Genomic DNA, 102,539 nt, shown 5'->3' with positions numbered 1-102,539 from the left:
TATAATTTTGGCACCATATGCATTTTATTCTAACATTAGTTATGGTAAATCTCGCTGTCACATACATAGCCATATCTGGAAAGTGTTATACATATACTTTGTTATACGTTTTTAAGACGTTGTTTATATTACTCAAATCTTCTTTAATCAGCTGTAAAACATTAAAAAAAGAAAGACACGTATTCATTCACATGTCTTTTTCACACACACAACACCTTCAAAGAACGCATTGTTTAAAGACAAATTTTCTTTGAAGTCTTTATTGATCAATTAATATTTACCAGTTATAACAAAATACGTCCTTACATTTTTTTTTTTTAAATTGTATACTAAAATTAAGGGTTTAAATCTAAATTTAGATTTGAATGATTTTTTATCAATCTTATCAATGTTTTTCATGAACATTGTCTATTTGTGAATTTACAGATCTTAATTACAATCTTTTGAAATAAAATTTGACATACTATTTTTTTTTATTTTGAATATGTATATTTTTGTCTTTACATATTCAAAATAAAAAAAAATAAACTAAATTAAGGGGCCGAAATGTCTTTGTTGAAAATCAGTGAGGGGCCGAAACGTCAATTTAATTAAGGGGAGGAAATAGCAGGGCCGAAACGCCTTAGGGGCAGATTTGGTTGTAGGCCGATTTGGTAAGGGGCCGATTTGTCTCGCTCCTTACAAAAAATCGGTGCAAAAAAACGGCAAAATACCGTAAACCACAAACTTTGAACAAAATGTCGGTAAGTCTTAGAAACTCAAACAAACGTTTCACGTAAGATATTTATTGTTGATTTTGTTTTCCAATGTTGATAATATATCCCGGAATATCACTTCGAAGATGTTTGAGATTTCGTACCCTTGCAAGTTCGTACCACTTAGTATTTGGGCGAACCGGACAACGAAACTGGAATGGAAGTACTTTATCCGTAACTTTAAGTGTATGGCTATTAACTATGATAAGTTACTTATCATAGTTAATGGCCATACACATCTATGGGAAACATTTGGGAATGATTTCAAAGTAATTTGGCCAATACATGGACCCAATTATATACATAATGGAGTTAAAATAAACTGGCTAAAGTCTAAGAAACATTTGTTTCTGGTTACATGCCCCAAAAAATATGGGTCAGAAGTTGTGTTTTTTAAAAAAAAATGCATATTAAAAACTGTCAAAGTGAAATTTTTGCGTTGTCATACTGAACAAACTTAAAAATAAATACACTTTTGGTGCCGAAAGAATTCTGGTTGTGAAGTCAACAAATGCCATATTTTTGGACCAAAAACAATTGTATGCCAAGAAATTATTTTTGGCAATATTTTTTGTGAGTTGGTGGCAATTAATAGGGTTGGTTGGATAACTTTAAAAAGGCCAAAGCAGTCAAAAGAATTGTTAAGCACTATATGGAGTGCCCCACTTTGATGTTTCGTTCATCAGTTATAATAAAAAGGTCAACATCTGAAAAATCTGTCATTTAAAACTTATCATTGAAAATATACCCTTTTTAATTGTCTTCGCATGATTTTAGCCCATTTCTCTTCTTTCAAAAGTTTTCACCCAACTTTTCACCAAATGAATCAATGTGAAGAAGCCCAGATACAGCAGAGTTATGGGCTCCGACTTAGTCATTATAAAAAAAAGAAGATGTGAGTTTTGTGGTGTGCACTTATTGATGCAATTATTTTAGCTATTTATTCGGATGAAATCAGTTTTAATCGGACTATTAGAAGAATAAGGAAAGCTATACTACATAAGCACGCACATTTAAGTCAATATCTCAGCAAAAACTTCATGTATTGCAAAGGAACTCATAGCAATTGTTTCCAACCATCCAACCTACTTAATTAATCAAGTGAATATATTTGCATATGATGGCCCTTAATTATTTCATTTAGAAATTCTGGCTAAGGTTTTGTATTTAATCACATTTGAATGATTTCAGTCAAAATGATTATGTATTGCATTGAAACTTTAGACATGTGTTCCCAACTATCCAACCTCATTGTTTATTAATCAAATGACAAACTCTATTTTGCATATGATTTGCAAATAATAGCCCTTTGTTATTCCTCCTAGAAATTATTTTAGGATTTTGCATGTTAAGGTGCATAAGATAATATCTCAGCAACTGCTTAATGTATTGCATTTTATTCAACTTAAAAAATCTGGTTAAAAGTCGGGAAATAGTCAAGCGCACTGTCTGTGTGACAGCTCTTGCAATCATTTATTCTTATTGGATATGCAGTTTCAATTACAGCATGCATTTGAAATTAAAGCCACACAGTATTCTGTTTGTTCATGTTCTGCAAAGAAAGGGTTATTATAAGTGGAGACAAATCTTTTTTTGAGTTAAAAATAAACATTTACTTTGACCTAGTTTTGCTTTTGTTTGTAGAAAGAGGATGACATCATGTCTGTATGCTTGAAAGAAGGTCTGGACCTGCAGGACCTGAGAGCAACTGCAGGAAAGAATGAGAGTCAGGGTGTCATCTTTGAAGTTGCAGAAGAAGATGCTCCATTAGGGGGTATAATATCAAATGTGATCATTGTCTTCTCTTGCTAGGGCCTTGGTCCATCTGGTCAGTACCAAGTTGGTATCCATTACATAACTTCTGAACCTGTATTTTTTTACTTATAATATCTGTCATGTGTTTTCGTTCCGGATCGAAAATTCGACCCGAGGGCACCTGCGTTGCCAGGTAACGAGGCTTGCCGAGTTACCGGCTACGCAGCGTGCCCGAGGGTCGGATTTTTCGATCCGGAACGGACACACATGATAGATATTTTTTCTAGCATACCTTGAATTACACTTTTTTTGTGAAAAATGCATAGAAAAGCGCAGTTTTGTAAATTTCACCAAAAAGCACGTGCGATGATGTTAGCTGCCGTCATGACGCGCATTAATATTTATTCACTGCATACGTCAAGAAGTTCCTTTAGTATCACGTCTTTTAAGGGTTATTTTGTTTTGTTTTGAAGGTGTGTTTTTGTAAAGTTAATAGTTATGGAACTCATCTATTGATATCTCATAATTATGGTTACATTAAATGTAAAATAAAAGAAATGAAAAGTATTACGTCACAGCGCGTGACTCATCTGGCATGGGGGGATGCCAGATGGAGTTTTCCAGCACGGCTGAATTCACCGGAAATGCCTATCCGGTGTGCTAGAATTAATTATATTGCTCTGTCCCTCTGCTCTCTTATTCAACCTGATTCCAAACCCATAGAGGCAAAGGTGTCAAATGTGGTACCCATAACCATACTTCTAGGAATGAAAGAAGTAAAAGAAAAATCAGTGTTCCATATTTATTCATGCAAGTTTTTATTAAGTTCCTAATTTGAATTATTTTATGATAACTTTAGACAATGAATGTTACTAAACTGTGAATAGATAACATTTGTTGGTCTGAATGTAGAAGGCCAAGAAAATAGAGGACAAAACTATTTAATTTATTTTGTACATTTTACCGCTGTTTTGTACCATGAAAGTTTGACTAATCATAGATGAAGAATATGAGGCCGGAAACTTCTACAAGGGTGAGGAGCTGTGTGAGAACATGTATCATGACTCTGATGAGGAGGATGAGGATGATGAGTCTACGCCTTTCGAGAAGATTGCACGCAAGATGGAGGATGTCTGCCCGGACAAGGATGGTGGGATCCTAAAGCAGCAGCTTAAACACGGAGTGGGGACTGTTGTACCGACAGGTTCCCTCGTCAGGTTTCACTATAATGCCTTCCTCGAGTATGCTGATGAACCTTTTGACTCCACCAGGTAACACTTTTCTTCAATGGCTTAATATACAGTGTGCGAGATTAACAGTACCCCGATTGCTCGTAGCAATGAAAAAATGACCCGGGCTACCAAAAAGTTCTTTTAGATGGCCCGACTGGTGATGAAATCATTGGGCTTGTTGGTTAAAAAATCAAATTTCAGACTTCAATACTTTTTTGATATAGTGAGGTATTGAAGTTTGGATGGTGTTTGTTGTTGTTTTTTTCAAATAAACTTGGATTATTCACAGGCGGCAGTTAAATAGCAACCAAAAATTGGAAAAAATGCTTTGAATTTTTGGTTGATATATAGAGTTTTTTGATAGATGATCATGTTCCAAATAATTTTGGTGTTGAGAAAAACAAGTTTGACTGATTTTTTTTTTTGAAAGGGTATGTGTGGCGAAGTTTCACTTTATTAGGCCCCAAACTTGCCACACCGGAGTTGAGAGATCACAAAACACATTTAGGATTTGTTCTACTGTAATTTCCCTTTGTAAGTACACAACATTACCCACAGGTATATTTCTGTATTAAATCCAATTGTAAGTAAAAGGCCAAGTAAATATTTTAAAACACCTTTTAATCCAATATAAACTGATAAATGTAAGTCCAATAAGTCCAGTAAAAATGATCTCTTTGGTACAACCTGATCACATTGATTTATATACTAATTATTCCCGCCAACTACATATGAAATGCACAAGGATTGCGGGTAACATGGAAGTACATGCTAACGGAGCAATGGCTCCGGTGAGAACTGTTATGTAAAACCTCAACGGTGCAAACATATGAAGTAAACACAAAGATTAACTCATGATGGAAAAATACAACGGACCAAAACGAACATTATACATTTTTTTTAGTTACCAAAGATCAATGTAATAATTATTAAACTTAATATTCCACATGAACTATCAATTATACAAAGATATAAATGTTTTAATAACATATTCGCGGAGTTCGTATGTGGCCATAGAGTAGGTCATGTCAACGCAACTGCCGCCTGTGTGATTATTCAGTTACCGAAAAATATTAAACAGATGTTAGTAAAATCGTGTCACTTATGCCACAAGCAGCACATGTTGACAGGAACTTCATCCTCCGTTTCATCAGCAATCCAACTGCTGTGACAGAACCACCACTAGCCTAATGTAAGAAATTGTACAGTTGTCACATATCATTCCTTGTTTTTAACAGTATAAGGTACACAGTCACATATCATTCCTTGTTTTTAACAGTATAAGGTACACAAGATTCTTTATTCTGTTAAACGGTGGGCTATGGAAATCTGGCTCCGGCTACAAAACTCTCAGAGTCTGTAGCCCCATTGGCTTCCATGTAATTAAGATTAATTTCACACATTGAATATAAAATATTATTATAGATCTTTGTAAATTTACATTGAACTACAGTATTGTAGGTTCAAAATGGTTTGTTTTGGATAGGTAGGCAGGATTTTCCTCCTATTTTTTCCATGGGACAGATTTTTACTTTTAACAAGGAAAGAACTTTTAAGTGTGTTTTTTTTTTCCATTGCACAGGTGTTAAATTTGATCTCATTGTCAATCTTGTGAGTGAATAACAAATAAAGTTCAATATACCATGTTACAGGCATATATACAAATTTCTTTAGTCTTTTAAAAAGAATGTAGTAAAACCTTAAATGTATAAATAATTGTATGTTGTATAAACAGATTGCGGAACAGAGTAGCAAAACTGCGACTTGGCCAAGGTGAGATGATCGAAGGAGTTGATGTTGCACTGTCGACAATGAGGAAGTCAGAGCTGTCACGCTTCCTCATCAAACCTGAGTACAACCTCGGAGAGAGGGGCGCACCTCCAAGAATACCACCAAACTCTACAAGTATGTGCTGGTTTTAGAATGTTCATCTGATTATATTTCAAAAATATAAAAAATCAAATGACTATTGGCAAACATCTAGTTGGCGTAAATATTTGATAACATAGAAACAGAAAGCAGAGTTTGTCATCTATGTAATCAGGTTTCATTCTCGATTCTTTGTGAAGTTTGTCTAGCTTTCAGGTGATTGTTTCTACAAATAAATTATGTATATTTCACAAAAGCATTTTGAAATAAACATTTTTATGACATGGAACTTGTGATTTACGTTGTAGAGTTTCAGGTTTCCCCAAAAAGCATCATTCTTTTGTGTGTTTCTTCAGTAAATCAGATTTCTCTTTATTGATGTAACACAAACACATTATTTATCATTTCAGTGTTGTTTGAAATTGAGCTGCTTAGTTTTGTGGAGCAAGCCGGAATTGAGGATTACTTTGACATGACAGAGGTAAATTTGTTCAAGAGAGAAAATTTTAAATAAGTTATGCTAAAATTTAAAATCCTACATAATGTCCAAAAGTTCTCAAAATATCTTCACTCAAGCTGGTAGGTCCACAGAATCAAATCCACATGAAATCTTGACCACACTATATGAGAACTAATTAAATTCAACAACAATTTCCACAAAAGGTTTTAGAAATGTTCTAGCACTGGTGAAACTCTTGTGGAAACATTACCTGCAAGATCAGAGAAGTTTGCCCTTTAATATCGTATAAGAGTGTTCCAGAACAGACTACCTGATGGGCAAGAACATTTTCTCAAATTGTTTATTCTAAAATTTCTATTCATGGGATAAATAGAAAATTTTAGAACTGTTTTCAACAATTCCTGATGAAACATAGATATATCATAGGGGAAAACACAGTTTACTATAATGAATCTAGGTTACCTTTATTTTAATAAAAGGAACTTGATTACCGTATGAAAGGCACATAATATAACATCAAAGTTTTAAACATATATATATATATATATATATATATATATATATATATATATATATAAATGCATTAAAATAAAAATACAAGTTTCATTAAACTAAATTGTGCCCCTTAAACAATGAAGTATTGAATTTAAAACACATATTGTACATTTAACAGTTTAATGAAGTAATAATTCTACAAACATATTTTGTTAAATGTACAATGTTTGTGTTTCAGTTTGTTGGTACATAAAAAATGCTTCTTGCAATTTGTGCAATTTGATGTATATTTTAAGTGTCAAAATGATAAAAATACACAATGAATGCATTCAATAAAGTTTTATATCTTCTTGTAATAGTTTCATCATGAAATCATTCGCCACATGAGCACCTTCCGTAGATATCATCAAGGGAGATTTCAGGGTTTTTTGTCAGGGGGACTTTGCTGGCACGTCTCTTCTTGTTTGATTTTTATTCAGATCATTACCAGAAAATAATGATTAATTGAAGAAAGTGTTGTTAAAATTCCTATTCAATAAAAACATGAATCTTAAATCGTAACATTTCCTTAATTTATATAAGTGTGAAAACATTAAAAGTAAAAGATCAGTCGGCAAACTGAATTATTCTACATAATTTGATTTAAATTAATACAACAATTTTAGGCATGTTTTCCCAGTTTTTCAGATATTTAATTGTACAGTTTGGGCTAATTTATCAAATTCCCCAACTGAATGAAACACTGCTAATTAAACAGTCCCCAACACTAACAGCAAAACATAGCATGAAAACTCACTAATGTACTTGAAATGTTGATCATTTTTCCAAATTTTGAGTAGAGCCCTTCTGAAAAATAGCTGGAAAAAACTCTGAGAGTTAATCAAAAGCGTTGTTATTTTCAGGAGGAAAAGCATAAAGTGACTTGGGATGACCTTAATAAGCTGTACCACATGATCACGAAGGAGGCCAAGGAACTGTTTCAGGAGGGCCGCTACAGACAGGCATTTCCCAAGTACAAGAAGGTAGTTTGTGTTTGTATTGGCTGCTTCAGCTAGTAATTATGATATTGGACTGCTTGCCAAGGCAATAAGTAAATTGTAAGGTAGAGGTTTTAAACCAGGTTTCCACATAGTGAAACCGGTAATAAGAATGACTTACGCCGTTGGCTGGCGGGGTCAAACTCACCTATGAAACTGAATAACTAAGGTTAGGGTTGACACGTCTTGATAAGACTCTGTGTACATAAATGCATTGCGTTTTGGGTGCCTTGGGTTAAGGTCAAGGTCACTGTTATTAATTTTAGAAAAACATCTGAAACCAAATAACTTTAGTTAGGGTTGACATATCTTGACTTAATTTGGTACTTAGGAAGAGTTTATGGAGACCTTTCATTAGCTTGTGTTTAACTGAATAATTTTAGTTAGGGTCCACATATGGTATTGACCTTACTTTGTATATAGGAAGAGTTTATGAAGACCTTTAAAGGGATCATGTTTGGGGCCCCTATAGGGTCAAGGCCACTGTCACTAGAAATAGAAAAACAGTTGAAACAGAATATTTTTAATTAGATTTGCCATATTGTAACCAAACTTGACCTACAGGAATTTATCGAGACCTTTTATGGGATTTCTTCGCAGCCCCTTTGGTCAAGGTCATTTTTTACTTAACATAGTAAAACAGTTTAAACTGATCATCTAAATTTACAGTTCACTTATTATTACTGAACTTTGTACAATGTATAAAACTGTTCGCAAAATAGAAAAATGTTTTCGACTTAGTCAGATTTTAAGATATTCCAACCATTCTAAGGCTATAGAAATGTTATATCGACCTAAAGGTGGGTTAATCTGCACATTGATTAGAACTTTTATTTTTTTGTACCACAGTTATTGTATATTTTTTCTTATGTTGCTTTGCGCATGCAGTGTTAATGATTTACAATGCAATAAAAGTTGATTGCAAAATTTTCAATGATTTTAGGCCTAAATAAATAAATGTAGCCAGTAGAACATGAGGCCTTCTTGAGGCTTTCATTTATACAGGCCGTAGTTCTTCTGTCAATCATTGAAAACTGGTTTCGTCACATTGCGGAGTTTCTTGTTTCATTTCATATAGGTTAATAGGTTAATTGATCATAATAATAACTCAATATTGATTAAAACAGCAGTTTTGTATGATGTTGCTTTTAAGAGGGTTGCAATTATCCTGGAAAAAGTATGAAGAACAGTTTATGTGTTGTATGATAATATTGAATGTGACACTTGTAACAGGCATGTACTTTGCTGGAGAATCGCCGACTTTCTGGTGAAGAAGAGGAGCGGGAGGTCAATATTCTGTTGCTGCGGGTCTTCCAGAACCTGGCCTTGTGCTGCATCAAGCTAGCTCACAGCGGTCGTGCCATTGTCTACTGCAAGAAGTATGAGCAGCTGGACCGAAAGCCCAACGCCAAGGTGCTGTACCTGCGGGGCAAGGCTCACAGCATGCAGTGTGACTTTGAGACAGCGAGGGATTACCTTAAAAAGGCTAACAAGATCAAACCAAACAGTAAAGACATAATTGAAGAACTGGAAAAGTTGGAAAGGTAGCAGTTCTTCATACATTATTTTGATCATTCATCATCTCTTAATATCTTATTTATGACCGGTTATTTTACATGTAGCTATTCTTGTCTATATCAATAACTTGATGTAAGCCAATATATAAAGTAGATAAAATTTATGTAAAACAGATGAACTTTCATCATTATGACCAAGAAGGCAGTGTTAGAGACACTAGGTGTTGTATATTCACGTTCTTCTCTTTTCAGAAACATGATACAGTACAAATTTGATGAAAAAGCCATGTACAGGAAAATGTTTTCAAAACCAAAAGGTGATACTCCGGAAGGTATGTACACACTGAAGCTAACCATAACCATTTATACAAGTTATCAATAATCACTTTGCTCAACATACAAGGGAAATTCCATATGTAATGTTACTTAGCGTCTTATTTTGTCATTAGATGTTGAAAATGTTTCAAATTCCACTGCATTATGTTTTTGTTTCACTTCTTGTTCATAAAAAATGCAGCCTTTAACAGTTTCAACAACCCAGAGATTTGATAGAATTGTTCTCTGACATTTTCTTGTTTAGTTTATTTCTAATAATAATACTTGGATACCTTTGTATGTACAAAATTAAATTACTGTTCATGAGAGAAATAAAGTTGAAGGGCCCTAGTATCAAAAATCTACCAATATCATTGCTGGAAAATCGTCATTTTCAAATTAGTTTATTATTTTAAAGATAGCTTGTCATTCAAATGGTATGCATACATAAGCACAGGTACTTGACACAAACTTTTTTTAATGTGCTCATGCAGAAACTTGTATGTATCAGCGTGTGTTTCCGAGGTGGAGAAGGAGTGCTCATACAGTTACATATATATGTCATTATGTGTTACAGAGGAGTGCAGTAAACTAGAAGTGTTATATGTTAATGAGTTGGAGAAGGAATAGCCATTCAGTAAGCTAGATGTGCCAATATGTGTTTCAGAGAGTGCTCATACATTAACCTAGATGTTTCATTTTATAATGTGTTTCAGAGGTTGAAAAAGAGAATGCCCGCGATGAAGAGAAAAAAACCAAATCCCTGGCATGTAGCGATAGATTCCGCCAAATGGTGCAGGAAAAATTGGAGTAAGGCAAAATGTGTACCATAGAAGGGTTGGAATAGTTATAATCTCTTGACATAATGTAAGAAAGACACTATAAATGATGGTTCTTTAAGTACATTTATTATAGTTCATTTTTCATTAGTATTTTAGCTATCTTCATGTGCATGAACGATTAAAACAACATTTTAAAAGATAGTCAATGCCTGCTCCTGTACACATTGCAGGTCTTTCAAGGCCAATCCTGAGCTGACTGATTTTCCAATGCCTAGCTATAACATGACTGTCGGAGAGATTGAATGCATCATGGAGACAGCAGATAATTTGGGGCTTCACGCTAAACTCAGTGGAAGTGTAAGGCACACCATAAAATACGAAAAACTTACTACATCTTTACAGTTACTTAACATTAACACATGTGTGCAAGAATTATGAAATAAACAATGTTGAATTTAAATACTTACCATAACAAATAGGAGAAAAAAACACTGCAAAGCCATACTTTAATATTACAGGGAAACAGCACCCAGCTGCGTGTGATGAAGAAAATACCGAGTGGTACCTCATAACTGTGCTCTGAACCAACACTGTGCCTGCGCTGTATTACCCACTGTGTTCATGGATTTATGGAGTTGGACTACATGGAGCATTCTCAGGGATGGCATGGTCTTCATGCCTTATGTATAAACAACTTTGTTTATTGTGAAATGCTTAAATATCATGCCTTATGTGAGAGCTTATTGTCAACTAGTTTTAAATTAAGGCATGAGCTAACAGGCTTTGACTTTTGAATGAATCTAATTTTCTATGTCGTCTTCAATACATATGACCAACTGGTAATGTAAAGTTAAATTTAGATTATTTTTTTTATACTTTTAAGGTGCTGTATTTGAAATCGTGCAAATCTACAAAATAATGTATATAGAGTGTTTCTTTGGTTGAAGCAAATTTGGTGAAACAGACCTGGACTTGTTTTGGTTGTTTATATGTCACACATTTTATGAAAAATGTTCTATATAAATCCTTTAAATGTATATAAACCCTATTGCGGCACTGACTCAAGGTCCCCATGCTAGAGCCTGGATCTGAGCCTTACAGTTGTGTCTTTTGCATTTTTCCAAATTCCATTTAAGGATATTGACAGTGCTTTACAAATCCTGACTTGTATGACACCCAGATATGTATATTTGTGTGGGAACTAGCTTTCTGTCCGACTGCCTTGTCAGTTAAGTGATATTGTAGTTTTGATGTCATAATTCTTATTTGCTTTCATTTGTATTGATGTTTAGTTGTTCTGAATCTTAGTATTAATCCTTTTGATAAAAGGTTTAATATACAGCCATTCACATTTGCAAGAACATTTTCATTCATATTTAAATTGTTTTTTCCCCCCATGTTTTCTAAACTTTTCTGGTTTTCTTCATTGTACAAAATATTTTTAACTGTATGTTGCTTTTTTACTTTAATTGTTTTCTTATTACAAACATGTTATTTCATAAATATGACAACTAGTTTACGTTTTGTTTTGTTGTCTTACTTGTTTTACAGCCTGCTGCTTAAGCAAACCATCAAATGTCACGGCTTTAGAAAGCGAATGAATAACCTAGAGTTCATGAAATCAAACATTCTGACCATACTAGGTAGTAAATGAGGCATCAAGCATACTGACATGTTTACAGGATAGTTTCTTATTTGTTTGACCATTTGGACAATAAATACCCATATTGAATCTTGACTCAAGTCAACAATTCAGTCCAAGTTTCATTAGTGAATAGAAAAATGAACCAAAGCTAATTGTTGGCAACACACACTGGACAACGGGCAATCGCAAAACTTGAAAAGAACCATGACTCAACAAACCCAAATGTGCAATCCCAAGGGTCGCAATAGAGGCTAAGAATCATGGAAAGTTTGGTTCAAGTTTTTCTGCATGTTGGGACTTTTGATCATATCTGTTCATTTAATTAACTTGATACCTGACAGTTGTTCAGGGTCGTCAGAAAATTTCTATAAGATGAATAACTATATGATCCTCAATATAAGTTATGGCCCCTGATTGACTTAGATAGATTGGTTGAAGTTTTTCAACAATAAAGGATTTTGGGTCATATCATAGCAGTTTTTATGCAATTGATATAGTTTATCTTGTGTTAAAGGCAATGACATTAGATATTTCTTGACAATCTTTGACAAGTCTTGGCCCTTGTTTTTGACTTAAACAGTTTGGCAAGTTTTATGACAAGTTGGAAAATTTTAGGCATATCTAAATAAGAGTGGTGAACTGTCATAAGATAGGCCCCTCAATAATTTATTTTTTTAAGGTTTGTGTTTCAAGGACCCCAACTCTGGTGACAGGGGCAATATCATTATCAAACTTGGACAAAAATATTCTGCCCATTCACATATTGACCAAGTTCGGTGATGATCTGACAAGAGCTCGATTTGCAGCATGGACATCACAATGTGATTTTTTACAATTCAAGGGTCAAAGCTCTGAAAGTATTGTGGGATATGGCTGGTTACCAAACTTGGCAGAGATATTCTGCCAAAACACATATTGTCCTGGTTTGGTGATGATCAGACAAAAGCTGTGACAAATAACTGGCACAGCCCATCAGCCCACCAAATGCCACAGGGGAATCCAAAATGTGTCCAGTTTTATAAAACGAGCATATAAAATCTGTTCTTGAAATTTCATACAAGTGTTCAAGGACTTCAGAAAATTAAGTTGTACAACTATATAATCATCAGTACAAATTATTGCCCTTGATTGACATGTCATTTTGTATGAAAAAATTCAGTGTCTTCAGACATTGTATCTGACAAATGATTTTAACGAGAACTCCATAAGTGCGAGAAATAAGTGCGTATATAAATAGAAGCAGATATTGATATCTTGCATGAAGGTGATAAGTCATGTTATGACCCGTTTTTGACATGCATATATTTCATAAAAAACAATTGAGCGCACAAGGATATTCCAGAATTGATAAGAGGATTCATATTATTGTCTACCTTGAAGCACTGGATGATTAAGACTGGATTACCAAGTGAATTTAATACCAGATGCAACATGTTTGGCCTTTCAAAAGGCCTCATACATAAAAAAAACTGAAGAATTGGGTATTTTAATTTGCCCTTGGTTCACATTAGCTTCTGAAAGAAATTTTTTAATAAAATGATAAACCTTTGCCTCTAACTGTGTTGTGTATAAAGTTTGCTTGTCTTGTTTTTACAACAATCGGCTTTAATGCCAGAGGTGTGATCTTGATGACAATACACTGTACATGTGTCATATGTCATTTAGGCTCATATCGTCGGGTACTATAACTGTAATTTTAAAATAAAACGAGTGACATCATTCAGAATTTTAATTATTTTCGGTATATGTAAGTCACCATGCCAATCAATGTGTTGTCTTGGCTACCAATTAAGCTTTGCAATATTGCTCATATCGCCATGATGATATGAATGACATGTGCTAGTTATGTGGTATTAACTCTTTTCCATGTTTCGATATAACATTCGTTCTTTAAAAAGGAACTGTATAGTAAAGCGTCTTAGAATAAATATTTCCTGCATTTTTGTAAATACATGTAGATGAGTCAAAATCAACATTTGATTTCCTTTTATTATTATACTAATTCTGGAGTTGGTGTGTTTTTTCCATAGTCATACGAGGTAAAGGTCAATCCTAGAATGAGACTGCAAGGTATTTTGGATCATCCTATGACCCTCTGTTGGTGCAAAACGTCATTCCACAGGGATTTTACGATCCCACGGAACGACCCTCCATTTGTACACGTCATTTAACTAGGGATTTACGAACTTCGCCCATCTTGTTTTGCCTTGTTTATGAATGCAGTGTAATGGAAAAAAAATTAAAAAGGTTTTGCTTTTTTTATGGAAAATGGGGAATATCAGAGGCTTATTTGGGGGAAATCTGGGTCTGTCGTGGGTACCAGCTACAACAAAGAAGAGTAATATGACCCGGTCTATTACTTTAATGCGTAATAATAGTTTACTATGCTTCTAAAGGATTCATTTTGGTTATCAAATATTTGAATACCCAAACCCTATTAAGCATAATAAAAACTGATACAATTATTATACAGTTTAATAAGAGAAACTTAACAAGACAACATTATACCATACCAATCTATTACAGTAGGAAGTACAACAATGATACAATAGTCATTTAATCAGGCGCATCATTTGTGTGGCAATTAATTTAAGTAAAGATTTGAGATAATATTTGTTTACATTAAATTGATACATGGTTGATATCATTGTAAGGGAAAGTTAGTCCCACACCTTGAATGGTAAAATTGAGATTGATCTACATTAGGATAAGTTGAAGTTGCAGTAGCTTCAGAGACATGTCATGATGGGTACATGTTGAGGTCGTTATACGAGAGGGCCATGGGTGACTGCAGCTCCTGTTCTAGCGCCTCCATGTCGATGTTCATGTTGGCAGTCACCTCCATCCAGTCAGCCAGGATGGAGGATGACAGTGGGGACGGCTCTGGAACAGGACTGAAACATAAAACTGGGTTTTTAAACACTGGTTAAGCAGGTTGATCATTGATGGAATGGCAAAGAAATATATAAATGTGCTTTAACAAAGTTCTTAAATTTGGGAGTACACTAGTCATGTGATTAGCTCAATGTATACCCCGGCAGTCCTGTATGACGCAATCACAATCAAGAGGAGAAAATAGAGAAAACAGGTTTCATCAGCACGTGTGTAGAAAAACTAGTATATGGAATCAACCCTGCTATGTTTAGCTTGAATGAGTATGCTTAATAAGAAGAATAAGTACTAAAATGTGGAATAATATTAGTGCAATTTATCCATACCCCTGCTGCTGGCTAGAGGTGGCAGTGTTGCTGATAAGAGCCTCAAGGTCGACACCAACGCCATACCCGGCCCCAGTGCCTCGAGGGGTGAGAGCCAAGTGAGGACACAGGTCCTGTACGTTAGACTTGGATAGCTGCTGGGTAAGCAGCCCCACCAGATCCAGCTGGGTGTCCTGCAAATACAAAAAACCATTATGGGACCAGGATAAATACATGGGGGCAACACAATGTATATATAGTTGTACAACAGTCTGTGGGAAGACCTAAATTACTCTACATTAACCAGAAATCTGTGCAGATTGAAAGAAAATAAAGTTTTATTGTGGTACAAAAAGCTGATCATGACGAGGATAAGCATAATGTCTTACATCAAGTTGCTGGGCACCACTGGTCATGTGGCTTGGTCCAGCACCTATTATATGACTTGGCCCAGCACTTTGGAATAGATTCTGGAAGCTGAGCTGGGACTGCTGGACATTGACTTGCAATGGAGGGGAGTTGGAATTGGAGCTCGAGTCTTGTTGTTCACGCAATCCGGTCAGCCCCTGTGGTGGGTATGTGGCATGAACCTGCTGGCCTGACATCTGCTGGCCCTGGCCATTACTGGGGCCCATGAACAAGTCTGCGCCAGAATCATTTTGAGCACCTGTGCCAGAAAATGGCAAAAAGCTGTCCTGCGTTTGTGACACCCCACATACTTGATTCTGACTCTGCTGCTGGTTTTCACCTCCAAAGAACTGTGGTGAGAGCCTGTTAACAGGGGAGACACTGTGCTGGGAGCCAGGGGAGGTTGCAGGCTGCTGATACTGTGACGGTGACAGGCTGTTTAGGTTTGAATTGGGCTGCAGCATGCCTTGTGATAAATCTGGCATTTCATGGGATTGTATAGTCCTTTGTGAATCAACATCACTCACTGAACATGTGTTCTGTATGAAGCTAGGTGAACTACTGCCAGTAGTGGTGTATGGCACTGTCAAAGAACTAGTCCTGTTGGAAAGAATTGTGTTTGGAGCATAAAACACACCATGCTGTTGAGAAGAAATGTCATTTTGATCATCACAAGGAAGGTCAGTTGACAATAGGTTAGCAATATCTGGACTTGTTACCATTGATAAAAAGTCTAAATCTCCGAGAGGTACATCAGAGAAATCCACATTGAAGTTGCTTTCATTTTTATCCAGATCCTCACTGAGATTAGAACTTTCTTTGTTGTCTGTCTGTTGTGGAACAGAACTTGTATTCTGGGACACCTGTCCAACCTTGTTTTCTGGGTTATTTGCCAGCAGTCTCTGTTGTAAGAGATTCAGAGTTTCTTGTTGAACATTTCTTTTATTCCCATAAAATACATTATTACTGTTGCTGTTCTGCTGTCCTTGATCGGTTGTCCCACCAGCTAACTCACAAGCTGCACTGAGGTTGGTGTTCCCTGCAGCACTGTCCAAGTGTTTGGCCGTGTGCCCGGGGGTCACAGCAGGGCGTGGAGCTATGGGAACATTTACCTGCTGCATCTTTGTCCACCGATGCAATGCCTGAATATCCTCAGATGACAGCAACTCATCACGTTTAGCTACAATATATTAGCAAGCATTACACTCACATTCAGAGTTAGATGATTTACTTAATGTACGTTACTTCTAAAACTTCAATTGAGAGTCACTCCTTATTAAGTATCTCAAATGTACAAAACTAGATAGAATGTCAAATACATGTTTGTTGCCACAGAGATGGTTAGAGCTTGAATTATTAAGCGAAAATATTACATATATAACAAACAAGCTTTAAACCATTTTTCTTATCCCTCTTCTTGCGTTCAAGAGTTTTTGCACTTTTCTTTTTGCGTCTTTCCTCCCGTTCCCTTTGCCTCATGGCAGCTGTCACAGGCTTAGGCCGGTCATCTTCACCAACAGAGTCTGCAAATGTATGACAATGTATGAATTAACAGTTGCTTCTGTTGACAATGTATGAATTAACATTTGCTTCTGTTATCAGAAATACACAAGTGTATCTTAGATACATATATATATATATATATATATATATATATATATATATATATATATATATATATATATATATATATATATATATATATATATATATATATATATATAATTACTGATTGTTAAATCATTTTACGTGTATAATCTGAGATCTAAAAACCTAATTACATAATACAGTAACTCATGTACACTATTAAGGCAAGCTGACTATTACATGAATTCTACCTGAAACTGAATTCAAGATGATTTAAAAATCAATGTTTTAAAGCTAGCTGGGAATCAAAATTGATGCTCATTTGCTAAAACTAAGTTTAACTTTAAATAAAAAGTATATCTATTAAAATCTACATATTGAAATCATTATCAATACCTGTCCTCATTTTGAAACTGGAATTCTGCAGTGCCTTTTTAATGAGATTCTTTGTGCCTTCAGAAATGGTTGTGTGTTTATCATCCTTCAGTGGTTCAGTGTTCTCCTTAGAGTCGGTTACATGTCGTTTCTCCTCACTCACAGTTGCAGACATGGGCTGGCGGCCGTCTGTTGACTTGGCACTCAACATTTCGACATCAGACAGCTCAGCTTTGAGCAAATTCTCTGTTTTTACAGTCACCTGCGGATCCTTATTTTTTGCACTTAATGGTCTCTTAAAGACATCATCATCATCAGTGCTTTTTGTGTCAGATGTTTGTGTCAGCATTTGTGTCAAAGATGATGATTGATCTTGCTCTAATGCATCATTCTTTATAACAATGTCTGTCTTATGATTTTCAACTTCAGCTTTTCTGAGTGTGAATGCTGAGTCTGGTTTGTCTGTATCTGGTTTTCCGGAGCTGCCTTCTGTTGAGCGTGGCACGGGCCTAAGGTCAGCATTGAAGCTGAAGGTTGGTGTTCTTGGCTCATAGTAGTCCATGGTTTCCTTATGAATAACCTCTCTTAGTTGGGATAAACTCAAATCCTGAAAATTAAGACTGTTACATGTATCTATAACAATATCGAGTTATAACCTCCTAAAACACAAATGTAACAATACATTGGTGTTGGGAATCAGACCGAATTTTATCAGAGATTTAAACAGATTAATTATTGATTAATAATCATATATTTTCATGAAAGTACAAACATTTCCTATTTTGCATTTTGGCTTCATTGTTTTATAACAAATATATAACAGGACTTCTGTATATAGACATATATATATATATATATATATATATATTCATATATCATTAACCGATTATGACAAAATCAATATCGATGGTAGCTGATGTTGACTTTTTTTATCAATTTTCAAATATAATGGTTCATTGGAACAACACTACATAAAACTGCCTGAACATGGAACAACACTACATAACAGTGTCTGTACATGTAACAACACTATGTAACACTGTCTGTACGTGGAACAACACTACATATTACGGTCTATACATGAAACAACACTACAAAACACTGTCTGTACACTGAACAACAATACATAACTCTGTACACGGTACAACACTACATAGTACTGTCTGTACACCTAACAACAATACATTACACTGTCTGTACATGAAACAACACTACATTACAATGCCTGTACATGAAACAACACTACATTACAATGCCTGTACATGAAACAACACTACATTACAATGCCTGTACATGAAACAACACTACATAACAGTGTCTGTACACAGAACAACACTACATAACAGTGTCTTTACATAAAAAAACACTACATAACAGTGTGTATACATGAAACAACACTACATAACACTGTCTGTACATGGAACAACACTACATAATAGTGTCTGTACATGGAACAACACTACATAACACTGTCTGTACATGGAACAACACTACATAACAGTGTGTATACATGGAACAACACTACATAACAGTGTGTATACATGGAACAACACTTCATAATACTGTCTGTACATGGAACAACACTACATAACAGTGTGTATACATGGAACAACACTACATAACACTGTCTGTACATGGAACAACACTACATAATAGTGTCTGTACATGGAACAACACTACATAACACTGTCTGTACATGGAACAACACTACATAACAGTGTGTATACATGAAACAACACTACATAACACTGTCTGTACATGGAACAACACTACATAATAGTGTATGTACATGGAACAACACTACATAACACTGTCTGTACATGGAACAACTCTACATAACACTGTCTGTACATGGAACAACACTACATAACACTGTATGTACATGGAACAACACTACATAATACTGTCTGTACATGGAACAACACTACATAACAGTGTGTATACATGGAACAACACTACATAACACTGTCTGTACATGGAACAACACTACATAACACTGTCTGTACATGGAACAACACTACATAACACTGTCTGTACATGGAACAACTCTACATAACACTGTCTGTACATGGAACAACACTACATAACACTGTATGTACATGGAACAACACTACATAACACTGTCTGTACATGGAACAACACTACATAATAGTGTCTGTACATGGAACAACACTACATTACAATGCCTGTACATGAAACAACACTACATTACAATGCCTGTACATGAAACAACACTACATAACAGTGTCTGTACACAGAACAACACTACATAACAGTGTCTTTACATAAAAAAACACTACATAACAGTGTGTATACATGAAACAACACTACATAACACTGTCTGTACATGGAACAACACTACATAATAGTGTCTGTACATGGAACAACACTACATAACACTGTCTGTACATGGAACAACACTACATAACAGTGTGTATACATGGAACAACACTACATAACAGTGTGTATACATGGAACAACACTTCATAATACTGTCTGTACATGGAACAACACTACATAACAGTGTGTATACATGGAACAACACTACATAACACTGTCTGTACATGGAACAACACTACATAATAGTGTCTGTACATGGAACAACACTACATAACACTGTCTGTACATGGAACAACACTACATAACAGTGTATATACATGAAACAACACTACATAACACTGTCTGTACATGGAACAACACTACATAATAGTGTATGTACATGGAACAACACTACATAACACTGTCTGTACATGGAACAACTCTACATAACACTGTCTGTACATGGAACAACACTACATAACACTGTATGTACATGGAACAACACTACATAATACTGTCTGTACATGGAACAACACTACATAACAGTGTGTATACATGGAACAACACTACATAACACTGTCTGTACATGGAACAACACTACATAACACTGTCTGTACATGGAACAACACTACATAACACTGTCTGTACATGGAACAACTCTACATAACACTGTCTGTACATGGAACAACACTACATAACACTGTATGTACATGGAACAACACTACATAACACTGTCTGTACATGGAACAACACTACATAACACTGTCTGTACATGGAACAACACTACATAACACTGTCTGTACATGGAACAACACTACATAACAGTGTCTGTTCATGGAACAACACTACATAAGAGTGTCTGTACAGGGAACAACACTACATAATACTGTCTGCACAGGAAACAACACTACATAACACTGTCTGTACATGGAACAACACTACATAACAGTGTGTATACATGTAACAACACTACATAATACTGTCTGTACATGGAACAACACTACATAACAGTGTGTATACATGGAACAACTCTACATAACAGTGTGTATACATGGAACAACACTACATAACAGTGTGTATACATGGAACAACACTACATAACAGTGTGTATACATGGAACAACTCTACATAACAGTGTGTATACATGGAACAACACTACATAACAGTGTGTATACATGGAACAACTCTACATAACAGTGTGTATACATGGAACAACACTACATAACAGTGTGTATACATGGAACAACTCTACATAACAGTGTGTATACATGGAACAACACTACATAACAGTGTGTATACATGGAACAACACTACATAACAGTGTGTATACATGGAACAACACTACATAACAGTGTGTATACATGGAACAACTCTACATAACAGTGTGTATACATGGAACAACTCTACATAACAGTGTGTATACATGGAACAACACTACATAACAGTGTGTATACATGGAACAACTCTACATAACAGTGTGTATACATGGAACAACACTACATAACAGTGTGTATACATGGAACAACTCTACATAACAGTGTGTATACATGGAACAACACTACATAACAGTGTGTATACATGGAACAACACTACATTACACTGTCTGTACATGGAACAACACTACATAACAGTGTGTGTACAAGGAACAACACTACATAACAGTGTCTGTACATGGAACAACACTACATAACACTCTCTGTACATGGAACAACACTACATAACACTGTATGTACATGGAACAACACTACATAACAATGGCTGTACATGGAAAAAACACTACATAATACTGCATGTACAGAACATGGAATAACACTTCATGCTCAAACCTCTCTTTCAAAGTCAAAGTTGAAGGTGGGTATGCAGATGGGTTCGTCATCAGGGTCGTGGTACTTGTTAAGGAAAGGGTGTACGAGGGCCTGCTCGACAGTGATGCGTTTCTGGGGGTTCAGCACCAACATACGTCCCAGCAGGTTTATGGCCTTCTTACTCGCCTTCGGATACAGCTTCACCCAAGACACTGGCTGCTTCTCACCCATCTCTGTCACAGAGAAAACAGGTCATATGATAGAGCAGACTTTAGATAAACTCACTCTCAACAGAGTAAAGGCCCCTTTGCACCTTATTTTTTACCTTATTTACAATTACAACTTATGTTTGGCACATGCATAGGTGACTCCATATTGCTAGCTATGCACCTGATTTACCTGATTGTTCAATATTTACGATTACCTTGCATGCAGAGAACTGGCACATTATTATACTACAATATTTGTATCTCCACACAAACATCAAATGTTCATGGACAGATTTTTAATAATAAAATGATTTTTGAAAAAAATATAACTATCCTTTAACACCAGAAACACACATATACAGTACTAAACTGTAGTCTACTGTATGACTAACATCTTAAACTGCAAGATAACATGTGTCTTTTATTTTGTATTGTTTTCAGTGGTAATGATGCCAGATGGCAGAATTGAAAACCCTTTGCCATGGTTCATACCTTGAAAGAAGTTTTTGATGAGAGGGGAGTGGATCATGGTCATGAGTTGGGGGTCTGGGCTGCCTAGACATCCAACAATCAACTTGATTTGCTCTATGGCATTCTTTCCTGCAAAAAATTGATACACATAACCTGTCAATCAGGTCAATGACATGTACAAAAGTATAATTGCCTTTCACTCGCCAAATATATTATGTAATAGTTTCATAAACATTATTTTTAACCACATAGTGTATCAGCAAACACTGTTATAGATAACGCCTAATATAAGCATTTCATTACTAGATTTTTCACAAATTAAAAAGCAACATTACATGAAGGCCGATTAATCTTCATTGATTGATGAATAGTGTTTCTAACAAAACCTTAATGTTTCTACAAATCAATATTTTAACAAATTGTATGGATGGAAACCAATCTCTTATATAAGTTCTCATTTCAGGATTAAAATTTAACAATATTTTTGTAAGAGGCTATAAGATCACTGGCAAAATGACAAAATAAAAGTTGAGAAATGCATATTTATTAGGGATGCAAACGAATGGCAAAAGTGATATTCGAATATTCGGTAATTCTTTCGATCGAATATTCGAATATTCGAACACCAAAATGAACCTTTAAGAATTGTAGTAAACTATTATTATTCACTAAAGTAATAGTGGGGGCCCTGTTACCCTTCCTGGTCGTATTCGGTACACGCGACGGACCCTTATTGTTCCACAAATTAGCCTCTGAATTTCCCATTTACAAAATATATCCCAAGAAAAAGCAATATATCTTTAACAAAAAAACAAACCTCTGCGTTCATTTTTGTAAAAAATGCAAAATAAGATCAGGGAATTGCGTTTGTCCCGGTTAAATGACGATATGCGCCAACGTGGGACTTGCAGCCTCGTTCTGGGATTGATGTTTACGAAATATATTTATAGAAAACGACACCATGTCTAAACGTCGCTTTTGTCTTAGGTATTGTACAACAATACAGGACATATATCCTTAAACGTTAAACCATACACTTTCAGTTAATTTTTGTACGCAAGAGCGTTATATTGAAAACATGGAAACAGTAACAAGCACATGTCCTTCGTATCATCAAGGCGATTTGAGCAATATCGCCAAGCTTGATTAGCAGTGAAGACAAAACATTGGTATAAAGGGCGATCTCTTAAACACTTAATTGGCATGGTCATTTAAATGTACCCAAAATAATTGGAATGTGTTTTATGTCACTTGTCTAACAGCCAGTAAATGCAAAATTACGGGGACTGTTTATAGTTCCCGGCGATATATCCGATATGACGCGTGTATAGTGTCATCAAGTTCACGCCTATGGCATTAGGGGTCGTTGTAAAAACAAGACAGACGAAGATGACAGTTGTAGGCAAAAAGTGTATTAATTTATTATTTCAACAAAAACATCGAATATTCGAATACCTATTTTGACATTCGAATACCAAACGTTCAATCGAATATTCGAATATTCGTTTGCATCCCTAATATTTATATCATGACATTATTAAAACAGCCTCAGCATATATACAAGCTTCATTTTTAATTCATTGCTCAATAACGTGCAATGTTGTCCACGAACTGACTTATCTTAAAATCCCAAATGAGACAAAATTCAGCGTATGATGTACATGTGAATAATAGGCATAAACTCAACCTCTTGAACCTAGATTGGCCGCGAAAACCCCTAGTTACATAAACTGGGGTTAACATATACTAACTGAAGCATTCCCATCAGCTAATGACAAAGCAAAAACATTATGTCATGATCACTTCAAGTACAACCAACTTGCAAAATGTGTGTTGTAATAAAATAATTCATTTTGATATTACATTTTGTAAATACCTCTACCGTTGATTTGGTAAGACTAATTGGTGAAATTTGAGAGCTTGGGAAACAATCATTAAAAATATTCCAATTTAACTTGCATTTTGCGAGAGGGCAAGTCAAAATTCTCGCCCTGCATTTGTAACTAAGGGCTGCTGTTCTTTACAATAATAATAAGCATTGTGATTGTACAGATTTAAATAACACATTGTGTTTGTGTATGGAATCTTACCAGGAAAGAGATATTTGCGTCCAAGCATTTCCGCAAATATACAGCCAACCGACCACATGTCAACTGCAGCACTATACTCAATAAGGGACAGCATGATTTCTGGTGCTCTGTAGAACCTTGTGGCCACGTACTGGGTCATGAAGTGCTTCTGCTCTGTAGGTGAGGATGTGAAGCCTCGTGCCATTCCTGGAATAAGGCAGGGAAATCTGTTTGCGTATCTTTGCAACATGTCCAAATAATAATATAAGAGTTAACATATAAAACAAAAATAAAATGCAACCAACTCAGTAGTACAGACAGTAAAAGATCATGAAAATAAATATACAAATATTTCCTGTTTCTGAAAATACATAACTTTCTTTTCTTTTTTGTAAACCAGCTTTTAAACCTGCCTTACCGTACAACAAATCATTTCAACCAGTTAACAACTATCTTTATGTAGAGGAAAGATTGTCCAAATTAATAGGGGAGAACACAAAATTATGCGTGACACTCTCAACTGTTGCTCTACAATTCTGTGGATTTTGATTGAAATCTCACAAATAATTACAAAGATGTTCCTGAGACAAGGTCATCATGGACAGAAGAATGGTGCGATTTCTATCAGCCTCCCTTTAGGGGCATTAAAATACTACAAACTGCACAAATTATTTTTATACATTGATGATGCAATGATCATCCAAATGTAAGGATATTTACCAAAGTCACCAATTCTGAGCTGGCAGTCTTCATTGACAAGGAGGTTACTTGGTTTGAGGTCCCGATGGATGACATGAGCAGAGTGGATGTACTTGAGGCCGCGCAGTAGCTGGTACAGGAAGTATCGCACATGCTCCTCTGTAAGCTCCTGCTTTGAATAAATGATCTTGTGTAGATCACTCTCCATCAAGTCAAAAACTACATAAACATCTCGAAAATCATTCATTGATTCTTTTGGTTTTAGAATTTGTCTGATATGAATGATATTATCATGTTTAAAATGCTTTAAAATCTTTATTTCTCTATACGTTCTTTTTGCAGCATCCCTGAGGTCAAACACATTTGGAATCTTTTTGATTGCCACTCTGTCATTTGTTTTCTGGCATATTGCAGAGCAGACAACTCCATAGGCTCCAATTCCAATGTTCTCCAAAGGCTGATATTCAACTGTGTCAATATCAAACTTAACATTCAGAGCTCTCTGTTTTAAGAGAGCTAGATTTTTCTGCAGATATTCCTCCCGTTTGCCTTTTGAAGCCTCAGTCATACTGCTAATCAAAGTATGCTATTTACTGAAACGAGACAAATAAGATCCTTTCAAAAATGAATGGCAGCATCAATTTTGCTAATTGGCTCTGGCTGGCAACTGGTATTCCTGGGTGCTACAAAACTTAAAGCTATTATTGCAAATCTGATATCAGTGAGTCGTCTACATGTATTTCACTCTATTAATGACTATTACAAACATCTACTTATTCAAACATCTACTTTACAAATCATATTAAGTAGAGCAATGTAAAGATACATGACCATCTGATTGGATACTAATAATTTGTGTTAATGCACCTTCAGGTTATTAATATCCTAAAATAACCTAATATGCCATTATTCAGTGTGTTTTTTCACCACTTTTGGGATGCAGCAGGGGCCTTTTCAAATTGGATAAAATAGGTCCTTTTACTAAAATTGGGAACCCAATGTTGTCTAGAAATTAACAAGAATACTTTTTAAAAAAAAGACAGAAAAGATTTGATTAAGTTTGTTTTTTAAGAATACACTTCTACACAAAAATAGTTTGGTGTTTTTGTTTTTTTTCTCTTTTAAAACATAAAATTGGGATTTTTTTACATTTCGGGAAAAGGTATTTGTTTCAGAAAGGGGAAATGGGCCGAATTACAGACCCCAATTGGTCAGAAAAAATGTACCGTAACTGTTATTCGTACATTGAAGGGGCTATACACCGTATGATCGAAAAAAAAAAATTGTCGAAAACTGACAAACTTGGTATCAATGTGTACAATGCATTGAAACTAACTGACTGAAGTACCACATAGTTTGCAATTAATTTATTTTTTCACAGTTTTTTCGTTATTTTCCATTAAAAAAGATTTCTAGGTATGTATACCTAGTAGAATTCATTCTTATGCGTAATTGGCTGGTCGATGTTATCACGTGACATTACCAAGTTAGGTATATAGCTTAAATATTCCAAAGTTATTGTACCCATTAACAGTACTAGATTCACCCTCACATACATTTTTAAATGATATTAAACAAAAAATGTTTAAATATTTATGGGACAATAAACCTGATAAAGTTTTAAGAAATCAGATTATACAAAATTATGAAAATGGAGGTTTAAAAATGCTAGACATATTAAAATTTGAATGTGCAATAAAATCAAGTTGGGTTAAACAAATTCTGTTTCAAAAAGATTCAAAATGGGTAAAAATATATGAAAATATGATGGTTAGATTTGGAAAATATTTTATTTTTAAATGTAATCTAGACCCAAATAAAATTGATAGGCTTGAAATAAAATCGAAATTTCTTCGTGATATAATTAAATCATGGGCAAGTGTAACGTTTAGAAAAGAAGTAAACTTAATAGCGAAAGAAATTATTTGGAACAATAGTTATATTAGACAACAAAACGATGACACATTTTTCTATAAGAATTGGTACAGCAAAGGTGTACGATACATTGAGCATCTGTATAACTTTCAACCAAAACAGTTTTACAATTTTGAGAATCTACACAGACTATACGATATTAACCAACATGAAATATTACACGCTTTTGAAGTGTATTCCTCAAAATTGGAAATCAAAAGTAAAATTAGAGGAAATGAATTACAATGTACCAACATAAGGTGACTGAAAATACTAAAATATGCAAGCTGGTATACCAGAAACTCATTTTAAACCAAAAACCCGTGCAAAATGGAAAAGAAGGAATATGGGAGGCAGAACTAGGCGTAAATGATCTAAATTGGAAAAACATATATACCCAATCATTCAAACTTTGCATTCATACCAAATTAAGAGCATTTCAGTACAAATTTCTTCTTAGAATACTGCCTGATAATAGTAAACTTTATTGATACAATATTAGTTCTTGCAGTCTTTGTGATTTTTGCTCAATGTATATAGATACGAACAAACATATGTTTTGGGAATGCCATTCCTTCCAAATATTCTGGAACAAAATAACACGATTTCTTACAAGCATATTTGAGGTTGTTATTTCGACAATAAATTACAGTGAGGTCACTTTTTGTAACTTTAAGTCCTTAAATGGAAATTATGAATATGCAATTAACTTCGTTATACTTCTTGCAAAATACTTTATCTTTAAATCAAAGTGTAAAGGAAGTACGCCTATCTTCGAGGCTTTTGTTCCATATTTTTCAAATATACTGCAAACTGAAAAGATAATAGCTATGGCCAAAAATAAATTGCATATGGTAGATGGATCCTAGTACTAAACAAGCTTAATTCTTAAATACTGCAAGTTTACACCAATGTAAGAATGTAAATTTCATCCACATTGCTTTCTTGCCTTCTTCTATCTAACATTTCTTACTTTCTTAACTAATACCCTAAAAACAGAAAAACCCAAATATTTTCTTCATGATTGAATTTGGAATACGACTTTTGTATACTTTATGAATACATGTATGATGTACATGTATATTTCAGAAAATAAAATTGAAAAAACAAATATTCCAAATGTTTAGGGTAAACCTTCGTAGCATAGTGGATACAACACTGGACTGCAATTTTTTGGCAACACCGATTCAAACCCGGTCGCCGAGTCAATTTTTTTTACATTTTGGTATTTTTTTACAATTATGATATCAAAAAGTAAAACATTTTATTAAATAATTGTCCTGAGATTCGTCACAGAAAAAAACTTTTTTTGGTGCCAATCTGGTGTTTAGTCCCTTTAATATTTTTAGTATTGTTAAACATTAATCCCCTTGACGCCCCCTGACAACATGTGTGTATGCAGCGTAAATGTGAATAAACGATTTAGAAATAATTTTTTTATCAGATAATTTTACGCATTGGGGTAGTTATTTTTTATTAGATAATTTTACACAAAGAATTATGATATAGAATCTACAGGCTATACATGCAGGCCAGAATACTAGCAGACGTTCATTCATCATTTAACTTTTACAATGAATCAATGAGACATTTAGATATCTACTGTATACAGGTAGTATTTATTTACTATGATGTTTAATAAACAGTATCGCTCTTTTTTTTTTTGTCCTACATATATTGTAACGTGCGACGTCAACAAACACCAACAGATCCCTTCAGAGAAAAGCATGCTCGACCTTGAAGGGGTCCGCTGGTCTTTATATACAGTAAATTCTCAATCCACACAGAGCCCACCCTTTGCTAATTTGCATATTACCAACCAAGTTAACATACGTACAATGAACATACTTCCGTTTATAATGGAATGCTATGAACGCACATCCGCCGACTACACCGGACCGTTACAAATAATGCACCATTCAATTGTAACCACGGCCCCGCCCCCAGGTCCGGGTAAGATAAGTAAAAACAATTAATTTATTCCAATTTTGTTATTAGTTATTTACTCATTATTCGAAATAGAAAAAAATAACAGCAAAATAAACACTACATGTGTGAGGTCAAATGTAGGTCACATGGGTATTTTCTGAAAATCTTGTTGTCACGTGATTAAATTTGAACACAACTATGACCTAGTTAAGGAATGCTAATAATCGGATTTATTAAACTGATAAATTAACTATCTATAAAGGGCTTTTTGGTTTTTAAAATGTGTTTGTGAACTACATTTTACTTCATTTACCTGAGGATATAGTTATTTTGTTGTACAATGCATACAAGTGAAATAACAGCGTGACATAGAATTCTGGTAGGGTTTGGATACAGCGTTCTCTTCAGCTAACACGTCCAAAAAGGTTATATATAACGTGTTCGCTGAAGTACTTTAGCTATATATAGAAATACTTTTTATGGCCACATAATTTGAAAGATAATTAAATCCTCAACATATATGTATTTAAAATTATACATTTATATGAATTTCGATATAACAGTTAGAAACGGAAGTCTTAGTACACCGATAGATGATACACACAGGCTAAATATTGAAAAAAATATAGAACTGAAATGTCAGAATAATTAATTTTCTTTTTCACATTTTGTATTTCGGAAAATATTCAAAATAAGGAACAAACTTAAATGATAAACAGTATCCTGTGCCTTATGCCATAAAATAAAACAAATGTAAAAAGAAATAATATTATGTGGATTTACCTCAAAATAAATAAAAATAACAGGAAGGAAAATCTGAGTCATTCAACGCTTTCTCTATTTTCGTTAGACAAAACGGGCGACTGTGAAATGGGCATAGCATGACACACAAAAAAAATGCTACAAAATCTCGTAAATAGCGGTGAGTGCACAATTTCTCTTTTTGACTTTAGGGAAAAATATGTGCATATAAACTCAATGCCCATTACTTAATCGCAAACACTGAATTACAGTCGTGGGTATTTTGATTTTGGGTTTAAAGTAAATAATTGACATAATAACACAGAGGAACTTATAAATATCCTATAAATACAGAATAATTTATTTTATTAAACCTCTAGTCGAAATTATTCCACACAGTGGTTCTCTTCTTCACGTTAATCTATTTAGTTATCTTTGAGACTCCTACTTGTATCAAAAGGGGTTCTTATTTTTCAATTTGAGATAAGTTTCAAACTATACAGTAGCACTCCATTTATCAGATAACTTGAAATTATGAACTATGAATAAAAATAATTTATATATAAAAATGTTTTTTTTCTTTATGTTTTCAACATGAAAATGTATGAATAGTTCCTATTTCAAAGTGTTTTTATTGTCTTACAATAAATGTTTGAGAGGACGTGTACACGCATTTAATATTAGATTCCAGAATTTACTTTAATAGTATAAGGATGAACGTCTATTCCCATATATCACTTAAGCGAAAAATAATATATGTACTTAAAAAATGTCCAAAACTATTAAAAAGCAAAATTGTTTTATACATTGACATGTGTTATAACTGCATGTTGATTAGAGAAATTGTTGTAAGTCTTGCCAAAATACCAAAAAATGCAGATATTTTATTAAAAGATGGAATGAAAAAAGATGTTGCTAATATCCTGTTTAGAAAGTGCTGCTATTGATATCCGTCTACCGCAAAGAAAAAATGGTTGTATAAATGTACTTGCTATGCATCTTAATAAGATAATCTACTAATATCACATTGTAGATGATTTCAATATTGTTCAAAATGCAAATTTGGAATGAATTGCTTTCAAAATTATTTCTTAAATAGTTAATCAAATCTCCTCCTCGTGTAACTGACAAATCCTCAGCTATGATTTATCATAATTATACTAGTGATTTTTTGTGTTCCATGCTGTAAAATAAATTACTCTTTGGGTATTTGTTTAACAAGGTCGAGTTGCGCAGTGAAAGCAAGGAGTTGACTCAAAACGTTCTGTTTCAGTTCATTTAACCATTTTGACGAGTCTTTTTTCAAATCATCCTGCTGCAAAATCTGATATGTATCATATCAAAAATATGACTTATCCAAATTAATATTTTTTTTGCGTTTTATGATATATTAAATGGTATCCTAAATATACACGCTCAATGAAATGAAAGAAAGACCATTTAAATATAACCATTAGCCAGAATGGTTCATTGCAGGTACAAATAAAGCAGGCTATCCGAAAAAGGAATGACATTGATAATGAGAGACATAACAAGTAATTTAAGGTCATGAGAAATAAAGTCACATCTTTCTTAAGGAAATGCGAACAATGCAGCAATCCATGAAAATAAAGACACTTAAATAAAATTTACATTTCAAACACTTCCTCAAAATCAGCAAAAGCCTTTTCGATCATTTTTTTTTTTGTTCTAGGTAGCTAATTTGAATACAAATTGTTTAATTGGATTACGCCAGTTGATGTCAAGAATTATCTTCAACAATAAGAGACATTTTCATGTGTAGATGAAATCGTCCCTTAAACGTAATGTTATGCGGAGAAAATTTTGTCTAACCACTAAAGACAGTTGTAGACTATATCAAACTTGGACGTTATGACCAAATGTACGTAGAAATTGATTTGTAATAAAAGCAAAACGCGGGAAATTTTGACAGTTGAATTTAATAACGATGGTAATATCTACTTATTCATTATTTTGCACTCATTGTTTATGCATTTATTTTCAATTTTAAATAAAAAAGAACATATATATTGTATAGAATCTAAATTATTTAAAAAAAATACTTTATATTGGAAGCTCATCGGCTTGTATTTAATGCACCAGTCAATATTGTAACCACGGCCCCCAGGTCCGGGGGTATACCGGGGATAGCCGTGTTTTTACCTTCCAGGTGGACCCGCAGTGCCGGGTGAATGCTGTGGTTTTGTCTTTGCGCCCAAAATAGCGGGAAATGGGCCTTACCTAGAGTCCCTTTGGTGCAGGGAGATTTGGCAGTGATTTTACCAGCTGTTCATACCCACAGGGATGGGGATTTTACCCGACTTGGCTGAACTGAAAGTGAAAGTCCCCGCTATTCCCTGGACCTAGGGGGCCGTTGCAACAACTGACTGGTGCATAGGTACCAGTAGTCCATATTATTAGCCGCTTCAGAGTCTTTGACGATTTTGTTTTAGCGACTCTGCGTAATGCACCATTCAATTGTAACCACGGCCCCCACCCCCCCCCCAGGTCCGGGGAATAGCGGGGACTTTGACTTTTGGTCCAGCAAAGCCCGGGTAAACTCCCTTCCCTGCGGGGACGAACTGCTGGTGAAACCCATGCCAAATGTCCCCGCACTCCAGGGACTCAAGGTAAGGCCCATTCCCTGCTATATTTGGCGCGAAGACAAAACCACTGCATTCACCCAGCACTGTGGGGCCACCGGGAAGGTAAAAACATGGCCCATTTCCCCGGCTATCCCCGGTATTCCCCCGGACCTGGTGGGGGGGGCATGGTTACAATTGACTGGTGCATAAAGGGAACCAAATGAACATGCGGATTATTGTGGTCAGTATTTAAGTAGCTACTACACTTTATCATTAAGAATTTCAACATTCAAGGGAACTTGAACTCCTTTTCAGAATCTGTTAAAGATTAAACATATCTGGAAATGTTCTTTTCCTGTCCATTATATTTTCTGCCTTTACAAAACCCATGTACTTGTTTGGTTCATTGTTTTGTTTACTTTTATTCATTCAGAAGATATTTATTTGTGTGTTCATTTAAGCCTTAGAAATGAAAACAATACTTTCAAGGACCTATATGGAGGACCTAAGGACCTATATATATCGTTTATAGTTCTGCGGTACTATACTAAAGAAATTGTGTTTTGTTTAAATTATATCCGTCATATACTAGCACAAATTATTTTCTTGGTCATAGGACTCGCTCATGGTGTGCATAGTGCACTTTTTACAAAACAAAATGTGTTTAGTTAGTGTGGCAATTCATAAGAATTGTCATAACTAAGATACATATACTGCTGGAACCTTTCAAAAAATATTGATATTTGCTCAAATATTGTCTTTAAAGACCTCAATTTTAAATACCGTTAGTAATGCACTTCAGCAAATTAATGTAGTGGGATTGGTTGATGGATACAATCATGTTATGTTCCCAATGTACTTGATAAAGATTAAAATATATCTCAGCTATTGTATAAGTCCTTGTGGCTGAGTGGTAAAGGCTCCAGTTATCTAATATTTTCTTCACTTACAGTAGCAACATGGGTTCTCACCCCACTACTACCAATTTATTTATTTTTTAATCAAGTAATTCTATGTTTTGTATACCGGTAATGTAAATTTTGGCTCTTCATTATTGGACTAAGAATTTCTGTTTGGGTTTTGCATTTCTCCCCAACTACGGTACTTAATGTATTGCATTGAGACTTTATACAAGGGTTATCAACCATCCAACCTTCTTAAATAATCAAGGTAGATTACTCCATATTACATATTATGCAAAGTATGGCTCTTTGTTATTGGACTTAGAAATTCTAGTTTAAAGCAGTGAAATAGTCAAGTGTGTTGTCTCTGTGACAGCTCTTGCTGGATTTGTTCTCTGTTTTCAGTCGAAGAAAAAAGGATTGAGTGTTGATGAAAAACGGCACAGAATGATGGAGTTCTTCTATGAAAAGGTAAAATGTATCGTATACTTTTCAAAATACCAATTTGAGAATAATCACTTTTACTAGTATTTACCAGCCATTTGTTTATCTTCGGGTTTTATTAAGGGTTATTTTGTTTAAAATGAAAATGCTTTTGTGCAGAAGGTCAGGTATGGTAAATAAAATAAAATGTTGCCTTAAATCATCGTCTGCACCCCAGCGTATCATAAATAAATTGGCAAGGGAAACTTTGTTTATCTTGAATATTCATAAGCATTTTCCGACCAGTGAAATAGCCAATAATAAAAAATGGAAAAAAATTCTTTTGTGAAGAGCTATCAACATATTTAACAATATCCTGCCTAAAACGATTTGTAAGCCGTGATCTCATAGGATTATTTCGAACCAAGATTACATCCGTAACTTCTCGGCCATATCCGCACAGCATGAGGTGTGTCTCATGTTACAATCAAGTGGCTGGATTTCACCTTATTTATTTTTATGAGTACGAGACTTTTACAGCTGATTTGCCCAGGGTATCATATAGGTTATGATACGCTGGAGTGTGGAGGATGCTTTAAATTGGAGGCTGTTTAAATTATTATTATATATATATGTATATAATAGAATAGCATAAAAACTACAGGGACAAGCCCAGTAGTCGAAAATTCAAAAATAAAACTTGTTTTGAGGCAAAAGCCAAGGGCCCAAACGACAATGTTCTAGAAACACAAACCTATAAAGTGAGTATAAATACAACATGAAAGTGCACACTTACATTTGCTTGCGTGTTAATTGTAATGATATGAACAAATATGATGATGATATTAATCAAATAAAATTCTATAAACTTACCTTTATGTGATCAAACAGTCACGCCAAGTCTATGTGACTAATTTGACTGCAAAAAAAAAAACTGAAGAAATAAGCATCATTATCATATAGGAACTGGTTTAAAGGAGCACTTTAACCTCTATTGATGTACTGTTTGTAAAAAAATGCGTCCATTTGGTTGGACTTATTAATTAAGGTGAAATTCCATAAGCTTATAGTAACATGTCCAATTTGTCATGCCAAGTGTTTGACATTGACAAAAAGGCTCATTTCTGATGGAGAACTTAGTACATGTACAAGAACAATGCACTTCTTGGTAGCTATGTCATAATTATAGCATATCGCAGGAGTTTCGACAGAAAATGAACCTAATGAGTTTCTATTTACAAATAGTGAACCTCCTGAATGAAGAACATCACCATTTTGTCCAACTTTTTAAAATATATCAAAAATCCGAATACATTGTTTAAAGCTGCACTCTCACAGATTGAACGTTTTGACAACTTTTTTATTTTTTGTCTTGGAATGTTTCAATTTTGGCGAAAATCCATGGAAACCAGTTATATAAGACTGCTGACAAAAAATTAGATTGCAGTTTATTACATTTAAGTTCAAAAATTGATGTTTTATGCATTTTTCATAAAACATTAATTTTCGAACGGAAATTTGAAAATCTACGATCTGATTTTTTCTCAGCAATCTTATATCACTGGTTTGCAGATATTTACGCAAAAATTTGCTCTTTCTGAGACAAAAAATAAAAAAGTTGTAAAAATCATTTTAGATGGTAAATCTGTGAGAGTGCAGCTTTAAGTTACCTACCGATCATCCAACCATTGGAGCTTTTTTATTATAAAATTCACCATCTTTGCTTTTGAAGATCAAATTGTATTAAAAGAAAGCAAATCATTTTACCGTTCAAGAAATTTATAGTTTGAATAAACCGCAAATAAACTGATAAATTTATGGTCATTCTAGTAAAGGTACTTAAAACTGCAGCTGCTGTACATCATGTGTGCATTCAATATCGATCACACTAACTGGTATGTTTAAAATCAATTACAGCATATTTTGTTCCCATAAGTTATGTGTGATACCTATTTATTGGTCCTAGATGTATGATATGATAAGTAATAAGTTTATTGTATTTTCAGAAAGACTTTTTCCAGCTGAAGGAACTTGAGCGGCAGTGTCAGAAGGAGAAAGGGATCACCTCAATGTCTGTAAAGGACATCCTCACCAGCCTGGTGGACGATGGTATGGTCGACACAGACAAAGTGGGCACCTCTGTCTACTTCTGGGCCTTTCCCAGCAAGGCCAGTCAGAATGTATGAAGTGCTTTAGTTTTTAGCAAATGAAGAGGATATTACTTAATTTGCTATATACTATCAGCCTATCACATTCAAATAATATTTTTAATGGAATAAATTATTATATGTAGAATAAAGTTGATTTTTGTGGTTCATTTAATACAAAAACATGATTTTTTTTTATAATGTAGCGATTAAACGATGATCTAATATTGACAGCGATTAAACGATGATCTAATATTGACAGCGATTAAACGATGATCTAATATTGACAAAAAAAAAGATCATTTGCTTTAAAAGTCAGCGATAATAGGTAATAATTTTCCACAACTGATCATCACACACAATAACATAAAATATTTCAATGGTATTTACATGATGCTTTTTTAAATAGAAATTGTACAACATAACTTAAACAAACAGTTAACCTAAGCTTTCAGTCCATTAGGCTATTTGGTGATCCAAATGATATGATCAATCATTTTTATAATACAACATGATCTAAAATCATCATTTTTTCTCACAGCGTCAAAGAAAGATTGATGATCTCGAGGGTCGTTTGGCAGATATGACCCAGAAGCATTTGGCATTGAAGGCTGCAGTGGAGCAGGCCAGTCTTGGCAAGGAGGAATCGGTTGGGAACAGATGCTTTATGTGCTGTATTTTAGTTTAATAGTACAAAAGTTCAAGGCTTGTAGTTTGATTTTAATCATGCGTTTTGTTACTCCACATGTCGACCAAACATACTATTTAAAACTTAAAGATCATGTTCTGTACAGAAGACTTGAGTATATCTTGCTTGAGAGAAAGAAGATGGAATTCTTATAAAAAATAACTGCATGCTTATTTTTCCATTCCTCTTAGGATGACAGAACAAAGATTCTGACAGACTTAAGTGCTGTTGAAAGTGAGAGGTCGCGGCTGGCTGGAGAGCTGGAGCGTTACCGAGAGTGTGACCAAGAGGTTGTGGAGGAGGTCAAACAAAACTCACAGATCGCTAGGGAGGCAGCAAATCGGTGGACAGGTAAACATGATCATATGCATCTTGAAAAAGTTGAGGTATTTTCATAGCCCTGATGTCATGGAGGTCATTGGGAAAAAAACTTAAATGATGGCTATTACTTGTAAACCATACAAATCTGTGAAACATTGGTACATGGGTTCACAATTGCAAAACTAAGACCATGAAAGATTACATCTTGTCATCCAAGTTGTTGATTTTGAATAGCATTTGTAACAAGATTGAAATACAAATTTGAAGGACACGCATGCACAGCTGACAAAACTTAAGTTCTATGAATACTATAACGGACAATGCTACAATCCTAACTATCACATGACAATACTACAGAACTGTCAATACTATCACATGACAGTACTACAGAATACTAAATACTATTACATGACAATACTACAGAACTATAGATACTATCACATGACAATACTACAGAACTATAGATACTATCACATGACAATACTACAGAACTATAGATACTTTCATGTGACAATACTACGATCATAACTATCACATGACAATACTACAAAACTGTCAATACTATCACATGACAATACTACAGAATAATAGATACTATCACATGACAATACTACAATCAGAACTATCACATGACAATACTACAGAACTGTCAAAACTATCACATGACAATACTACAGAACTGTCAATACTATCACATGCCAATACTACAGAACTGTTAATACTATTTCATGACAATACTACAGAACTATAAATACCATCACATGCCAATACTACAGAAATATCAATACTATCACATGACACAACTACAAGCATTACTATCACATGACAATACTACAGAACTGTCAATACTATCACATGACACGACTACAAGCATTACTATCACGTGACAATACTACAGAACTATCAGAACTATCACATGACACAACTACAAGCATTACTATCACATGCCAATACTACAGAAATATCAATACTATCACATGACACAACTACAAGCATTACTATCACATGCCAATACTACAGAAATATCAATACTATCACATGACACAACTACAAGCATTACTATCACATGACAATACTACACAACTATCAATACTATCACATGACACGACTACAAGCATTACTATCACGTGACAATACGACAGAACTAGTGATACTATCATGTGACAATACTACAGAACTAGTGATACTATCACATGGCAATACTACAGAACTATCAATACTATCACATGCCAATACTACAGAATTGTCAATACTATCACATGGCAATACTACAGAACTATCAATACTATCACATGACAATACTACAGAAATATAGATCCTATCACATGACAAAACTACAAGCATTACTATCACATGACAATACTACAATCAGAACTATCACATGACAATACTACATAACTATCAATACTATCACATGACACTACTACAGACCTTTAGATACTATCACATGACAATACTACAGAACTATAGATACTATCACATGACAATACTACAGAACTATAGATACTATCACATGACAATACTACAGTACTATAGATACTATCACATGACAATACTACAGAACTATAGATACTATCACATGACAATACTACAGAACTATAGATACTATCACATGACAATACTACAGAACTATAGATACTATCACATGACAATACTACAGAACTATAGATACTATCACATGACAATACTACAGAACTATAGATACTATCACATGACAATACTACAATCAGAAATATCACATGACAATACTACAATCAGAAATATCACATGACAATACAACATAACTATCAATACTATCACATGACAATACTACAATCAGAACTATCACATGACAATACAACATAACTATCAATACTATCACATGACAATACTACAATCAGAAATATCACATTGCAATACTACAGAACTATAGATAATATCACATGACACTACTACAATCAGAACTATCACATGACAATACTACAATCAGAAATATCACATGACAATACAACATAACTATCAATACTATCACATGACAATACTACAATCAGAACTATCACATGACAATACAACATAACTATCAATACTATCACATGACAATACTACAATCAGAACTATCACATGACAATACTACAATCAGAAATATCACATGACAATACTACAAGCATTACTATCACATGACAATACTACAAGCATTACTATCACATGACAATACTACAAGCAGAACTATCACATGACAATACTACAAGCAGAACTATCACATTGCAATACTACAGAACTATCAATACTATCACATGACAATACTACAATCAGAAATATCACATGACAATACAACATAACTATCATTACTATCACATGGCAATACTACAATCAGAACTATCACATGACAATACTACATAACTATCAATACTATCACATGGCACTACTACAGAACTGTCAATACTATCACATGGCACTACTACAGAACTGTCAATACTATCACATGACAATACTACAGAACTGTCAATACTATCACATGACAATACTACAGTACTATAGATACTATCACGTGACAATACTACAGAACTGTCAATACTATCACATGGCAATACTACAGTACTATAGATACTATCACGTGATAATACTACAGAACTATAGATACTATCACATGACAATACTACAGAACAATAGATACTATCACATGACCATACTACAGAACTATAGATACTATCACATGACAATACTACAGAACTATAGATACTATCACATGACAATACTACATAACTATAGATACTATCACATGACAATACTACAAAACTATCAATACTATCACATGACAATACTACAGAACTATAGATACTATCACATGACAATACTACATAACTATAGATACTATCACATGACAATACTACATAACTATCAATATTATCACATGACAATACTACAGAAATATAGATACTATCCCATGACAATACTACAGAACTATAGATACTATCACATGACAATACTACAAGCATTATTATCAGATGACAATACTACACAACTATCAATACTATCACATGACAAAACTACAAGCATTACTATCACATGACAATACTACAGAACTATCAGAACTATCACATGACAATACTACACAACTATCAGAACTATCACATGACAATACTACAATCAGAAATATCACATGACAATACTACAATCAGAAATATCACATGACAATACTACAATCAGAACTATCACATGACAATACTACAATCAGAAATATCACATGACAATACTACACAACTATCAATACTATCACATGACAAAACTACAAGCATTACTATCACATGACAATACTACAGAACTATCAGAACTATCACATGACAATACTACACAACTATCAGAACTATCACATGACAATACTACAGAACTATCAGAACTATCAGAACTATCACATGACAATACTACACAACTATCAGAACTATCACATGACAATACTACAGAACTATCACATGACAATACTACACAACTATCAGAACTATCACATGACAATACTACAGAACTATCAGAACTATCACATGACAATACTACAGAACTATCAGAACTATCACATGACAAAACTACAAGCATTACTATCACATGACAATACAACATAACTATCAATACTATCACATGACAAAACTACAAGCATTACTATCACATGACAATACTACAGAACTATCAGAACTATCACATGACAATACTACACAACTATCAATACTATCACATGACAAAACTACAAGCATTACTATCACATGACAATACTACAGAACTATCAGAACTATCACATGACAATACTACATAACTATCAATACTATCACATGACAATACTACAGAACTATCAGAACTATCACATGACAATACTACATAACTATCAATACTATCACATGACAATACTACAGAACTATCAGAACTATCACATGACAATACTACATAACTATCAATACTATCACATGACAATACTACATAACTATCATTACTATCACATGACAATACTACAGAACTATCAGAACTATCACATGACAATACTACATAACTATCAATACTATCACATGGCAATACTACAGAACTATCACATGACAATACTACATAACTATCAATACTATCACATGACAATACTACAGAACTGTCAATACTATCACATGACAATACTACAATCAGAACTATCACATGACAATACTACAATCAGAACTATCACATGACAATACTACATAACTATCAATACTATCACCTGACAATACTACAGAACTATAGATACTATCACATGACCATACTACAGAACTATAGATACTATCACATGACAATACTACAGTACTATAGATACTATCATGTGACAATACTACAGTACTATAGATACTATCATGTGACAATACTACAGTACTATAGATACTATCACGTGGCAATACTACAGTTCTATCATGTGGCAATACTACAGTACTATAGATACTATCACGTGGCAATACTACCGTACTATAGATACTGTCATGTGGCAATACTACAGTACTATAGATACTATCACGTGACAATACTACAGTACTATAGATACTATCACGTGGCAATACTACAGTTCTATCATGTTGCAATACTACAGTACTATAGATACTACCACGTGACAATACTACAAAACGATAGATACTATCATGTGACAATACTACAGTACTATAGATACTATCATGTGGCAATACTACAGTACTATAGATACTATCATGTGGCAATACTATAGATACTATCACATGACAATACTACAGTACTATAGATACTATCACGTGGCAAAACTACAGGCCTATCATGTGGCAATTCTACAGTAATGTTGATACTATCATGTGGCAATACAACAGTACTATAGATACTATCACGTGGCAATACTATAGTACTATAGATACTATCACGTGGCAATACTACAGTACTATAGATACTATCATGTGGCAATACTATAGTACTATAGATACTATCATGTGGCAATACTACAGTTCTATCATGTGACAATACTACAGTACTATAGATACTATCATGTGGCAATACTACAGTACTATAGATACTATCATGTGACAATGCTACAGTACTATAGATACTATCATGTGACAATACTACAGTACTATAGATACTATCATGTGGCAATACTACAGTACTATAGATACTATCACGTGGCAATACTATAGTACTATAGATACTATCATGTGGCAATACTACAGTACTATAGATACTATCATGTGGCAATACTATAGTACTATAGATACTATCACGTGGCAATACTACAGTTCTATCATGTGACAATACTACAGTACTATAGATACTATCATGTGACAATACTACAGTACTATAGATACTATCATGTGGCAATACTACAGTACTATAGATACTATCACTTGGCAATACTACAGTTCTTTCATGTGACAATACTACAGTACTATAGATACTATCATGTGGCAATACTACAGTACTATAGATACTATCACGTGGCAATACTACAGTACTATAGATACTATCATGTGACAATACTACAGTACTATAGATACTATCATGTGACAATACTACAGTACTATAGATACTATCATGTGACAATACTACAGTACTATAGATACTATCATGTGACAATACTACAGTACTATAGATACTATCATGTGACAATACTACAGTACTATAGATACTAATATGTGACAATACTACAGTACTATAGATACTATCACGTGACAATACTATAGATACTATCACGTGGCAATACTACAGTACTTTAGATACTATCATGTGGCAATACTACAGTACTATACATACTATCATGTGACAATACTACGTACTATAGATACTATCATGTGGCAATACTACAGTACTATAGATACTATCACGTGGCAATACTACAGTACTATAGATACTATCACGTGACAATACTACAGTACTATAGATACTATCACGTGACAATACTACAGTACTATAGATACTATCACGTGGCAATACTACAGTACTATAGATACTATCACGTGGCAATACTACAGTACTATAGATACTATCACGTGGCAATACTACAGTACTATAGATACTATCACGTGGCAATACTACAGTACTATAGATACTATCACGTGGCAATACTACAGTACTATAGATACTATCACGTGACAATACTACAGTACTATAGATACTATCACGTGACAATACTACAGTACTATAGATACTATCACGTGACAATACTACAGTACTATAGATACTATCACGTGACAATACTACAGTACTATAGATACTATCACCTGACAATACCCTGGTACTACAGAAATATAGATACTATCATGTGACAATACAACAGTACTATAGATACTATCACCTGACAATACTACAGTACTATAGATACTATCATGTGACAATACTACAGTACTATAGATACTATCACCTGACAATACCCTGGTACTACAGAAATATAGATACTATCATGTGACAATACTACAGTACTATAGATACTATCACCTGACAATACCCTGGTACTACAGAAATATAGATACTATCATGTGACAATACAACAGTTCTATTAATAATATCACAGCACTCTACTGCAGTTCTATCTATGCTTCCATGCGACAAAACTTCAGATGCTTAGCCGTTAAATTTTAACTGTTACCCGCGTGATATGTGCTTGGTAGGTTTGATGGAATACTGGTATAGTTTGGCCAAACTCTATTTAGAAAGAAAACAGTTATAAAAAAAAATTGTGTGTGTTTTAATGTTGTTTTAATGGATAAGCTTCAAGTCACATGAATATTACATGTCCAACCACTTACCATCGAGGGATGGGAATTCAGACTGGAACAAATATGTACCTCTGCATGCTGTCAGTTAAACATTATATAATTTATATAATTAATATAATTTTTTATTTCATCAAAACAGCTATAAAATGGGAAACATTTGGTACCAGGTTTTAAATCAATACAGTAAGTATTTAGAAAACACTCATTCAGTTGGTTAAATAAATTGTCTGTGATGTAAAACAGTTTTTATTACAATATTGGAAAATTGAAATATTTGTTTTTGTGTTTTTCCAGATAATATATTTTCAACGAAATCCTGGATAAAGAAAAAATTCTCGTTTGATGAGTCCGTCATCAACAAACAATTTGAAATCCCAGAAGATTTAGACTACATTGAATAAAATCACATTGTATGTTTCAAACCACTAACTGTTATTATTAGATATCTAATTATTTGTGTGCATTTTGTTCATTACAGTGTTATGTACAAATAAATGAAAGTATCATGTTTGAGTTCAATCAGAATTTCTTCTTTGCATGCAGAAAAGTTGGCTTACCAGAAATATTGCTCGAATCACTCGAGTGTTATCCCCCTTTAATTATAGAAAAGCCTTTGTCCAATGATCACCAAATTTGGTCAGCAATATCTTGGCCAGGTTTACGATAACAACTCAGTCACTCCAGAATCTCTTTTTTTACATTTAATTTTTCTCTTCATTTAGTGTTAATAGTCTGAAAAATTGTTATGTACGTAGCTCCAAAATTGTGCTTAAATGCAAAACCTTAACCAGAATATCTGAGTTGAATAATAAAGGGCAATTATTTGCTTTAAATGCAAACTAGCATTGTAGGTTGGATGGTTGAGTACCATTGTATTAAGTCTCAATGCAATACATCAAGTAGTTGCTGAGATATTAACCTATGTGTGCTTAAATGCAAAACCTTAACCAGAATTTCTAAGTCAAACGACGCTTGGGTGAGTAGTATAGCTCTCCTTATTCTTCGAATAGTCGAGCTAAAAAACAAACAAAACATCCACATTTGCATTTTATTTTTCCCCAGAAAATGTCCACATTTGTAGAAAAGCTTAGTACAATGAACATGTCAAAATATGTTTTCACTTGCCAAGATACAGTACTATGTAATGCAGTAACAAAATCAGACCGGTGATGTAAAAACATTCATTACCTGAAAAATAAACCCACTGTAAACTGAACAACAGTCAATTATACAATACATATATCAGAAATATAACATTGTTTTATGATCTTTTTATCATTAGTTAAATGGCATGAATGTACCAAGCATCCTACAGTTTGGAACTTGCAGACAAGTCTGACTATGTGGAATTCAATTTGCAATATGCAATTAAAGGTTCTTCATAAACATTAAATGACTCTTGTGTTTAAAGCACAAACCCAACAATTGACCACAGCTTTACAGGAGGTCGATGGAGGTGTCCCCATGATGGTAGATGTGTCCCAATGTTTCAAGCAACTTTTCAAATTGGGTGATTTAAAGCACTTTTTATTACAAGGATATCAATGACTCCCGATTTCAGCTAGCCAAGCCATCAATTTAGCGCCCAGATGAATGTCACCGACATTTTACTGGATGATAATAAGTTAAACAAAATTGATCTTAAGACTTCTGATGAAATAAATGCATGTCTCCTTTCTATTATGCATAGTTGCTTAATTCTTTACATAAAAAGAAGAGAATGTATGACCTATTCTTTATAGTAATGCCTCACAATATCAGTTGATGGTATAGAATTAAAACTTTATAGTTTGCATTCGCATATAACATGAAGTACAAATGAACATAAAAATTCTATATCAATATGCAAAAAATAGCAAATCCAGATAAGAAATACATGACATTGTGATACTGCATCATGAACAAAGCTTTCTATCATACCAAAATAACGCTGAATGTATCAAAATACTGATACATGGAATCAAAAACAAATAAAACAATTTCAATGTCACAAACATACAAAAAAATAACAGAGTAACAATGGTTATGTGTTCTTATCATTTACTGTTAAATGTTTTTCGGGAACGGCTCAAAAGTTACCTAAAACCTACACATCCAGACAAATTTCGATCAATTCTTCTTTACATCTTCCACTCTACATTTTTATTATCAACTTAATAAATCTTCATCTAAAAGAATGTTCATCAGATTTGAAAAGGTCAAGAGGAATTTAGGAGGTTGCATTGATTGGAATGTACAATTATGTATTCAATAAATAAGAGACACAAGTAAAAGAAACCAGTCTCATTGACTATAATCAAGCTGAAGATACTAGAAAACCTACCACATGATCAATCAATAGGAAGGTCAGAAGAACATAAGCCCTGAAAATATTTGAATAAAATATTCCTAATCGGTCTGAAAAGTCATTTATTACGGTAGTAGCCACCAGTAAAGTGAGCATACAACCACATGCCCAAGAGGTCGTATTTGGCTATTTGGCTTGAATAAGAGTTTTTGCCAATTCATAGAAAACTGTTAATTTATATATATATATATATATATATATATATATATATATATATATATTTATTTTGGGAACCATTATCATTATTTTATGATTATTAGGAAATGTACTTTTATTTTTTCAACAATGAAATACAATATGGAAAGTAAGGTTAACGTGTGGATTAATGGATTAAAATCACTTAGCTTTTCTTGACCATTAACCTCATTGAGCAATTCTTCACCGTCAACCTCACATCGAGTATATATTTTTACAATTATTTTCTTATCACTGGAGCCTTTCTTGACCATTGACCTCTTATCACTTAGCTTTCCTTAACCATTTATCTCTTATCACTTAGCTTTCCTTAACTATTTACCTCTTATCACTTAGCTTTCCTTAACCATTTATCTCTTATTACTTAGCTTTCCTTAACTATTTACCTCTTATTACTTAGCTTTGCTTGACCAATATCCTCTTCTAAGGTCTTACCATTGATAATGAAATGTTTGAGAACCATACACCTTCAGGTATAAAGAACATACTAAATATAACATGAAAATATTCAGCTGTTTCTGACCAACATTAAGCATAATTTTCCTGAAGAGGAACACACCAATTGGAATCATTAATGAGCTGTGTAAGGTTCTTTTTAACTAATGGTATTGTACAAACAAAAAATGTTTATCATGTAATGAACATGGTACATTCCATTTTTAAGTAAAAAGTATGTTGTTGTTTTTAATTTTCTGTAAAAACCTAATCCACAGACAACAGTTTTTGTTGACTCTTACCTAAAATTCATCTGTAAATGTTTATTTTGAAATCTATCTTTTGATTACTTTGACCAGAATGGTAAAGGTAACACAATTTGATGTAACAAAAATATACTCCTAACTAAAAGTCAAATAACAAACCTGTACATAACAAATCTTATTGATCATATAAAATCAAACAACAGTCAATCTATTCTTCGAAATAACAGTATGAAAATTAGAGCTTTGAATCAGATTTGCAAATCTAATCAAACTGCCGCTTTGTTCCCAGATCAGTTAAACACAGAATTTTTAAAATTAAAGGGGCATTCTTTTAGATTTCTTACAGTCTCCATTGAAAGTTTTACCCTGGAGTAGTTGCTCAAATTCTGGATTCCACAATTGTAATGGTATGTAACCTCATAAAAGCATTAACAGCAATCCAACATTTAAGAGTGTACAAAAAAGTATCAATGATATTTTTCAAGTAATTAAATATGAATTGATACCATTCTTTTTAAAACCATAGAGATTTTTTTTTCATTTTTTTCTTCTGTTAATTTTGTCAAAGAATAGCCCTCTGGGAGTGTAAAGCTGATTTTTTTCAAGCATAAAATCTAGTTCTGGGGGCAGTTTCATCAACAAATCTTACAGGCCATTTTGTACTGTACTCTGTTTTCAATAGTTCAGTACTATTGTTTAAAATCTCTCACAGATACAAAACTGATCCTAGGATTTGTGATAAAATTGCCGCCAAGGCTAGTATGCAGAAAACAATGAACTTCTCCAAATTGAAGTACTTTTCCTTTAATATCTGTAAGATTTAATCATTGTTCAATACATCAGCCAAACATATTCAGTTATGATTATTAGTTATTCATTGCTGTTAGCATACATTTTTTTTTTGTATTTCACAATTACGGTACTTTAATTTTATTCTCCATAAATTCTATGCCATTTCTATTTAAATGTCAGTTATTTATTTTCACTTTCTGTCAAGAGAAACTAATCATTTAAACAATATTTAAAAAAATAAATATGCAAATATAAGACTAAGTGGCAAAAAAAAAAACAATGAGAAAAGCAAGGCACCATAAAGCCATCTGCAAATTGCAAGGCGAACGAGCACTGAGGTTTCAGTGAATAACTTGACAGAAGGTTTCACATACTTAACATTTATAACCGCAGTTCATACACCATACGTTGGACAGGCAAATGACCTGTAAGCAAATCACACAGCTGAATACAATCCATGAATGTCCAATCACAGGAAAACAATCTTTATATTGTTCAGTGCTCCGTGGCTTCCATAGCTGCTTGAAAGCATGATTATGCAAGTAACAATAAAATTAATAACCAAAGTAACAATTCTGGCACAAAACAATGCCGCAGTGCATTTTATACACACACACACTATGGCAACACTCAATATTAAATATAACTATGCACACACACACACAAACGCATGTATAACAGCAACGGGTGTTGTTGGCATGAAAGGGTATTACAAGAAATGATAACAAACCAAAAACGATTACTGATAGTAAAATGACAAGTAAGTACAATGGTTTTCAAAATAAGTCTGTATGATTAAGATAAATGAAACATAAATATGTGAATGTTGAATGCCAGGTTGGGCCTTGTTCATTTTGTATCAGTCTTGTAGAGAAGTGAATTGTATTACATTTTAATTCAATCTATATAATGAAGTTATCTTAAACTTAAATCTATCAGAAGTTCAAGCAATATTCATTTCACATTTTTGTCATCAGGCAATATTATTTACAGTGTAACCTATGTTTCTATGAAATAATTAGCTTGTCTGCATATCATATACCTTAATCTCAACGAAAATAAACATTTCAATTCCAAAATAATGTCAAAATCAAGGCGGATATTTCAAGCGTATAGTATAGATGTTAATATCGAAAAGCTTGTGCAGTCCTTGCATTATTTCAGTTATAGCTACTTAGCATTAAATAATATTTAGAAGCTTTCAAGTAAATCCCCACACATACATGTAAACCATAACAGTTCTTAACGAACAGACATATATAAATGACAGTGTGCATAGACTACATTTTGTTTTATTCTGAATGAACACCTGGTCCAGAATTCATACAGTAAAGGCCAAGGTCAAGACTTAGTGTTCTAAACAGAATCATACATAAACAAGCAAATTTTTGAATTGATAAAAAAACCTGCCTGATAAGGCAAAGTACATGGAATGGAAATTAAAAGTTGGTGAAATATTTCTATCAAACATGTAATATGGCTGCAGATAGGCGGACTCTTATGAACGTTGGTAATGAGTTTGAGTTTGTCTGCAATTATCTTAAATGCAAGAGAGTTATTTATAGAGAAGAATTTTTAAGCTTCGCATGAAATTAAATGATTTCGACGTGATAGTTCAATTATGTCTCATGTGATAGCAGTAAATAGTAAAAAATGTCATTTTAAAGTACATGCTGATCATGTTCACTGTATGTTATTTTCAAGCTTATCAAGTTTCACTGCAATCAAGTGATGGTCAGTGCACGGAAGTTTTTTTTCTTTAACATATATTCATATGGATAATAGTATGGCTAAGAATTGACTATATTTAAGACCCTCAAGTATTTTTCTAAGATTTAACCTTGTGACATTGTCATTGACCCCATATGACCCAAATTCAAACTTATCCAAGCTTTCATCAAGGCAAACATTCTGATTAAATTTCTACAGACTGGACCAAACATATTGAAAAATAAGAGGGAGTTGATGGCCTTTAATCGCTCACCTGAGTGAGTTTTAAACCTTTATTTTTTATGAGAATGAATGAGTTTATTGGTTTATGGAAATGCATCTAGGGATTAAACTATTACCAAGTATTGTCAAATGTTGTAGTTGTTAAGATCATCCAAACACAACATTGATATTTCATTTCAATACTGTACACATGGTCAATTTCATTGCTGTAGCTTCAAAAATAAGACAGTATGTCAAAAGGGCATTATTTGAACAAACTTGGTTGGGGGCCATCATAACAAACAAATATCAAGTCTGTGCCTAGCAGTTTCAGACAAGAAGATTTTCAAAGACTTTCCTATATAAGTATCTAAGAAACTTGAGCCCCAGGAAGGGCCAGTGTTGACCCAGCATAATTTGAATAACCTGATAGAGGACCACATTACAATGTTACCACCAAATATCTAATCTCATCGTTCTTGTTTAGATTTTTGAATAGTTTTCAGAATTCTGTATGAAATTCATTCTTTGAATTAATTTGAAAGGGCAACATCCAAGTGATTTAATCTAAATTGGCCAGACGGTTAAGGAGAAGATGTTGTATGAAGGAATTGTTGAGGAATGATGGATGGTTGCTTGACAGTGGGCAACGGGAAAACTCAAGTTAGCTCAAAGTACAGCCTCCAATGTGTTCACAAAGCATTTCTAAAATCTGACCTAATGACCTAGTCTTTGACACCAGATGACCTAGTTTTAAATATATCCATGAGTTCATAAAGGAAAACCTAGTACTATTACAAACGGTCGAGATTTCTTCAAGGGGAACATTCTGACCCAAGTTTGAACATAATCTGACCAATCTCTTCCAAGATATGGTGCCATAAAGAAAATAATGTGACAGACAACGCCAAAATAATATCCCACTACGGAAACCTTGGGTTCGGTGGGGATAATAAATATGGGTTTGCTTGACAATATAAAATATTTCTGAATAAAGCGAGGAATAGCACAGTTTGGAGAGTTCCTGATGATGCCAACACATAATTGTACCATAGCAAATAATATATAGCAAATACATTAACACAAAAGGTTTATGCAAATGAAATGATTGCAAAATGAGGTTTCGATGAACAATTTATTGAAGTTTTTGTGAGTTTTCTTCTCTACATCACGTTCGAATGTAAAAGCACAATCTTTTGCATCTCCTTGCACATAACAGCTTCATGATGTTGCAGTATTTCAACCCAGGGGCAGCTCCATAGACAGAGGACCATCGCCCACGCGTCAACCCACCAGACATGCTTATGCCCACCTAGCACCCGACTGCCCACTGCCACCATACATGCTCCTGCCCACCACCAACACTCCTGCTTGCTTAATCCTCATGTATCTGCACCATCTCTGGCTCTAAAATACACCACTGCATGTTAACCATTGGCTAAAACTGTACTCTTCAGTTACAAGTAATTATGCAAAGAAGAGAGTTTAAAACAACCAATTCTGATGGCTTTTATATACAAAAATGAAGATTGACGAATTAATGAAAACATCTTTGCCTTTTACAATAACATGAGAGGTACATAATAAGACATATGTCACAATTTACAATTACATGCATCTGCATTTTGTTTTGCACTCTGATCAATAAATGTCAAGAAAAATGGAAGTGCTGCTCACTTATGATAAATCAATTCCTAACACTCCACACTGTCTATATTGGACTTTCTAAAGCCGTGTACACAGTCTGGAGTAGTTAGTGTATGGAAATTGCTAGTTCCATACAACAGATAACAGCTAGATGAAGAAACAAACACCCAATCAAATGGCTTGTTGTTGTGTTTTTTTAAGAAAAATATTCTTTTGAAGGATTTTCCATTACAATATATACAATATGGGTTTAGAAAGCAGCTTTACCTTTTTTCTGTTCCTCCACCGTTCTGTCCCATTCTGAAATTACATCATCAAACTATATTCACATTAATTTTGGTACGTCAGCAGTAAGTTGTTCCTGAATTTAATCAGGTAAATACGTACAATTATACAGAGGTTGGGTCAGTAGACAAAAATAATCTCAAACACTAAACTGGTAAAAGGGTAATTAATAGTATGAAATTACCAGAAATAAAATGGTTATGTGACACATTACATAAAATTATTTCGGTCTTATTAGGAATTAAAGATTTGGGTCCATCATTACAGTTTCCCAGGGATTGTACAGAAATTTCCCTGAAGGCAGAAAATCTCTTGGAGAAAAATCTAAACAGGAAGAAAAGCCTTAGATTGAGACATTTTTCTTTTGCTATACACTTAATAGATCTTGAGCTTACAGCACCTTATGTGGTATTGACAAGTGTTAATATAATTTGATTTTAAATAAAAGGGCCAAGGAGCGAATGCCAACATTCATTGTTTTTACAGCTGGAAAAAGGAAAACTTGACATTTATTAAAGCAAGAGTTATGGGCCTGGCAATGTATGTATTGTCTCTGGAAACATGTATATCATGTTTCATTTGAATAACATGAACAGTTTTTGAGTTACTTAAGATTTTGCGCTACCATTATGAAGTGAACTCAAGGCTATCACAATATGCGAAACTGGTCAAGTTTCACCTGAACGAATCATGTGTGATGAATTGTTCATTGAAATCAGTTGAGATATTATAGACACAGTGTGTGTGACTACATTTGCCCAGGGTTGGATAAGAAATGCTTAAGTGAGACAGGACAAAATGAATTGAGTCAAATTTTGACAATTCAAGGGCTACAACTCCAGAGGGACTAGTGTGAGATTGGATAACAAATGCTTATGTTAGAGAGCGGGGTCAATTTGGTAAAGTTTGCCATAACGCCAGTGTTATTATGTTATTTAGCTGTTGATTCAACTCAGTCGACATGTTATGCCCATAAACATTGCAACCTAATTTCGTAAATAGTAGATATGAAATGCACAAGTTATGGAACTGCCAAAGTGAATTTGCAAATAAAAATACCAAGGGTCGTTTCTCCCTGTGTGTAGGCAAAAATTTACCTCGTGTTAGGAAGAAAGCTGCATCTGAGATGTTGAAGTTGCTCCTCAGTTCATTCCTTGGGAAAAACCTGGCAAGGCCGCAGTATTGAGTGGGGCCATTTGTGGGACTAGGGCCAGTTACCCCCTTCTTAATAGCAGACACCCATTCTCCATAGTAAACATCGTTCCCAATTGCATCAGGAGTGTGCATGGTGGGCACTGGTACACTTTGAGGTTTGTGGTCTGGTTGATTACTACAAGGTTCAGATTGCTCTGAGGATTCAATCTTTCCTTGATGGACACTTACATCCTTAACATTATTCACTATTCCATTTATATGAACAAGATGTGATTTATTGACTGTGTCTGAAAGCACATCATTGGACAAACTTGGTTTGACTTGATCCTTTTCTGCACCATCAGATATCACACTAGAAATGGAAGATGAACAGCTAACTGAATCCATGTCTACATTTGTAGCTTCCTTTGGTTCTGATAAATCATTTACACTTTCATTAATAACACTACTTGATTCTGAACTCTGTTCAGACTTATTTGAAATTATTTCATCACTATTCATGTCATCTGTTTTATGCAATGGATTAGATTTGTCCAAAGAACCAATCTCAAAACCGAAAGATATTCCCAAGTTTCCGGTTGATTCTTCAACACGTTTATCTAAAAAGATCACAGACTTCTGTTTCTTACCATTATAATTATTTAATGACCTAACTTTGTAACTATCCTGTTTATGAATGCCATAATGGCTATTTGTTTTACCACTACTAGAGCTACCAGAATTCACATAGTTAGTCTCACTGACACTGTTATCTATACTATGTTTAGATACTTGTATCTCAGATGAATGACTCAAACTAACAATTTCTAAACTGGAATTTGACATGAATGACAGTGAGTTTTGTTCAGGGGATGAAAACACTTTGGCATAAGATTGGTCTTTACAATCCCCACTAGGAGACTGGGCATTTTCAACAGAACTGTGTTCCTCCTGTACTTTATTTTCAATGTCGTGTGCCCAAGCATTTGTTATTTTAGCAGTGCTTTGTTTCATAGGTTTAAGAGCAGCATCTGCTAAAATATGGTCCTGAGTGCTACATTTTGCAGGGCTGGAAACGGATGTTTTATCCTTCCCAGTGATTTTATTTATTTCTTCTGGACTAGAACCTATTGAATGTCTTCTTTCAGTTGGACTACCTTTCCAGACTGCTTTTTTCGGGTCAATGTCACTATCACCACTTTCAAAACTACAACTTAGCGGATTACATTCTTGAGAGTCAAGAGGTTTTGATGATGACACTGTGGCTGCCATTCTTGCGTAAGACAGTCTAGGAGACAAGGCTCCTTCCACCGCTCCACTGCCCTTGGTAGCTGGCAGTGACTTCACTGACTCCAAATCACTATCATCCTGGGTCTTCAGTACTGATGGGATCTGGACATCACCTGTCGAGTTGCGACGTCCTTCCTGTTGTCTGCTCTTGCCTCCACTGAGAGCAGGGAAGGCAGAGGGACTTAAGTCTCGCATGTGGGGGTCACTCTCCATCTGATGCATATGAGCCGAGATAGCCTGCTGCACTGGCCTACTGCTAGAGGCAGGTGCTGCAATACGCTTATCATCATATCTACGACCTTGCTTTGAATTAACAGCAGGCACAATAATGTTATTTTGGTGATTTGGTGTTTCTTTTCCAGGCTTTTTCTTTTTCTTGCCTACAACTTGGAACTCATCTTCCTTAGGAACAGGGGCGACATACAAGTCAGTGAAAATAAAATTTGAATCCAGATCTGTATGCAAATCTGCTATATCCAAAACAGAACTTGTGTTTTTGTACACAACTGAATCAAATTCAGCTTTAATTGTAGGACTTGATGGCTTTGACTTTTTGTTCTTGGCATTTTTTTGTTTTACATTATTATCAACTTTAATTGTGACCTCTGTGGTGGATACAGGACTTTCTAGCTTTTCACTTTTAATAGTTTTTCCAGTCTTTTCACTTTTCTTTTTAGTTTCAACTGTTACAAAGCCAACAGTGTCCTCTAATGTAACTCTATTATTAAAATTAATCAGGTCATTTTCCTTTTCATACACATGGTTTTCTGTTCCAATAACATCAGATTCATTCTCAGAGAGTGGTTTCTTGATAGCAAACTTCTCAGATTTTTTGTCATTGAGCAATGCAAATTTGTCATTTTGATAAAGATTATCTAAATCACCATTTTCAACAGGATTTTCAATATCAGCTTTACCACTTGAGTTTCCCATATTGTCTGGTGTGCTAACTTGGGCCTCTTGTTCAGCGGCATGAACAGTATCAGGCCCCTTACTAGTTTCCTCTACATCAGCTGAAACAGCAAGAGACTTCTGTTTTTTGTCTTTATTTTTCTTACTAGATTTCTGTGGTTTAGATGGAATGTCTTCGGATGTAGCTGCAAGCTTTTTCTTGTTTTTCTCATTTTTATCCCCAATAAAGTTTAATAGTTCGTCCAGACTTAGATTTCCTTTAAATCCCTCAATATCCTCAGACTTAATGGAATCCTGTTTTTCATTTTTCTTCTTCCGTCGCTTCTTGGCTGCACTGTCATCTACAGTATCTTTAGAGCCAGAGAATCGTGAGCTAGACTGATCCACGGAGCCCTGGAAGGTGCCATAGCTGAATGTGTCGAGATTTTGTGATTGTCGCCCTCCAAGGCTGGAGGGTGACTCTCGCATTGATTTGTACTGAGAAGGGTTGAGCCCTAGACTCTCTACAGGGTTACCGTTTTCATCTGTGGCTGCTGAACCATCATCTGAAAACACACATTGCAGCATTTAATTAATACGCATCCTTTTTTAAGAAATGTTTGTTCCAAAGTAATTTCATTTTACATTTTTTTTATCAAACTGAACTGACAGTAAGACAAAAATAATATCAAACAGGAAGCTTTGAAATTTCATTTCAGAGTATATATCAGTTAAGTGGTCAGACACTATTTTATTGCTAAGATCACTGTGACTTTGACCTTCAGCCGAAAGGACCAATCCTCCAAGTTAAGTTTGAGGACCTTCTGAAATTATTGATTAGAAACCATTTCATTGCTTTAAGTCAATGTGACTTTGACCTCTCGAGTGGGCTCAGTTTTTTTTAAAGTGTAATTGTTTCTGTGTCAGTGTGACCTTGAACTTTGACCTTTAAATCAGTAGGGAACATCTTGAACAAATTTGAGGATCCTGGGGCCATTTTACAGTTATTGACCAATTCATTGATTTAAGGCCAATGTGATGACTAAAAGATTTAATTATTTATTTTTTACTAAGTATTCTGTTTGTCAAGCCAATTTGCACAAGAAGAAGGTTTAAAGTGACACTCTTATTCAAAATCAATACATATACTTGTAAAACAAACATAAATTTTGCTTGATACACCCTCAAATATTTACTAAATCATGCACTTATGAAAAATATTAATTACTTTAAAGAATATTATAACCGTGTATTCTACAGCTGAAAACGCAAAAATATTAAATGATTGGTGAATGCTAAAAGATTTACTGCGATCTACTATCAGGGTTCTCAATAAGTTTCAGTTGAACCGTCTCAAATAGTAAAGTAAACGACCAGCTTCTACTTATTCTACTTGAAATTCATTTAGTTTTCCAAATGTGAACTGGCCCAATTGCCATTTGAACCGTCCATTTTCGCCGGCAGCCGGTTCTTATTGAGAACACTTACTATAGTCACATAAGGTAGCGACCAGTCATTGAAATTAGACTTTTTGATGAACAAGCCCGAATTGTTATATTATTGCTTGGCATCAATTTTTTTAACAAGCCCTGCTATATGAAATTCAGAATTTGAGCAAGCCCGAGAGACATTTTACCAGTGCAGGGCTTGTGGGCTTGTGTTAATTTCGTAGCTTGGTTAACTAGTAGTTTTATTATGTAATTTGGAAAAAATACAATGCTAATCTGGAGCTATGAATATTTTGCCATGAATACTAGGGACATGGGTCTTCCACTCGACAGGTTGTCAGTATGTACCATGTACATAACACATGTGCCATTAACTTCTAAATCCCTCAGTGTATGACAAAATTATAGCCCAGACATGACTAACTTATTATACTCTATAAGCATATAAGAAGAATTCTGTAATGATAAAACCTGTAAATGTGACCATGAACTTTAAGGTCGCACATCTTGAATGTGACACATCTACAAAACACACATGCCATTTTAGAAAAAAGCCACTGTTCAAGCCCAAGTTAAATCCCAGACATGACCAATAACACTAAATGAATACATTAAGCATTCTATAATGATAAATCTGTAAGTGTGGCATTGACCTTTGAGGTAGGGAAGTTGGTCTTGCATGCCACACGTTGTCTGCATGAATTGAACATATACATTCCAAATAAATTTTAAATCCCTCTCCAGTCGCAACCAACTATACTCTTTGTGCATATTATATACCGCTTACAATAATGATTAACCTGTAAGTGTGACCTTGACCTTTAAAATGAGACGTTGGTCTTGTACGTGACATGTCTTCTTTATGTACTGAGCACATGTGTCCAGTTATTTTAAAATCCCTCCATCCGTGACAAAATTACAGCCTGGACATGTAAAAACAGACAGAAAAAAGGATGATGCCATTTTAATATGCCCTCATTCCGGGGTCATAAAAACAACAACAATAAAACAGCTATCCAAATTTGTGAAAGAAATAAGAAATATAAGTAATTGTGTCAGAGTCAACACTTAAACAAGAGTAATGTTGACACATGATCACTACAGAACACAACAATATGCCATTTATGAATGCAGATGAAAACCCTTTTTAATTTTCAATGTAAAGTAACTCCAAGACATTTTCTAGTAAGTTCAGAGAGTGATGACTGGTGAGTAATAGTACACCTCCATAGAAAACTATGTGCATCACAATGCCTGGCAGCATGGCTCACAGCCAAACAGTAGACAAATCTGCAATGTATTACAGTCTACACACGAAAAACAGCTAGTGTTCTACCTGGAAGGCAAACACTTGTAACTGATCCCAAACCAAAATACTTTGGTATCCCTTTATAACACAAACACACACAATGCTGGTCAAAGAAATGGTCTCTTAAAATAAATCGAAGCTTGGTGAAAATGTACATAAATAATCATCTTTTCATAACACTTTATTTAAAAGTGATTAGATAAAATGATAATTTGATAAACACCATATAAATAGATGAAAATTGTTTCAGTGTAAGATTGTTACCTAGTGAGCACCAAAGGTATATTTACTTTTAGTGTTCACAAGGTGAAAAATATTACTATCTTACACTGAAACAAACAATTTTTCTTTTCATTATATGCTTTAAAACGGAATGAAATGACTGTTTCTTGTAGTTTTTCAGAGAAGCACGCCAAATTGTCAGCGAATGTAACATCATTTCCGTAATGACGTCTTAAAATTTGTGTCCCAGTCCTGTGCGCGCCTATGTTTGATTTGAAGCAAAGAGCAGGCTTTCAATTTCAAAACAGTGAGAAATATCAAATTGGTATTATAAAGACAGTTCTGCCTAACAACAATAAAATGATATAATGGTCACAGGAATTTTTATGACATTTAAACTTCATTTTACATAGAATAAAAACACTTTCAATAAGTGAGCAACTAATTTATAACAAAATAAAGAATGTAGACAAAAGTATGATTTTTTTACCTGAGGCCAGGTTCTCGGATTGTGTCATTAAAGCTTCAGTATGGCTAACTCTCTAACATTATCCAACATCCACTGTCTGATTGTGTCATTAAAGCTTCAGTATGGCTAACTCTCTAACATTATCCAACATCCACTGTCTGATTGTGTCATTAAAGCTTCGGTATGGCTAACTCTCTAACATTGTCCAATCCACTGTCTGATTGTGTCATTAAAGCTTCAGTATGGCTAACTCTCTAACATTGTCCAACATCCACTGTCTGATTGTGTCATTAAAGCTTCAGTATGGCTAACTCTCTAACATTATCCAACATCCACTGTCTGATTGTGTCATTAAAGCTTCAGTATGGCTAACTCTCTAACATTATCCAACATCCACTGTCTGATTGTGTCATTAAAGCTTCAGTATGGCTAACTCTCTAACATTATCCAACATCCACTGTCTGATTGTGTCATTAAAGCTTCAGTATGGCTAACTCTCTAACATTATCCAACATCCACTGTCTGATTGTGTCATTAAAGCTTCAGTATGGCTAACTCTCTAACATTATCCAACATCCACTGTCTGATTGTGTCATTAAAGCTTTAGTATGGCTTACTTTCTAACATTATCCAACATCCACTGTCTGATTGTGTCATTAAAGCTTTAGTATGGCTAACTCTCTAACATTATCCAACATCCACTGTCTGATTGTGTCATTAAAGCTTCAGTATGGCTAACTCTCTAACATTATCCAACATCCACTGTCTGATTGTGTCATTAAAGCTTCAGTATGGCTTACTTTCTAACATTATCCAACATCCACTGTCTGATTGTGTCATTAAAGCTTCAGTATGGCCTACTTTCTAACATCATCCATCAACCACTGCAGTAGCACTACGAGATTTATGGCAAGAACGAAAAATATACTGAAGTCCCAATGTACTTATATAAATGTCACTGTTTTTATGTATAATTCAAAGGTCATAATATTAATAAATATCCTTAACCACAGCAAGATGCTCTAAGAACCGCCTACGAAAAGTGAGAGAAACTATGAGGAATGATAGCTGACAGTCAGGTATTCTGTGCCAGTATCTGAAAACCTTCATGTATGTATCACGGTTGCTCCATATCCACATATATACACCTACCTGCACTGTTGTGATTTGAAAGGAGTGATATACTCTCTGTTAAACTACTCCTTATAAGAATAGATAAAAGAAAAATTTACAAACTGAGCTGAACATTCATTATTACAGAGGTTTTTGAGAATTGTTTATGCTTCAATAAAGCTGATATGTAACAAAATACAGTCATGTATGTATACAATCTATACATCATGTGACAGCAGTGCAGCATTCTCTACACCATAGCTAGGAGGGACACACAGGGGGAATTCAACACTGAATCATTAAAAAGATTAAACATTTAAATGCAGTAAATGATTGATAATGTGAGAGAGTAACTTAAGTCATACTGAAGCTTCAATGACACAATCAGAGAACATGGAAATGTTATTCATTTATTTCACCATTTCTTGCATCTATAACAGGCCAGTGCGATATTTCTATATATAGCACCATCAATCCATTTTTACTGAATCATGAGGTTCAAGGACAGGCTTCAATAAAGGGAAGTAATGCTTACAAACTATTTAAAAACATTATTATTCTCCCTTTACACAAGATGTTATCATGTACAAAAAAATGCTTTCAATGTCCTCCTGCCTTGAAAAAAATACCCTAAGCTACTGTAGCAATATCAGCCAATCAAAATTATGAGCCACTCAAATATTGAGTATATTGTTTTTACATTTGTATTTTTTTGTTAGCGCATCCTGTTGTCTTGTTCATTCTGTACAAAATGGCTTAACTTTTTAACCCAATTCTTGATAAAATATGGTGTGTAGGCTAGTGTAAAGATTCACAATGTCATAAAACAGTGCGTACTGCAGAGCATGATGTTATCACTGACATACAGGTTTTCAAGTCGTACTATATTATTGTGTGTAATTATGCCAAGTGCTTTAATTAATAAATTCAGTGTCACAATCAAGGTTTAATAACCATGATGTGAAATTTAAATCTTTTAAAAGGAATTAAAAGGTTAGGTTTCATAAATGCTGACTTTTAAGCTGTGGTGTCTAAAATTTGAGCAAGAATAGTATTGCATTGTAAACATAAGCTTGCTTTATGGGTTTTGAGAGCAACATGTCTAAATGTGTTGAAAATTTGTGCTAAAGCAAAATAAACATAAAAAAAACAAAAAAAAAACATGAGATTTTACTGTAAACTGAGCTAATGATAGCAGTATTGCACAAACTTGGTCAACATTTAATATGCCAAGTTAACAAAAAATACCTGCAAGTGAAACAAAATTACTTTCCTGGCAACACATCATTTGAGCATTTTGAGAGCTTTACATGACCATTTGTTTAAATGAGGTAAATAATTCAAAATGCACTGGCTGTGGCTGAATTTCTCAACAGCAATGTCAGCTATTAGTTGTCAGAGATAATCATATAGTCAATAACAGTTATTGTCTGATTAAAGCTTAACATATTTGCTTGAATTGACTTGGCTTAAAAATAATCATCATCAGTCTTTTGCCCCATTCACCCCAACAGTCTTCAGTCACTTAATGTAATATAACAATCATATTGTAAAAACATGAGTGCTGAGAAGGCTGGTATAGAATTAATTAGTGAAAATCCCAACTTGTCCTAAAACTTTGACTGGACAAAAAGTGCCCTAAAACTTTAACCTAAGTTCCTAACTCAATCACGGGCCATAATTTGTTATTCATGGTAATTTGGAGTTTTGTAACCTCATTGTGTGATGGTCCTGAACAAATCTGTGAAGTATAAAGTGAATTGAATGAAGGATAGTGGAGTGAGTGAAAATGCCAGCTTGCCCTAAAATATTAAACTGGACGCTGGGCCAGTAGTATAGCCTCCTTATTCTTTTTCAAGCTGATAACAATGAAAAGCACCCAGTTTCCATTTTTAATTATTTAATAACATTTTTCTTAAATATTAATTTATATTTGGTCACTGGAGCTATATAACTACATATGCAAAATTCGCAAACATATCACATCCATGGGAGCGGATGCCAATGTTCTAGATGTTTTGTTCTAACAAGGGGTATCATTGTATCAAGGGGCATAACTCAAAAATTAGTAAAGTCAGTTGTATGAGCCTCGCTTAACATGTGTATATAGTCTCTGGCAACATATCCTTGAAGTTCTATTTGTATATCTTGAATGGTGTTATGGTTAAGATAAAAGTTTTTGATGGCCCTAGTTTAAAGTTTTTGCATGACACCAAGTCTTTGACAATTCCTGGACTTTTTCCATTCAAAAAACAGAAACAGGCTCAAACTTTCGTAAAAATATCCCTCTTCAATATATATACAACAATAGGTAATATAGGATGAAACAGAACAGTAAATAACAGACAGTAATAGACCAGAGGGAATTAACTTACAAAATTTTCTGCAACTGGCAAAAGTTGCACAGCTTCAGGTTGTTTTTTTTAAAGATGAAATATCTAACTTATAATCTGCAAAAAAATGAAAATCAGCTAAACAAGTATTTCCTAATGGTAACTCTTCACATCTGAAAAAGGGACATAACTCTAAGGATAGAAAGTGTTTTTCAATCATTTTAATCTGCTACAATAATAGAAATTCCCATAGATTATCCATACATATAATGTATAACGTGGTAAAATATCTCCCACTCCATCTGGCTGAGTGGCTGGAAATGGAAGAAATCTATAATCTGACCTTGAGCAGGTTTGTGCTTGTAGCCATTAAGTCCATTGACAAGGTGTGGTCTAGAGGTTGCCTCCACCAACAGCGAGGGGGTGATACGCAAACCAGCAGGGGACGGGTACAGAAACATTGTCAACTCACTTGTTATCTCAATATTCTAAATCCCACACATTTATGTACATCACTTTCTACATTCCCGTATCTGTATACACTTTGATGTAGTGTCTCTCTTTAAACACACTATGTATGTATAATCTTTACTCCTGTTATCTATCTACCATCATGAAGTAGCTCTCTATTAAATTTCCTCACAACGATTTCAATGTCATTATTAATAAAGAAGAACTACTAAAATTATGACATGCTACAAGCTTAAACAACCCTTCTCCAACAGATAACTGCATTTACCCAAATTCTATGTAAGTTTAACAATCAGAAAACATCCAAGTATCAATGTGTATAAGCTGTTATTTAAACAATAGCTCCATGAGTTCTTCATGTTTGCCCATGTTCATTAAACACAATGTACCTTGTCATAGCCACAAATATTACACAGGTCAAGCTTCAAGGCTATGCCATATTGGTTTTTATAAGCTTGTTTGTACAAATTAAGACAGCATGTTTTTTACTCATTTACAATGAAATAACATTTTCTAAATTTAAAGCAACTCCCACAGATATTATGTTGGTAAATATTTTTTAGGTATGAGACTATATAGAATATTGATTCGGCACTGATTTATGCTGTCACTGATAGGTATTGATACAGTTGAATGTTGCAATGACTAATCGCTATACAGTTCTATTTGTCTGAAAATCTTTATACAAATCAATTAAACTGTTTGCTGGTGAATTTGTAAAAGTAGTTTGTAAAAGAATAATAATTTTAAACATATGTAGTGTTTTAAAGCTGCACTCTCACAGATTGACTGTTTTGACAGTTTTTATTAGTTTTCGTCTCGGAATGAGTGAATTTCAGTAGCAAAGCCTTCAAATCAGTCATATAAGGTAACTCACAATAGAACAGATCTGAATTATTTAGAAAACTGCCGAAAATTAAAAAAAAAAATCTTAAAGCGTTAGTTATGCTTTTAGCTATAAAAACAAGTAAAATTTAAAACGAGAAATGCCGCAATGACAGAAGAACTTCAGCCTTCATTGTGAGATTCAGTTTCAACTGAGGGGTTTCTATTGTACATGTAAGTAACAGTGACCTTGACCCTTGGGGTCTTTAATACAATCCCATGGAAGTCCTCTGTCAACTCTTCCTACATACCAAGTTTGGTCACAATATGTCAATCCTAACTAAAGTTATTCAGTACCAAACAGTTATCTATTTTAAGTAATAGTGACCTTGACTTTGACCCTTAGGGTCCCACAAGCAAACAGGCAATAATTTTGTTATTTAGATAATCAATCAAGAGTTATTGTCTGGACAAAACCAACTTACTGCTAAATTAAACAGTTACTATTCTGGTCTATCTTGTTATATATGTAGTTTAAATCAAGACTCTGTATCATATCATAAAATAACATTTCGGCACATGGTTGTATTGATACACATCATCAGGGCTCTCAATAAGAGCCGGGGGCCGGGGATATCCCCCGGCAATTATGGCTGTATGACCCGGCTATTCTCAGGTTAACAGCTGTCATGATTGTATTCTTAAAATGTCCCTTATCTTAAATAAAAATAATACTTTGTCTAAATGTAAAAAAAATGAATTGAAACGATGTATTACGATCAATTTTATTGTTAAATACGCCCGATTGCCGATTTGCATCATAGTCTTCAAAGCGCTTGTATTTGAACTAATATGCATCTACAAGACTTGGAGTGCTTTGAATCCGACAGACGCTTATTTAAAATAACATGAGATGATATCGGCGTATTATTTCGTTAAAATACAACCCAGAACATCGGCAATAACAAGCCAAATATTCGATAAAACAACAACAACATTAAAATGCGAAAATGTCAAAAAGTAAAAAAGACGAGAAGGACGATGTTAAACAAAGAAAAACGGAATAGTTCTTTGTTTCTAGGTAGGTATATAAATGATATTCCAGTTATATTTATGGCGACTCAATGATGGTGCAATTGTGGCTTTGAAATGTCATTGCAAGAACTGCACATATTTCGGATACGATTATTTTCGACTGTGTTGATATTCTTTTGAAAGACCCAATTTTCTGTTACAATGACTGCTTTAATCTAGTTTATCTGACATCTGATGACTCAGAGTTGGAGGATGACTATTTTGATTAGAAGATGACTATTTTAGATGACTATTTTGATTCAATTTTCCTTTTTTGAATAAAAATATGTATGTTTTTGAACCAAGGATTTATTTTGTATCAATGGTAATTACACATGTAAAATGATGTTCAAAACAGGAATTTTGATCGAATCATCTCATCCCTAGTTTCTTTCTCAAAATTGAGCAATTGACTAATTATTTTCAGTAAGCAGCATCCAACACAAGATCTGTTCCTTTTTCTGCCCTATTCCTGATATCTTTTTTTGTTAATATTTCAGCCAATGGGACAGAATTTGAGCAGACCTCAAAAGCATTTTACCAGTGCAGGGCTCCTGAGCCTGTGCTAATTTTGACCACAGATGGGATCGCTTGACAAATCCAGGTTAAAAAATTTAGAAAGCTTCTGCCATCTAGTCTTTTTTTACAAATGTAAGCTGCCAATTACAGACTTTCACTCCAATGCTATTTATAAGGCCAAACAATTTAATAAGCATGGTTCTCGAGACCTGACCGACACCAAATTTTACCTGCCGACCTTTTTCTTTTTATACGCCCATCTTACGATGGCCGTATTATGAGAACACCCATGGCGGGCGGGCTGCTCCACAATATTGTCCGCTCTCTAACTTGAACATTTCTCATCCAATTTTCACCAAACTTCATGAAAGTGTTTGTTGGTGAAATATCTAGGTCAAGTTCGATAACCAGCCAAATCGCTTTAGGCACTCCAGAGTTATGGCCCCCTGAATTTGTCAAAATTGGGCGGGCGGGCGGGCGGGCGGCTCCACAATGTTGTCCGCTCTCTAACTTGAACATTTCTCATCCAATTTCCACCAAACTTCATGAAAGTGTTTGTTGGTGAAATATCTAGGTCAAGTTTGATAACCAGCCAAATCGCTTTAGGCACTCCAGAGTTATGGCCTCCTGAATTTGTCAAAATTGGCCATTTTAGCTTTGTCCGCTCTCTAACTTGATCATTTCTCATCCAATTTCCACCAAACGTCATGAAAGTGTTTGTTGGTGAAATATCTAGGTCAAGTTCGATAACCAGCCTAATTGCTTTAGGCACTCCAGAGTTATGGCCCCCTGAATTTATCAAAATTGGCCATTTTAGCTTTGTCTACTCTCAAACTTGAACAGTTTTTATCCGAATTTCACCAAACTTGCTACTATAAATGTTTGTTGGTATATATTCTTGGCAAAGTTCTATAACCAGCCAGGCTCTTCAGGATTATGGCCCTTGAATTGGTCAAAATTTGCCATTTTTGCTTTGTCCACTGTCTAATTTGAACAGTTATCATCTGATCTTCACCAAACTTGCTGAAAATATTTGTTGGTAAAATAAATCGGTCAAGTATGATAATCAGCCAAATGCCCCGAAGCACTTCAGGATTACTGCCCTTGCCATTTAAGCTTTGTCTACTCTCTAACTTGAACAATTCTCATCTGACCTTCACCAAACTTGCTGAAAATGTTTGACTTGAAACCCTCGAATTAAATTATTTTTTTTCTACTGTTAATGCCATATTGTCCCAAATCATTTGCTTCTTGAAAAGCTTGCTTCTCAAAGGGCCAATGTGACAGTAAGTTGTCTTAGAATCCAAGAAATTATTGATGGGCGTATTTTGTGAGTGTCACTCTTGTTTTCCTGTTATTCTAAAAAAAAAAAATGGTCCAAATAGGTACTATTCATGGATGCGAATTTGAATGATGCGAAAGCTGTTAGTATGATTCTACAGCAATCAATGTCCGACAGACAATTGGACATGTCAGGTATATTTCCATTTGGACCAACGAAACTATTTTGGTCAGTCATAATGTGTGATGCAATATTACAGTCAGCACTGTTTAATTTTCGGCAAATTTACTTTCGGTTTCTATTTGATATTTTTCAATAAATGTTCAATGTTATCTTTAACTATTAAATCATGATTATTCAGTGTTTAGCACTTGTAAACCCTGGTATGGACATTAATTCATTATAAATACTTGTAACATTCTGTTTTCATGTCATACTTTTGTACTCATCACTCAACAGAAATGTTCCGAAATTTCAAAATAAATGTTTCCCAATATATTTTTTCGTTAAGGTGGTTTCCACCAATTTAACTTTTCGTCATATTACCAGATTTTTAATTTAAAGATTAAAACAATAGATGTTTGTCAATCATTATGCCCCCCCCCCTGAGCGTCAGGATTATTTGGACAATTAAATGATATTTGCATGGACAGAAATGATAGCCGATTTGTCATTGACATTGCAGGGGTGTCGAAATTAATTTAAGTAGCAGGGAATATCCCAAAAGTAGGCGGGGGGGGGGGAGGGGGGGGGCATAATGACCCCAGTACGGGTCAAGGGGGCAACGCCCCTTGTAGGATGAATTTAAGCCTTTTTAACCACAATTTCTTGTCTTCTGGTGCATGTTCATTTTGTAACAGGGAATCTTAACATAAATGTACTTGAACATGGTACTGAATCTGAGTACTACCCCAATCCCCCCACCAGTGAGGGCTAACTAAACCAATTTACTGTCAAATTCAGATTCAGGATAATATTATCATATTCCAGACCACGTGCATTGCCATTTGCTAGCAATTCCCTCCTAATAGTATATGTAATTTCTTCTCTACCAAGTATACACTTTCAGCCACTGAATCACTCTGATGCTCTGAAAATTAAACATCTAACTTCATTTTCTGTGGTTCTAGATATTTCACATGCAGCTAACTTATTCCGTCTTAACAACCAAAAGAAATATCTGGACACTTTGTGACGTTTAAAGCGTACAAATTCATCAAAGCGTAAAATTCATCAAAATATAATTCATTATTTAGCAGTGACATCACCGCAAGCTTGTTTCATTTGTTTACACGCGTATACACAAAAAGGGCTGATGACTGTTACGTAAATGGTAATAGGACTAACAGAAGGCCAGACACGCTCATATTGAAAACTTACTACGCTTTTTGGTGTCTGGAAAAAATGTATATTCATTTTTCACCCTATATTGCTTCGCAAATATTTAACTTCAAAACATCCCCAGAGGGGGACTAATGAGGTCATGTATCGAGCTAATGTTATTGTATTCGGAATGCTGGGAAACCCAAACCTAGTACTTGAAAACATCCCGGAGGGGGATGTGACTAATGACGTCACGTATCGAGCTTATGCTGTATTGTAGCCCGACGCGCGGAAACCAAAATAAACCATACCAACAATCAGGGTTTTAAACGGATGTAAATATTAAAACATGACAAATATAACAGATTTTATTTTTGTTGATGCGGGGAAAATAGCCGAGTGAAGATGCTAAAGTAACCGGTTTATTTTACCGGCTTCCGGCCCATTTCTACACCCCTGCATTGGATGCCTTTGAGGCAGTTTTAAGATAATGACCATTCAAAGTGTGAGGATAGTAGGTACAGTTTTTAATCATGTTCAGATGATGACTGATATTTGCAGATAAAAATGTATCCTCTTAGCAGCAGAAAATAAGTAAATATGACAAAATTTTAATGATGAATATGAGTTATGACCGTTACCTTTGACCTCAAAATCCATCAAGAGTCATCAACTGGTCACCCAAAACCTAAATGTCAAGTTTGAAGGTCATGGGTGCAGGCATTGTCAAGTTATCACACAGACAAGCTTTTTGAGTTTGACTCACTGTGACTTTGACCTTTGACCCCTAAAATAAAAGGGGTCATCTACAGGTCAGGCCCAACCCCCAAGTCAAGTTTGAGGGCCATTGGTGCAGGCATTGCCAAGTTATCACTCAAAGAACATTTTTGCATTCAAGGTCACTGTGACCTTGACCTTTGACCTGATGACTCCTCAAATTAATAGGGTCAGGCCCAGCCTCCATGTCAAGTTTGATGATCATAGGTTCAGGCATTGTTGAGATATCACTAGGAGAAGGTTTGTTTACTTTTACACGTTAAAGGTCACTGTGACCTTGAACTTTGGCCAGATGACCCCAAAAATCAATAGGGGTCATCTAATAGTCAGGGCCAACCTTCAAGTCAAGTTTGATGACCATAGGTCAAGGAATTGTTAAGTTTACCTTCAAGGTGACCTTGTCCTTTGACATGATGACCCCCAAAACCAATAGGGGTCATCTACTGATCAGGCCCAACCTCTATGTCAAATTTGAGGGCCATGGGTGCAGGCATTGTCGAGTTATCACTTAGACAACCTTTTATCATTAAAGGTCACTGTGACCTTGAGCTTTGGCCCGAAGACCTCTTAAATCAATAGGGGTCATCTACTGGTCAGGCCCAGCCCTTATGTCAAGTTTGAGGGCCATGGGTGCAGCTATTGTTGAGTTATCCCACAGACAACCCTTTTATAATTAAAGGTCACTGTGACCTTTACATTTGACCCTATGACCCTTAAAATCAATATGGGTCATCTACTGGTCAGGCCCAGCCTCCATGTCAAGTTTGATGACCATAGGTCTAGGCATTGTTGAGTTATCACTCGAACAAGCTTTAAAATCCTTTTACCATTAAAGGTCACTGTGACCTTGACCCGATGACCCCCATAATCAATTGGGTCATCTACTGGTCATGCCTAACATTCATGTCAAGTTTGGTGACCATACGTTCAGGAATTGTTAAGTTATCACTCGAACAAGCTTTGTTCTACCGACCGACCGACATGATTGTGCAAAGCAACATACTCCTTTTCTTCGAAGGGCGGCATAAAAAATGAGTTAGATTGAGCTGACCATGATTTTTTAGATTGGGCTATCCCAGGTTCAAAGGTGTCTACTGTTTCTAGCAACGACCCAAGATAAGACCTCCAACAGATAGGAGATTTGATAGTTCATGGAAAAAAGGGAGGCTATGGCTAAAGTTCAATGACGTAACAAAAGTCATGGCATGCAACTGTACAACAAGAGCTGTCACAGTATGTGACGAATGCCCCCGAATGTGACATTGACCTACGAACAAGGTCAGTACATGAAAAGTTGATCTTGCCTTTACGTGTCAAATACATATGGCAAGTTATTTCAAATTGCCTCTGAACATAAAAAAATACCACCCATACTTGAGAACCTACAGTGTTATGTCGTTATATTCAGAATTCCCTTGTGAATAAACACTTAGTGTATCTTTCAGCTTAGAGGTAGGGACATGGGTCTTGCACACGACACGTCATCTTCGTATGTGGAACACATGTAGCAAGTTATTTTAAAATCTGTCCATACAAGAGAAAGTTACAGCCTGGACACGACAACCTATACCCTATGTCCTTGTATGCAGCACTCCATTGTGAATAAACACTAAGTGTGACCTTGACCTTTGAGGTAGGGACACGGGTCTTGCACGCGACACGTCGTCTTGGTATGTGTAACACATTTCGCAAGTTATTTTAAAATCTGTCCATACAAGGGAAAGTTACAGCCCACACGACAACCTATACTCTATGTCCTTATATGCAGCACTCCATTGTGAATAAACACTATGTGTGACCTTGACCTTTGAGGTAGGGACACGGGTCTTGCACGCGACACGTCGTCTTGGTATGTGGAACACATGTCGCAAGTTATTTTAAAATCTGTCCATACAAGAGAAAGTTACAGCCCGGACACGACAACCTATACTCTATGTCCTTATATGCAGCACTCCATTGTGAATAAACACTAAGTGTGACCTTGACCTTTGAGGTAGGGACACGAATCTTGCACGCCACACGTTGTCTTGGTATGTGGAACACATGTGGCAAGTTATTTTAAAATCTGTCCATACAAGGGAAAGTTACAGAGCCGGACAGACGGACGGACGGACGGACGGACAGACGGTGCAATTTTAATATGCCCACCTTTGGGGGCATAATAAAAATTAAAACCAGACACGCCGCAATGCGACGAAACCAGGTTTTTAATGATTGACAGAAGAACTTCAGCCTGTGTCTGTTTTTCTACTTTTAGTAACAGTGACCTTAAACCTAGGGACCCCAAATGCAATCCATTGAAAGGTATCCATAAACTCTTCCTTTATACCAAGTTGTGTCAGGATATGTCAACCCTAACTTAAGTTATTCAGTTTCAACTGTTTTTCTATTTTTAGTAACAGTGACCTTGACCTTGAATCTAGGGACCCCAAATGCAATCCCATGAAAGGTGTCCATAAACTCATCCTTTAAACCTGGTTTGGTCAAGATATGTAGACCCTGACTAAAATTATTCAGTGTCAACTGTTTTTCTATTTTTAGTAACAGTGACCTTGACCTTGAATCTAGGGACCCCAAAACGCAATCCCATGAAAGTATCCATAAACTCTTCCTATAGACCAAGTTTGGTCAAGAAATGTCAACCCTAACTAAAGATATTCAGTTAAAACCATTTTTCTATTTTAAGTAACAGTGACCTTGACCCTAGGGACCCTAAGTGCAATCCCATGAAAGGTCTCCATAAACTCTTCCTTTAGACCAAGTTTGGTCAAGATATGTCAACCCTAACTAAAGTTATTCAGTTTCAACTGTTTTTCTATTTTTAGTAACAGTGACCTTGACCTTGACCCTAGGGACCCCAAACGCAATCCCATGAAAGGTATCTATAAACTCTTCCTGTACACCAAGTTTAGTCAAGATATGTCATCCCGAACTAAAGTTATTCAGTTTCAACCATTTTTCTATTTTTAGTAACAGTGACCTTGACCTTGACCCTAGGGACCCAATCGCAATCCCATGAAAGGTATCCATAAACTCATCCTATTGACCAAGTTTAGTCAAGATATGTCATCCCTAACTAAAATCATTCAGTTTCAACCATTTTTCTATTTTTAGTAACAGTGACCTTTACCTTGACCCTAGTGACCCTAAGTGCAATCCCATGAAAGGTCTCCATAAACTTTTCCTATAGACCAAGTTTAGTCAAGATATGTCATCCCTAACTAAAGTCATTCAGTTTCAACCGTTTTTCTATTTTTAATAACAGTGACCTTGACCTTGACCCTAGGGACCCTAAACGAAATCCCATGAAAGGTCTCCATAAACTCTTCCTATTGACCAAGTTTAGTCAAGATAAATCATCCCCAACTAGAGTTATTCAGTTTCAACTGTTTTTCTATTTTTAAGAACAGTGACCTTGACCTTGAATCTAGGGATCCCAAACGCAATCCCATGAAAGATCTCCATTAACTCTTCCTATAGACCAAGTTTAGTCAAGATAAGTCATCCCTAACAAAAGTTATTCAGTTACAACCATTTTTCTATTTTAAGTAACAGTGACCTTGACCCTAGGGACCCCAAATGCAATCCCATGAAAGGTACCCATAAACTCTTTCTATAGACCAAGTTTGGTCAAGATATGTCAACCCTTACTCAAGTTATTCAGTTTCATAGGTGAGATTGACGCCGCCCGGACGCCCGCCCGCCCGAACAACGACGTTCGCCAATCTAATAACAAGGTTTCACTATGTGAAAACCTGATTAACTAGAGTGGCATTTTTTGCTAAAGCTTTTGTCTCCCCCACTGTGTGAGGATAGCTCAAAAATAATCAAAGATGGACTTAAATTTTTAATTTTGGACTGGAGACAAACCTGCAGTAACCTTGAAGTTTGGCCTATTCACCACTATTCAATAGTTAACATCTACTTCATTAGATCAGTGATCCTATGAAGCTGAAGAATTAAGGTGAAAGAAGATGTAAAAAATACCATTTTGATTTACTGATCTCAAAATCAATAGGGGTTAATAGGGGTCATCTACTAGTCATGACCAACTGGCACACCAAGTATTGAGTGGGTGCTAAAGTTCTTTAATTATTGAGCTGCAACAATTTTTCAGCTTGAGGTAACTGCTAAGAAATCGCTTTTCACCTGAAGGTCAGCCTGATCTTGACCTTTGTCCTACTGATTGTAAAATCAATCTACTAGTCATGACCAATTCGCAAAACCAAGTATGAAGTGCCTGGACACAAAGGATCTTGAGTTATTGAGCAGAAACCGGTTTTTAACCTCAAGGTCACAGCAACATTGACCTTTGAACTACTGAAAAGGGTCATCTTCTGGTCATGACCAACCCAAGAACTTCATACTTGGTATGCAACCAAGAATAAAGTTCTTGGGTCCAAGCGTTCTTTAGTTATTGAGCAGAAATAAAGTGTTTTGTATGGACTGACTGACAGGGCAAAAGCAATTTGATCAAGTTTCAAGAGGATCACCAGAAAAAGATTTTCTATCCTATATCTATTTTTTTTTGACCTTGTGAACCTGATGACATATTTTTAAAACACTAAATATTTCATCAACAAATTCATTCTGACCAGGAATTGCAGTAATCAGATGAAAAAGCAGTCTCTACTTTTGCATCCAATATTATGTGCTTATTTATGACACATATCAGATTAGTTCTCAAGACAGCCCGGGTCATGTTACCTACGCGTTGAATTCAGCACATAAATGTTTTAACTGTGACTGATATTTATGCATATTTAGTTCGCTTTAACATACACAACATCATCATTGTCCGAGGACAACACAATAAACTAGAGATTGCTTTTTTGAAAAAGCGCTTGTCTCCCCTATTGTGTGGTCGTAGCTGAGAAAAAATAAATGATGGACATGAAATTTGTAACTTTGGACTGGAGACAAACCAACAGTGAAGTTTGGTTTATTCGATTATATTAAATAGTGAAGAGAAGAAAGTGTTGTTGATTAATCATGGAAAATGTAAACGAAGTTTGCATTGTATGAAGTTCCTGGGCGCAAGCGTTATTCAATTATTGATCGGAAACCATTTTTCAGCTCACAGTCATCGTGACCATGACCTTTTACCTACTGATCACAACATCAATAGGGATCATCTACATAACCAACTTGCATACCAAGTATTAAGTTCTTGGGTGCAAGTGTTCTTTAGTTACTGAGCGGTAACCATTTCTTCAACTCAAGGTCATGGCAACCTTGACCTTTGACCTACTGATCTCAAAATCAATAGGGGTCATCTACAAGTCATGACCGACTAGCGTACCAAGAATGAAGTTCCTGGGTACAAGCGTTCTTAAGTTATTGAGCAGAAACCATTTTTAAGCTTAAGGTCACCGCCAACGTATCATTTTTTACCTGAAGGTAACCTTGACCTTTGACCTTTTGATCTGAAAATCAATAGGGGTCATCTTCTAGTCATGAACAACTAGCTTACCAAGTATGAAGTTCCTGAAACCAAAGGATCTTTAGTTATTGAGCGGAAACTTTTTCTTCACTTCAAGGTCATGGCAACCTTGACCTTTAACCTAGTGATCTCAAAATCAATATGGGTCATCTTCTAGTCATGACCAACTAGCATACCAAGTATGAAATTCCTGGTTGCAAGCGTTCTTTAGTTATTGAGCGGAAACAGTTTCTTCACCTCAAGGTCACGGTGACCTTGACCATTGACCTACTGATCTCAAAATCAATAGGAGTCATCTACTAGTCATGAACAACTATGAAGTTCCTGGGTACAAGCTTTCTTTAGTTATTGAGCAGAAACCATTTTTAAGCTTAAGGTCACTGCCAACATAACATTTTTTACCTGAAGGTAACCTTGACCTTTGACCTTTTGATCTCAAAATCAATAGGAGTCATCTAATAGTCATGAACAACTAGCATACCAAGTATGAAGTTCCTGGACCCAAAGGATCTTTAGTTATTGAGTGGAAACCGTTTCTTCACCTCAAGGTCACGTTGACCCTGATCTTTGACCTAGTGACCCCAAATTCAATAGGGGTCATCTACTAGTCATGACCAACTAGCATACCAAGTATGAAGTTCCTGGGTCTAAGAGTTCTATAGTTATTGGGCGGAAACGAAGTGTGACGTACTGACTGACTGACTGACAGACTGATGGACTGACTGACGGACAGGGCAAAAACAATATGTCTCCCCATGAATGGGGGAGACATAATAATTGCCAAAGGACATGTGTTATATTAATATGTTCACCTTTGAAATTGAATTAAACTTACATAAAAGCATATCTACATTACCTAACAAATATTTGATTAATTCTACATTTACAGAAATTCCTTTTCAAATCAAGAGTAAATATTGAGCTGAGTCTTATAAATTTCTATCAGTTATTTCATGTGGTGCATCAATACCATAAGGGAGGTCAGTGTTGGATATTGCCATGCAATAGTTAACACACAATTATTATTTATCTATCAATAATTTTCTAAGCTGAAGTATTTCATTTTATATTTTAACTAAAACACTGTTTTTGTTGCAAAAATATCTATTAAGTTAATATATTTTAAAATAGTTCCCCTTTTCTTCACAAAGAATGGTTAACAAAAATGGTTGACCTTGACAGTCAGTACGCTGATGAGAATGTTTCCACTACAAGATCACCATGAAATGAATGTTTGGATTTAAAAGAATTTTTCCATTTTTAACATCAATATTAAGCATAAATGATAATATACGTAAACAAAATTCAAATGCTTTTGTGGATCAGTAACTTACTCAATGTACTGGATAGTGGGTGGGGAATGTGTTAAGAAATTTTAGTCTTTTTTTTATACAGCTCTATAACGGCATTGTTTCTTATGGCATCAAGTCTTGGATCCGCCCATCGCTTTATAAAGGAGCTGCAGTGTATGCAAATATACCCATCCATATTGCATACTAACTGAAATGTAGCAGGATCAAGGTTTTTTTCCCGAATGTACCGAAAAACATTCAAATACATTCACATTATCTATTTCTGTTACTTTTTGTCTGATGATATTCCTTGTTGCTTACTATCTACATACCAAGTTTCATGAACATAGCTTTCAATTTATTCATATACCCAGTTTAGTGTGGTATTTTCAACATTACATTGCATCTCCTAATTGCTTCAGACCAAATACCAAATTTCAAGAATCTTGCTTGCATACTTCTTGAGATATTGCAGGATCTGATGGACATACAAACAGAGAGAGCGTTAACTTAAAGTTCCCTTTCGTGAAACCATTAGAGGTGCTAACTAATGAATAAAGGTTATGAGTAGGCATTTCCCAAATTAAATTCTTTTTGAAACCTTGACCTTGGATCTACAGACCTGTACAAATAACAAGCTAAATTTCCTAGACAGTTTTTAGAAGGTTGGATATGGTACCAACCTGTGTGTGCCTGTGTGCCCAGTAGCAGACATGTCCTATCCAAAAAGTACACCACACAGTAACCCTGGGGATCGATCGCAGCCAGATTTCCAAATACACCAACTGCCTCTCACATAGGCTCCTCTAATGCCAAACAATTCATAAAGAAGTATGCCTATTACTTTACTGCATAACTGGTATCCATAAAGAGAAAATCAATCACTTTCTAATAAACCGTCAAATGGCTTTCTCATCAATATACATACTGGAAAGACAATTCCAATTCTGTTTTCACTACAGACCAGTGTGGTATAAAACTGATGGAAGCTTGCAACCAACATATTGAAATCGGCTCTGGCCACTACTGATGCTGTTGTGCAAATCAATATTCCTCCAATGCATAATGTATCCAAGACATTAAAACAAATTATCCATCTTGTGCTTTCTGCAAGAATAAGATTTAAGTATAATGCTGCTTGAATCAGACAGTGATATTTTAAAAGTATAAATAAAACTAAATCTTCCAGCCACCAATGTCTGCAGTGCTACTTAGACACCATGACACCATTGTTTTATTGACTATCCAAAAACATTGTGAACAAAAAAGGTGAACATTTGAACATTTGTGGGGAGTTATTTCAAAATCCTTCCAGTGGTTCAAGAGATATGGAGCAGACACAAAATGTATTCATATGACCTTTGACCTCTAAGTGTAACCTAGACCTTGAAATGAGCTTGTTGAAGGTAGTCATTTCAAAATCCTTCAAGCGTTTCAAGAGATATGGAGCGGACACAAACTAGTCATATTATAATCATATGACCTTTGACCTCTAAGTGTGACCTTAACCTTAAACCAAGCTGGTTGTAACAATTTGCGCTCTGCACATTGTCTCAATATGGTGAACATTTGTGGCTAGTTATTTCAATATCCTTTAAGTGGTTCAAGCGATATGGAGTGGGCACCTTTTATGGGGGAGACATAACTCAAAACAAGAGCGCCAGCAGTAACAAAATAAGCCAGCCCTCATTTTAGGACACCAAATTTGAGGACAAGTGGTTGTACAATAAGCCAAATTTAGAGAGTGAACACTGTAAAGACAGTTTTTGCCAATTCAAGGGTCATCACTCTGAAGTGATTGAGGTGACATGGCTGGTTATTGAACCTGACCAAGATAATCTGCCCATTCACTTTCTGTCCAGATTTGGTGATGGTTAGAAAAAGGATTCTAAAATAAACAATATACCCCACTTTTTTCAAAAGGGGGCATAAATATAACACAAGACAGATTTTAGGTTATTTCTATAATTAAAGAGCGATATCTCAGGTGCAATTATTATGCCCATAAACATTCTGACTTAATTTGATTATGATTGGACAAAGCTTTCTAAAGTTATTTTCCAAGATATAATAGTATGCCAATACAATTCCTGACCAAATATGGTGATGACTGGACAAAGGCTTATATGGCTAGTTACTGAACTTGATATTACACCAATACACATTCTGAAAGAATTTGGTTATGTTTGGAAAATAGCTTCAAAACTTAATGATTGGACAAGACCGATTTGAGGTAATTTCTATAACTAAAAGGCGATCACTTTGGAATGACTAGAGCGATATGGCTGGTTATCAAACTTGTCTGAGATTTTAGGCCAATACATATTCTGACCAAACTTGGTGTAATTGGACAAGGACTCTAAAGTTTTTGAGCGGACAACGTATTGGACGCCGAATGCCACCCACCTGTTCGCAGCAAGTAAAACCAAATAATTTTTTTTGTTCAGGTTTTTACAAATACACGTTGGTATAAAAACAGGAAAGTTAGAGATTTTGACAAGCAGTTTGTTTTAGAATTACCAATTAAGGCAATTGTAGCAACAACAAAATACCTAAACTATCTACGTGATCAAACACTAACCAACAACTACTCAAGCTCAATTTAAATCATTCCAATTTTCATTTCTTTATACCGATAAAAATATTTATACCATTAAAAATATTTCTTACTTTTTCTGAACATCTTCTGAGCAAGTCTTACCTTTATTACAAGCATATCGATCCCATTGCACACACTTTCTGACTCAAACAAAAATGTGAGAGCTCAAAAAGCAAACTGTAAAATAACTGAACAAAACTTATAGTCATCTCCATTATAAAACTGTAATTCAAAATGATAAGTAAAACTGCATATAAGTAAAAACACATATGAACCAGTAATCTCAGAAACAGCTAAGTTCACCTTAGAAACTGGGTTAAAGTGGCACAGAACTACATTGTTTTCTCAAAATGTATAGCCTAAAGATCTGTGTGAGATAGATGACAATATTGTGTGCTAGTTTAGTGACAATGACCTTGACCTTGAACTGAGAGTCAACACTATAATCCCAACAAATACATACAACACTTACTGTTCAAACATTTCAAGAGACTAAAAATATATTTTCTATTTATAGTAACAATAGTTAGAAATCTTACCAGTTCCCAATAAGCACAATTTCCACCAGAATACAAAAATAATTACACATTCAAGCAAGCACAACTAACAACATAATTGAACTTGAATTAATCATGCATTTCTCTCCCTTATATGGTTCTCTGAGGTATTTTTCATTAATCAAATCTGTTACATTTAGTTTTTCAGTTTTTAGTTTATGACATTTTCAACTTTAAAACGAGTTTCAGTTCAGCCTATCTACCCTATATTATCATGAATTATGCAAGAATCCTTTAAAATAACAGGACCCTACCACTGACAAGTTTCTACCTACCCCTGACTTGTAACGCAGTTATTGTGTAACATGGTCGTCAAGTTATTCAAAAACTTAAATAAGTTTTCATTGAATACCAAAAGTATGTTATTTTTCGAAATATAACATGTATTTTGCCACAGCAATTAAATTATTTGTACATTGGTTATTGCCTAAAACATTATTCCAGTTAAAGCGTTGGTTTTAGGACAAATCTCATGACGTACTCAAACAGGCATACATTAATATCAGCTAAAGCACTGGTCAAGAAAACTTTAGTTTATCTTGACTTCAAATTTAACATCTGTTCACTTGAATAATTACAACCTTTAATAAAAATAGTGATTTCATGTAGTCTAATTACTTTCGACAATGTATAAAAAAGAGGTTCACCTTTGCTCTTCAACTTGAACGAATAAAAGATATCTATCTATCTACCTATATAACAGATTTGTATTTGGAAACAGAAATATTAATGGATCCTAAAGCAATATTCGAGTAGAACAGAATAACTCTTCGGTGACTTTTTTTTGCATCATCTGAAACAACATCGCTTCAAAAGAAAGCGTCTTTTTACGCATTTAAATGTTTGATCATTTCTACTCAATGCATTGAATTTTAGATCACTGATGTATCACATCGCTTACGACAAAAAATTTAATGTATCTTTTGCAGTTTTGCCTACTTTCCAATTAAAAATAAAAAAGTGCAACATTCCTGTAAACAGAGCAAAAGAAAGAGGTTACTAAGAAATATGAACAGACTAGTTAGTAAACAAATGTTTCATTCATTCATGACTTTACTACAATACAAGCGATGGGTATTTTGACTTGAAACAGTTTACCAACAATATTACCAACAATATTCGCCATGTTGATACATATGCTACTATATATAGTAACATGTTTGTAAAGGGTGTCCACAATTATTTGCAAGACTTAGCGATTTTCAGTCGAATAGACTTCTTGTTTTCAAGCTTACAGTTATAATGTTCACAAAGAAGGGAATCATTTGAAAGATGAATAAGCAGCACACTTGTTTGCTCTTTGGCGACTTGGCCTACCTACTCTTCATAACAAAGGACTGTAACTGCAGTTGATGCCATTTCGACTTTAATTCCATTTTTTATCTAACCATGCAGAAAATTAAAACAAGAGGGGCAAGATGGCCCTTTCTTGCATACTGGACGTGTGTTTCCAGTCATGTGACCAGTGCTGGGAAAACCTGTCTAACACCTCCCATGTAGGATGAGTCCAGCGCACTTATGTGTTTTATTGTATGGTTTATGAAAAGTATGCCACTTCAATAAAGCACAATCAAATATTTAAGTATGCAAATCTTTAAATAAAAATTGATAATAAATAATTGTAAAACTCAATTTTAAGAGGATGTATTTGACATCAATAGTGATTAAAAATTACGTATAAGTTCATGACGTTTGAAGTGAGCATTTTCAATGATAGTAAAACAATAAAATATTTTTTTTAAAAGGGGAAAAAAATAAAAATTGATAAAACGGTCACATCAGGAATATTTATGTGAAAATATTTTGAAATCAGGCCAATGGTTTCAAAAGAGAAGTTTTTCATACAAACATATAGTGGTATCTAGCCTTGTCCCTGGAAACCATGTTTTTATGAATCAAGGAATTTGACAGTGGGTCACCTTAAGAACATTTCTGTGAAATAATTTTGAAATTTGGTTAATTGTTTCAGAAGTTGAAGATTTTCAAAGCTTTTCAAGTAGACATATTGTGAAAAAAATCCCCGCCCTTTTACAAACAACATAAGTGAAGGAATTTGAAAGAGGAACCTGAGGAACATTTCTGGGAAATTATTTTTAAACCAGGCCAGTGGATTCTGAGCAGAATATTTTCAATGATTTTTCTTTCAGTTGCCATCAACCAGATTACTGCATGGAACAATTTTATTGCAGGAATTTGGAAAAGGATCACCCAAGGAACAACCCTGTGAAGTTGTATTTGTTCCAGTGGTTTAGGAAAAGTTGTGTGAAGGAAAATCTTGGCAATGGACGTTTGATGTACGGCGGTCAATCACCCTATCAGAATAGCTGACGCTGAGCACTTTTTGCTCAGGTGAGCTAAAAAGGAAAGTGTTTTTTGTTCCACAATTATTGACCCATGTGTGGGACACAAAGCTTGAAATGGAACGGCCTCATTGACTCAACAAACTTGATGAATACTATTTTTAACGAAATCATTTCAAAGATGTTGTGGAGTACACTTACCAATTGCCATTTTCAACTAAGCAATGACACATTGAGCTTGAACCATTATAACACGTTAACAAGTAAAAAAACAGTTATGTGATCTATGTGATTATTTTCTTCCTGAGTTTCACAAATGATAAACATGAAGGTACAAGCTACCCCACCTTTTGAACCTTTCTTTTTCTTCTTTTTCCGTCTGCTCTCCTCTGGTTGGAGAGGCTCCAGTTTGCGGCCTTCTGGCATATTTTTCACCTCGTCACTTGGACGCCCCGAGATCAACTGGCTGATAGAGCTACCCACATTGTGAAGCTGCTCTGGCCCACGCCCAAATGGTGGGTCCCGCTTGTAACTGTTTTTTTCTATCTTTACTTTCTCACTACTTGATGGGTAGTAATTAGGATACCTGCTGTAATATGAGGAACTTTCTGCTAAAGAAAAATTGATCTTTTTATCAACATCAACTTCATTTGCTCTTAGTCCTGATGTTGACTGTTCGGACTCCCATGAATGTCTACTTCTTTCAAATGATGGCTCATAATGTTTATAACTTGGAACATCTTTTTCTAGTGGCCTATAACCCATATTGAAATATTTAGCTCTATGAGATGTGTCATCATCACTCTCACCATCTGTATTAAAGTCATCCTGATATCTTGTGGAATCTCTTGTGAAATTAAAGTCATCATCAGTATCTTCATTAGCTCTACGACCTGAAGGGAATGTTTGAAGTTCAATCCCCTCAGATATATCACTTCGAGGAGAGTTTATATTATCTAGGGAGGAATGTTCAGACTTTACTTCATGTGCTTCATCATAGTCTAGATTTAAACCACAGCCTGACCGTATCTTTACCTTTGGATAATAGTCATGAACACCCCTATCATAGTCTGTTTCATTATCATCACTAAAGCTACCAATGCTGTTTGTGGCCTTGCTTGAGTTTCCCACACCAGAGTCATTGCGTGTTTCTGACTCCAATGACCTCATGCTGATTTTGGTGGAGGAGTCTGGTGTTCTGGAATATCCATGGTAACCGTAGCCCTCGTCTTCTTCCTCACTTGCCTCACCCGCCTTCGTCCACTGCGAGCCCCCTGGGCTGTAATTGGACATCCTGGTGCCTGAAATCATATAACCAGTCAGGAATGATACACTTTTAAACCTAAAAATATATGACATATTATCTTGTTTATTTGAGTTTATCAAGGCCTACCTGCGCCCATTGGCGGCATTATGGCTTGACCCCGCTGTGGCGCCATCACGACTTAAATTGTGTTTAAATGCCATAGGTGACATGAGATAGAAGTGACAGCAATTTGCAGTCAAATCCAGACATTGGAAGACTTATAGAAACAGAGTGAGATACAATAGATCCTTGTGTGATACCCTGTCTCTTTGCGAAGAGACCTCTTGGTTCTTTAAGGTGCTCGGTGTAAAGCATTGATACAAGGGATACAACTTTTTTGGGTTGAACCAGTACTGAGTACACCACTTTTCCAAGCACCACCCTTTAAATGCAGAGTGCCAGGCAAGGGAGTTACTTGTACTAACTTTTAACGTCTTTTGGTATGACGCGACACTTTCATGTATTAGTAAATATTGTCACAAAAAAATAAAAAATGATCTAATGATGACAACATATTAGGTATGACATCAATTTTTTATGGTAAACATAACTTTTTTAAATGAAATTGACAACTTCAATGTTGTTGTTTTTACATTTTCAGTCATATTGAATATTAATACTATCAAAACAATTGAGTTGGATTATGAATTCACATGAAGAAGTTGCTAAAATATTGTCTTATATTTGTTTACATGCAAAATCTTAACCAGAATTAAAAGTTGAATGACAAGCAATGGGAAGTATAGTTTTCCGTATTCGTTGAATACTAAGTGAAGAAAAATAGCAGTAGGTGATGACAGAGCCAACAGCAGGAGCTTGAAAAAAACATGTGTGTCTCTGTTCATGTTCAGTAAATATGGTAAACCACCTTTTAGAATGCTTTTAACCTTGAATGAGATGTTTAAAACTGTTAAAATATTGTTCTTTAAAAAAATCAGCAACCGGGCGACCATTGAAGCATGTGCATGACAACTCTGAGGTTGAGGCAGATCCCTGCTGTATATAAGTGTTGCTCATTCAATATTAGGTTTATATTCAATTAAAGTTGTGGACAAAAACATCAACACTTCAGTTAAATGAAAAAAAAATTGAGTTAGGGTTTTCGCAAAGCAAAAAGCACACACAAAAAATAGAAAGGAAGTGCAAACTTACAAGGATAAAAAAATAAATTACCGGAAAACACAAGGAAAAGGAGTAGGTGTTAGACAGAACTAGAATTCCATGAACATTTAGGTAGCTCCCATTATTTTTCTAGAAATGGTCACCATGATCGTAACCTTTGACCAATTACCAGTGATAGGGGTCATCTACCGACCATGAACGATGTGCAAGTTAGAAGACTATGAACTTGTTCACAGATGACAATGCCAGTCTGAGTCAAAGAAATCCCTATAGACTTGTATGCCATGTTTGTAGGTTACACACATAATGGGCAAAAGTGTGACCTTGAACTTGAAAGTGTGTCGCTGGAACATGTACACTGTACTTTTGCTCAATGTGGCAATAATTATGCACACAAAGAAACACCTAGAGCTATCACCTATTAGTTCAGTTCATGGTGATGAACCTAGTATAATTTAATTGATTTTGATGGTATGTACCAAGTTCCAAACAATTAATCATGGACTGCAAAAGCAATTCGCTCAACAAAATTAAGAACAAATAGCACAAAACTACCATAGATGCAGATGCCTGTAATTATATCTGTTTCAAAGTTAGTTTGTGCAAATATACATATTCAAATCTAGATAAGTGCTCACCCACCTGCAGGAGCAAGACTGAAGGTCCTAGCCCTCAACACCAGGTTGTTAAAGTCACTATCTGGAAGATCTGATACCACTCGTGCTTTGTCTTTGATGAGATCTAACTGAAAACACAAAGAAGCAGTCTGACTCCAATTCATGTGACACCAATAACTGTTAAAGCCATGGAGAGATATACTTGTCCCACAATTACTCTGTACAAATACAAACAAAGGAACATGGAAGTAACTTCAAAACATTTGTTTGTTTACTATTAAGGACAGTCATTACAGGTTAGGTCAACACTCAGCAATAGACACTGTATTCAAAATAATTTTATGTTGGCGGATTATTTTTATGAATTTTAATATGGCAAATCCTTCACGTAAAAATTGTTTTGTACCAGAAGTTGGCAGTTATTCCGATCGGGATTCTGGGTTAAAGCATATTGCGTCCATAAAATATCATAATACAAGAAAGTTACCAGATAATGATATATTAGTTCCATACACAAAAAAATTAATATCCAACAAATAATTATGAGTTTGATGGGTTTTCTTCATTTCATACTGTCAAAACAAAACGATATATACATGCAGGGCACCTGCAAGACTGCGGTTCACAGTTTTACAACAATTGGAATAATTTGGACATGACTGAGTTGTTACGATTGTATTTACAAGTCTATCTCGAAGCTTGCCGAAGATTGTCGAGTTTTTATTCTTGGTATATTTGTGTCTGTGTCAATCAAGTTTCGTTTTATTGGAAAGGTAAAGCCTGTGCATTTAATGTTTGTTTTGTGTAAAAAATATTTGCACTCACATGGTAAAATATGAATATAAACCTTTATTATCTATTTCAAAGATAAAATACTTCCCTAAATACAATTTCAATATTTTCGAAACCCTCGTTATTGCACAAACCCATTTAGACATTGGGGATTGGAAGAATCCCGTATACCACCTCTTTTATTTTAGACTATATAAACACTGATGCAAAAGCGCTCCAAGCATAAAATAGACATATAGTCATTACTGAGCAATTTTTGAGAAAGTGCTGCTGATATGCACTAGAGAACCTGATGACACATAAAATATGCATGGTAAACCAGCCTGTGGAAGATGTCAAGATACCAGGTCATTTAGAATTTATATGGCAGCAAAAATATGCAACTCACAGCCCATACTAAAAAAAACAACACCATTCTGACCAGTAAGAAAAACCCAGCAAATTTAAAATATGATGTTTCAGCGTTTTTAATGTTTTTAACGTAACAATCATGACAATCAAACACGAGACGTTGAATATGAAGTGTGTAAACCCTAAAACTGGTGGTGCTTCAGAAATAAGGGTAGTACCTGGTTGTCAGGTAAATCTTTAGGAAGTAGAGAATCATATATGCTAAAAAATTGATCAGTGTCTTCGTTCTTGATTGCAGAACCTAGAAGGAATGCATATTTTTCTATTTCTGCGACATTATCGATGTCAATTTCCATTTTGCGATCCAGCCATTTTGAATATGAAGAATCTCCTGTCGCCAAGCAAAAGTCTCGTGAACGACGAGACAAGTCGAGATTGGACATGTCAATATTGGGCACCTGTCGAAATATCATGTCATCAAGAGCCGAAACATGATCGGCTATTTCTATTCACCGTGCAACGTTCCGTACGTACAGCACTTTTATTCACCTATAAGTTATGATAACACATGACCATGTCTCATGGTTTTTAAGTCCGTGACAGGATTAAGCAAATCTTGAGTTCTTACATAAAATACTTTTACAAGTAACTTCACAATGCCACTACTGGATCTGATTCGTTCGATGTTGCAACATTTCTTTTATTGATAAAAATCACGCTACAAAAAATCCGCATTAAAATGGCAGTTTCGTGATGTAAGAAATACATTCCCTTCGGGACGAATGGGAACATGACGACCAACGTGGAAAATAATTTCATATTTATTCGGAACTACATTCATACAGTATATATCGCAGACTATGGTCCAGTTAAGGGGATGTTTTACACAACACCAGGGAACAGGACTGTCTTATTTAACAGACTGGCAGTGGATGAAAACAATATTGCAGAAAGTAAAGCGAAATGGCGAAAATGTCCAAAACTCCCTCTTTTCACATGCAATTTTGTTAACACCACATTCGACCAAGATTGTCTTTCGATAAATTGTTTGATCCCCTTCCCTTTTTTCAACAAGCTCAGTTTATAACTGAGCCTGCCGATTCAGTGTCCATTAGGAGGCTGTTCTACTCCTTGATTGATCGCGGGAAAAAGAGTGTTGCCGATAGCTTGTAGCGCATTGTGGCATCTTGAATGAGTGTGTTGATGTATGTCGAGAGAGATGAGACAGTGGAAGAACACGATTGGTTTTTGTTGATGGCAGCTATACAGATCGTTTGCGATTTTGTATAAGAGATTGAGGCGGGACATCTGTCTGAGTTACTAGCTGTAGTTGCGTCCATTTAAGGTCTTGGAGCATCTCAATGACGCTTGTTCCTTACTGGTGTATAAGGTTAATACACCTTTTTGAGGTCGTTACCATCTGCAAAGGCCCGCAAAATGGTTTGCAGCCCGGGTGCGTCAGTGTGACAGTCGGTGTGGTTCCACTACCGCTCGATGATCCCATATTATTTTGAGCCTTGGTTGATTCTGATATCATTCGAGTTAGGTAGTAGGAGAATTGTTATGTTACTTAGAAGACCCCATTGTTTGTAATGTCTATTAGTAGTGTGTAGCCTTGAGATGACTCCTAGAAGGTTCACATAGTTGTAATAATTACTATCAGTCCAATTCCAGAACAATACTGGTGTTTTGTTGGTTCTATGGTAGAAAGTTCTTCAACATAGCTGCAAAGGTCATCAAATATAGAAGGAGCATCATGTTCTCGTCGATATAATACCTTTGTTTACATTTCTGACATTTCAAATGGTCACCGAAGATCAATGGGCCAAAAACCGGAAGTGGCTGAACAAATCTGGAACATTTTGTTGGAGGGCGAAACGACAGAGATTTTACCAATATATAATTTCTACTCTCAACCTGTAGATGATTCTCTCTGTCAGCTTTCAGTATCAGCGAAGTGGGAATAAATAGGAAAGAAATGAAAAATCGGACTCGGATGAAGATAGACAACTGCACTTTAGCGCATCCCACTAAAGGTTCATGCCATGGCCTGAAAATATAGCCTAAATTACGGTGTTTTCTGCATTTTCTATCTATCTCTATGTCAACTCCTCTTCCGAGTGTTACTGACATGAACGGTGCGCGCCGGCTTGTTAGTGAAAAAATAAAACACTGATGAGGCAAATCACATCAGAAAAGTGAGAACTAGGGTATAAAAGAGAACACAATTTAGGTAACATGATAAAAAGTGATTGGTGAACTGGTAAAAGGATAAAAACACTGCTCGCTTATCTAATGCTTAATGGTTGCCACAGCCACCTTGAATGTGTCAGGGGTGGTTATAGTGACAATATGTTTTGGCAAAACTGTTCCAATGTACAACCGAGTGAGGATAGAATGAAAATTTGTGATAGTCAGTTTTACTTGAATTTGTCTGAAACATAGTGGGTGCATTAGTCTGGTAAATCTTATTAGTGTTTGAATATACGACGGCAGCGTAATAGCAACATGATGATGGTATATGTTGTAAAACATTACAAGTCGGGAATCTAGTCTACGTTGTTCAAATGAGCGCCAACCAAGACTTTCCTGTATGTTTGTAACACTGGAGAGAGGAGAGAAGTCATGTTTAACCCAACGGATAGCCCGACATTGAACCATTTCAATTTTATTGGTGTTTGATTTTGTGTGTGGGTGCCAAATTGTGCTTGCATATTCTAACTGAGGCAGACCCACGTCACGACTGTCACATGAGGTAGACCCACTTCACGACTGTCTTCACATGAGAAATATAATTTACTGGTGGATCGCAATGTGTATGAATTGTTGTTGCAATGGTTTAACGGTATACATGTATGCTTTTTTATAAACAATATTTTAGGAAAATATATCGTATTGTTAATTCTTGACTCTTAGCGGCATTAATAGAGCAATCGTTATGGAATACATTACCATTTTCGACTTAGGTGATCGTTTGAGATTCCCATTGTGGCGCTCTTATTCTCCTACTCTGAAAGAAGTAATGATTTTTTAACTCGCCGTCTGTTTTCGAAGACGCCCCCCCCCCCCCCACCCACACACACTCACACACTTAGTCGACTTCAAATGAGGTCAGCTTTTGCGTCCGAATGTGGTATTCATGTAGATGATCATTTTGTTTTAATATTCAGCCAGGACAGCTGGAAGAATAGTCGATAGCATATTTCATTTACTAGTATTTTTTCTAATTGTAATTGGTTTGTCATCCAGGTCTGTACAATGTTACAATTATTATGAGACTGAATAAACAAAAAGTTTTAAACCTTGATTCTACTTTATTAGCGAATGTTAGGCGATCTATGTCGGATAGCTGTCTTTGTATGCCTTATTCGTACCTTTGGCACTAGATATTGACCCGGCTTGATGCATTCGTTAACAATCGTAACAACTCGGCCATCTCCGGCAAGCTTCGAGATATATCTTGATACTAGCCGAGGAGTTCCGATTGATTCGTTAACTGATGGCGACTTCTGTACCTGAGTTGGTTAATTTATCTGTTTATATGCTATGCTGTACTTTATTTTTCATTGTATAGAAATTGATCATGGCTTCGGTTGACAGTTTTTACGGTGATACCACCAACAGTCATTGTAAAAGCAATGCCATGCAAGTGGTATTTGTATGTTTTAGTATCTCTTGGACCCCAGGCTTGTGCCTCTAAACATTGCTTTAAATGTTTGACTACCGGGCTTGTCCCTGTATTTTCCATTGTATTAATATACTAGTATTCTTATTTTGCAAATTTTGATAAATGATGGGAGGGTGTGATGTTTGAACTATTTAAAACCACGAGTGAACTCCTGTTTCGTTAATGGTGGTGACCCCCAACTTATATTGATAAACATAAAAATATGTTGATGCATGTGTAATCTGTCTGTGTTGTTTTTACGTTGTCTGTTTCTTGTTCTGTGTTTGCTGTGCCTTTCAACAGAGGATATTGCCCGATCGGGTACAAGGGGCTTCGGGAAACATAATTTTTCACACACTTTATTTCTTATAAACAGGCTACGTTTCCTGATCGGTAAGCAATGCATACTTGTTTTCACTGCCTGTTTGGTTTTGCTTACCGAATGGGGAACAAATGCCTTTAATTCAAGAAACATATTGAAAAATAATCCATATCTTAAGAATGAAGAAATTAAAAAATATCTGAACAAAAATGGTCGTTTTATTTCCCGATCCTGGAACAACTTGATAAGATGTGATTTTGTGTTATATGCCTTTGGCGTTTGCCCAGTACCAACTGGTTTAAACTTTTTGCTACTGAGCTTGTTTCTGTAGCTTTTTGCATAAATATTGATAAATGAACACTGAAGGTGAATACTCTTGTTTCCCTTGTTTATCTCCACTCCTTACAGGGTATTTGATAAAACTTTGGCTACTTGACTTGTCTTTGTAATTTACATGGTGTAACAATTTAATTTTAACAACGCTACACGAATTCACAGACTAAGACATACTTTAATACGCGCAACATAGATTTAAAAACGTAACGTTATTTGGGAAATTACATCGAAGTTACGTCCTAGCCATGTCTGCCCTGACGTTTTATTTGGACAACAAAGCGGGCTAAAAAATATCTGTTGAAACCATTGAAATATCAAGTTTTACTATATAAGCATCACCAATCTGCAAGTAATCCGTATGGCAAAATACGCTTGTCCGTATTCGACCCAGAACAGTACGGCCATCATGTCACAGGAATCATTGTGCTAAAGTGAACAGACGGTCTTCATCCGAGAAATGCCTTATTTAAATGTAATGAAACATGTAAAAACCTACCTTCCAGACCATTACTAACCAAAATTTCACTCGAGGCCAATACAGCACCCCTAATCAAAACGTCATAATAACGCGGAAAAAAATCACTTCATTGTTAACTCCTTGTCGAATAACGGGTGTAAAAATGTTTGTTCGGTACAATAAAATTAACCAGATGCCATGGAGTTACGTGATATAGTATATAATGTTAACCCTCGAAGACATTTACTTACAATCATCTGCTACTGAGCAACTAGATATTCTAATGGTGGTCAAAAAGTAACCATTGCAAATAAACATTCAAAACAGAAAATGTTTTTATTTACAATAAAAATTCATCATATCGATAGAAAGCTCTTGAAATTTATATTTTAAAAATTGAATCAGTATTTTACTTCATGCTTCAAGTTGGTATATAGAGATTGATCACTGTACGTTGATTCAATGACAGTTCGACGCGTTATGAACACCTTGTGCACTCGATCAAAACATGCTGACAAAATTTCATGTAACACATTTTTTGCTAAAAGAAAATTAATTTATTGACGATATGATTTTAAACAGGTTTGTATAAGTGCAAAAATGTAGATCAAAATGTATATAATTAAGAATAAGAACGTACGCATTACTAATGAACATGACGACTAGATGGAGATATGTAAATATTACAATACCCTTGTTTATTATCGTTCATAGCCCATATTTATTTCCAATATTACCAATGCAATTAAACTTGAAACATTAACATTTTATAAGAAAAGTGTTTTAACTGTCTCACATCGAGTATCATTATTTCAGTTAAATAATAATGATATAAGAAAAAATGCAGTCAAGTATAAATCACAAATTATTTTCAGGTCGAACAAAGGAGCGAAATTGTTTTATTACTTTAAATGATAAACTTCGTTCCACATGCCATACCCGAAGTGTCATAAAGTTGTCACCCTGCTGTGATAAGCCGCATGAGGGGCAATAAAACCATTACAGTTGAATACACAATTACTGGGCACCAATTTTCTACTTATTTGACATAAATGTTCAAAAAGGACCAAAATATAGTTTTAATTTTTCATTATTTCGAAAAGTTCATTTGAAAGAATAAAATACAATCCGCTGGAAGCTAAGCGATCGGATGTGTAAAAATAACCTAAATAGCAAAACAATTTTTAGCTCATTCTTAATTCAATGTTACTTTGGGTGACTAACAAAACCCTAAAAAAAGGACCATTTTGAAATGTATAGATCATATAATTAAAGCAAAACCATCATCTTCAAGGGCAAGAATTATCCTAACATATATGTAGGAAGTAAGTTGATCTGTTGAAAGACTTATTCGTGAGAACTGTTTAACCATATTTTCCATATACTGTATAACTCTACCGTATAGGCACTTTTGCTACACTGGATTTCTCCAAAGTTGGCAATGCTGGATGTTTAGTACCTGGTACGGGCGGCATGGTACGGTGAACGGGTATTTGTAGTAATCGTTTTTGGCTCTTGAGATCATTTGGCCCATGATAGAAATGCGGAAGTGGCCTGATTTGTAAACAAATCATTGTAGCTCTAATTAGAAAACACGCTGTTTACGACCATGTCATTCTAGACATTTGTTTATCAAAGAAGAATACAGTTTAACGTTAAGGACAAATAAACTGAGAATTTAATCAATCCTTACCCTGGTACATCTAAAACAATATCATGGCTGAAAACGTATTTCTGTTTATTCCAAATATTGTGGGTAAGTGATCTTAACATAAAATATATATTAAACTGTTTAAATGAACATTCAGTGTGAAGTGTTGTATTCAATGTGATGCATTTTTTACTGTGTAAAGCCGTATAGAATACAGTTAATGTCTTGAAATCACAGAATCTTGTCTTTGTAGTTGTTGACTTTGATCACATGCGGCAGCTACGTTGACAGGACCCACCCTATTTGCCACTAGAAAAGAAAAAGAAATCAAGATAAAAAATTATTAGAACATGACCATTAATCACAAAAGCCTAATTATCAACCATTACTGTGAAATCATTAATGTTCGTGGGGCAATAATGTAATAATATGGTTTTCGTGGGTTGGGAGATCAACAAATTCAAGACCCTTTATTCACTTTTTCAATTGCCATGTTATATACATACTCGAGTTTATTCGTTACAGTGGCCGCAGTATACAGCGTAAATAACCGTCTCACTGTACAGTACATGTTACTATCATTGTTTCGTTAATATATTATATCTGCCTTTAACAAATGATAGACCAAATCATTTAAATGTGTTATGAATGAAATGACAGAAGCACGTGCCTAAAAGTGTGTTGTTCATGAAAATCTTCAGGTTTACAAGATGTGAGTGATGAGTGTCGGATCTCGATTTTTTCTTAAAGGAAATAATTAATCGATTACATTGGAGGTTACTGAGCACCCAACGTAACAATGTACAAAACAGTGCGCTCAATATACTTATTAAACAAAAACCTGTAAAAAGATATTGAAATGATATGATATAAAATGAGATGACATTCAAAAGTAATTGAATTTGTAAACATCAGCTATCTTTTGGGCTTATTATCTCAAATATACGGACCTTCTCGGTGTTTTCACAGTTTGCAAATCTTTTAATTGGCATTCAACGGTTTCGCTTATCTTTATTTATGATCAGGGTACATCTTCTTTTATGACCTTAACTTCCTATTAATTCGATAATTGACATGGATATATGCACTAATTGGCATGTCGTACCACTTTAGTGAGTGTCATAAACCAAGTGACATAGAAGACGGAAATCACAGGCCAGCGCATGGAGATAAATCACAGGCCAGCGCATGGAGATAATGCAGGCGATCTAGGACGTTTGCAGTTTCAATTTTTTTTTTCAAAAATGAAAAATCACGATAAAAATGATTTCACTGTATATTCTATAATTTCTTATTATAAGCTGACATCTTTTGTTCAGTACTAAAGTTTTGTAATAATTATCTGAAACTGATGTCTAAACTTTTGTAATTAGTAAACATGAACAGGTAACATTTAGTTGTTACATAATGTTAAAACATATTTTTTTACAAATGGCATTTAATTTACAACTGCACTTCACAACACATACATTTTTTCTTATTTTAATACGCTTTCCAGTCTGGCCAGTCTTTTATACCCATCTCTCTTCCAGACCAGAATGAAGATATCTGTTGATATCTGTTGTTCTGGAATTGGTCCGGTCCAATCAGTCATTTTTACCCAATCAACAATGATGTTGGTGCTGACACTAAATTCAAACAGTTTTCATGATCAGTGCTGACTGTATTGGCTGAATTATAAATTTTGGTATATTTTAGCCACAACAACATATATTTTGATATATGAGGGACTCCCTGTTACAGATTCAGTATACAAAGATCCCTAAGAGAAGTTCTAATTATTGCTTACCAGATTCTGGGACCAAACTCCGTTCAATGTCTAGTTTTAATAGTGAGACCAGCCATTTTAAATGAAAGTGAAGAGTGCTATTTCTATTTATCATTTCAGATTATTTTCGAGTAGTGTTTGCGTTTGCCTCCTTCTACTACATGCCATCCGATCCGTGGCTGGCCTCTGTCCTATATATTGTTAGTGGGCTGCTTGATGCCATCGATGGCCATCTTGCCAGGATGCTGAACCAAGGTATCTTACTGATTGAAAATAGTGACATGAGGATTGATTTTTTGCTTGTGAATTTCATGCAGTATGAATCCTCCGACGTGAGCTTGCAAATATTCTACCGGTATTCAGTTAACACTCTTGTGCCTCAGTTGCCATACTACATGAACACACAAAAAGAAATCAGTATTTGAATGACCGGCAAGGACTTAAAATCTAAGGTTTGGTTCATTTAAATTTCAGGGAGCAAGCTAGGTGCAATGTTGGACCAGCTGATTGACCGGATGACCACCATGTGTCTGTGTGCAGCATTGTGCCACTTCTACCCCAAGTACATGCTCTTCTTCCAGGCATCTATGGCCATCGATATCGTCAGTCACTGGTTCCATCTCCAGAGGTACATACTAGCTTGGAAATGGTTCAACCTGTGGTAGTGGGCTATTTAACTGGTTACTATCGCTACATTCATATAATGACATTTTCTGAAAAAGAATTTACCTGAGATTAAAAATCGCTTATTGTAAAATGTCCCATTAATCTCTTAAATATATTGCATGTTATTTGCTTTATCAAATGCAAAGGATACTTGCTTAAATGTTTCATCAGACAGTCATAAACTTTTAGTTAAGGATTTTCCTAACCACAGTCCAGTGTTATACAAGAGTTTATAAAAGCATACATGTAGCTTACAAGTTCTTAGGAACTTAGCAGCATTGTATGTAATGTAACCAGTGCTGTTTTCCAGCTCCCTAATGACGGGCAAAACAAGCCATAAGGTGTTGGACCTGTCTGCCAACCCGGTTCTCAGACATTACTACCATAACAAGGTAAGAGCTATTACTGTACTATTTAATTGTGCTTATTGTCACACCGTAATTATTCAGTTATACAGTTTGATTTAGAGTTTTGTGTCCCTATTATCTTTTAATAAGTTAAAGAGCGTGAGTGTTGAATATTTTCAGCTGATCCTGTTTATTATGTGTTCTGCCAATGAGCTGTTTTTCTGCATGCTGTACCTGTGCTATTTCACTGAAGGACCCACTGGTAAGTCCTACATGTCAATGATTATATTGTTGAGACTGTGGTTACAGTAATCAAATATGTTGCTGCTCTTATTGATGTTGTGTGTTTTTTGCCACAAGCCTTGATCACACTTTATGCTGAAATTCTTGATCACACTTGATCATTGTAAAAGCCTTGATCACACTTGGTCATTATAAAAGCCTTGATCACACTTGATTATGGTGAAATTCTTGATCATTTTTTTTCATTGTAAAAAGCCTTGATTATGCTGAAATTCTTGATCACACTTGATCATTGTAAAAGCCTTGATCACACTTGGTCATTATAAAAGCCTTAATCACACTTGGTCATTATAAAAGCCTTGATCACACCTGATCATTGTAAAAGTATTCATCACACTTGATCATTGTAAAAGCCTTGATCACACTTGGTCATTAATAAAGCCTTGATCACACTTGATCATTGTAAAAGTATTCATCACACTTGGTCATTATAAAAGCCTTGATCACACTTGATCATTGTAAAAGTATTCATCACACTTGATCATTGTAAAAGCCTTAATCACGCTTAATTATGCTTGATCACGCTTAATGAGCTTAACTGTGTGTCAGGCACATGTTTTACTGCTTTTTACTGAATAAAGTTAGTTTGCTCCTAGCTATTTGAACAGTTAATCTCTTAAAGCAAGTCCTTGTAGATTTCATGATAAATTCTAAAATGTTTATTTACAGAAGTTGCCTTTGATTTGACTTACATGTGAATAATCTTTGATTTCATGTTATTTCAGTGTTGTTTGGTGTTGGCCTGTGCAGGTTGATCCTGTATGTATGTGCGCCGTTGTCCTTCATAAAAACGGGCATCAGCCTTGTCCAACTGGGAGCTGCCATGAGTAACATAGCAACCATCGATACTGAGGATCGCAAGAACAAGTGAAATCCACCAAACATCTAGCATTTGCATCAGTCATTGTAGTATACATGGTTCAAATATATTTATTGTGTAATTGTGATGATCATTCTACAGTAGACAACCCTTCTGTTGGTTGCTTTTGCTTAACCTCTAGAGAGTGCACCATTGTTCATTTTAACTGGAATTTTTATTTTTTGTATTTTAGTTGAGTGCAGTTTTTATAAATACTCATTTTCAAGTTTTTGTGAGGCTTTGTTTAAAAATGTGTCAGCCTACATAGAATAAAATAATTTAGTTGATAGTCATTGATTTTTGGCCATGCTTTGTAGACTTTTTACCACTATTTTAATATAATGATTTATTATGATAAATTTAGTTTCTTTTAAGACTTACAATACAATTAGTCAGCTTTTTGATTATGGAATAGAGTATGTAAAGTTATTGTCACTAGTTTCATTTTTAGACATAAATTAACATTTATATGTACTAAGCTTTATGATTTAAGCTGTGTCACAAGATTTTTGGTCTCTGTTCCCGACAGTTTTAGCAAATAGTTCCATCAATTTTGATCATTTACACCATGATTATATGAGAAAATACTATGATATATAGTTATAGGGTTTGTACAGTCATGCTGACTTTTTATTTAGTATGAAGAGCGATGTTGGTGAGAATATGCTTAAAGTTTCAATATATATTCTACTTAACATTTATAACTGTTATTACTACTTGTATAACATTTAAGTGTTAAACATTAACTTGCACACTTTTTTGATTTTCAAATATAGGTTGATAGAGATAAGGAATCAAAGTGGTTGACCATGATTCTATAAATAGTGTTGACATGATCTATTTATTGAGCAACATGTGATAATGAAACGGAAAACCCAAACTCTCGTGATGCAGCATTAGACACGTTTGTAGTAGTATACAATGGTCATTTCAAATGTTTACTTTTTTTAGGTATTCATTTCATATTTTATTTGAAATAACTAAATTTTCATGACTTTGATGTTGGTATTCTGTTTTAAAAATATCATTACTGGCACCAATATCACAAAAATACTATCAATTCTCAAATTATTTTACCACAAAACAGCATGCAATAATTTAAATTTGTTTTTACTCTTTTTAAAAGTGTATTTAGATAAGATAATGTTAAGAAATCAAAATTTCCCAAGACATTGATTCTAGAGCAGCACTTGTACTTGAGTACAGCTCATTATTTTTGAGTTATAACTAAATAACTTGTCTTAAGAGTAATGATTAATAATGCCTATCAACATAATACACAATAGAGTCCTTTTAAAAATAGTAAAACTTTTATCATTTTGATTCTTGCCATGCCTGCATGTGGAACAATGAGTTGAGATTGAGATTGTAGTTTTGGGATTGTAGGCTTGATGTTTTAGAAATGATAAGACCCTGCTTCAAGTTTGGGTGATAACAAAAGTGCTAGGTTTGATTGATGTTTGGTCTTTTCTTGTTATATTTTGTAAATGATGGAAAGACTAAAGACTGTAAATGGCCGATTTCTTTACTCATCTCTGGGTAATGATTCAAGACAAAAGTTGTACATAAATTGGCCTGATTTTGGATAATTATACCATTTCTTAGGCAAATGGTTGAAAGAATACCGGTAGTCAGTTTCTTGAGAAAAAGTAAGGAATGGACCAACCAAACCAGTGAAGAAACCGGCCAATAATGTTAAGTCATGTCTTTGTTTACACTTCAGGTTGTGTTAGAATTGTAAAGGTTACATTTAGCAGTGCTCCAAAATAAATGTTGACATCTTAGCATAAATAATTGAGGCTGATCAAATTGATGTACAGTACAAAATTTTGAGTATATACATGTCGATTATTTAATGATGAGATTGTTGTTGTATGTCTTATAAAATGTACTGAATAAAACTATGTTGTCACTGGTTTGTTTGCTTGTCCAAAAATGGTACTAGTAACCTACTGTTTATTCATCCAGTATCTTGAGTCTTCTTCTAACTGGCGTGAATATTTTTCATTTTTCATAACCAAATTAAAAGAAATATACAGTATGTTGTTTTGAATATTTAAACTATTTTTTAATAAAGTCAATGAAAAAGTATATCAGAAATTATTTAGTATTTATTTTGCATGGCCAGTGAGATGCTTAAACTAGAAAAGTTACTAAATTAAGTAAGTCAGATGCTTTATAAATACTGGCCAAAATATTGTGGTTGTATCTTGTGAAGATACAGATGTACTGATTAACATAGACATCCTCAGCCGAGTGCCCATCTGTCACTGAGGGTTTCGCCTCTTATCTCGGTACACCCTCTCAAAGGCGGTGCAGGTATTGGTGATTAGTCACTACCTCGTCTACGTTGGCTTCCAAGTTGGTTCACTGTGTCGTAGCCAGAGCCAACTGGAAGCCCTCTCTGCAGCTCTTCCAAGAGTTTGGACAGCGGTCTTTCTGACCCGTCCCTTGATGCCCACAGCTCCCAGCATTTTCCACATTGACTTTGATGGAAAGCCTCTACATCCAACATTCACTGGGAAGATCCATGTCTTCATGTCTTCCACCCCCTCTCTCTACATGTATTTACCAAGTCTTGTTATTTTCCCTTCTTCAGCTTGTATGCCTCCTCACTTCTCTCTCCCAGGGTACTGTTAGCTCCACAAATACACCAGCTTTGGAGACCTGGACCAAATATCTGTCTGGCCGAAGGGTGGTATGGGCCACTTCCTCTGGGAATTTAAACTTTTTCCCCAGGTCAACCAACATTTCCCATTTTTAGCTCGACTATTCGAAGAATAAGGAGAGCTATACTACTCACCCAAGCGTCGGCTTCGGCGTCGGCGTCACCCCTTGGTTAAGGTTTTGCGTGCAAGTTAATATCTCAGCAACTACTTGAGGTATTGCATTGAGACTTTATACCATGGTCCTCAACCATCCAACCTACTTAATTAACCAAGTAAGATAACTCTAGTTTGCATTTAATGCAAAAAATAGGCCTTTATTATTTGACTTAGAAATTCTGGTTAAGGTTTTGCGTGCAAGTTCACATAGGTTAATATCTCAGCAACTACTTGGGGTATTGCATTGAGACTTTATACAATGGTACTCAACCATCCAACCTACTAAATCAATCAAGTTAGATAACTCTAGTTTGCATTTAATACAAAATAATTGCCCTTTATTATTCGACTTAGAATTTGGTTAAGGTTTTGCATGCAACCACATTTAAGTCAATATCTCAGCAAATATATCATGTATTGCATTGAAACTTAAGATATGTATTCCCAACTATATAACCTACTAAATTAATGAAGTGAGGTTACACTTTTTTGAATATAATGCAAATAATGGGCCTTAATTATTTGACTTAGAAATTCTGGTTAAGGTTTTGCATGTAAGCACACATTGGTTAATATCTCAGCAACTACTGGATGTATTGCATTGAGACTTTATAAAATGGTACTCAACCATCCAATCTACATAAATAACCAAGTAAGTTACTCTAGATTGCATTAAATTAAATAAATTGCCTCTTTTTTATTCGACTTAGAAATTCTGGTTAAGGTTTTGCATGTAACCACTTTTAAGTCAATACCTCAGCGAATACATCATGTATTGCATTGAAACTCTACACACAGGCTCCCAACCATTTAACATTCTTATTTAATCAAGTAAGATTACTCTATCTTTCATATTATTTAATTTCTGCCCCTTTATTATGCAACTTAGAAATTCTGGTTAAGGTCTTGCATGTAAGCACACATAGGATAATATCTCAGCAACTACTTGATGTATTGCAATGAGACTTTATACAATGGTATTCAACCACCGAACCTAATTGAATAACCAAGTTATATAACTGTTTTTTACAAATAATGGCCCTTTATTATTACACTTAAAAATTCTGGTTAAAATTTTGCATGTAACCACATTTATGTTAATATCTCCGCACATCATGTATTGCATTGAAATCTAATCTAACAGTGATCCATGTATGTATCGCCAAAACTTTTCAATCCTTACACTGAAAAGCAGCAGAATAGTCGAGCACGCTGTCTCTGTAACAGCTCTTGTTCAGACTCTTGTAGGATGCCCCTACACGTGCTTGTTTGCCCCTACACGTGGGGGCCTGTCTCTTTCAGAGGTCTCTTTTTCCTCCTCCCATTTTCTAAGGTGTTGGCCATTTCTCTAAGAACCTGGTCTCGGGGGCCATGTATACTGTCCTTGCGCCAAGGCTGTTTGGCAAGAAGATAATATATGCCGCAGCGAGGCTATGTTCTCACACTGATAAGTAATTTCACGTATTATGCTCCTATGGCTCCTATGCTTCAGGAACTATTTCGGCATTTAATCAGCAGTAAATCTGTTTTCTGTCTGGGCTCAGTTTCTAAGGGTGTGAATTGAACATCATTTCATGGGAAGATTTCCTGGCTAGAAGAGTCGCATACTATAAACACCTTTTGTCCATCTCGCGTAGGTGTTTAGTAGCTTCTGGACAATCCAACTCTTAAGATACTTATGTACTTCGTAATTATGATGTAATTGAAACATTTTCTGTAAGCTGCCTAAGCGAAAGTGCAAATGGGCGAGGAAAATACTCATCTTGCTTTGTCCACTGAAATTCTAACAGTTTTATGTAGAGCTGAAGGTTTCTTTTACGATCAAAATCACACTCAGGAGCTTTTAGATGTTTTCTTCAACCAGAGAGACATAATTTGAACAATTTACAGCAGCTTATCCAGACTTATTTTAGCCCGTCATTTTAGCTCACCTGAGCACCCAGAGCTTTCGTTTTCCCATGGCCCAGTGTCCGTCGGTCGTCTGTCAACAATTGCTTCAAACTACATCTCCTCCTAAATATGCCTGGCCAATTTAGATGAATCTTCACTCATAAATACCATAAGTCCTAGACTTAGATACAAGTTTTGTGTGTAACATTGTCAAGTGGTTCTCTACCAAATTTCTTGAAATTATGCCCCTGGGGTCAAAACATGGGTCTCTTACATACTTCTATTGGAAAATCTTTAAAAATCATCTTGTCTGGAACCACTAGGCCCAGTTAGGGTCAGTATATGTATCTTTATAGTTCAAGAATGTAAACAAACAACCAATATCTATATTTTATAAATACAGCCCCTGGATTTACTTCTTTTTTTTAGCTTGACTATTCGAAGAATAAGGAAGGCTATAGTACTCTCCCTGTCATCTGCATCGGGTTAAATTTTTAGGGCAAGTTGGGATTTTCACTTGTAACTCCAATACCCTTCATTCAATTTACTTAATACTTCACTTCAAGTGTTAAGGACCATCACACAATGAGGTTAGATAACTCCATTTTATCCTTTATATAAATTATATGTATCATTTCCCCTAAATACAAATTATGTCCCTTAATTGTTTTTTTTCTTTCTTGTGACAGATACATTTTTAGCTCGTTTATTCGAAGAATAGGTGTGCTATACTACTCGCCCTAGCGTCGGCGTCCGGTTCAAGTTTTAGGGCAAGTTGGGATTTTCACTTATAAGTCCAATATTATTCTTTACACAGATTATGGCCCCTGATTGACTATGGAACTTGGGTTAAAGTTTTGGGCAAGTTGGAATATTTATTAATAACTTCTATATCCTTTGTTCAATTGACTTAATACTTCACACAGTTGTTCAGAACCATCCCACAATGAGTTATGGCCCCTGATTGACTAAGGTTCAAGTTTTAGGGCAAGTTGGGATTTTCACTTAAAACTCCAATACCATTCATTCAATTGACTTAATACTTCACACAGATGTTCAGAGCCATCACATAATGAGGTTAGATAACTCCATATTGTCTTTTATACAAATTATGGTCCCTGATTGACTATGGAACTTCGGTTAAAGTTTTAGGGCAGGTTGGGATATTGTTTAATAACTTCTATACCCTTTATTCAATTGACTTAATACTTCACACAATTGTTCAGGACCATCACCCAATGAGGTTACATAACTCCATATCCTTAATACAAGTTATGGCCCCTGATTGACTTAGGTTAAAGTTTTAGGCAAGTAAAAGTTAAGGGCAAGTTGGGATTTTAATAAAAAAAACTTCTATACCGTTCATTAAATGCACTTAGTAAAATTCAAAATTATTTACGCCCATCTTACAGCAAGAAACATAACTCCGTTTTAAGCCTAAATACAAATTATGGCCTTTGAATTTTATTTTTTTTAAATTTCCTTTGAAAGGCATATTTGTATATTCTTAACCACATTTTCATAATGGGAAATCAAGTTATTTGAATGACTTGCGTCATAGTTTGGGCGGGCTGGTGGGAGGGCAGCATCAAAGTCACCTTATGTATCAAATAATTTTAGTTAGGTTTGACATAAAGAGACCAAACTTGGTATTATTACATCGTTATTGTATTCGAAGTCAAAGCGGCATAGTCGAGCGCGCTGTCTTACGACGGCTCTTGTTATATACTTAATCAGGTTTTCACAAAGGGAAAACTAGTTATTAGAATGACTTGCATCATTTTTTGGGCAAGCTGGTGGGAGGGCAGCGTCAAAGTCTACTAGTGACCAAACTTGGTATATAGGAAGAATTTATTGAGACCTTTCATGGGATTGTTTTGAGGTCCTTAAAAACAAGTATGAGGTCACTGTTACCATAATTAGAAAAATGGTTGGTATTGTAAAACTTCAGTTAGGGTTAACATATTGCGACCAATCTTGGTATATATGAGTTTATAGACTTTTCATGAGATTGTGTTTAGGGCCCTTAGGGTCAAGGTCAATGTAACTTAAAATAGATAACAGTGTGGTACTTAAATAACATTAGTTAGGGTTGACATATTGTGACCAAACTTGTTATGTAGGAAGAGCTTATGGAGGACTTCCATGTGATTGTGTTTGGGGCCCCAAGGGTCAAGGTCAATGTCACTGTTAGGAAAAATAGAAAAAGGCAGTTGAAACTGAGTCTCCCAACAATCCCTGAAGTTCTGTCAATCATTTAAAACCTGGTTTTGTCACATCATGGCATTTCTTGTTTACTTTTTCATTTGACTTTTTTATTGCTTTTAACAGGCACATATAACATTTTTGTGTTCATTGCTAAGACAAAGCGGTGTAGTTGAGCATGCTGTCCTATGACAACTCTTGTCAAATTTGCCCTGTCTGCTCTGCAACTTTGTCATACCAAGTTTATTCTACAAACACACTTGCCTTGATAAAGCTATGTCAGTTGGAGAGTATAATTTTCTCGTTAAGTCTGTCCATCTTGCCTGGTCTTTAACTTTATGATTTGATGAGTCATTTAGAAAAACACTTTATATACCAAGGTCCTTATTGGCTATGATGACATCGTGTTGTGTCAATATATCTGTTGCACAAAGGTCAGCATCACAAAGAGTATTTTTTTTTTTAAATGAAATCACATGACCCCCTCATACATCATAGTTCTTAATCTTTTTAATGTACCAGGGTACCGCATTGCACTAAGTCTCATGTACAGTCACCACCTTTCAGAACACTCATGGTCATGCAGCTTAATTGAAAGAAGAAGATATGATTCCGTTGTTTGCAGAACTATTGTGCCCATAACTGTGCTGTGTCTGGAGTTCAGCACAAACAGAACCACAGGTCTACATCACATGCTGATAAACCTGACAGTCCTGTTCAGGTCTCCATGTTATGTACTGTTGGAGATATGTTTAACATAAATTTGTGACAGACCAATTACAATAATTCTAACTACATAACTCTGCTGTATCTGGGCTTCACCACACAGAACTCCATGTGACCAACTACACATGCTAACAAACATTCTTGGAGATTTTCATGACTGTAGCTCAAACACTTTGAGATACATTCGACACATCGGGATGGACAGATAGACAACTATGCCAAAATCATTCCCAGTGAGAGCAGGAATGTTTTGCTCAATGCACTTTCCATGCTGCTCTTCAATTTTACAGAGTTTGATCAAAAATCAAGTAGAAAGAGACAAAGTAATATGAGATATGATGTTAATGTTAACACTAACAGATTGACAACCAGACAGACAGTATGTACTATAATTATGC

At 35.0% G+C, this 102,539-nt stretch overlaps 5 protein-coding genes across 8 annotated transcripts; 3 read left to right on the top strand and 2 right to left on the bottom strand.

Annotated features, from left to right (window-relative positions):
• The first annotated feature begins 652 nt into the window (after window positions 1-652).
• Window positions 653-11,731, top strand: LOC128232468 (inactive peptidyl-prolyl cis-trans isomerase FKBP6-like). Of its 2 annotated transcripts, XM_052946033.1 has the most exons (11): window positions 653-743; window positions 2,400-2,529; window positions 3,511-3,781; window positions 5,478-5,647; window positions 6,022-6,092; window positions 7,469-7,588; window positions 8,837-9,147; window positions 9,373-9,452; window positions 10,152-10,245; window positions 10,448-10,574; window positions 10,736-11,731. In XM_052946033.1, the coding sequence occupies exons 1-11, from the start codon at window positions 738-740 to the stop codon at window positions 10,787-10,789; spliced, it is 1,434 nt and encodes a 477-aa protein (XP_052801993.1). In that variant the 5' UTR covers window positions 653-737; the 3' UTR covers window positions 10,790-11,731. The 2 variants fall into 2 exon arrangements, with proteins under 2 accessions (XP_052801993.1, XP_052801994.1); XM_052946034.1 differs by lacking the exon at window positions 653-743 and having other exon boundaries at window positions 2,401-2,583.
• Window positions 11,732-14,364: 2,633 nt separating this feature from the next.
• On the bottom strand, window positions 14,365-29,690 carry LOC128232451 (mitogen-activated protein kinase 7-like). The gene is made up of 10 exons (XM_052946001.1): window positions 29,628-29,690; window positions 25,023-25,594; window positions 24,324-24,509; window positions 22,255-22,362; window positions 21,575-21,786; window positions 17,451-18,036; window positions 16,865-16,990; window positions 15,449-16,647; window positions 15,081-15,253; window positions 14,365-14,756 (listed from the first exon to the last, which is right to left on the bottom strand). The coding sequence occupies exons 2-10, from the start codon at window positions 25,567-25,569 to the stop codon at window positions 14,603-14,605; spliced, it is 3,291 nt and encodes a 1,096-aa protein (XP_052801961.1). The 5' UTR covers window positions 25,570-25,594; window positions 29,628-29,690; the 3' UTR covers window positions 14,365-14,602.
• Window positions 29,691-31,468: 1,778 nt separating this feature from the next.
• On the top strand, window positions 31,469-43,880 carry LOC128232762 (meiotic nuclear division protein 1 homolog). 2 transcript variants are annotated; one of them, XM_052946491.1, is made up of 6 exons: window positions 31,469-31,536; window positions 33,478-33,543; window positions 35,502-35,675; window positions 36,184-36,291; window positions 36,522-36,681; window positions 43,656-43,880. In XM_052946491.1, the coding sequence occupies exons 1-6, from the start codon at window positions 31,534-31,536 to the stop codon at window positions 43,760-43,762; spliced, it is 618 nt and encodes a 205-aa protein (XP_052802451.1). In that variant the 5' UTR covers window positions 31,469-31,533; the 3' UTR covers window positions 43,763-43,880. The 2 variants fall into 2 exon arrangements, with proteins under 2 accessions (XP_052802451.1, XP_052802450.1); XM_052946490.1 differs by lacking the exon at window positions 31,469-31,536 and adding an exon at window positions 32,242-32,411.
• Window positions 43,881-45,913: 2,033 nt separating this feature from the next.
• On the bottom strand, window positions 45,914-84,526 carry LOC128230317 (uncharacterized). 2 transcript variants are annotated; one of them, XM_052942493.1, is made up of 6 exons: window positions 84,338-84,526; window positions 83,002-83,104; window positions 80,279-81,232; window positions 52,358-55,141; window positions 51,243-51,275; window positions 45,914-50,735 (listed from the first exon to the last, which is right to left on the bottom strand). In XM_052942493.1, the coding sequence occupies exons 1-6, from the start codon at window positions 84,473-84,475 to the stop codon at window positions 50,704-50,706; spliced, it is 4,044 nt and encodes a 1,347-aa protein (XP_052798453.1). In that variant the 5' UTR covers window positions 84,476-84,526; the 3' UTR covers window positions 45,914-50,703. The 2 variants fall into 2 exon arrangements, with proteins under 2 accessions (XP_052798453.1, XP_052798454.1); XM_052942494.1 differs by lacking the exon at window positions 84,338-84,526 and having other exon boundaries at window positions 82,998-83,107.
• A 5,898-nt stretch (window positions 84,527-90,424) lies between these two features.
• Window positions 90,425-96,407, top strand: LOC128232653 (CDP-diacylglycerol--inositol 3-phosphatidyltransferase-like). Its single transcript, XM_052946340.1, has 6 exons — window positions 90,425-90,657; window positions 92,441-92,575; window positions 92,795-92,948; window positions 93,297-93,378; window positions 93,514-93,595; window positions 94,362-96,407. The coding sequence occupies exons 1-6, from the start codon at window positions 90,618-90,620 to the stop codon at window positions 94,505-94,507; spliced, it is 639 nt and encodes a 212-aa protein (XP_052802300.1). The 5' UTR covers window positions 90,425-90,617; the 3' UTR covers window positions 94,508-96,407.
• Window positions 96,408-102,539: the final 6,132 nt, after the last annotated feature.

This window comes from Mya arenaria, chromosome 4, assembly GCF_026914265.1.
Source record: "Mya arenaria isolate MELC-2E11 chromosome 4, ASM2691426v1".
Classification (NCBI taxonomy): Eukaryota; Metazoa; Mollusca; class Bivalvia; order Myida; family Myidae; genus Mya; species Mya arenaria.
The sequence above is the reverse complement of the archived record's forward strand: the minus strand, read 5'-3'. Positions and strand labels throughout refer to the sequence as shown.

What these genes read in the sequence shown, in the direction of transcription:
- LOC128232468 (XM_052946033.1), top strand. An exon ending in AATACCACCAAACTCTACAA is followed by an intron (nt 5,648 to 6,021) that starts GTATGTGCTGGT and finishes TTATCATTTCAG; the next exon opens with TGTTGTTTGAAATTGAGCTG. An exon ending in AAAAGGTGATACTCCGGAAG is followed by an intron (nt 9,453 to 10,151) that starts GTATGTACACAC and finishes AATGTGTTTCAG; the next exon opens with AGGTTGAAAAAGAGAATGCC.
- LOC128232451 (XM_052946001.1), bottom strand. Translation starts at nt 25,569, where the DNA reads ATGACTGAGGCTTCAAAAGGCAAACGGGAGGAATATCTGCAGAAAAAT. An exon ending in ACGCAAATATCTCTTTCCTG is followed by an intron (nt 22,363 to 24,323) that starts GTAAGATTCCAT and finishes AATTTTTTGCAG; the next exon opens with GAAAGAATGCCATAGAGCAA. An exon ending in GTGGTGCCCAGCAACTTGAT is followed by an intron (nt 15,254 to 15,448) that starts GTAAGACATTAT and finishes TTGTATTTGCAG; the next exon opens with GACACCCAGCTGGATCTGGT.
- LOC128232762 (XM_052946490.1), top strand. Translation starts at nt 32,391, where the DNA reads ATGAACATGCGGATTATTGTG. An exon ending in TGAACATGCGGATTATTGTG is followed by an intron (nt 32,412 to 33,477) that starts GTCAGTATTTAA and finishes CTCTGTTTTCAG; the next exon opens with TCGAAGAAAAAAGGATTGAG. An exon ending in TGGAGTTCTTCTATGAAAAG is followed by an intron (nt 33,544 to 35,501) that starts GTAAAATGTATC and finishes TTGTATTTTCAG; the next exon opens with AAAGACTTTTTCCAGCTGAA.
- LOC128230317 (XM_052942493.1), bottom strand. Translation starts at nt 84,475, where the DNA reads ATGGAAATTGACATCGATAATGTCGCAGAAATAGAAAAATATGCATTC. An exon ending in AAGATTTACCTGACAACCAG is followed by an intron (nt 83,105 to 84,337) that starts GTACTACCCTTA and finishes TTGTGTTTTCAG; the next exon opens with TTAGATCTCATCAAAGACAA. An exon ending in GAAAAAGAAAGGTTCAAAAG is followed by an intron (nt 55,142 to 80,278) that starts GTGGGGTAGCTT and finishes GTGTGTTTTCAG; the next exon opens with ATGATGGTTCAGCAGCCACA.
- LOC128232653 (XM_052946340.1), top strand. Translation starts at nt 90,618, where the DNA reads ATGGCTGAAAACGTATTTCTGTTTATTCCAAATATTGTGG. An exon ending in TGCCAGGATGCTGAACCAAG is followed by an intron (nt 92,576 to 92,794) that starts GTATCTTACTGA and finishes TTTAAATTTCAG; the next exon opens with GGAGCAAGCTAGGTGCAATG. An exon ending in TTTCACTGAAGGACCCACTG is followed by an intron (nt 93,596 to 94,361) that starts GTAAGTCCTACA and finishes ATGTTATTTCAG; the next exon opens with TGTTGTTTGGTGTTGGCCTG.